This window comes from Dipodomys merriami, unplaced genomic scaffold (genome assembly GCF_024711535.1).
Source record: "Dipodomys merriami isolate MVZ:Mamm:240054 unplaced genomic scaffold, mDipMer1.0.p SCAF_92, whole genome shotgun sequence".
Lineage (NCBI taxonomy): Eukaryota > Metazoa > Chordata > Mammalia > Rodentia > Heteromyidae > Dipodomys > Dipodomys merriami.
Window position 1 is genome coordinate 1,112,724 of NW_027206535.1, and position 132,386 is coordinate 1,245,109.

At 45.5% G+C, this 132,386-nt stretch overlaps 7 protein-coding genes across 14 annotated transcripts; 4 read left to right on the plus strand and 3 right to left on the minus strand.

Moving 5' to 3' along the window:
• Positions 1–334: 334 nt before the first annotated feature.
• On the plus strand, positions 335–3,496 carry LOC138821443 (tumor necrosis factor alpha-induced protein 8-like protein 2). 3 transcript variants are annotated; one of them, XM_070013656.1, is made up of 2 exons: positions 335–420; positions 2,409–3,496. In XM_070013656.1, exon 2 carries the CDS (start codon positions 2,440–2,442, stop codon positions 2,992–2,994), a length of 555 nt encoding a protein of 184 aa, XP_069869757.1. In that variant the 5' UTR covers positions 335–420; positions 2,409–2,439; the 3' UTR covers positions 2,995–3,496. The 3 variants fall into 3 exon arrangements, with proteins under 3 accessions (XP_069869757.1, XP_069869758.1, XP_069869759.1); XM_070013657.1 differs by having other exon boundaries at positions 340–420; positions 2,386–3,496; XM_070013658.1 differs by lacking the exon at positions 335–420 and adding an exon at positions 605–888.
• LOC138821442 (lysM and putative peptidoglycan-binding domain-containing protein 1-like) lies at positions 3,485–18,391 on the minus strand. Its single transcript, XM_070013655.1, has 3 exons — positions 17,598–18,391; positions 5,734–6,098; positions 3,485–4,770 (listed from the first exon to the last, which is right to left on the minus strand). The coding sequence occupies exons 1-3, from the start codon at positions 17,775–17,777 to the stop codon at positions 4,632–4,634; spliced, it is 684 nt and encodes a 227-aa protein (XP_069869756.1). The 5' UTR covers positions 17,778–18,391; the 3' UTR covers positions 3,485–4,631.
• Positions 18,392–18,545: 154 nt separating this feature from the next.
• Positions 18,546–26,759, plus strand: LOC138821440 (sodium channel modifier 1-like). Its single transcript, XM_070013652.1, has 7 exons — positions 18,546–18,705; positions 18,960–19,030; positions 19,268–19,356; positions 19,454–19,551; positions 19,664–19,770; positions 24,555–24,749; positions 26,610–26,759. The coding sequence occupies exons 1-7, from the start codon at positions 18,655–18,657 to the stop codon at positions 26,707–26,709; spliced, it is 711 nt and encodes a 236-aa protein (XP_069869753.1). The 5' UTR covers positions 18,546–18,654; the 3' UTR covers positions 26,710–26,759.
• Positions 26,760–27,292: 533 nt separating this feature from the next.
• Positions 27,293–33,598, minus strand: LOC138821439 (tropomodulin-4). The gene is made up of 10 exons (XM_070013651.1): positions 33,434–33,598; positions 32,338–32,500; positions 32,029–32,185; positions 31,426–31,542; positions 29,781–29,870; positions 29,467–29,597; positions 29,268–29,375; positions 28,778–28,921; positions 27,895–28,039; positions 27,293–27,410 (listed from the first exon to the last, which is right to left on the minus strand). The coding sequence occupies exons 2-10, from the start codon at positions 32,458–32,460 to the stop codon at positions 27,388–27,390; spliced, it is 1,038 nt and encodes a 345-aa protein (XP_069869752.1). The 5' UTR covers positions 32,461–32,500; positions 33,434–33,598; the 3' UTR covers positions 27,293–27,387.
• A 1,153-nt stretch (positions 33,599–34,751) lies between these two features.
• LOC138821475 (vacuolar protein sorting-associated protein 72 homolog) lies at positions 34,752–49,252 on the minus strand. Its single transcript, XM_070013733.1, has 6 exons — positions 49,058–49,252; positions 42,519–42,671; positions 42,246–42,360; positions 40,594–40,770; positions 36,581–36,725; positions 34,752–35,337 (listed from the first exon to the last, which is right to left on the minus strand). Exons 1-6 carry the CDS (start codon positions 49,172–49,174, stop codon positions 34,950–34,952), a joined length of 1,095 nt encoding a protein of 364 aa, XP_069869834.1. The 5' UTR covers positions 49,175–49,252; the 3' UTR covers positions 34,752–34,949.
• A 7,784-nt stretch (positions 49,253–57,036) lies between these two features.
• Positions 57,037–109,285, plus strand: LOC138821547 (phosphatidylinositol 4-phosphate 5-kinase type-1 alpha). 5 transcript variants are annotated; one of them, XM_070013889.1, is made up of 16 exons: positions 57,037–57,517; positions 70,039–70,077; positions 82,311–82,348; positions 83,454–83,534; positions 87,551–87,681; positions 88,531–88,648; positions 89,568–89,720; positions 90,573–90,872; positions 96,022–96,227; positions 99,090–99,173; positions 100,009–100,057; positions 100,757–100,841; positions 102,172–102,318; positions 102,518–102,635; positions 107,368–107,413; positions 107,677–109,285. In XM_070013889.1, exons 1-16 carry the CDS (start codon positions 57,442–57,444, stop codon positions 107,677–107,679), a joined length of 1,674 nt encoding a protein of 557 aa, XP_069869990.1. In that variant the 5' UTR covers positions 57,037–57,441; the 3' UTR covers positions 107,680–109,285. The 5 variants fall into 5 exon arrangements, with proteins under 5 accessions (XP_069869990.1, XP_069869991.1, XP_069869992.1 ...); XM_070013890.1 differs by having other exon boundaries at positions 82,314–82,348; XM_070013893.1 differs by lacking the exons at positions 57,037–57,517; positions 70,039–70,077 and adding exons at positions 70,114–70,277; positions 84,673–84,728 and having other exon boundaries at positions 82,314–82,348.
• Positions 109,286–114,467: 5,182 nt separating this feature from the next.
• Positions 114,468–120,254, plus strand: LOC138821548 (26S proteasome non-ATPase regulatory subunit 4). 2 transcript variants are annotated; one of them, XM_070013894.1, is made up of 10 exons: positions 114,468–114,544; positions 116,484–116,624; positions 117,509–117,623; positions 117,926–118,012; positions 118,234–118,302; positions 118,463–118,678; positions 119,005–119,113; positions 119,268–119,399; positions 119,481–119,548; positions 119,949–120,254. In XM_070013894.1, the coding sequence occupies exons 1-10, from the start codon at positions 114,519–114,521 to the stop codon at positions 120,117–120,119; spliced, it is 1,134 nt and encodes a 377-aa protein (XP_069869995.1). In that variant the 5' UTR covers positions 114,468–114,518; the 3' UTR covers positions 120,120–120,254. The 2 variants fall into 2 exon arrangements, with proteins under 2 accessions (XP_069869995.1, XP_069869996.1); XM_070013895.1 differs by having other exon boundaries at positions 114,504–114,544; positions 119,005–119,122.
• Positions 120,255–132,386: the final 12,132 nt, after the last annotated feature.

Genomic DNA, 132,386 nt, shown 5'->3' on the forward strand with positions numbered 1-132,386 from the left:
CAATGTTCATAGGAAATGTACTCATTACCTTAGTCATGTGACTGTAACTCCTCTGTACAGTATCTTTACAATAAGAAATATATACTAAAAAAAAATTGGATTTCAAGGAGTTAAGCAGCAAGGAAAAAAAAAAAAGGTCAGCAGAAATTGAGGGAGGTGGGGATGTACAGCTCCTCCACCCCACCTCAAAGAGTCAAGTCCACTCCTCACAGAATTCTATTCCTTTTGACCTTTGTCAATCAAAAGGTTGTTCTTGGGCCATAGGCCTTCTTGGTGAGTGATGATCCGGAGGTTGGGTAGAACAGGTGGGCGGGGCTTGAGGGGTGGAGTTAGGCCAAAGTGCTTCTGAGGAGCTTCTCCATTCTGTCAGCTCTCCGGGAACATCCAAGGCAAGCAAGACTGGCACCCAGGACATACCAGGTGAGGGATTGGCAATGATTGACAGAAGGGTAAGCCTCCGGGTGACAGAGGCAGAAAGGTCCCCAGCTTTTTAAGCCTGAGATTTCTTTCCATATTGTGAAATGCTCACCTGTAGAAATCTTGGGTCTGCTCAAGCAAAAGTAGCCTCTGCAATAAAGATATGACTTGGGATAGAGGAGGGGGTAGGGCTGCAGGGACAGGGGTGGACATGAGCGTGTGACAGAGGCCTTGAGATACAAAAGAAGTCTTAAGAGACATGAAAGCGGATGAGTCAGGTCCAGGGAGAGAACACCACCATTGGAAAGTCCCAGACAAGAGAAAGGAGGCCATAACAAGGAGACTGAGAAGGGCCACAGGGCCAGTTTGAGAGGGCAGCAGGGCCAATGGAGAGCTGGGTAACAGGAAGGCCAGGGAGGAAGGAAGGCTTCACGGAGCAATGGCCTCTTCCGGCTGTGAAGCATGGCCCAGGTAAGCGGGAAACACATCAAAAATGTGGGTCCCCAGTAGAATGGTTCAACTGGGGAAGGATCCCCTCTGCCCCCCGTTCCCCACCTCCTCTGTTTCTTCAGACTCCTATTTTTCATTTAGGGGAGAGGGTGAGGCTGTTCCTCCCTGCGGTCACAGCCACATCCTGCAGAGCAGGGGAGGGGGAAGTAAGAAGCAAAACAAGCAGAACCACGGGGAGCGAACCCTGGACACACGCGGCAGATAGGCAGAGGGTCCCAGGCCAGCCAAGCAGACCTTAGACCTTAGTACGGTCTGTTTTCTGCACTTCTTCCCTGCTTCAACCCACTGGCTGCATTCCAGAAGGTTCTTTGAATTATTTGGTTGGAACCCTATTTTATCATTTACTAGTGAGTTCAGCCAACTTGCTTGCTTTCTCTTAGCTTCAGTTTTCTCATTGCAAAATAAGGAATACACCTACCTTGTGGGAAGGCTGAGGTGGTTCACATAGAGCGCTTGGCATATAGGCTCTCAGGAAAGTTTCATTATTCTTACTAGGAGTACTGGGAGTACTCTATCCTCACTTCTTTCAAGACCATGAAGCATACCAGCTGACATGGGCTTTTGGAGTCAGAAAAGGTTGTGTTTGGTATTCATTAGGTAAATAATTTCACATAAGCCTCAGTTTGCTCAGCTGGAAACCAAAGAGAGTAATAGCTATAGCTCCTAGAGAATATAGTTCTCCAAAATGGCATCTGGAGGCTGAGAATATGGCTTAGGGGTAGAGTGCTCACCTAGCATGCATGAAGCCCTGGGTTTGATTCCTCAGTACCACATACACAGAAAATGCCAGAAATGGCACTGTGGCTCAAGTGGTAGAGTGCTAGCTAGCCTTGAGCAAAAGAGGCTTAGGGACAGTGCCCAGGCCCTGAGTTCAAGCCCTAGGACTGGCAAAAAAAAAAAAGCATCTGTGAAGCCTGGGCTGGTGGCTCATGCAGTAATCCAAGCTATTCAGGAGGCTGGGAGCTGAGGATAGAGATTCAAAGCCAGTCCCAGCAGATAAGTCTGAGAGACTTTTATCTCTAATTAACCAGCAAAATGCCAGAAGTGGAGGTGCGGCTTAAGTGGTAGAATGTCGGCCTTGAGAAAAAGTCAAGTGAGAATGCAAGGGTCTGAATTCTGACCCCAGTCCTGGCATGCATTGGGCAGCTGTGAGAACTACCAGCCAAGGAAACATACCCTGTCCATTCTAGTGGCAATAAGGTACCTGGCCTAAGATTTAACTGGCTTGAACTTAGGGTCTGGGCCTGTCCCTGAGCTCTTTCACTCAAGGCTAGCCACTCTACTGCTCTGAGCCACAGCACCACTTCCGATTTTCTGGTGGTTAATTGGAAATAAGGGTCTCACAGGGACTTTCCTGCCCGGGCTGGCTTTGAAGGGCAATCCTCAGATCTCAGCCTCCTGAGTAGCTAGGATTACAGGCCTGAACTACTGGCACCCGGCTTCATTTCTCTTCCTAAGGAAGCCTGTGGCCTCTCTTCTAGTGACTGACCACACACCATCGGCCCAAGCACTATGGAGTCCTTCAGTTCAAGGAATCTGGCACTGCAAGCGGAGAAGAAACTACTGAGTAAGATGGCAGGCCGGTCTGTGGTGCATCTCTTCATCGACGAGACGAGTAGCGAGGTCCTGGACGAGCTGTACCGGGTGTCTAAGGAATACACGCACAGCCGGCCGCAGGCTCAGCGGGTCATCAAGGACCTGATCAAGGTAGCTGTCAAAGTGGCCGTGCTCCACCGCAACGACTGCTTCGCTCCCAGTGAGCTGGCCCTGGCTGAGCGCTTTCGCCAGAAGCTTCGGCAGGGTGCCATGACGGCGCTTAGCTTTGGGGAGGTGGACTTCACCTTCGAGGCTGCGGTGCTGGCCGGCCTGCTCACCGAATGCCGAGACGTGCTGCTGGAGCTGGTGGCGAACCACCTGACGGCCAAGTCCCACGGCCGCATCCGCCACGTGTTCGATCACTTCTCTGACCCGGGCCTGCTCACCGCCTTGTACGGGCCTGACTTCACCCAGCACCTGGGCAAGATCTGCGATGGGCTCCGGAAGCTGCTGGACGAGGGCAAGCTCTGAGCGCCGGCCCCAGCGCCGGACCTTGGCTAAAGGGCTGCGCTGGGATGACCACAGGCCGCGGGCTTTCTGACCCTGCTCCACCGGCCTCGCTTTGGGTCCTCAGGCTTCACCCTCACCCCGCCCCCCCTGGCTGCTGGGGCAGGAGCCACGCCGAGCGGGGCCAGGCTTCTCCTCCAGCCCCAGCACAGGAAATGGAGCTGCCTGAAAAAGGCGAAGTGAAACTTGGATCTCTCTCCGTCTCCCAGGAAGGATGCCTAAAACAGGAAATCCGTGTCCTTACAGCCCGAGAAAATGGGGGATAGCCCATATCAGTATCCCCTGTGGGGATACTGAAGACTGAAGGGGGGTGCTGGTGGCCCTTCGAGACAAGGTAGACTTCTAGTTCTAGGCAGAGTTTGGATAGCTACTGGAGGCTCTGTTTCAGAATGAAGGGAGAAGAGGCCAGGCAAGAGAGATTCTCACCAGGGAAATAAAGCTACTAAAACATGCATAGAGCTCAATGTTTAATCTCTCCAGCTTCTTGTACCTTAGGATCATTGCAACGGAAAGGAGGTATACAAACACCACCCATCAAACCTCTCACCATTTCCACACAGGACACTGAGGCATATTTCCAGTATTCTGAGGTTCTCTTGACTACTATTTCTGTTTAAGACACACACACACACACACACACACACACACACACACACACACACACACACACACACACACACACACACAACAAGCTGTACTGCAGATCAGTGCTACACATTGCAAATAAATATGCAGTGAGAAGCAAGGCCTAGACACGCTCTGATGGGAAGGGGGTGTTGTTACCAAGAGACTCCTACAACTATCCTCCTCTTCAAGCCCCAAGGCATTTATTTCCCATCCCTCAGCAACCCACAGGCTAGCAGGGGGAACTGGGGGAACAGAGCTCAGGTCCTTATGCGACTGCTTTTTCTCAGAGCAGGAATTGTGAAAAAGTGATTGGTGATTGGTTAGGATGGTCAAGACAGCCCAAATCTTTTACCTTGACACTGAGAAAAAGACGCAGTAGAGTTCACCATTCTGTGCAGCGAGGCTAGATCACTGATTCCTCCACCCTGGGTGACAACTAAGGATAAGGAGGCAGGGAGGTGAGGAGCTGGCAATCTCAGACTCAATGTTCCTGGGGTCCCCTCAGCCTGGAGCTCTAGAAGTCCCCAGTATTAGCTGAGTGGGAAGGAATTAGATACAGCAAATAAATAGTACTTCAAGATAGCACCAAATAAGTTAGGTAACTTAGTTGGAGATGGGGAGAAAGTTGAAGTTTCCTTGCTCTAAAGCCAGGAAATGGTAAGGAGGGGACAGGGATGGGGGTGGGGGGGGGAGAGGGTGGTAAAAGAGCCTTCTGAATCTAAAAGACAACTCTAGATTCAGCTCCGGAAATGGGAAGGAGTCTAGTCCCCATCTCGTATTCCTACCAAAACAATAACAACAACAATAATAATTGCCCCAGATGGTGGAATTCTTGATGGACAAGAAAGCTGGGGAAGATGGCTGGAGTAGAGGGAGGCAGGCAGCGAGGCCGGGTTCCTGAGCCTCACCTCAGGCTCTTCTCCCCTCAAATTGTTTCTGTAATACCCTGCTTCTCTCAGTCTGCTCTGGGGACATCAGAGCTTGAAAATTTCATCTTCCTGCTCTCGTAGTGATTGGGTCCGAGAGGTCCGGGTCAGCGGCACCGGACCTAGGACTGCTCGCTGCTGCATCCGAGGGGAGTTCTGGTGGGCAGCTGCATGCTCCCCAGGCACCCTGTAAGGAAAGGGGGGAAAGGGTGACAGATCAAGGCAAGAATCTGAGAATGGGCCAAGGGAAGAGGTTCACAGAAGCCATCTTCCTCTCTTGATGCATGAACTGATTGCTCTAAGATGGAGTATCAATAGCTACATGCTGGTGGCTCACTCTTCCAATAATCTTAGCTGCTCTCCCAGCAGAGATCCAGAGGATTGCAGTTCAGCAATCCTGAGAAATCCTGGGGAAAAAAAAATCCATAGCGGCCTGGGAAGGTGGCTCAGTGGAAGAGCGCTTGCCTTGCATGCCTGAGGCCCTGGGTTCCATTCCTCAGCACCACATAAGCAAAAAAAAAGAAAAAAGCCAGAAGTGGCGCTGTGGCTCAAGTGGTAGAGCACTAGCCTTGAGCTGAAGAGCTGAGGGACAGCGCCCAGACCCAGAGTTCAAGCCCCACGACCGACCAAAAAAAAAAAAAAGAGGTTGGGAAGGTGGCTCAGTGGTAAAGTGCTTGCCTTGCATGCACAAGGCCCTGGGTTCGATAACTCAGCACCACATAAGCAGAACACACAAGTGGCATTGTGGCTCAAGTATAGGGTCCTCACCTTGAGCTGAAGAGCTTAGGGACAGCTCCCAGGCCCAGAGTTCAGGCCCTATGACCGACAAAAAAAAAAAAAAGAAAGAAAAATCCACAAAGTTACATTGCCAAAATAACCAGCAAAAAAGCTGGGCTCAGGGCATGGTTCAAGTGTTTGAGTGCCTATAGATGATCACAGCATGAAGAAGGGTGAACTGTTTTACTCCAGTAAGAACTGGAACCTAGTTTCCTACCACCTCAACCCATTCAAGCAGCCACTGTCTTGGAGCCATCTAGAGAAAATGTACCCCGCTTGCTTCTGCTGGCACTCTGTTCCTTACTTGTATTTAAGGTTTGGGTGAGATGGAGGAGACTATGGAGGAACTGTTAAGGAACAACTCAAGACTCACCCACTCTCCCCTTTTCTCAGCTTCTGGGCAGCAGCCTTCTTTGAAAGGCTGATCTGTAAATCAAGCTTCTTAAGGAAATCAGAGGCAGAGAGGTCATGGACAGGTGGGGGTGATTCGTGGCCAGGTGTAGAGGGCACTTCACCATTGGCACGTCCAGAACTTGTCTCTCGTTTCTTCCTCTCAGGTGAGTGTGAACGAGCTTCAGCCTTCCTTGAATGTACCTCTTCCTCTCCATCTTTCTCTTCCTCAGAATCCAAGCTGTTGAACAGGTCTCTGGGCTCTGTCAGTATGGGAATGTAGATGGTTTTCTTTAGGAAGATGGAGTCATTCGTATAAAGGCGGTTTGCACGTTTAATCTGTTCCATCTTAAAAAAAAAGTCACCAAAATTAATGACAGTAACAATGATCAATCTTATCTACCATCTTAAGCTTTTCAAAGTCCTTGTACAAGCCAAGTACCTGTGGCTCACGCCTGTAGTCTTAGCTTCTCAGGAGGGTGAGATCTGAGGAAAATTAAAGCCAGCCCAGGCAGTTAGGCCCATGAGATTCTTAGTTCCAATTAACTACCAAAAAGCCATAAATGGAACTGTGGATCAAGTGGTAGAGCACCAGCCTTGATTGAAAAGCTAAGACACAATGCCCAGTTTTGGGTTCAAGCCCCAGGACCAGCATAAAACAAATGACTAGGACTAGGCTAGAAGTAAGGCTCAAGTGACAAAGTAATTTCTAGCAAGCATGAGTCTGAGTTCAAATCTCAGTACAATAACAGCAAAAAAAGGATAACTCTATCTTACAAATAAAAAGCTATATTGCCTAGTCTTATGGCCCTTTTATGTTTTTCAAATTACTGAGACAAAAGCTTTTACTTAAAGCCTGAAATTTAAGGTCTTTAAAATGAAAGCTGAGGGGCTGGGAAGGTGGCTCAGTGGTAGAGCGCTTGCCTTGCATGCATGAGACCCTGGTTTTGATTCCCCAGCACCATATAAGAAAAAGAAAAAAAAGCCGGAAATGGCGTTGTGGCTCAAGAGGTAGAGCACTAGCCTTGAGCAAAAGAAGCTCAGGGACAGTGTCCAGGCCCTGAGTTCAAGCCCCAGGACTGGCAAAAAAAAAAATAGTATTACAATAATGAAAAGCAGGGGCCGGGAAGGTGGCTTAGTGGTAGAGCACTTGCCTTGCAAGCATGAGGCCCTGGGTTCGATTCCTCAGCACCACATAAGCAGAAAAGGCTGGAAGTGGTGCTGTGACTCTAGTGGTAGAGTGCTAGCCTTGAGCTGAAGAGCTGAGGGACAGCGCCCAGGCCCAGAGTTCAGGCACCAAGACCGGCAAAAAAAAAAAAAAGAAAAAAAAAAGAAAGCTGAGAAGCCAGGTTTAGTGGCTCACGCCTATAATCCTAGCTACTTAAGAGGTGATGTTTGGGAGGAATGTGGTTTAGGACAGCACAGGCAAAAAAGCTCCAGAGACACCCCCCCCCCATCTCAATTAATAGAAGTTGGATATTTTGCTATGTATCTGTCATCCTACCTATGTGGAAAATGTAAGTAGAAGAACTGGGGTCTAGGCTGGCCAGCATAAATGAGAAACTCTATTTAGAAAGAACTAAAAGTGGGGCTGGGAAGGTGGCTCCGTGGTAGAGCGCTTGCCTTGCATACATGAGGCCCTGAGTTCGATTCCTCAGCACCACAGAAGCAAAACAAGCCAGAAGTGGCGCTGTGGCTCACGTGGTAGAGCTCTAGCCTTGAGCTGAAGAGCTGAGGGACAGTGCCCAGGCCCAGAGTTCAGGCTCCACAACCGACCAAAAAAAAAAAGAACTAAAGCAAAAAGGGCTGGGGATATTGATCACATGGTAGCTTATCTGTCTAGCAAGTGTAAGCCCCTGAGTTCAAACCTCCGTACTTCAAAAAAAATTATAATTAAAGCTGATAAAATTTTAGGAAAGTCAATTTATTGATTTATTTTTGTCAGTTGTGGGGCTTGAACTCTGGCCCTGGACACTGCCCCTGAGCTCTTCAGCTTAAGACAAGGTCTACCACTTGAGCCATAGAGCCACTTCCAGTTTTCTGTTGGTTAATTGGAGATAAGAATCTCATAGAGGGGCTGGGAAGGTGGCTCAGTGGTAGAGCGCTTGCCTTGCATGCCTGAGGCCCTGGGTTCAATTCCTCAGCACCACATAAGCAAAAAGAAAAAAAAAGCCGGAAGTGACGCTGTGGCTCAAGAGGTAGAGCACTAGCCTTGAGCTGAAGAGCTGAGGGACAGTGCCCAGGCCCAGAGTTCAGGCCTCATGACCGGACCCAAAAAAAAAAAAAAAAAAAAGAATCTCATAGACTTTCTTGCCCACCTGGCTTTGAACTGTGATCCTCAGATCTCAGCCTTCTGAGTAGCTAGGATTACAGGTGTGAGCCACCGACCACCCAGTGAATTTTTTTTTTTTTTGCCACTCCTGGAACTTGAACTCTGGGCATGGGCACTGTCCCTGAGCTTCTTTTGTTCAAGGCTAGTACTCTACCACTTGAGCCACCGCACCAGTTCCATCTTTTTCTGTGTATGTGGTACTGAGTAATCAAACACAGGGCTTATGCATGTGAGGCACTAAGCCACATTCCCAGCCTGTGAAATTATTATTATTATTTTTTTGTCAGTCATGGGGCCTGAACTCTGGGCCTGGGCGCTGTCCCTCAGCTCTTTAGCTCAAGGCTAACGCTCTACCACTTGAGCTACAGCGCCACTTCCGGGTTGTTTTGCTTATGTGGTGCTGAGGAATTGAACCCAGGGCCTCATGCATGAGAGGCAAGCACTCTACCACTGAGCCACCTTCCCAGTCCCGTGAAATTATTTTAATGGAGAAAAACCTCCTATTTTTCAAATCAAAATCAACAAAAACTAGGGAAAACACTTTAATTCTGACAACACAAAGCCACAAGATTGGCCTATTCAACCTGCTGCAATATCACACTTACAAGCTTCAGAGAACACAACGCATTCATGAGAAAATGAGAATGAAGAAAGAAAATAGCACCTTATTCACCTTATTATTACAGTAAAAATAGTTTCAACCCTGTAGACCTCTGAAGAGTCTCACTATGTAAAATAAGAAACTAAGGCTCAGGGAGATAAAGCTACTTGCTTCAGATTATTTAGCAAGTTAATAGTAAAAGTGAAATTAGAATCTCAGATCTTTTTACTTCTATAAATGCTATTTAGTTACTTATTTTGGTGCTGGGGAGAGAACTAAGGCCTCTTGACTGATGCCTGAAGAGTGTTCTATCAACTGAGCTACATCTTCAGTGCTTAGGAGTGCTTTTCATTATTTTTATTTATTTTTTGGGGGGTCCAGTCGTGGGGCCTGAACTCTGAGCCTGGGCACTGTCCCTCAGCTCTTCAGCTCAAGGCTAGCACTCTACCACTTGAGCCATAAGTGCCACTTCCGGCTTTTTTCTTTTTGCTTATGTGGTGCTGAGGAATTGAACCCAGGGCCTCATGCATGCAAAGCAAGCGCTCTACCACTAAGCCAACTTCCCAGCCCCTGCTTTTCATTATTGTAATACTATTTTTTTTTTGCCAGTCCTGGGGCTTGAACTCAGGGCCTGGGCACTGTCCCTGAGCTTCTTTTGTTCAAGGCTACCACTCTACTACTTGAGCCACTGTGCTTTTCCTGTTTATGTGGTTCTGAAGAATTGAACCCAGGGCTTCATGCATGCTAGGCAAACACTCTACCACTAAGCCATATTCCCAGTCCTGTAATACTAATAATTTTTCCACCAAATATTTACTTTGTATCTATATATTCATCACTGAACACACATGGCTAGCATCACCATTCATTTCCCTGGCTTTGCAAAGTAGAATTATCAATGTCTGTAGAACCTGTTTAGAAATATCAATGTCATACTTAAGTTGTATTTAACTTTTATCACCCATGTGAAATTAATCAACTACCGTGGGTTAGGTGGTGTAAGGAATGTCACCAGAAGCTATTGAACAATAGAGGCATAGGCGAATTGGCAAAGAGAGAGCAATAGAGGGGGTTATTCTGATTACAATATATGATATATGCATGTATAAAATACCATGGTGAAATCCCTTGGTAAAATTAATATACACACACAAAAAAATGAATGACAGCAAAATAAAACAGGCTCTGTTGGAGGACAGGTATCAGCAGGAGGATGAATGGAGGGGGTAAATGTGGATGAATATGGTTGAAGCACTTTCTATGCATATATAGAAGGAGAAAAATGAAACTGGTAAAAATTGTTTTAAGAAGTTGGAGAGAGTGGGGCTGGAAGGGTGGCCCAATGGTACAGTGCTTGCCTTGCACGCATGAGGCCCTGGGTTCGATTTCTCAGCACCACATAAACAGAAAAAGCTGGAACAGGAACTGTGGCTTAAGTGGTAGAGCACTCACCTTGAGCTGAAGAGTGGAGGGACAGCTCCTAGGCCCAGAGTTCAAGCCCCAGAACCGACAAAAAAAAAAAAAAGTTGGAGGGAGCCGGGAGCCGGGAGCCCTTGGCTCACGCCTATAATTCTAGCTACTCAGGAGGTCCAGATCTGAGGATTGAGGTTCAAGCCAGCCTAGGCAGGAAAGGCAGAGAAACTCTTATCTCCAAAAATCCACCAGAAAACCAGAAGTGGCGCTGTGGCTCAAGTGGTAGAGCACTAGCCTTGAGCTAAAGAGCTGAGGGACAGCGCCCAGGCCCAGAGTTCAGGCCCCAGGACCAACCAAAAAAAAAAAAAAAAAAAAAGAACTTAGAGGGAGAATAAGGGACAGTAAGAGGGAGTGAAGTTGATGAGGCAGATTATATTCATGTATAGAAATGACACAATGAAACCTATCTTCTTTTTTTTTCTTTTTTGCCCTGGGGCCTGAACTCTGGGCCTGGGTGCTGTCCCTCAGCTCTTCAGCTCAAGGCTAGCCCTCTACCACTTTGAGCCACAGTGCCACTTTCAGCTTTTTCTGCTTATGTGGTGCTGAGGAATCGAACCCAGGGCCTCATGCATGCAAGGCAAGCACTCTACCACTGAGCCACTTTCAGTGGTAGAGTAGTTCACATGTGCAATGCACTGGGTTTGACCCCCCAGGTACTATGGGTATGGCTTAAGTGGTAGAGCACTTGCAGAGCAATTATAAGTCTCTGAGTTCAAACACCAGTACTGACAAAATTTTTTTTTAAAGGTAGCATTATTTTATATCCTAAAGCCTCATTTTCTTTTCTTTTTTCTTTTTTTGGTGGTGGTTTGAACTCAGACCCTTAAACTTAGTAGGCCAGAATTCTACCACTTGAACCATAATCTAGTTCTTTTGTTTTTAGTTTATTTTTCAGGTAAGGTTCATGTTAACAGCTGCTAGTCTTAAACCAAGATTTTCCAAGAAATAATACTCCTTGAAATGAGTAGCTTCTTCATCGTGTATGTGTGTGTGTGTGTGTTGGTCCTAGGACTTGACTCAGGGCCTAGACCCTGTCTCTGAGTTTCTTTTGCTCAAGGCAAGTATTTTACCACTTAAGCCACAGCTGTACTTTATACTTTTTGGTGGTTAATTGGAGATAAGAGTCTCATAGAGGGGCTGGGAAGTTGGCTCAGTGGTAGAGCACTTGCCTTGCATGCCTGAGGCCTTGAGTTCGATTCCTCAGCACCACAAAAGCAAAAAGAAAAAAGCCGGAAGTGGCGCTGTGGCTCAAGTGGTAGAGCGCTAGCCTTGAGCTGAAGAGCTGAGGGACAGCGCCCAGGCCCAGAGTTCAGGCCCCACAACAGGACCCAAAAAAAAAAAAAAAAAAAAGAGTCTCATAGACTTTCTTGCCTGGGCTGGCTTCGAACCATGATCCTCAGATTTCAGCCTCCTGAGTAGCTAGGATTATAGGCATGAGCCATCATTGCCCAAGTTTATTTTTTTTTTCCCCTTTCTGTTACCTTGGTTTTGAACTCAGGGCCTCAGGCTTGTTTGGCTTGTTTGCTTGCTTGGCTAGTACCAAGCTCATTAGAGCCATGTCTCCAGCCTAGTTTTTTTGCTGCTTATTTTGGAGATGGAATCTCTCAGATATTTCTGCCTAGCCTAGCTTCAAACCTAGTACTCTGGATCTCAATCTGCTGAGTAGCTAGGATCACAGGCATAAGCCATGAGCACCCAGCTTTGTTCATTTTCTAACAGGAGTAGTTATATCTACCTGATAGGCTTTTGTTTTATTTTTTTGTTAGTTGTGGGGCTTGAACTTGGACTGAATGCTATCCCTCAGTTCTTCAGCTCAAGGCTAGTGTTCTACCACTTGAACCACAGCACTACTTCCAGCTTTTTTCTGTTTATGTGGTGCTGAAGAATCGAAGTCAGGGCCTCATGCATGTGAGGCAAGCGCTCTACCACTGAGCAACTTTCCCAGGCCCTTAAGTAACTTTTATTTGTTAATACACTTCCCTTATTTTATAAATGGTAGAGAAACAGGCCTCAATTAAGGGGAAATGACCAAGCTAGAATGGAGAATAGAACCAGAATCTAAAGCTCTTATTCACTAGATTGCAGGTTACTTGTAATGCTAGCTATTCAAGAGGCTTAATCAAGGGCCAAAACAAGCCAGGTGCTGGTGGTTCATGCCTGTAATCCTAAAATACTCAGGAGGCTGAGACTGAGGATCTCGGTTCAAAGCCAGCCTGGCCAGGAAAGTCAGAGAGATTCTTATCTCCAATTAACCACCAAAAACCAGAACTGGTATTGTGGCTCAAGTTGTAGAGTGCTGGTGTTGAGCTAAAGAACTCAAGGACAGCACCCAGTCCAGAGTTCAAGCCCCAGAACCAACCAAAAAAAAAAAAAAAAAGTTTTCCCAAACAGTTGAGTGCTGGTCGTTCATACCTATAATCCTACTACTCGGGAGGTTAAGATTTGAGGATCTTGGTGCATAGTCCAGGAAAGTCCATTAGAGAATTATCTCTAATAAACTACCAAAATGCCAGAAGTGGAGCTATGGCTCAAGTAATAGCCAAAAATCTCAGAGATAGTGCTTAGGCCCTGAGTTCAAGCCCCATGACCACCACCACCAACAACAAAAACAACAACAAAAAATAGAGTGGGAGGTTTGACTCAAATGGTTGGTTGAGTGCCCTACTTTATCAAGTAGGAGGCCCTGAGTTAAATGCCAGTACTGTCAAGAAAAAACATTAAAAAGAAAGGAAGGAACAAAGGAAGAAGAAACAAAGGAACGAAGGAGAAAGAAAAAAAAGAGAGAAAGAAAGAAAGAAGGATAGAAAGGGGGGCTGGGAAGGTGGCTCAGTGGTAGAGTGCTTGCCTTGCATGATGAGGCCCTGGGTTCGATTCCTCAGCACCACATAAGCAGAAAAAACTGGCAAAAAAAAAAAAGAAAGAAAGAAAGAAAAGAAAAGAAAGAAAGGAAAAAAAGAGCCGGATACCAGCTCACACCTGTAATCCTGTCTACTCAGGAGACTGAGATCTGAGGATCGCAGTTCAAACCCAGTCTTTCTGGCCAGGAAAGACCCTAAGACTCTTTTTTTTTTTTTTTTTTTTGGGGGGGGTCCAGTCGTAGGGCCTGAACTCTGGGCCTGGGTACTGTCCCTCAGCTCCTCAGCTCAAGGCTAGCACTCTACCGCTTGAGCCACAGCACCACTTCCGGCTTTTTTCTTTTTGCTTATGTGGTACTGAGGAATCGAACTCAGGGCCTCATGCATGCAAGGCAAGCGCTCTACCACTGAGCCACTTTCCCAGTCCATACCTTAAGGCTCTTATCTCCAATAAACCACCAGAAAACTGGAAGTAGTGCTGTGGCTCAAGTGATAGAGCGATTGCCTTGAGCTTTAGAGCTGAAGGATAGTGCCCAGGCCCAGAGTTCAAGCCCCAAGACTGACAAAAAGAAAGAGAGAGAGAGAGAGAGAGAGAGAGAGAGAGAGAGAGAGAGAGAGAGAGAGAGAGAGAGAGAGAGAGAGAGAGAGAGAGAGAAACTCTGGCTGGATGTGGAGCTTAGTGGTAGTATGAAAATTGCCTAGCATTGCAGAAACCTTATGTTTGATCCTTAGGATCACAGAAAAGAAAAGAAAAGAAAAGAAAAGAAAGAAGGAAGGAAAGGAAGGAAGAAAAGAAAGAGAGAAAGAGAGAGAGAGAGAGAAAGAGAAAGAAAGAAAGAAAGAAAGAAAGGAAGAAAGAAAGAAAGGAAGGAAGGAAGGAAGGAAGGAAGGAAGGAAGGAAGAGAAGGAAGGATGGATAGCCGGGCGCCGGTGGCTCACGCCTGTAATCCTAGCTAATCAGGAGGCTGAGATTTGAGGATCGCGGTTAAAAGCCAACCTGGGCAGGAAAGACAGTGAGACTCCTATCTCCAATAAACCACCAGAAAACCAGAAGTGGCACTGTAGCTCAAGTGGTAGAGCGCTTGCCTTGAGCTGAAGAGCTGAGGGACAGCACCCAGGCCCAGAGTTCAAGCCCCATGACCCACAAAAAAAAAAAAAAAAGGAAGGAAGGAAGAAGGAAAGAAAAAAATAAATCTCAAGAAATTAATAATTGCTGAGTAGCCTAGTTCTTTCTTTTTTCCCTATTCTCTTCAGTACTAAGAATAATTGGCCATTTCTCTTATTTCTCTTTTTCCTCCCCCACCCCTCTCTCAGGTTGGTCGTGGGGCTGGAACTCTGGGCCTAGGCACAGTCCCTGAACTCTTTAGCTCAAAGTGAGCGCTCTACCACTTGAGCCACAGCACCACTTCCGGTTTTCTGGTGGTTTATTGGAGATAAGAGTCTCACAGATTTGCCTGCCCTGGTTGGCTTTCAACCCTGATCCTCGGATCTCAGCCTCCTGAGTAGCTGGGGTTACAGGGATCAGCCACCAGCACCGGGCCACCTCTCTTTTTAAAGACAGGGTAGCCCAGTTTGGCCTTGAACTTGACATATTCTTGCCTCAATCTCTGAAATGATGGAATTATAGCTATGTACTACCATGACTGGCTTAAAAAAAACATTTTAAAGCATGTATGTGCTGCGGACTATGCCAGAGTTTAGAGATAAAAAGTTGAAGGGGGCTGGGAATGGTGCTTAGTGGTGGAGTGCTTGCCCAGCATCACGAAGCCCCACATAGCTCAGGTGGTAGAGTGCTAGCCCTGAGCAAAAAGAAGCTCAGGGACAGCACCCAGGCCCTGAGCTCAAGCCCCAAAAGTTAGGGGCAATAAAAACTTCTTTTTTTTTGCTGATACTGGGGTTGAACTTAGAGCCCTGAGCTTTCTCAGATTGTTTATATGGCTGGTGCTCTACCACTTGTATTGTACCTCTAGTCCTGCTGTTTGCTGGTTATTTTGGAGATGGGGTTTCACAAAGTTATCTCAGAGCTGGCTTCAAACCTCAACTCTCAGATCTCAGCCTCCAGATTACAGATGTGAGCTATCAGTGCCTGACAAATAGTTCCTATTTTTAAAAAGTATATAGACCGGGCTGGGAAGGTGGCTCAGTGGTAGAGCACTTTCCTTGCATGCATGAGGCCCTGGGTTCGATTCCTCAGCACCACATAAGCAAAAAGAAAAAAGCCGGAAGTGGCACTGTGGCTCAAGTGGTAGAGCGCTAGCCTTGAGCTGAAGAGCTGAGGGACAGTGCCCAGGCCCAGAGTTCAGGCCCCACGACCGGACCCCCCCCCCAAAAAAAAAAAAATATATATATAGACCATTGCAAAGAAAAAGATATAAACAATGGATTCCAGAGACTTATAGGAAAGAGCTTAGGAGAAAAAGTCTTTCAAGGCTAATAGTAAAGAAACCCTTAAGGCTCGAATTAATGCCACTCCTGTCTCCTTGCAAGTAAAAATATTGTTTTCTGGTTTTTTTGTTTTGTTTTGGTGCTGGTCCTGGGGCTTTAACTCTGGTCGTGAGCACTGTCCAGGAGCTTTTGTGCTCAAGGTCAGCACTCTACTACTTCAGCCACAGCTCCACTTCCGTTTTTCTGGTGGTTAATTGGAGATAAGAGTCTCACAGACTTTCTTGCCTGGGCTGGCTTTGAATAGAGATCCTAAGATTTCAGCCTCCTGAGTAGCTAGTATTTACAGGTGTGAGCCACCACCACCCTACTTCTACCCTTTCTTTTATGAAAATATTTGTCAGGCTGGGAATGTGGTTTAGCGGTAGAGTGCTTGCCTAGCATGCATGAAGCCCTGGGTTTGACGGCTCAGTACCACATAAACAGAAAAAGTTGGGAGTGACACTGTGGCTCAAGTGATAGAGTGCTAGCCTTGAGCAAAAGAAGCTCAGGGACAGCACCCACGCTCTGAGTTCAAGCCCCAGAACTGGCAAAAAACAGAAAAATAAAAAACTAAAAACAAACAAAAAACTTGTCATATCATCACTCCTTCTTAGTACCCACAAACACCACATCCACATTCTGTCACCTATAACTATTATTTATATCCTCATTCATTTCTCACTACACTATTTATCTATTTATCTATTTATTTATTTATTTTGTCAGTCGAGGGACTTGAACTCTGGCCTGAGCCCTGTCCCTCAACTCCTCAGGTCAAGGCAAGTACTCTACCACTTGAGCCACAGCGCCACTTCTGGTTTTCTGAGTGGTTTGTTGGAGATAAGAGTCTCTTGGAGTTTCCCGCCCAGGCTGGCTTTGAACCATGATCCTCAGCTCTCAGTCTCCTGAGTAGCTAGGATTACAGACATGAGCCACGGATGCTGGGCTTCTCACTAAACTTTAAATAACATAAAAACAGTAAACAATGGCTAGGAATTTGGCTTAGTGGTAGAGTGCTTGCCTAGCATGCATAAAGCCCTGGGTTCAATTCCTCAGTACCACATAAGCAGAAAAAGCCAGAAGTAGAGCTGTGGTTCAAGTAGTAGAGTGCTAGCTAGCCTTGAACAAAAGAAGCTTGGGGACAATGCCTAGACCCTGAGTTCAAGGTCCAGGATTGGCAAAAACAAAACTCAAAACAGCAAAGATACATTTATGTTTCTATCTCTAAAAAGGGCTACCATAGTTTTAAATATAGCAAGCATAGAAATGTTGCGTAAATTCAACATCTATTTATGTAAGATGGAACAGAAAATGGGGGGAATCTCATCAATTTTAATGCAATATATTTTTTACCCCTAGCTCCTCTAAATAGAACCTGAAATACTTGGTATAGAAAATGTTGGTTTGGGACTGGGAAGGTGGCTCAGTGGTAGAGTGCTTGCCTTGCATGCATGAGGCCCTAGGTTCGATTTCTCAGCACCACATAAGCAGAAAGAGCTGGAAGTGGTGCTGTTGATTAAGTGGTAGAGTGCCAGCCTTGAGCTGATGAGCTGAGGGACAGCGCCCAGGCCTTCCCCCAACCAACAAAAAAAAAGAAAGAAAGAAAAGAAAGAAAATGCCTGTTGGGCATTTTGTTGGAAAGAAAGCAGAATACCAAGGAGGCACTTTAGAATCTAGAACTAAAAACCCTCAGCTCTTCATTACTTGCTGTAAATGTTTAATCACTCTCAATTAAAATTATTCTATGTAGTTAATAGTTGGAGCCGTACAGTAAGACCTGTTTAAATTCCAGTTCTGGAACTCAGTTATCTGACCCCAGTCAAATTGTTTTACCAAAGTCTCAAGTTTCTTCATCCACATGAAAAACAATAGTCATGTATTTGATAGGGGATGTGAGGCTCACATACGTTAATGACTGTAAAGCGCCTAGCCCAGGGTCTGGCATAATAAATAAAAGATGCTCCTCTCCATTGGGACAGTAGGTCCAGATCTATCCCCACCAGACAGGGCAACATGAAGATGGGAAAACAAATGTATAAAGACAGGAACCGACCACAACACGATTAGGGGAAATATCAGGGGAGGTTGCCTGGGCCACCCAATTCTCCACAGGACTAAATCTCTCCTAAATGATTATCACACCCCCATCCTGGAAGACTCACCGTCACCCCGTATTTGAGTGCTAGGCCAGCCAGGGTATCTCCGGGCTCCAACTGATGCTCCAGGCGTCTCTCCCTCACTGGTGAGCAGGCTGATTGTACCAGGCTTCCATAAGAACGAGCCCGACTCCCTTGCAGCAGCCCTGACGCCCCAAGCGGGGGCTGTCTAGAGGGAGAGGCCATCGATCTCCTCACCCTGCCGGGGCAGGGTTGTAACCGTGGGAGGCCTGGCTAAGTGATGGACTGTGACGACCCGAAGGACCTCAGGGAATGGATATTCCTTTCCCCTCCTCTCTTCTTTCCTAAGTCTCTCGGCTTCCTCCGACACCACGCCTCCCGATTTTGCCTTTCTCCACACCCCCCTCACCCACACATCTGTCCACGGTGTATTGACTCCTCCGATTTCTCACCCCCCGACAACTCCTCGCCACCCTGACCTCTGACCTTTTAATTCTAGATATCCTCCTTTTCACAATCTCCTCAGATTATCCCAAAGCCCGCAGCTGGGTCTCGGGTGGTCCCTACATGCCGAACTCTGCCCCGTCCTGGGGCTTCGCCTGCTAGGGTTAGGAATAAATCAGGCCCATCTCAGGTAGGCTGTAGCTGCAGACGATGCGCGTGAGGTCTGCGTGAGTTTGTAGTACACTTTCCACTCTGAGATCCTCAAAGGCTCGCTCCGGACCAGACAGGTCACAGTCTTAAACTTGGCCACCACCCCTGGGGTCCCGTTCTCCAGACGCAGTGAATTCACCAAGAGGCAAAAGGCCGGGGGCCAGCCGAGCCGCAAGCTCTTTGAAAATGAGACTTCATTTCCCAGAAGGCTTCGCGGTCTCCGCGAGGTCGCGGAGCATCATAGGAAACGTAGTCCCTTCAGGGCCCTGGAGGAGGGCTTTCGCGAACGCGCAGTGCATGCTGGAAAAAAACCTCATCCTTCGGAAGTACGGAATCAACCGGAAGGAGGCCGGAAGGAGAGACGTAGAGGCTAGTCCACTCTACGGTGGCCTAGAGGAGTGGCGAAGTCACACCAGAGAATTGAGCATTTCTGTAACTCGGTGTCGTGATGTCTTTCAAGAGGGAAGGGGACGACTGGAGTCAGCTCAATGTGCTCAAAGTACGTCAGAGTGTGGAGGATCTGGGACGGCTTCAGTCCTCCTCCGAAGGCTGAGTAGGAGCTTCGTGTTGATGCTCTGGACACCTGGACAGGGGATGTCTGGGGACTGAAGTGGGGGTGGCTCCTTCTTAGCTCGGGTTACTGTTCTCTCCGTGGCCCTCACTCCATCTGATTTCTGGATCCTATTATTTCCCTTCCATTTGTTCCTCCCGTCTTTCTGATCCCGTCCGGACTTCTTTCTCTGTCCCCTGCAGAAACGAAGAGTTGGGGATTTGCTGGCTAGTTACATCCCCGAGGACGAGGCGCTGATGCTACGGGATGGACGGTGAGAGGGAGCAGTGATCAAGCCCGAGTGTTCTGCGGCTAAAGGCTCAACCTTTATTATTAAAGAGACCTAGAGGATTTCGTATTCTTTGTCGTGAAGTGAGGACCGGAAGAAATGGGGATGGGGAGTTGGTTTGGGGGAAGAGACTGTGAAGTCAGGGCTCGAATCTATCCGGCCGTCTCCACGAACTACCTACCCTCTTGGACTGACTCTTTTTATGCCTCCTCCCATTCTCAGCTTTGCTTGTGCCATCTGCCCTCACCGGCCTGTGCTGGACACCGTGTCAATGTTGACTGCCCACCGCTCAGGCAAGAAGCATCTATCCAGTAAGTCTGGGAGACGATAAGGGATATAGAATGTATTAACTCTTGACATGCTAGCACATCGTTTGATGCTATGCTTTTTGTCTCTCCTTGTTCTTAGGTTTACAGCTTTTCTATGGCAAAAAACACCCAAGAAAGGAAACGGAACAAAATCCAAGACAGCAGAATGAATTGATAAGGGAAGAAGCCAAAGCTGAGGTAATCAAAAGAGGGAGGAGGGTGCCTTCTAGATTGGACTCTGCTGCACACAACGGGCTGGAAGGGCTTTTGCTTCTGAAGACTCTGACTTTGTCTCTTATCCTCATACCAGGCTCCTCTGCTAACCCAGACTCGACTTATTACCCAGAGTGCCCTGCACAGAGCTCCCCACTATAACAGTTGCTGCCGCCGGAAGCACAAGTCTGTGGAAAGCAAGAGGTACGAAGAAACAGAGGAGATTATGACTCTTATTTTTAAAATTATATTTAAGTAGTTATATAAAAGAGTTGCCGAGAAGTGGCGCTGTGGCTCAAGTGGTAGAGCACTAGCTTTGAATTGAACACAGACACGCACACACACACACACACACACACACACACACACACGAGTTGCCATTTAACAAAGCAGTTTTTTGTTTTTTGTTTTTTGTTTTTTTTTTTTGGTCCGGTTATGGGGCCTGAACTCTGGGCCTGGGCGCTGTCCCTCAGCTCTTGAGCTCAAGGCTAGCGCTCTACCACTTGAGCCACAGCGCCACTTCCGGCTTTTTTCTTTTTGCCTATGTGGTGCTGAGGAATCGAACCCAGGGCCTCATGCATGCAAGGCAAGCGTTCTACCACTGAGCCACCTTCCCAGCCCCACAAAGCAGTTTATGAATACAGTGTATCTTGATCAATGTCTCCCCTTTCACCATTCTCACCCATCCTTTCCAACCTACTCTGTCCCTCATTTTTTTTTTTTTTTCACCGGTGGTGGGCCTTGAACTTAGCGCCTGGGCACTGTTCCTGAGCTTTTGTGCTCAAGGCTAGTGTTCTACCACTTTGAGCCACAGCTCCATTTCTGGTTTTCTGGTGGTTAGAGATAGGACTCTCATGGACTTTCCTGCTGGGGCTAGCTTTAAACTATGATCCTCAGCCTCCCGAGTAGCTAGGATTACAGCAGGTTTCACTTTTTTTTTTTTTTTTTGGCCAATCCTGGGGCTTAAACTCTGGGTCTAGGCGCTGTCCATGAGCTTCTTTTACTCAAGGTGAGCACTACTTCCAGCTTTTTTTTTTTTTTTTTTTAGTAGTTTATTGGAGATTAAGAGTCCAATGGAGTTTCCTGTCTGGGCTGGGTTCAAACCATGATCCTCAGATCTCAGCTTCCTGAATAGCTAGGATTATAGGCCTGAGCCACCAGTACCAGGCCCGCTTTTTTTGTTGGGGGAGGGTTGGGAGGGGAAGGTGGTAGTCTTGGGCTTGAATTCAGGGCCTGGGTGCTGTCATTGAGCCTCTATGTGCTCAAGGCTAATGCTCTACTACTTGATCCACTTCTGGCTTTTCTGAGTAGTTTATTGGACATAAGAGTCTCATGGAGTTTCCTATCCGGGCTGGCTTTGAACTGCCATCTTCAGATCCTCAGACCTTAGCCTCGCTAGGATTACAGGTGTGAGCCCTCAACACCTGGCCCTGCTTCACTTTAAAAAAATAAAACATTTGGGGCTGGGAAGGTGGCTTAGTGGTAGAGTGCCTAACATGTATGAAGCCCTGGATTTGACCTCTGTACCATATAAATAGGAAAAGCTGGAAGTGGCACTGTGGCTGAAGTAATAGAGTGCTAGCCTTCAGCAAAAGAAGCTCAAGGATAGTGCTCAGGCCCCAAGTTCCATCCCCAGGACTGACAAAAAAAAAATTATTGGGGCTGGGAAGGTGGCTTAGTGGTAGAGCGCTTGCTTTGCATGCTCAAGGCCCTGGGTTCGATTCCTCAGTACCACATAAGCAAAAAGAAAAAAGCCGGAAGTGGCGCTGTGGCTCAAGTGGTAGAGCGCAAGCTTTGAGCTGAAGAGCTGAGGGTCAGCGCCCAGGCCCAGAGTTCAGGCCCCACAACTGAACCCCCCCAAAAAAAATTGTTATTGTAAAGGTGATGTGCAGAGGAGTTACAGTTACATAAGTCAGGTAATATAAGTACATTTCTTTTTTGGCAATGATACTCTTTTCTCACTTAATTTTTTTTTGATTGGTAATGGGGCCTGGACGCTGTTCCTCAGCTCTTCAGCTCAAGGCTAGCGCTCTACTACTTGAGACACAGCATCACTTACAACTTTTTTAGCTTATGTGGTGCTGAGGAATCGAACCCTGGGCCTCATGCATGCAAGGCAAGCGCTCTACTACTGAGCCACCTTCCCAGCTCCTCATGAGGCCCCACTTTTCTTAATTTTGTAGGATATACGTTGAATTATTTCAAAAATTCTTTTTTTCTCTTTTGTTGGTCATGGGGCTTGAACTCTGGGCTTGGGCACTGCCTCTGAGCTCTTCAGCTTGAGCCACAGTGCCACTTCCAGTTTTCTGGTCATTTATTGGACATGAGTCTCACAGACTTTCCTGCCCAGGGTATCTTCGAACCACGATCCTCAGATCTCAGCCTCCTAAGTAGCTAGGATTACAGTTATAAGCCACCAGCACCTGGCCTTATTTTAAAATTTTTTTAAATTGTTTTTACAAAGATGATGTATAGAGGGATTACCATATGTCAGGTAAAGAGTACGTTTCATTCTGGATAGTGTCACCCTTTTGAGTTACTCTTATTTTTGTTTTGGTCCTGGGGCTTGAAAGCCTGGGTGCTGTCCTTGAGTTGCTTTTGCTCAAGGCTAGCACTCTACTACTTGAACCACTCTACCACTTCCAGTTTTTTTGGTAGTTTAATGGAGATAAGAGTTGCAGAGCCAGGCGCCAGTGGCTTACACCTGTAATCCTAGCTTCTCAGGAGGCTGAGAACTAAGGATCTTGGTTCAAAGCCAGCCTAGGCAAGAAAGTCCAGTGAGACTTTTATCTCAAAAAAAAAAAAAAAGAGTTGCAGACTTGTCTATCCCAGTTTTCAACTGAAGTCCTCAGAGCTCAGTCTCCTAAGTAGCTAGGATTACAGGAGCCTGACTTGACATTGAATTCTTGACTGTTTTCTACCCCATTTCTCTCTCTCTTCTTCTTTTCTTTTCTTTTCTTTTTTGTTGGTCATGGGGCTTGAACTCTGGGCCTGGACACTCTCCCTCAGCTCTTCAGCTCAAGGCTAGTGCTCTACCACTTGAGCCACTGTGCCATTTCCAGTTTTCTGAGTGGTTTATTGGAGATAAGAGTCTCAGGGACTTTCCTGCTGGGCCTGGCTTTGAGCCGCAATCCTCAGCTCTCAGCCTCCTGAGTAGGTAGAATTATATGTGTGAACCACCAGCACCCAGGTCCTGGTTTTCTAAGGAATTATGCTATTTGAGTTCTCTGGTCAATCTACCAAATTCAGTTAGTACATTTTTATATACTTACATGCCACCAACTGCATTTACTTATATTTTTGTAAGATGACCCTAAAATTATTGCCCTCTACATTGTCTTCTGAGTCACACTGGTGTCATGGAGATGTTAATTGGCATTTAAGGAAAAATGATTTTGTGATTTTAAGTAAATTTCAGGAAATGGAGCACTCTGATCTTATTTGCTTATTGTACCAGTCCTGGGGCTTTAACTCAGGCCTGGATGCTGTCCCTCATCTTTTTTGCTCAAGGCTGGTGCTCCATAGTTTGAGCCACAGTTCCACTTTTGGCTTTTTGGTTGTTAATTGTAGATAAGAACCTTTTGGACTTTCCTGCCGGTCCTGTCCTGGAAGTGAACCATAATCTTCAGATCTCAGCCTCCTGAGTAGTTAAGATTACAGGTGGGGGAGGGGGTTGGGAGATGGGAAGGGATGGGAAGGGGAAACAAAGGAGGAAGCAACAATGCTTGATAAGAAATGTACTCATTACTGTGCCCATGTAATTGTAACCCCTCTGTACGGTATTTTCACAATAAAAAAGAAAAAGAAAAAAAAAAGATTACAGGTGTGAGCCGTAACATTGGTATATTTATTTATTTATTTATTTATTATTATTGCCAGTCCTAGGGCTTGAACTCAGGGCCTGGGCACTGTCCCGAGCTTCTTTTGCTCAAGGCTAGCACTCTACCACTTGAGCCACAATGCCACTTCCTGCTTTTTCTGTTTATGTGGTACCAAGGGCTTCATGCATGCTAGGCAAGCACTCTGCCACTAAGCCACATTCTCAGCCCTACATTGGTATATTTAAAGGGCTATATTCATGGGACTGGGAAGGTGGCTTCTTGGCTTCTTGGTAGAGTGCTTGCCTCGAATGCATGAAGCCCTGGGTTCAATTCCTCAGTACCACATAAACAGAAAAAGCTGGAATTGGTGCTATTCTGTGTGTCAAGTGGTAGAACACTAACCTTGAACTGAAGAGCTGACGGACAGCGCCCAGGCCCAGAGTTCAAGCCCCATGACCTTAAAAAAAAGGGGGGGGGAGGCTATACAGAGTCTTAAGACAAAAACTATTTATTTATTTATTTATTTTTGTTGGTCCTGGGGTTTGAACTCTGGACCTGGGCATTGTATCTCAACTTGTCAGCTCAAGGCTACCACTCTCCCACTTGAGACACATTGCCACTTCCAGTTTTCTGGTGGTTAATTGGAGATAAGAGTCTCAGGGACTTTCCTGCTGGGCCTGGCTTTTGAGCTGGAATCCTCAGATCTTAGCCTCCTGAGTAGCTAGGATTACTAGCATGAGCCCCTGGCATCTGGTGACAAAAACAATTTTAAAAGTTGAAGGTAGCTTCTCTAAAAGCATAATTTGAAAATCTTTTTTATGCAGGACTCCTATTATGATCTTAAGAAGCTGAGTGTAGGGGCTGGGAATGTGGCTTAGTAGTAGAGTGCTTGCCTAGCAGATATGAAGACCTGGGTTCAATTCCTCAGTACCACATAAACAGAAAAAGCCAGAAGTGGTGCTGTGGCTCAAGTGATAGAGTGCTAGCCCTTGAGCAAAAGAAGGTCAGGGACAGTGCCCAGGTCTTGAGTTCAAGCCCCAAAACTGGCAAAAAAAAAAAAAGAAAAGAAACTGAGTTTAGGAAATACTGTTTTAAGGAGTTTGGAGTCATAGAAGAGTTGGACCTTTCCTTTACTGCTTTTACAGGCTTTGATTCTTCTCTACCTAGACCAGAAGCCCCTGGTCCCTCTGTTTCCTGTTCCCCTTTGCCAGCCCCAGAAGTGGAGCTCCAAAGCGAGAAGATCAATAGGGAACCTGAGACTGAGGCTGGCCCACAAGCCAAAGAGTCAGAAACTGTCTCAGCTCCTACCTCTGTCAGCCCCACAAGAAGACGCATCATGGACCATTACCTCAGACTTCGAAGGTAAATATGCCAGATGTTCTCTTTTCTGTCCTCTTTTTTTTTTTTTTTTTTTTTTTTTGTCATTTGTGGGGCTTGAACTCTGTCCGTGAGCTTCTTTGCTCAAGGCTAGCACTCCACCACTTGAGCCACAGCACCATTTCCAACTTTGTCTGTTTATGTAGTACTGAGGACTTGAACCCAGATCTTCATGCATGCTAGGCAAACACTCTACCACTAAGCTACATTCTCAACCCATGTATTTTTTTTTTGCCTAGGCCAATGTGCACCATGATCCTACCAATGCCTTCTAAATATCTATGGAAAGGCATGTTGTGGTTGAGATGGTCTCTCAGTAACTTTTTGCCTAGGCTATCCTCAAACTATGATCTTCCCAACTTCTACCTCCTGCATAGCTGGGGTCACAGGCTCAGCTCCTGGCTTTATTGCCACTAACTTTTTCTGGTTGTGGTGGAGTTGTCTGGTTGTGCTAGGCTGGCACGTCACCTTCAAGCCACACTTCCAGTCCCTTTTTTCACTGGTTATTTTTAGGATAGGGTATTGCTTCCTATCTAGTTATACAGCTAGTCTGCATCTTACCAAGTTTAGGCTTACTGACATTATAGGGATCACAAGGGTATGCCATTTCTCTTCCCTCCAAGGAGGGAGAATATTGCTGACTATTCTGTCCAGATTGCCTAGAACTCCCATCTTCTGAGCTCAGCCTCCCAACTAGCTAGGATTATATATGGGAACCACTTGGCTCATCATTTTTTTTTTTCATCATTTTTTTTCTGGTGGAGGATATACTGGGATTTGAACTCTTTTTTTTGGGGGGGGGGTCGTCGTGGGGCCTGAACTCTGGGCCTGGGCGCTGTCCCTCAGCTCTTCAGCTCAAGGCTAACGCTCTACCACTTGAGCCATAGCACCACTTCCGTCTTTTTTCTGCTTATGTGGTGCTGAGGAATCGAACCCAGGGCCTCATGCATGCCAAGGCAAGCACTCTACCACTGAGCCACCTTCCCAGCCCTGGGATTTGAACTCTTGAACTTACTTGGCAGTCACTCTTACCACTGAGCCACACCTCCAGCCCTGACTTTTGTTCCTTATTCATTTTACTTTTTGTCAGTCATGGGGCTTGAACTCAGTGCCTGGATGCTATCCCTGAGCTCTTTTGGTCAAAACTTAACACTCTAGGGGCTGGGAAGGTGGCTCAGTGGTAGAGCGCTTGCCTTGCATGCCTGAGGCCCTGGGTTTGATTCCTCAGCACCACATAAGCAAAAAGAAAAAAGCCGGAAGTGGCGCTGTGGCTCAAGTGGTAGAGCGCTAGCCTTGAGCTGAAGAGCTGAGGGACAGCACCCAGGCCCAGAGTTCAGGCCCCACAACCGGACCCCAAAAAAAAAAAAAAAAAAAAACCCTTAACACTCTACCACCTTGAGCCATAGCTCTACTTCTAGTTTTCTGGTGGTGAACTGGAGATAAGAATCTCATGGATTTTCCTGCCCAGGCTGGCTTTGAACCATGATCCTTAGATTTCAGCCTCCTGAGTAGCTAGGATTACAGGTGTGAACCACCAGCGCCCAGCTGGTACCCAGCCTTAGTCTGGGCATGTAACCTTCTTATGGTAGGAAGGCTTCCCCAGAAACTAAGCAGACAGGCACACAGTTCCATATCAAGCTCTTTATTGAGAAAGGGGGTCTTGTGAACTTTTTCTTTTGGGACTGGCCTGGAACTGTAATCCCAACAATCTCTGCCTCCTGGGATTACAAACACTAATAGCTAGTAGTAGCTAGGATTACATGCCTGAGCCACTAGTGTCCAGCTGCCACTAACTTCTTAATAAACCTCTTTCCAGACTAATTCCATTTTCTTTGCTGTTTCTAGCTCTGGATGGATTCCAGATGGACAAGGTCGATGGAGAAAAGATGAAAATGTTGAGTTTGATTCTGATGAGGAAGAACCCCCTGATCTGCCCTTGGACTAACACCCTCTTTCCCCATTCATTTCACAAATAAACTCCGCTGAGCGCTGGGAGCTTAACTTTGCTACTGTTTGGTTCCATGTCCAACATCAGGACTTCAGAGCTACTTATTTGTACCTAGTCACTCCTTCCCTGCAATATACACAGCTTCCCATACTTCTGGCCCCTCCTCCACCGCCTACCAAAATCTTGCCAAGCGTCAGCTGCATGCAGCCCGGTGCCCTATTAATAAGTCTGTCAGAAAGAGGTCTTTGCCCTTCACATTGTCTGCTTCCTTCCCCACCTCCACTCCAAATTGTTCCCTCCTCAGATCACAGGAGAGATGTGGGTAGACACTGGGGCTTTCTGATTACATCTGGAAAAAGAATTGAGGCCAAGTACCAGGTAAAAGTTGAAAAGATTAAAGGGCACTGGCAGATTTATGGGGAACACCAAGAGAGGGAGCTCCCCCACCTCCTCTAAGTAACCTGAACCTCCCTGCCTGCTGATCCCCAGAGTATAAATAATCCCTTGATGAACTGGCAGTAACTCTTAGGGGTTAACGCCAAGATTCCCACCCAAAAGCCCAAGGAAAGAGGCAGACAAAGTGGACAAAAGGGACTTTATTTACAGGAAAGCAGGAGAGGAGAGAATTTGTATCTCTAGGGCTCCTAGCTCTAGTTGGTGAAGGGAAGAGCAATGTTATCTCTTCTTTTGCTGGCGACCTGTAAAGGACAAAGAGTAATCATAAGTCTTTGTTTCCTTTCTTGCTTTTGGCAAAGGCGCTCTCCTCCTTTCCAGTTCCTTAGCCAGACTTACAGTGTGGTAATGTTTTAGGCCACCTGACAGCCCATCCCACATTAGCAGGACAAAATAGGAAACCACACAGAAAATAAAAATGCCTGCAAGGCAAGCGCTCTACCACTGAGCCACCTTCAAAAATAAATAAATAAATAAAATAAAAATAAAAATGCCATGCCTCCCACTAGGTATTAATGAATAGGTCTCCATTCCTTCCTACCTCTCTGTTGGTATGTATCCAGGTTAGAAGGGTTTTCTGTCTACTTTGTGATCCTTCATGGGATTTGAACTTGTGGTATGAATATCTGTGGTAGCAACCCAAGCTGTTTCTCACTGTTGTCAGGAGGATCTACCAGTTCCTGGACTGCTTGTCCTTTGTCCCCTCACACAGGCTCTGTGAATACTTACGTAGTTCATTGTTCCGGGTCACGGCCTGGGCCGCCCGAGCTCGCGGTCCCTGTTGTGTAAAGTGGTAGCCAAAGCGGACAATAGAGGGACACTGCTCCAGCACGGTGGCCATTTCCATCTCCACTGCATCACCGGGCCACTGGCGCTGGAGGATACGGAAGAGAAGGCTATCAGCCCTGAGGTCTGGGTTGCTCACCATCCCACACTACTATAGGCCCCTTTGGGAAGTCAGGAGGCTTGTTTGTTCAGAAACAAGAGAGGTGCTGACTTAGCTCCCCTCATGGAGGTAATAAGAGAATTCAAACACATGATTAACTGAGCTAGTTCTGCTGGGTGTGCTGATGGCTCATGGCAGTAATTACAGCTACTTAGGAGGCTGAGATCTAAGGATCACAGTTCGAAGCCAGTCCAGGGAGGAAAATCTGAGACTCTTGGCTCCAATTAACCACCAGAAAACTGGAAGTGGCACTGTGGTTCAAAGTGTTATGGTGTGCTAGCCTTGAGCAGAAAAGCTCCAGGACAGCACCCAGACCCTAAGTTCAAGTCCCACAGCCGACAAAAAAAAAAAAAAGCTAGTTCCTTCATGGCTGGCTCAGGAAGTATTCCCTGAATGCTAAGACCAGGGGAAAGACCAGGTGCCAGTGGCTCATGCCTGTAATCCTAGCTACTCAGGAGGCTGCAATCTGAGGATCAGGGTTCAAAGCCAGCCTGGGCAGGAAAGTCCATGAGACTCTTATCTCCAATAAACTACTAGAAAACCAGAAATGGAGCTCAAGCGGTACTGCACTTGCCTTGAGCTGAAGAGAGCAGGGACAGTGCCCAAGCCCAGAGTTCAAGCCCCACAACAGACCAAAAAAAAAAACCAGGGGAAAGGAACGCTGACCTGGTTGTCTACACGGAGCTCAGTGAGTGTGGCGTTTTCTCGAACTGCCTTCAGCACAGCCATGAGCCCTGTACTGCTAATGAAGTTGGACTCGATGTTCAGGCTCTGGAGGCTACGGTTCTCACGCAACATGTCAGCCACCGCCTGGGTAGTAGGGACTTGTGTTAGGATTAGGGTAGTTTCACAGATGACTGAGGAGAGAAAGAACAGGAGCAAGAGGGAAACAGCTCTTTGAGAAGGGTCCTTGAAGAGCTGTAAGTGGGGCTAGAGGAGACAGAAAGGGATGGGGACCGTAGGGGAAAGCAGGGAGATGAAGTGAGTGGTGGAGTTGGGGACCTTAATAGAGGGTTGTGGTCCTTTGGGAAGATCATCTTAAACTTTCAGAGTTGTGGACCATTAGGACCAAGGGAAAGGATCTCTGTGAGGGCTGTCCTAAGAAAGCATGCTGGGAGCAGCAGCCCTGCAGGGAGTACACATCCACTAGCCTTACATTGGCAATGGGGTCACCACTCCTCGTGGCCACCAGACTGAAGCTCCGGACGTAGGTATTGGTCTTCATCGCCTCACACAACTCACTCAGCATGGGGATTGGGATGTCCTATCAGAGGAGTATAGGAAATGATGACTAAAGAGTCTTCTATGTCAACAGCATTCCCAGTGTTATTATTTGGAAGATGGGCGTCAAATACCTGTATATTATTGAGGTTCACCTCCTCCAGCTCCTTGTCATTGCTTCGAACCCTCTTTAGCATTTCCTCAATGTTTGTAGGATTTGGGGGTTCATCTGGCACTGGCTTATATTTATCAGGCTGTACCACACCTAATGGGTGAATGCAGGAAAGGAACCCCAACATGTCCCCCACAACCTCCCCAGTTGTTCCTCTTATCACCCCTGCACCATGTCCTCACCCAGATTTCGCTTTTCTATCCCTTGCTACCTTCTCGCTAACCCTGGGACTGCCCGCCCAGAGCCCTGGGGTGCGGACTTCCCCACCACACTCACTGCTAATGCCTTCAGTGTTGCAAATTTCTCCACTGCAGATGGCATCATAGTATTGCTTGTTGCTCATCAGTGTGTACATGCCCAGAATTGCTGGAAAGGGTAAACAGAGAGGCATGGAAAATGAGGGGTATGGGGCTTGGTCCAACCCTGCCTCTGATGTAGCATTTTTTTTTTTTTTTACAACCTGGCTAGCTTCCTCTCTTCCAGAGAGGTTTCTTATCCTCCCTCAGTCCTAGGGGTCTGTTCCAAAAACTGCCTAAGAGGGGCTGAGAAGGTGGCTCAGTGGTAGAGTGCTTGCCTTGCATGCATGAGGCCCTGGGTTCAATTCCTCAGCACCACATAAGCAGAAAAAAAAAGCCGGAAGTGGTAGCGTGCTAGCCTTGAGCTGAAGAGCTGAGGGACAGCGCCCAGGCCCAGAGTTCAGGCCCCATGACCAGACCCCCCAAAAAAAAAACTGCCTAAGACCGTGGTTTCTAAAATATTGAAATGGGAAGTTTCTTAAGAGTTACTAAAGGATGAAGGTAGTCTGCATAAATTCCCTGGGTTTTTTTTTTTTTTTTTTTTTTTTGAGGTCTGGTCGTGGGGCCTGAACTCTGGGTCTGGACGCTATCCCTCAGCTCTTTAGCTCAAGGCTAGTGCTCTACCACTTGAGCCACAGCGCCACTTCCAGCTTTTTTCTTTTTGCTTATGTGGTGCTGAGGAATCGAACCCAGGGCCACAGGCATGCAAGGCTAGCGCTCTACCACTGAGCCACCTTCCCAGCTCTAAATTCCCTGGTTTTAACCACAGTATCTTCACTTGAATTTGCCTTCACAATCCCTATAAAATTGCTCTTGAGATACTAACTTATTATATTTAAGATGAATGGATATATAAGCAAACATTTCAAAAGGTAAAAAGTGCCAGGTACCATTGGCTTATGCCTAGCTATTCAGGAAGCTTTTGATCTGAGGATTGTGCTTTGAAGCCAGTCCCAGCAGACAAACCTATGAGACTTTTTTTTTTTGGGGGGGGGGGGGTCCGGTCGTGGGGCCTGAACTCTGGGCCTGGGCGCTGTCCCTCAGCTCTTCAACTCAAGGCTAGCGCTCTACCACTTGAGCCACAGTGCCACTTCCCGCTTTTTTCTTTTTGCTTATGTGGTGCTGAAGAATCAAACCCAGGGCCTCATGCATGCAAGGCAAGTGCTCTACCACTATGCCACCTTCCCTGCCCTTTTTAATTTTTTAAATTTATTTTATTTTTGTAGGTCCTGTGGCTTGAACTCTGGGCCTGGGCTCTGTCCCTCAGCTCTTCAGCTCAAGGCAAGCGTTCTACCACTTGAGCCATAGCACCATTTCCGGTGGTTTATTGGAGATAAAAGTCTCACGGACTTTCCTTCCCCGGGCTAGCTTTGAACTGTGATCCTCAGATCTCAGCCACCTGAGTAGCTAGGATTACAGGCGTGAGCCACTGGTGCCTGACTATGAGACTCTTATTTCCTGTTAACAAACAGAAAAGCAGAAGTAGAAGTAGGCTCAAGTGGTATAGCTCCAGCTTGGAGTTTGGGCTCCTGTCTGAGGCTCTCTCAGATCTCTAGGCCTTCCCCATTAATTCTCCTTTAAGGTGAGGCTCTCCCTCTCATCCTCATTTTTCCACAGCTGCCCACCTGCAATGTCACACATTTCAGCATCTGTGGCATGGGCCAGTGCCTCTTCCAGCTCAGGCTCCAGGGTGATCTGTTCCTGTGCTGGGATTTCCCTCTTGGGTTGAATGTAGGGTTTCCCTGATGGGGAGATGAAGGATGCTTCAGGTAGGGATCATTTCTCCCAATATCCTTGCCTCCAGCTTCCTTTCTTTCTCTAGGAGGCATAACATTGGATTACTAGGGGGACATAGGAAAGCCTGAATCCTCCACAAACTTAGGACTCTTGGGTCCCAGGGTCTTTGAAAAAAACTGAAGACCTGAGATGTATTGGTGCATGCCTATAATCCCAGCACTTGGGAGGTAGGAGCTGAGGTAGGAGAATCAAGAATCAAGCCCAGGACAGCCTGGGCTATGTAATGAGACCTTATCTCAAAACAAAATAAAATAAAACACACATATACACCCACCTATCCTCAAAACAAACAAAGAGTACAAGCTGGCATACAGATGTCAGGGCACCTCAGTCCCTAGGCAGGTAGGAGCTAGAAGGTAAGAGGGAAGCTGGAGGGGAAACATGAGAAAGTCATTTGATTTCTGAACGGCATGGACATCAAGTCCCCATACCCTTCTTCTCGCCTGTGAAGGGCACCAAGTCATCACGCTCTTTGACCTCTAGTGCCTGTTGCTCCAGGTACTGCAAAAGGGCCTCTCGGTCCAGCGGCCCTGTTGGGCTCTTCTTTGTCTGGTCACGTTGTCTTAGTCCAGCTGGCAGGAGCATGTTCTTAGGGATGAGTTTTGGGGAGCAAGTCAGGTACTCTCTCTGGGTAGGAACTCTAGGGTTCCCTAAAACATCTCCAGATATTCACCCCTGTAGTTATCACGGGTCTCAGCCACCCTTCCCGAATGCCTGGTCCCCTGGGCCAGCATCCCTACCTCAGGGTCCATCTCCTGGAGCTCGCAGTCCAGCTTCTCTAGCTCTTCGGGGCTCAACGTCCTTAGGATCTCATCTTCATCTATATCTCTGTATTTCTCCAATTCCTTCTGATATGAGGACATGATGGCCCCCACCCACTCCCCACTGTGTGGCACTCAGAGCCTGGGGGGAACATGGGAAATGTATTTGAACATGGAAGGATGGACATGGACACAGTAGGGACCCAAAGTAACCAGCCAGGGGAGGATCACAGAGTTAGATACCTTTGCAGGCTAGCAATCTAGTTGGAGATGGGGAAATGGGAAAGTTAAGATGTTTTAAGTTAGAATTGGTCTCCTTCTTGCTTTTCTAACCTCTGGCTATTCTGGCCAGAGATCCCAGGATCTAAGCTGTATGGCAAAAAAATCCTGGCAGAACATCCCTTTCCCTACAACCTCACCCATCAGTGCCTCTCGGCCTAGCACAGCTGCTGGAAGTTCTGCCAGCAGAGCTGGCTTCATGCCCAGTTCCTACTGAATATGGGAAGGGGGTGACAGAAAGCTACAGGGAAATTCTTCCTCTCTTCTCCCATTATTCAGCCTTTTTTTCCTGAACTGGTTAAAGGAAGGAAGAAACATTGGCTGGGTGAGTAGAAGTCTCTTATGCATTTCTACTTTTATCGTGGAGGATCAAGATTTCACTTTGTTAAAATTCTAAATCCTAGAGGAAAGCTAGGGCTCAGGAGCTGAGGGACTTCCAGGTTGGGGGAAGGGTCGTACAGCCTCAGAAGGGACCGAGTCCCCATAATCTGTCACCAGAAAGGTGACACCAGACCAATAGATAGGAAATAACCTTCTGAATGGAGTCATTTTACTAAAAACAGCATGAAGATTAAACATACAATCTTTCACAACATGAAAAATATACACTACACCACATGCATAATTTGAAGGATCCAAAGTGTATGAGACACAAGGACAACATAAACTATAGACTTAAGAGACAGGACAGTAGCAGCAACATTCTCTGAGTGACAGGGGCAGACACACTGTGTCACTCTAGGAGGAGCCCCTCTTCTTCCATCTCCCACCATAAACCCCCTCCTTCCCCACCTACCAGTTCTGATGGCCACTTCTCACCTCACCTTCCCGTCTATCCGTTGTTCTGTTCTCTGGGGCACTGTCCTGACAGCAGGAGGAGCCAGTGCCGGGGCAGAGGGTGGGGGAACAGTGAGCTCAGCATTTTATTATTTTAGCTCTGGCCAGGTGGGGGGTAGTGGGAGATCACATATACACAGCCCCCATACCCTGCCCAGCCCTGAGAGCCTCTAGTGGCCATCATCAGCTACGGCACCTCCTTTTCAGACAAGACCTTGTCCTAGAGTGGAATTTTGAGGTGTATCAGAAGTTCCTACTAAGCAGGGCACTGGTGGCTCATGCCTGTAATCCTAGCTACTCAGGAGGCTGAGATCTGGGGATCAAAGCCAGCATGGACAGGAAAAGTCGGTGGGACTCTTATCTCCAATAAACCACTCAGAAAACTGATAGTGGTGCTGTGGGTCAAGTGGTAGAGCATTAGCCTTGAGCTGAAGAGCTGAGGGACAGCGCCCAGACCCAGAGTTCAAGCCCCATGACTGACCCAAAAAAAAAAAAAATCCGTACTATTTGGTACTTGCCATATTCAAAGCAGTGAATAAGGTGACAAAAATGTTAAGTGTAAGGATTTAAAAAATGTTTAGTTTAGGGGGCTGGGAAGGTGGCTCAGTGGTAGAGTGCTTGCCTTGCATGCCTGAGGCCCTGGGTTTGATTCCTCAGCACCACATAAGCAAAAAGAAAAAAAGCCGGAAGTGGCGCTGTGGCTCAGGTGGTAGAGCACTAGCCTTGAGCTGAAGAGCACAGGGATAACACTTAAACCCAGAGTTCAGGCCCCACGACCAGACCCAAAAAAAAAAATTTTAGTTTAGGAGCTAGGAATGTGACTTAGTAGTAGAGTGCTTATGCCTAGTATGCATGAAACCCTGGGTTCAATTCCTCAGTACCACATAAATAGAAAAAAAAAAAAAGCTAGTTTTAAGGTATTTTATAGCATAATTGGAGGAATAAATGAATACAATTTAAAAAGGACAAGCCTGGCACATGCATCCTTAACCCTAGCGTTGGGACACTGAGGCGAGAAGATTGCTTGAGCCCAGGAGTTGGAGACTAACCCTAGGCAATCCAGCAAGACCTAATGTCAGAAAATAAAAAATAAAAAAAGGATAATTCGTAATAAATACTATCCAAGAAATATAAACACATAAACTGGTGACAATTTAGAAGTAGAGCTACTTGCTTAGCAAGCACGTGGTGCCAGGTTCAATCCCCAGCACACATCGCACATACCACACACTTATATACTTCTTGTTCCCAACTCTAGATTAGACATCAGACAAAAATAAATCTTTCTGTTTTATTAGATTAAAAAACAACAAAACCAGAAAGAACTAGAGGAAAGGTGGGAAAAGAAATACAGAAGAGGACTGAGCAAGTTATCAGAGATGACAAAGGGAAAAAACAAAGAAAGGGAAAGGAAGGAGAAAAGTCAAGAGCCCCAGGTTAGGGCTGGAAGAGGTTTCTAGGGACTAGACATCTGTTCATTTGATGACGATTTTCTGACGTAAGGCTCGGGGCCCAGAGCCAGAGAGGGGCTCAGGAGGAGGGGGGCCAGGGCCCAGGGCCGAGGCAGTGGGAGGTAGTCCATGGGCAGTGATATACTTCTTGTAAGCTTCACGGATGATCTTGAAGGCTCGAGCAGTGGCATAGGGTATATCTGTTACAGGGTCCCGGTATAGGGCTGGACGGTGGGTCACTGGGCAAACCTCCCGAACTGGGACCTTTGGGGGTCGCCCTTGGGGGAACCATTCTTCAAATGTTGCATCATCACTGAATGTGATGAAGGTACGTGAGCAGCGAGCAGGAGGGATGACAGGTCCACTCCCAGCATGAGGAGTCAATGTAGAAGCTGAAGGAGCTGGATCAAGTCTGAGGGCAAAAGACAAACACAAAGAGCTAAAGAGAAGGCAATGGATAGAGAAAGAAATCAGAGCTGAAGAAAGAGAAAGGATGTAGACTAGTGAGGATATCCTTAGATAACCTACTAAATGGTATAAATGAGGGGAAGAAATGAGGTTAATAAATAAAGTAGGAAGCCAGGCGCCAGTGGCTCATGCCTGTAATCCTAGCTACTCAGGAGGCTGAGATCTGAGGATCACGGTTCAAAGCCATCCCAGGCAGGAAAATCCATGAGACTCTTATCTCCAATAACCACTAAAAAACCGGAAGTGGTGGTGTGGCTCATGCAGTACAGCGCTTGCCTTAAGCTGAAGAGCTGAGGGACAGCGCCCAAGCCCAGAGTTCAAGCCCCATGACCGACCAAAAAAATAAAAAAATAAAAAAGAAAGAAAGAAAGTAGGAGGGCTGGGAAGGTGGCTCAGTGGTAGAGCACTTGCCTTGCATGCATGAGGCCCTGGGTTCGATTCCTCAGCACCACATAAACAGAAAAAGCTGGAAGTGGGTGCTATGGCTCAAGTGGTAGAGCGCTAGCCTTGAATTGAAGAGCTGAGGGACAGCGCCCAGGCCCAGAGTGCAAGCCCCACGACGGACAAGACAAAAAAATAAAATAAAATAAAGTAGGAAGTAGTGCTGTGGCTCAAGGGGTACAGTACTAGCCTTGAGCACAAAGAGGCAGCAAGTAAGCCCTGAATTCAAGTCCCATAACCAAAAAAAAAAAAAAAAAAAAAAGTAAAACCAGTAGCTGGATGCCAGTTGCTCATGTTCATCATTTTGACTACTCAGAAGACTGAGATCTGAAGAACAGGGTTCAAAGCCAGCCCAGACAGACAAATCCTAGAGACAAGATCTTATGTCCAATTATCCAGTAATTCAGTAAAAAGCCAGAATAGGAGATGTGGCTCAACCAGTAGAGAGCAATAGTCATGAACAAAACAGTTAATGGACAGCTCAAGTTCTGGAGTTCAAGCATGAGCATTGGTGAAGTACATGTGCATGCATGCAAACACACACACACACACACACACACAAGCATGAGCATTGGTGAAGTACATGTGCATGCATGCAAACACACACACACACACACACGAAAATAGGAGAGAAGTAAAGAGAAAAATAAGGTACTGAAAAGAGGACAGAATCTGAGAAATATGAGAGAGCTGTGAGGAAAGCCAGTGAAATTTAATCAAGACGACACAGTTGATGACTGACTCACCCCTCTACATCCACATTCTCTTCTTTGGGGCCTGGCTCCCCAACCAGTGGCACTGTCACGGAATGATAGGTGATTATGGGCCCGGGACACTTCCGTTTCTTATGAACCTGTTTCTTCTTGTCAGCCTCCAGCCTCTCATATGTCTCTTTAGGGACAATAAGAAGATAATTAGTTTCTCTTTTTCTCACACTCTGGTCCAAATTTTCTTCCTGGCTTCCCATCTACTACAAGGCAATGGTGGAAGTTCTAAGGTACTCTAGTACTCCCTGCTTCCTGAGCGCTCTGCTTACCCCTCCTGACATCATCTCCATTCTCCTTTCTCAAATACATTTGGGGCCTTACTCATGCAGAATTGGAATAAGAACTGTGATAAGGAGTCTGTTTATTTTCCCAGAAAACAAAATCTGCTCTACAACTGCCCTGGGTCAACCTGCTTCTAGCCAAAACAGCCCATTACATCATTAAGAGTCCTTTCCTATTTTCAGCTGAAATGCAATTCCCAGTGAGCAGTTTCATCTTTTAAAGCCATAAAGGGCACCAGTCTAATCTGGCTTATTACTGTCCTTCAAGTAGTTGAAATGGGTACCACGTTTCCATCAAGACCTCTCCAGGCTCAGCACCCATTCCACAGAACCATTCCTCATACCACATGATTTTGTCACCCACTCAATTATGCTGCCCCTTTGTCTTTTCTACTACCCTTCTGTTAAAACTGTGTTTACCACAGTTTATGGCAAGCCAGACCACTCAAGTGTTTGATGTGTATACTGTTGTTATTGTTGTTGTTTTTTTTGCCAGTCATGGGGCCTGAGCTCTGGCTTCAGCTCAAGGCTAGCACTCTACCACTTGAGCCACAGCGCCACTTCTGGCTTTTTCTGCTTATGTGGTGCTGAGGAATCGAACCCAGGGCCTCATGCATGCAAGGCAAGCACTCTACTACTGAGCCACCTTCCCAGCCCCACTGTTTTTTTTTTGTCCATCATAGGGCTTGAACTCAGGGCCTGAGCACGGTCCCTGAGCAACTTTGTTCAAGGCTAGGGCTCTACCACTTTGAGCCACAGCTCCATTTCCAGTTTTTGAGTGGTTAACTGGAGATAAGAGTCTCGTGGGGGGCTGGGAAGGTGGCTCAGTGGTAGAGCACTTGCCTTGCATACTCAAGGCCCTGGGTTCGATTCCTCAGCACCACATAAGAAAAAAGCCGGAAGGGGCGCTGTGGCGCAAGTGGTAGAGTGCTAGCCTTGAGCTGAAGAGCTGAGGGACAGCGCGCAGGCCCAGAGTTCAGGCCCCACGACCGGACCCAAAAAAAAAAAAAAAAAAAAAAGAGTCTCGTGGGGACTTCTCTGCCTGGGCTGGCTTCAAACCATGATCCTCAGATCTCAGCCTCCTGAGTAGCTAGGATTACAGGCATGAGCCATCAGTGCCCTGCAAGACATTCCTTTTCAAGTCACCTTAATCCCTGTGGCTACTCTATACATTACCTGCCTGAACCATGTCACACTATATTGCATATCTATCTATCTATCTATCTATCTATCTATCTATCTATCTATCTATCTATCTATCTATCTCAAGGCAGAGACTGTGGCTCATTATTAGGATCGTGCATCATCATATACATTCTGGGCACTCAATAAGTATTTGTTACTAAATCAAATTATTCCTGGCCCCTTTCCTCAAAATGAAGTCTAAATTTTTGTGTCTGGCTTTTTTTTTCTGCCAGTCCCTGTGTTTGAACTCAGTGACTTACACTCTTTTTGGATTGCTTACTCATGCCTAGTGCTCTACCACTTGAGCCATGCCTCCAGCTTGACCTTTTGTTGCTTATTTTGAGATGGAACCTTGAAGACTTTCCTGGATCTCATCCTCCTGATCTAGGATTACAGGCATGAGCCACTGGTGCTGGCTACTATGTCTTCCTTGTACATAGATAATACAAACATAATCCTCTAAAGTCTAACTGTTGTCCTCTGGAAACCCTTTTAGTGACTGAAACTCTTTGGAACTTGGATTCTGACTAATACTACTACTATCTTTCCTTTGAGCCAACCTTCTAACCTTCTTCTTGCCTGTACCCTGTGGAACTCCTTGCTCTATAATTAGTCACCTCACCTATCTGTATCTTCAAGCTCCTTACACAGCATTCTGTATGCAGCTTGCCTTACTAGGAACCTGGTCATCCAAGGCTACAGCTTTCCCTGTGGCCCTCTGGAGGCTGCTCATTCTCTCACATTCCACAAAGGTCATAGCTGTGACGTGCTTTTATATAATAAATTGCAGGATTATATACCCAATAGCACATATATTGAAAGGTGTTTTTGTTCTGGGAATGGGGCTTGAAGTCAGAGCCTTGGGTGCTGCCCTGAGCTTTTGTGCACCAAGACTAGCACTCTACCACTTGAGCCACAGCTCTACTTCCAGCTCTTTGGTGGTTAATTGGAAGTAAGTGTTAGGGACGTTCCTGCCTGGGCTGGTTTCAACCATTATTCTCAGATCTCAGCCTCCTAGGTAGCTAGGATTACAGGCGTGAACCACCAGCGCCTGGTCTTTCTTTCTTTTGAGGCAAGATCTCACTCTGTGGCTCAGACTGGTCCTGAACTTGTGATATTACAGGTGTGTACTTCCATGTCTTCTTACTTTCTCTCTTTTTTTTTTTTTTAAACTAGGGCTGAGAACCGAACCCAGGGCCTTGGGCACGCCAGGCGGGCGCCCTTCCGCTGGGCTAAACCCCCAGCCCCTCTCTCTTTTTTTTTAATGTAGGTACTGGGACTTGAGCTCAAGGCCTTGTACTGTTGCTTGGCTTTTTTTCTGCTGGCATTTTACCACTTAAGCTATGTCTCCATTTTGCCATTTTGGTGGCCAACTGGAGATAAGACTTTTCTACTTGGACTAGCTTCAAACTGACCTTAGACCTCAGACTTCTAAGGTTTACAGGTGTGAGCCCCTGGCCCCTGGCCTCACTCTTCTAATTATCATGTGATAAGAAAGCAAGATGCAGAGTTTCACCCATTTGGCTTTAAGTAAATAGCACTAGGGTTTTAAATCAGTTCTGTATTGTTTTTTTGTTTTTGTTTTTGTCAGTCATGGGGCTTGAACTCAGGGCCTAGGCAGTCCGTGAGCTCTTTTTTGCTCAACGCTAGTACTCTACCACTTTGAGCCACAGTACCACTTCTGGTTTTTTGGTGGCTCACTGGAGATAAGAGTCTCTGCCAGTTGCCGGGTGCTGGTGGCTCACGCCTGTAATCCTAGCTACTCAGGAGGCTGAGATCTGAGGATCGCGGTTCAAAGCCAGCCCGGGCAGGAGAGACCGTGAGACTCCTATCTCCAATAAACCACCAGAAAACCGGAAGTGGCGCTGTAGCTCAAGTGGTAGAGCACTCGCCTTGAGCTGAAGAGCTGAGGGACAGAGCCCAGGCCCAGAGTTCAAGCCCCACGACCGACAAAAAAAAAAAAAAAAAAGAGTCTCTGCCAGGGTTGGCTCTGATCCCTGATCCTGAGAGCTCAGCCTCATGAGTAGCTATGATTACAGGAATGAGCTATTGGCGCCCAGCTTTATTATTATTTTTTTTTCTTTTTTTTTTTTTTTGTCGGTCATGGGGCTTGAACTCTGGGCTTGGGTGCTGTCCCTCAGCTCTTCAGCTCAAGGCGAGCACTCTACCACTTGAGCCACAGCGCCACTTCTGGTTTTCTGGTGGTTTATTGGAGATAGGAGTCTCACGGTCTCTCCTGCCCGGGCTGGCTTTGAACCGTGATCCTCAGATCTCAGCCTCCTGAGTAGCTAGGATTACAGGCGTGAGCCACCAGCGCCCGGCTAGCTTTATTATTTTATACCAAAACCCCCAATATAACTATTCTTCAGAGTTCTCACACAATGGACCCTTGCTTATCACCTACTGTCTTCATTTCCTTCTTTTGATTATTTTGTCCCCATCTCCATTTCTCCAATCCTCCAGGTTTCACAGTTTCCTCATGCTCTTCATTATCTCTACCCATTTTTCCCTAAGCCGCAGACTGACCCAGTGAACGTAAATTGAGCTCTTCTGTGATCTTAGCCTCCCTGAGTAGCTCTTCCTGGGTCAGTGGTCGCTCAAAATGAGGCCCCTTTCGTCGTCGGGACTGGCCTTGCCTCTCCTGTACCCGAAGGAACGTTTGTCGTGTATGCTCAGCTGTGGACTGACGCATGGATTTCCGACCTGAAACAAAACCAAATAGGAAGAAATTGTATTTATTTATTTATTTATTTTGGTTGTTGTTGGTCCTGGAGCTTGAGCTCAGGGCCAGGCACTGTCCTTGAGCCTCTTTGTGCTCAAGGCAAGCGCTCTACCACTTGAGCCACAGCACCTCTTCCTGTTTTCAGGTGGTTTATTAGAGATAAGAGTCTCACAGACTTTCCTGCCAGGGCTGGCTTTGAACCCTGATCCTTAGATCTCAGCCTCCTGAGTAGCTAGGATTATAGGCATGAGCCACCAGCGCTTGGTTTCAGCTTTTTTGATAGTTTTTTGTTGGTGGTGGTCGTGGGGCTTGAACTCTGGGCTTGGGCACTGTCCCTCAGCTCTTCAGCTCAAGGCGAGCACTCTACCGCTTGAGCCACAGCACCACTTCCAAGGTTTCAGCTTTTTTGAGTAGTTTATTGGATATAAGAATTTCACAGGGACTTTTCTGCCCAGTGTGGCCTCAAGCCAGGATCCTAAATTCTCAGCCTCCTGAGGACCTAGGATTACAGGCATGAGCCACTGGCATCCAGCAGTGAAGAAAACTTTGAATTCACACCCACTCATCTATTCTTTGTTTACCCTGGGTTTTTTTTTTTGGGGGGGGGGGCGGGTTTGGTCGTCATGGGGCCTGAACTCTGGGCCTGGGCGCTGTCCCTCAGCTCTTCAGCTCAAGGCTAGTGCTCTAGCATTTTGAGCCACAGCACCACTTCCATTTTTTTTCTGCTTATGTGGTGCTACGGAATCAAACCCAGGGCCTCAGGCATCCAAGGCAAGCACTCTACCACTGAGCCACCTTCCCAGGCCCCAGGTTGTTTTTTTTAAAAAACAACAGGTTCTTAGGATTCCTCAAACTCAGCTTCCTGGGATTAAAGGCATGTACCTATTAAAATGTGTGTGTGTGAGTGTGTGTGCGCGCACATGTGCACGTGTGCACACACAAGCTGCTACTGGAACTAGAACTCAGGCCCTCTTGCTGTTTTTGACTGCTCTCACTTAGAATTTTTCCCTTATGGCTGGTGCTCTACTAGTTGAGCCACATCTCTAATCCAGCATTTTTTGCTACTTAGTTGGAAATAGGGTCTTATGAACTTTTCTGTCCAGGCTTATTTTGAACTGCAGTCCTCAGACCTCAGCCTCCTGAGTAGCTAGAATTACAAGTATGAGTCACTAGTACCTGGTTAAATTATTTATAATTTCAAATTTATAAAAATCACTGCAAGAGTAGTACCAACAACATCCATAGAGACTTTGACTGTATTCATATTTTGTTCTACTTCATTCTGTATGTTTTTTTCTGAATGGTGCCAGTTAAATTGCACACTTCAGTGCATACTTCTTAAGGGTTTTCCTTTCATGACACAGTGTAGTTATCAACTTTAGTAAATTTAACATTTATAAAGTAATTCATTATCACATTCCAAGATTTTCATGTGAACCCAAACTTCTCTACTCACTGTCAGAGCCATCATCCTGTAGTTCTAGTGGCAGCAGAGCCTTCTCTTCTCGGGCCTTCTGGGAGCTACCAGCTGGGGTGCTGACCTTTCGAGGCCTCAGGCTTTTTAGAGGCTCCTGGGAATAGATTAGAACCAGATTAAGTTTAGGCAGAGATGAAGGTATTAGAGAAAAACTAACTGTAGGAAATGGGACTGTTATGAGGACTACTGGAACCTGATAAAGAGACGGGCGCGGAGTTAGGAAGCCCCATGAATCCAGGATTACTCCTGTACCTTATAGGCTTTGGTGACTATTCGGCGCTTCCTTCTGGGCTCTTCTGCTTCTCCATCACTGGATGGTTCATCTCCTTCATCGATGTCAAAGTCAGAGTCCACTTCATCCTCTGTGTCTGACTGATCCCCTTGATACTCATCATCTCCAGATTCCTGAGGACACAGGGAGATGAGAACTGATTGGCCATGGAGTTCTTTTTGTTGTTGTTGGTCATGGGGCTTGAACCAGGTACCCAGTAGCTATCAAGTTCTTAATGTCCCTTCAGGAGGAACAGAATTCCTTAACTTTCCTGAAGTGCTGCCCCATTTTCCTTTTCAGCTTAGCCCTCTGCTTTTCTCAGGCAAAGATTTTTTGGTTGGTAGCCTTTGGTTTCAGCATCACTCTCTTCCAGCCTTCACTGTGTTTTATCTATAGCACTCTGTATTGTTTACTGGGGAACAAAAGGATATGGTCTGGTCTTACTTCAAGGGGTTCACAGGATATCATCATAAAAAGAAGTTTTAAGTTGGACACCAGTGGCTCATCCCTTATTCCTAGCTACTCAGGAGGTAGATTCCAGGAGGTAGAGGTCCTATAGATTCTCTACAGGACATTATTCTAGAGCCAGCCTGGGCAGAAAAGTTCACTAGACTCTATCTCCAAAATAACCAGCAAAAAAGTAAGGCTGAAGCCAGGGGCCGGTGGCTCACCTGTAATCCTAGCTACTCCGGAGGCTGAGATCTGAGGATCACATTCAAAGCCAGCCCATGAAGGAAAGTCCATGAGACTCTTATCTCCAATTAACCACCAGAAAACCAGAAGTAGAGCTGTGGTTCAAGTGGTAGAGCACTCACCTTAAGCTGAAGAGCTCAGGAACAGTTCCCTGGTCCAGAGTTCAAGCCCCCCCCCCCAAAAAAAAAAAAGTAAGGCTGAGCTGGGCACCAGTGGCTTACACCTGTAATCCTAGCTACTCAGGAGGGCTGGAAACATGACTTAAATGGACAAACGCCCAAATCCTCAACCTTGAAGGTTTGAATGCCCAAATGTTCAAACCTAAGTGCCACAGAAGTCTGAATAAAAAGCAATATATGCAGGAGATCAAAGGAGGCTGGTATAAACTTTGGACTTTGCTTCTTTACATCAGATGTTGGGAAACTTCCTTTTCTAGGTGGTGGGGTAGTACTGGGGCTTGAACTCAGGGCACTGCCTTTTAGCTTTCTCACTCAAAGCTAGCACTCTATCACTTAAGCCTTCACTCCACTTGTTTTTGTTGTTTTGATGATTAATTAGAGATAAAGAGTCCCTACCAAGATTCTTAGTCTGCCTAAGCTGGCTTTGAACTAGGAACCTTAGATTTCAGTCTCCTGAGGAGCTAGGATTACAGATGTAAGCCAGTAGTGCCCAATGGGAAATTTCCTTTGAGCAGGGCTAGACTAAAACAGATAGTGGGCCTAAGACATGGGCTGTAGTTTGAGACCTGATTTAGACTCTAGTGGATGATTAGGGCTATAGCCATGGTTCAAAACATTGGGAATATTTAAACAGCTAAGAGAAAATTACAGGTGGATAGAAAAACAGGAATTATGTTTATGACAAAAGGATTTAAAGCCAAGTAAAGCAACTTTATCTCTGCCAAGAAGTACTTTCTTAGATGTGATTTTCCTGTAGGCCTAGAAAATTTTCTTCCTTTTTAATTTTTGAAAAAGGGTCTCAGCCAGGCGCTGGTGGCTCATGCCTGTAATCCTGGCTACTCAGGAGGCTGAGATCTGAGGATCGAAGTTCAAAGCCAGCCCAGGCAGGAAACTCCATGAAAAAAACCAGAAGTGGTGCTGTGGCTCAAGTGGCAGAGCGTTAGTCTTGAGCTAAAGAGCTGAGGGACAGTGCCCAGGCCCAAAGTTCAGAGGCCCCATGATGAACCCCCCCCCAAAAAAATATATATATATATGAGTCCTTGAGTTCAATACGTAATATTACTACCACAGAAAGAGAGGAAGGAAGGAAAGAAGGGAAGGAAGGAAGGAAGGAAAGAAGGAAGAAAAAAAAGCCAGCCATCAGTAGCTGACATCTGTAATCCTAGCTACTCAGGAGGCTAAGATGTGAGGATCACAGTTCAAACCCAGCTTAGGCAAGAAAATCTATGAGACTCTTATCTCCAATTAACCACCAGAAAACTGGAAGTAGAGCTGTGGCTCAAAATGCTAGAGTGTTAGTCTTGAATGAAAGAGCTCAGAGATAGCACCCAGGCCCTTAGTTCAAGTCCCAGGATCGGCAAAAAAAAGGCAGGAAACAAGCAGGCAGGCAAGCCTGCAGGCCAGGTGCTGATGGCTCATACCTGTAATCCCAGCTAGACTTCAGGAGGCTGACATCTGAGAGTCAGAAGTCTGGGCAGGAAAGTATGTGAGATTCTTTTTTTTTTTTCTTGCTGGTCCTGGAGTTTGAAATCTGGGCCAGGATGCTGTCTGTCCCTGAGCTTTGGCTCAAGGCTAGCACTCTATCACTTGAGCCACAATGCCACGTCTGGCTTTTTCTGAGTAATTTATTGGAAATATGAGCCTCACGGACTTTGCTGCATGGGTTAGCTTCAAATTGCAATCCTCAGATGTCAGCCTCCTGAGTAGCTAGGATTACAGGCATGAGCCATCTGAGCCCAGCTCTTAAAACTCTTATCTCCAGTCAACTACTAAAAAAGCTGGAAGCAGGGCTGTGCCTCAAGTGGTAGAGTGCTAGCCTTAAGCAAAAGCAGCTCAGGGATAGTGTCCAGGCCCTGAGTTTAAGCCCCTGTACTGGCACATGTGCACAAACAGAAAAAATTAAAAAATGAAGGAAGGAAACGTCCCTTCCCCTTACTATTCCAGCAATTAATACTTTGTTGAGGTAAAATTCCTGAGAGAACTCTTCAGTGTGCTGCTACAAAAAAGTATTTGAGTAATGGGAGCTATTGGAGATATGTATGAAGGATTTTTCAGAAAGCTAAGGAAGTTAGTTGGGCTGAAGTAGAGAATCTGAAGTACCATGCAGACCTGAAGCAATAAAGGTAAAGGCTAGAATGGCAGACATATTGAAAAGGGTAAGGGAATCACTTGAGGGAAATGGAGTCACCTGGGCTGGGTAGCACTTTCAACATGTGGTTCTACCTTTAATAATGATATAGACTACTGGACTAATCTTAGTATACAGGCTGCCCAAACAAGTACAGATGGCTGACACTCCAACCCAGCTAGAATTCAAATCCACACTGATGACCATCATTTTCTCCCAACTGATGTTTGTACAAGACAGACAGAGAACACACTAATCTCCTCAAGTCTAATCTGGTACTAAGCCACATCAGAGGATCATAGATCAACTTTCCATTAGCTTAATGTCCAATTGAAATACTTTCACAAAATTATGAATTTAATTGACATGACTAGGTAAGAGAATGTTTTCATGGGCTGGGAAGGTGGCTCAGTGGTAGAGCGCTTGCCTTACACGCCTGAGGCCCTGGGTTCAATTCCTCAGTACCACATAAGCAAAAAGAAAAAAGCTGGAAGTGGCGCTGTAGCTCAAGTGGTAAAGCGCTAGCCTTGAGCTGAAGAGCTGAGGGACAGCGCCCAGGCCAGAGTTCAGGCCCCAGGACCAGACCCCCCCCCAAAAAAAAAAAAAAAAAGAGAGAGAAAGTTTTCATATCATCTACCATACACTTGCTTACTTTAGGTATATTTTATATAAAGATATGATATATTTTCCCTATGATTTAATGCCAAAGAAGGTGGGCACCAGTGACTCATGCCTGCAATTCTAGCTATTCAGGAGGCCGACATTTGAGGATCTAGGTTTGAAGTCAGCCTGGGAAGGAAAATCACTGAGACTCTTACCTCTAATAAACAACTCAGAAAAAGCTGGAAGTAGAACTGTGGCCCAGTGGTAGAGAACTAGCCTTGAGCAAAAAGATCAGGGACAGTGCCCAGGCCCTGAGCTCAAGCCCCAGGTCTTGCACGCACTCGTGTGCACATGCACACACACACATACACACACACTGTTTGATTGCTAGGAGACTCACAGCTAAATTTAATATCAATTGTTATTACCACTTTCCCACAGGCTTCTGGTGCAAGTGCTTCTGATCTATCTCTATTTTTACTGTTCTTACTTTTTGTTTATATTGTAAGCCTCCTTAAATCCTTTTTGGAAGCACAAACAGTACATATTAAATAACAACTCATAAAACGACAGGAATAGGAAAATGAGCATTGAAGGATGAGAAAGTTCTATTTTAAACTAGTTGATTAGGGCGATGTTAAGTAATGATTGTGGGTTCTATTTTCTTAATTTTGTTTAAATCCTACTGGTTATGTAATTTTTTTTCTCTTTGGTAATGATGCTGGGGACAGCACAGATGTTCAGGTATGCTAGACAAGTGCTCTATTACTGATCTACACCCCTAAACACTGACCAATTCATAGCCAGTTCAGGTATGCCCATGAGCTTCTTATCTCCAATTAACCAGTAAAATCCACAAGTGGAGGTATGGCTCAAGTGCTTGCCTTGAGCAGAAGAAACCAAGCAAGAACATGAGGGCATGAGGCACTGAGTTCAAGTGCTGTACAAGAAAGAAGGAAAGAAAAGAAAAACAAATAGAAAGGAAGAAAGAGGAAGAGAAGAGAGAAGAGAGAAAAGAAGAAAAGAAAGGAAAAAGAAAGCTCACAAGGCCCTAGAGAATTGGCCACATCAGGATATCAGTGCCCTTTATACACTCTTTCCACCATTTCTAGGAACTGACCTTTCACTTCCTGCTAATCCTTTTCTTTTTTTGGTCATGGGGCTTGAACTCTGGACCTGGGTGCTGTCCCTCAGCAATTCAGTTCAAGTGTAACACTCTACCACTAGAGCCACAGCACCACTTCCAGCTTTTTCTGTTTATGTGGTGCTGAGGAATCGAACCCAGGACCTCATGCATGTGAGGCAAGCACTCTACTACTAAGCCCCACTTCCTGCTATTCTTCATCCAGCAGAGACCTACTTTTCACAGTCCTCAGCTTACACAGTATCTGCCTAGGTTCTCATATGTTCCCATAGTACTGTGCTTACCTCTTGCTTTAGACCTTATACTACAACAGCTTAATTGACTGTGAACCCCGACAGTTGCCCCACTGGGCATCTCAGGCATACTAAGCATGTGCTGTATCACTGAGCTGTATCCCTAATCCCAAAACAGTGTTTGTAATACTGTCTACAACAACTTATCACCCAAAGCATGCTCTCAGATATCAGAGATATTAAAAGTGAATGGAGGGGCTGGGAATGTGGCTTAGTAGTAGAGTGCTTGCATTCATGAAGCCCTGGGTTCGATTTCTAACTACCACATAAACAGAAAAAAGCTGGAAGTGGTGTTGTAGCTCAAGTGGTAGAACACTAGTCTTGAGCAAAAGAAGTTCAGGGACAGTGCCCATAACCACCAAAAAACCAGAAGTGGAGCTATGACTCAATCGAGTGGTTGAGCGCTAGCCTTGAGCTCAAGCTCCAGTACTAGTTTAAAAGAAACAAACGAATGAATGAATGAATGAATGAATGAATGAATGGGTAGAGTTGGGTATGGTGGTATCTGTGTGTAATCTCAGCATTTGGGAGGCTGATGTGAGAGGATGGAGAGTTTGAGGTCTGGTCAGCCTGGGCTACATAGAGATCCTGTCTCAAAACAAAATAAGATAGATTGAATCAATATAATTTTAGTTAAGTGTCATCCTAATCCAAATACTGGCCTAGGCTTTGGACCTATAATGCTGTACAGACTACGCTGATAGGGAGTTTACAATCCAAAAGGAAAGTAAGTGCAGAGAGGCAAACCAAATCTAATAGCCGAAAACGTATTCTTTGAAGAAAATAAACAAAGAACTAACGATTACCTAAGAAAATATTCACGCTGAAGCCGGGCGCTGGTGGCTCTCGCCTGTAATCCTAGCTACTCAGGAAGCTGAGATCTGAGGATCACGGATCAAAGCCAGCCCGGGGGCAGGAAAAACTGAGACTCCTATCTCCAATAAACCACCAGAAAACCGGAAGTGGCTCTGTAGCTAAAGTGGTAGAGCACTCGCCTTGAGCTGAAGAGCTGAGGGACAGCGCCCAGGCCCAGAGTTCAAGCCCCACGACCGACCAAAAAAAAAAAAAAGAGAATATTCACGCTGAGATTTGAACGCTGATAAAAGGAAGTGAGCTGTGGGAGCTCCTCCACTTCTTGGAGGGGGTCCTTCCCACGCTGGGGGCGAATAACCCGGCCGAGGACCCAGAGACTGACTCCGTGCGCAGAACCAAGTGCGGCGGCAGAGACTACAGGCGCCCCAAGTGGGTCTCTACCGCACGGAGGGGCCTTCTGGGGGTCTCTCCACCCCTGACATCCCCCCACCCAGCCCGGCCAGGGCTCCCCCTCCTAGGACCCCACTGCAGCCTTCCCCCGCGTCGCCCCCGGCCCTGGTGTCAGCTCCCTGCGCCTCTCCTCCCCGCCCCCCTTCTTCTTTGTCTGCAGGCTGTTCCCTGAACAACTCCGCTTCCTCCTTTCCCTCTCCCTGGTCCCGGCTCTTGCCTCGGTGAAACCCCCATAAGTCGTCTGATAGAATTCATCTTCCTCCTCCGCCTCCAGGAGCCCGGAGAGCCGGTTCCCAGCCGTCTTCCGGGGGGCGCGGCCCCCGGCCAAACTCATGTTCGCCTACCGAGGCTGCGCCGCCACTCCGCCGCCCCTCACCCAGCTCGATTCTTGGGGCTCGGCGCTCGACACTATTACCTGCGCAGGGCGGGAGGTGGGGGAACGCCCAGAGGAAGCCCGGCATCTACAGGCAAAAGCAGCAGAGCGTCGAGAAGCTCCTAGTCCCGCCCCTTAACTTTATTTTTTCGGCCCCGCCCACTCTTGTGAAGAGGCTGAGATGACTTTCCCACCTAGCTGGTTGATGAATCTGTTCTGACACCACGACTCGTATCACCCTAACTAGAATTTAAGAGTCAAAATAAAATAATAAAATAAAACAGGCCTGAGAAGGTGGCTCAGTGGTAGATTGCTTGTTTTGCATGCATGAGGCCCTGGTTGGATTCCTCAGCACCACATAAGCAGAAAAAGTAGTAAGGGGTGCTGGGGCTCAAGTAGTAGAGCGCTAGCCTTGAGCTGAAGATCTGAGGGACTCTGACCAGGCCCAAGAGTTCAGGACTCACGACCGACAAAAAATACATACATACATACATACATACATACATACATACATACATACATACATACATACATACGTACATAAAACAAAAGAAAAAATATACATATATCTACAAACACTCAGTTTCCTTCTGTGCCAATCTGTTTTTCACTGTGCTAATGGGAACTTTTCTAAAAATCCAGCCCTTTGTCACTTCTGTCTTCAAAACTGTTTAGTGAGGCTGGGAAGGTGGCTCAGTGGTAGAGCGCTTGCCTTGCATGCCTGAGGCCCTGGGTTCGATTCCCCAGCACTACATAAGCAAAAAGAAAAAAGCCGGAAGTGGCGCTGTGGCTCAAGTGGTAGAGGGCTAGCCTTGAGCTGAAGAGCTGAGGGACAGTGCCCAGGTCCAGAGTTCAGGCCCCAGACCCCCCCCCCCAAAAAAAAGTGTTTAGTGACTCCCAATCATGTACAAGATAAGCAGAAAGCATAAAATTGTGGTTTGTACACAGCTTTAGAGCCAACCAGACCCGAGTTTGAATGACAGTTTGGTTTTCTAAGTGTAAGACTTAGGTGAAATAGTTTTATTTCTCTAAACTCACTATTTTTGTAACATGAAACTAATATTATTTACCTTTTTCGGGTTGTTGAAGACTAAGATATAATAATTTTTTGTCAGTTGTGGAGCTTGAACTCAGGCCCTTGGTGCTGTCCCTGAGCTCTTTTACTCAAGGCTCGTGAGCTACCACTTGAACTACAGTGCCACTTAGGGTTTTCTAGTGGTTACTTGGAAATAAGAGTCTCACGGACTTTCTGCCCTGGCTGGCTTTGAGGTGTGATCCTCAAATCTCAGCCTCTTGAGTAGCTAGTATTACAGGCATGAGCCACCAGTGCTTAGCTAAGATATTATTCTTGTAAACTGCTTAAAAGTGTTTAGTAAGGGCTGGGAAGGAGGCTCAGTGGTAGAGGGCTTGCCTTGCATGCCTGAGGCTCTGGGTTCGATTCCTCAGCACCACATAAGCAGAAAAAGCTGGAAGTGATATGGCACTGTGGCTCAAATGTACAATGCTAGCCTTGACAGAAGAGCAAGGGACAGTGCCCAGGTCCAGAGTTCAGGCCCCATGACCAACAAAAACTAAATAAAGTATCAATCAAAATGGTATCTGCTGATATCCTAACTACATAACACTGTATTGTTCTACCTTACATTTTCAAATTTCAACTCTAAACTCAATTAGAAATCTAAGTTGCTGTAATTTTTCACTAGTGTGAAAGATTTCAAGGGATACAGATCACCCTTACAAATGGCTTCAGCTGGAAATGTGGCTTAGTGGTAGAGTGCTTGCCTAGATGCATAAACCCCATTTTATAAACACATATGCTTCAATCCTGTGTGTTCTGGGCTTTCTTTCCCTCAGCATCCAATAGGGAAAGTCAGGAAAGTTACCCCAAAATTATTTGTGTTCCTTGCAACAATCATACAAATAAAGGGTAACTATTTCAAAATTTTCTCATATAAAGCAGAAGAAGCTACAGGTTGATGATCATCTAAGGTTTCAAGTGCTTTTCCTTCAGGGAGTCACATGGGATTTTATCACAAAGCTCTTATTTCAGGGGAACAGTGTATATCTTAGTATCTTAACTTCCTTTCCAACCCCTCTATACTAATTTCAAATAAAGACTTGAAAACAAACTTTTCTAGTAAAAAGCAGACTGACTTGGATTTCTAGCTGTTGATGTCTTTATAAGACATTAAATTAAATGCAGCAGTGGTACCCAGTAGACAATAAGTCAAAAATAAACTATACGGGGCTGAGAAGGTAGCTCAGTGGTAGAGCGCTTGCCTTGCATGCATGAGGCCCTGGGCTGATTCCTCAGCACCACATAAGCAAAAATAATAAAGCTGGAAGTGACGCTATGGTCAAGTGGTAGAGCACTAGCCTTGAGCTGAAGAGCTGAGTGGCTGAAGAGCTGAGGGACAGCTCCCAGGCCCAGAGTTCAGGCCCCACACCTGGACCTCCCCCAAAATAAATAAATAAATAAATAAATTATACAACTTGTGGGTGGGGACAGGAGGGAAAAACTGGGAGAGAGCAAGGAGGAAGGGGTAACATTGTCCAAAAAGAAAGTACCCTTTAGGGTCTGAGAAGATGGCTCAGTGGTAGAGTGCTTGCCTTGCATGCATGAGGCCCTGGGTTCAATTCCTCAGCACCACATAAGCAGAAAAAGCCAGAAGTAGCGCTGTGGCTCAAGTGGTAGAAGGCTACCTTGAGCTGAAGAGCTGAGGGACAGCGCCCAGGCCCAGAGTTCAGGCCCACGACTGGACCAAAAAAAAAAAAAAAGTGTTTAGTAAGTGCATAGTAAATGTTTCATAGATGATAACTACTATTAATGTGACATTCAAGATCTTTCATAATTTAGCCCCTCCCAGTCTTTCTAATTTATCTCTTGACACATCATTTTATTTCAGGGTCTTGCCCCCTATCATCCAATTCTGTCATGCCACCAGTTTTTTCCTTCTTAGAAGTCTTTTCTTTTCTATCTGGCAAAGCTCTACTTTTACAGGACAGTGAAGTCTTCCTGAAATCATGTGTCCTAGATTTCTCTAGAATAGTTCCAATCTCAAATAGTCTATGGTACTGTCAAGACTGCTAACTTCTTGCTTGCTTTTTTTTTTTGGAGGGGATGGGGTCATGAGGCTTGAACTCAGGGCCCAGACACTGTCCCTGAGATGTTGTTTTTTGTTTTTTATTTTTTTTTCCACTCAAGACTAGTGCTCTATCACTCTGAGCCACAATGTCACTTCTGGTTTCTGGTGGTTAATTGAAGATGAGTCTCATGGACTTTCCTGCTTAAGTTGCCTTCAAACTGAGATCCTTAGACCTCAGCCTACCAAGTAGCTAGGACTGCAGGCTTGAGTCACCAGTGCTAGGCTAGGCTAAGACTATGTTAACTTCTATTCCCATTTTTAATTCTGGATCTATAGTTAACAAACTATAGAGTTATATACACTCTGTGATGTTACATATCACATTTTTTTTTTTTTTTGCCAGTCCTGGGCCTTGAACTCAGGGCCTGGGCTCTATACCTGAGCTTTTGTACTCAAGGATAGTGCTCTACTGCTTTGAACTATACCACCATTTCTGGCTCTTTTGTAGTTAATTGTTTTTGGTGGTTTTTTTTGTTGTTGTTGGTCATGGGGCCTGACCCCTAGGCCTAGGTACTGTCCCTCAGCTTTTCACCTCAAGGTGAGCGCTCTACCACTTGAGCCACAGCTCCACTTCCAGCTTTTTTTGCTTATGTGGTGCTGAGGAATTGAACTGAACGCAGGGCCTCAAGCATGCAAGGCAATCACTTTACCACTGAGCCACCTTCCTAGCCCTTTTGTAGTTAATTAGAGATAAGAATCTCATGGATTTTCCTGCCCAGGGTGGCTTTGAAGCACTATCATCAGATTTCAGGCTCTTGAGTAGCTAGGATTACAGGTGTGAGCCACCAGTGACTAGTTACATTTCATTCTCATGTAAGACATTGTAATATGTCTGTCTCATCCTTATTAATCTACTAGTTTTTTGTTTTTGTTTTTATGTAGAACAAGCTACCCTTCAACTTGTTATGCATCTGGTTTTACAGGCATGTAAAACAGGAATGGCTGAGTGTATTATTATGATTGTTGTTATTTTTATTATTTTGTAGTGCTGGGGATTGAACTCAAGGCCTCACAAATAGGGCAAAGGCTCTTACATCCTCAGCCAGGGCAGGGATTCTATTTTCATCTTTGTGTACTAAAAACTTTCAGTGCCTAGTGTATAGCTGGAACTAAATCATGTTAATTAAATGAATTAATGAATGAAGTACTCATGCTCTTGTTCTTTTGAGACATAGCCTCCTCCAGGGGCTGGGAAGGTGGCTCAGTGGTAGAGCACTTGCCTTGCATGCATGAGGCCCTGGTTCGATTCCTCAGCACCACATAAGCAAAAAGAAAAAAGCCAGAAGTGGCGCTGTGGCTCAAAGTGGTAAAGCGCTAGCCTTAAGCTGAAGAACTGAGGGACAGCGCCCAGGCCCAGATTTCAGGCCCCACGACAGGACCCCCCCCCAAAAAAAGAGACATAGCCTCCATAGTCTGGCTAGCCTCAAATGTATAATCTTCCTGCCTCTGCCTCTGGAGTACTGTTACAGACATGTGCTCTCACTCCTGGGTCCCTCACATTATTCTTGCCTCTGCATGGATTTTGTGGTTTCTAGCTCCTTATTCTGCCTTTAAAGGCTGTTCTAAAACTTTTTCTCCCTCTCCACCCCGCCACCCCCACCAAACTGGGGCTTGGATTCAGGACCTGGTGATCTTGCTTGGCTTTTTTTACTCATCGCTGGCACTCTGCCACTTGAGCAACATCTTCAGTCCAGCTTCTTCATTCCTGCTTATTTGGAGAAAGAATCCTGTGCACTTTTCTGCCCAGGCTTTCAAACCTGACTCCTCAAATCCTAGCCTCCTGAGTAGCTAGGATTACAGGTGTGAGCCATTAGGACCTGAATTCTAAAACTTTTTTTTTTTTTTTTTGGTCTGTTGTGGGGCTTGAACTCTGGGCTTGGGCGCTGTCCTTCAGCTCTTCAGTTCAAGGTGAGCGCTCTACCACTTGAGCCACAGCACCACTTCCTTCTAAAACTTATTGAAGGCTGCTTAAAAAAAAAATACTGGGGGCTGGGCGCTTGTGGCTCACGCCTGTAATCCTAGCTACTCAGGAGGCTGAGATCTGAGGATCGTGGTTCAAAGCCAGCCCGGGGAAGGAAAGACCGTGAGTCTCCTATCTCCAATAAAACCGCTAGAAAATCGGAAGTGGCGCTGTAGGTCAAGTGGTAGAGCACTCTCCTTGAGCTGAGGGACAACATACAGGCCCACAGTTCAAGCCCCATGACCAACCAAAAATAAAAATAAATAAATACTGGGGCTCAAACTTGGGGCATTGTACTATCAGAGGCAAATGCTGTATAATTTCAGTATATTCCCAGTTTGGAACAGTGCTCTAAGTGTTCTCAAGTCTAAATGTATGACCCTGTTTTCATGCAACTATATTACCTTCCTTCTCAAAGTATGTATTGGTGAACTCCCTTTCCTATTTCCTCAGGGCACCAAGCCAAGACATCCTGCTCTGCCCCTGCTTCCACACCCTGCCACATCACCCCAGTGCTGCTATGCCAGGAATGTTACTGGGGAAGAGTATCTACATGACTCATGAGACACCCTAGGGATTAAGTGGGTGTGAAGGCAGAGACAAGATTCAGGAGCAAAAGATGGAGACACCTTCTTAAACATCTCTAACTCCTTTTTTGTTTACTTATTTTTTCAGACAAGTTTTTGCTATTTTATCTGTTGCCTAGGCTGGACTGTACTACATGATTCTCCTGCCTTAGCCTCCTGAGTAGCTGGGACTACAGGCATATATTACTATGTCCCACTCCTAACTGGACTATTTTAATTTTACCTTCATTCATTCACATGTTGAGGAGACAAGTGCCAAGTACTAGTCTAGATGCTTGATGTGAAAATAGTTGAAATGTCATCTTTGCTTTGGAGTTCAGTCTTCTGAGGGAGACAAGCATATAAACAAATTGAAGATGAGGTGGTAAGTGTAATAGTAATCTTTTCTCTCTCTTTTTTTTTTTTAGTACAACAGATAGAAATAGTGATCTCCCAAAAAGCTACAAAACCAACATTTCTTCTTTTAAGAGAGCTGCCATCAAATTCACACATCAGTCCCCAGGTAGAAGATTCCCCTGTTTGACTGCCTTAAGTTATTCAGGGATTTATTAGTCTAGTCCCAGTTTTGAAATTAGAAACACTTTTGCCTTTAACCATGCCAATATTTTTTGGTTGGTCATGGGACTTGAATTCAGGGCCTGGGTGCTGTTGGTGAGATTTTCTGCTCAAGGCTAGCACTCTACCACTTGAGCCATAGCATCACTTCTGGCTTTATCTGTTTATGTGGTACTGAGGAATTGAACCTAGGGCTTCATGCATGCTAGGCAAGCACTCTACCAGCAAGCCACCTTCCCAGTCCAACCAGGCCAATTTTTAAAGTAACTTGGGAAATTATTTCTGGAAATAAGTATTCAACACATTTATTTACCGAATGGAATACCTGTCCAGCTTCTGTGCTGTTCGGTCTGAATGGCAACATAGATATAGACCACCAAAAAATCCTTCAATACCACATAGTTACTACTGTCGCAAAATTAGGGTACAGGTTGAAATTTGTCTCCTCAGCACCCCCAAAAAGCACTCAATAGTGCCAAAATAGTACCAAATAGTCCAGCAGGTGGCAGCAAAGAAACAATTATTTTAGGTCTTGAAGGAAAGGCAGAACGCTAAGGTGGGAAATGTTATGGATATTTAGGACCTATTTTCCTTTGAGGACTCAGAAAAAAATTCTCAATAAAAGGTAACCAGAACACTTTGGGGGCTGCAAAACGGAAGTAAAAATTCTCTTCATTTATTCATTCCACAAGTTACTATTTAGCACTTACTCTGTGTAAAGTCGAGAGGAATTGGAGATAAAAGAACGAAGCAGACATAGTCCTTACTCTCCAGAATCTTAGTTTAGAGACAGGTCTTCAGATCCCACCAAGGTTCATAAACCTTCAGGATATGTTGTTAAAATTCACCAGAGGTAGTAGAATGGGAGACGAGACTTCTGTGTATTATTTCCATGAACTTTTTTATTATCATTTTTTCCCATGAACTTTGGAACTTAGATAATTGACAGTCGTGATAAGGACTTCGGATGAAGGGAAGGTCTGATCTTCCATGATCCCTGTTGTCAGCTCTTTCAAGGATATGCCTATTTCATTTTTGTTGATTCATGTATCAAATATGTACTGCTCTGTCCCTGTACTGTGCCTAGCATTTGTGTTTGACACAAACATAGATCTATATCTAATGTCATTCGGAGGTAAAATATGCATCCACGTCAGACTAAACAGTAAACAAGGTAATAGAAACAGGAAAAGGGCTGGGAAGAGTGCTGGGTGACATGTCATATTTTGTGGTTTTCGATCGCTTAACGTCTCTGCCTTGACAACAGTTCTTCGGTTTGGCGTTCTTTCTTGGCAGGTCAAGGTGTGAAGGAACCGGCTCTTTCAAAGAGCCGCAACGAAAATGACCTACCGAGCCACCGTAGGAGAGGGCCGCGGAGCGCTTGTCTTCCACCTGGGGATTCGTTAGCGGGGGGGGGGGGGGGCGATCCGTATCACGTGACCAACGGCAGCCTGCGGATTGGCTCCGTTTTTCCTCCCCCGGTGAAGCGAAAGGAACCCCCTGAGGAAGTCGGGCGCATGCGCAATGCTGGAATTTCCTTAGCCACTCTGAGCGGAGCGGCGGGGTTGGGCAATAAACTGGAGCTGACTGGGAAGGTGGGGGAGGGGGCTCTTCTCTTGGACTTCTGGGTGCTTCGTTCTTCCTTTTGGTGAGGTTTAACTCCGACGCCGGGTCCTGGAAGCCCGGGGGACCCCTAACACTGTTCTGGAAGGAGAAAACAGCTTGTGTGGAGAGCGGTTCAAGTTGCGGAGGGAGTGCGCGCCGGGAGCTCCCCCCCCACACATCCCGGCGAATGGTGCGGCCCTGAGCGGGTCTCGGAGCCAGCCCGACGTGTCTGGGAGAGGCCCCGGAGGGGGCGGGAGGGTGGCCCGCGGGACGCGGGTTCTGTGGGGAGACGTGGGGAACATTTGATTCCGAGAAGAGGAAGAGCCCGAGTGAACGGGAGCGAGCCGGCTGAGAGGGAGGGAGGGGGCTGCCAAGATGGCGACAGCCTCCTCTGGGCCGTCGTCGGCCGGGTTTCCAGCCTTTGATCCTGGGGTGTCTTCCTCGACCTCAGGTAAGTTTGCCTGGGGCTTGGGGGAAGGGGTGGTGGTGGTGCTGGCAGCGGGCTGGCGAGGGAACTGTGCGGTGGGAGAAAGAGCTGGACCTGAGGGGGGCACCTGTGGGAATGATCGGGGAACGAGCTCGAAGAAGGCTAGACTTTCTTCAAGCTGCAGGGATTTCTGAGCGGGCCGGGGTGAGACGGTGATCAGGGGGAAACGATCAGAAACGTTGCCTTGAGGAGGGATGGAGAACGAAAGTTGGGGGCGGGTGGGAGGCAAACCAGGGAGGAGAGCCACTCAGTGGAGGCTCTACTGAAAGAAGGGGGCTACTTGGTGTGAGAGGCAGGTAAAGGAGGAGTTGATGATGGTGGCGTGAAGTGGGTCGAAGTGTTGAAGAAATCGTGGGACCTGAAGGAATTGAGGAGTTCGGGGGGTGCTTTTGAGGGTTGGGAGTGGGAGTTGTTGGAGCGGTTTTTCCGTTCGGAGACTCCCCCCCAACTGCGTCATTCTTTCTCGCTGGACCCCCCTCCTCCCACGCGCGGCGCGGGGGAGCGGGAGCGCGCGCACATGCTTACACACCCAACAGCTCCTTTGATGACCCCCCCCCCCGGGGGTCTCTAGCCTGCTCAGCTTTGGAAAGCCAGGCAAGTTTGAGAAGCGAGCCGAAGGAACGTGGGGGAGTGTAGGCCAAAAGACTCTTAAAATGCAGTGAGAAATGGAGCCTTGACTGGCAGGTAGAGCAGTGATGTTTGGAGTTAGGTATCAGGAAAAAAGAATGATTGGGGTGGGGAAGGTTCTGACTGCTGTGGCTGAGTCTTACATAATAAGAAATAAACTGGAAGGAACGTTTAAAGAAATTGGAACTTGGAGAATAGGAAGCTCAGGATAGCTCAGAATTGGAAACTAATGAAGATTAGGGGAGGGTTGAAGCAAGGCCCACAAGAAAAGCAACAGATTGTGTGTAGGAGGGAAAATGCGTGTTGGTGTGTGTGAGTCAGAAACTGTTCTAGAGCTTCTGTCAGAAATATCTGGGGATCCACAGTGCCTGTTGGCTTTACACTGTGAAAAGGAGCTGTTGGATGCTTTGAGAGTTTGACATTTCCTTAGGTCTGGGATTGCAATCTTGCCGTTTTGAATTGGCTTAATAAGAGAGTTCTGCCTTGAACTCTCCAGATTAGATGAGAGAATACATAGTCATGGATACCTTCTTCATAAGCCGCAGTTTTATTTATGTACATCTATTTTTAGTTTGTTGGAAAGGTGATTTTTGCCTTTCCTATAAAAAGCATTAGAGGAGGAGGAGGTGGCATATGTTTATAATCCCAGCAATCAGGATTCCTGAAGGGCAGGAGCTTCATGGGTTAAAGGCTAGTCAGAGTTACCTAGGAAGTCCCTGACACAAAAAATAAAAAAGCAGTAGTGGGCCAGAACAAATCATGTTTCATTCTAAGCCTAAACAAGGAAAAGTACAAGTGACAGTTTTGTTTTTAATACAGTAGCTTCTTAAAACCTTCTCCCCATTTTCCTCAACCTAGAAAGAATGTGTGTGTGTATGTGTGTATGTGTATGTATATGTATGTATGTGTATGTGTTCCTTAAGTAAGTTTCTCAACTCTCAAGTCAGATAGTCCCTGTGTTAGAAATCAGGCTCAGTGGTAGACTGCTAGCCTTGAGCAGAAAAGCTGAGGGACAGTGCCCAGGCCCAGAATTCAAGCCCCATGACTGACCAAAAGAAAAAAAAAAGAAAGAAAGAAAGTCTTAAAAGTAAATAAAAACTTTTCTTTCCCATCTCTTTTTTTGGCGCATACATACTGAATTAGTCGTGTTAAGAAATATTCTGGTTATAAATACACCTGAAAGCCGGGCGCTGGTGGCTCACGCCTGTAATCCTAGCTACTCAGGAGGCTGAGATCTGAGGATCGCGGTTCAAAGCCAGCCCGGGCAGGAGAGACCGTGAGACTCCTATCTCCAATAAACCACCAGAAAACCGGAAGCGGCGCTGTAGCTCAAGTGGTAGAGCGCTCGCCTTGAGCTGAAGAGCTGAGGGACAGCGCCCAGGCCCAGAGTTCAAGCCCCACGACCGAGAAAAAAAAATAAATAAATACACCTGAAAGCATTTTGGCGTTATTTATTTTTTTTGGCCAGTTGTGGGACTTGAACTCAGGGCCTGGGCACTATCCCTGAGCTTCTTTTTGCTCATGGCTAGTGCTCTACATTTGAGTCACAGTGCCATTTCCGGTTTTTCTGTTTATGTGGTACTGAGGAATGAAACCCAGGGCTTCATGGATGCTAAGCAAGCACTCTACCCCTAATCCACATTCCATTTATTTATTTATTTATTTTTATTGTCGTGGGGCTTGAACTCTGGGCCTGGGCGCTGTACCTTAGCTCTTCAGTTCAAGGCTAGCACTCTTAATACTTGAGCCACAGAGCCACTTCCAGTTTTCTGGTGGTTAATCGGAGATAAGAGTTTCTTGGACTTTCTTGCCTGGGCTTGGCTTTGAATAGTGATCCTCAGATCTCAGCCTCCTGAGTAGGAAGGATTACAGGTGTGAGCAACCAGCACCCCGCTGTTTTGGCATTTTGTGTGTATATGTTCCCTTAAATTCAGGCTTGGTGAATTTAATAGAATTTTTCCTTTCAATGATTTTGTTGTTGTTGTTGTTTGTTTGTTTTTGGGTCCGGTTGTCAGGGGCCTGAACTCTGGGCCTGGGTGCTGTCCCTCAGCTCTTCAGCTCAAGGCTAGCGCTCTACCACTTGAGTCACAGTGCCACTTCCGGCTTTTTTCTTTTTGCTTACGTGGTGCTGAGGAATCGAACTCAGGGCCTCATGCATTGCAAGGCAAGTGCTCTACCCCTGAGCCACCTTCCCAGCCCCATCAATGATATGTTTTTGAAGAGGATAAAATGTTTGAGATTCAGGAAAAGACAAGAAATTGTTTTGTGATCAGAGAAGAATACTTCTCTGGGTGGTAACTGAAGGATTACAAAATTGGGAAGTGTAAATTATGGTTTATGATCTCCTAATTTGCTAAAGGCTAAAAAAAAATCAAGGTATGTTTGTGTTTCAGCCATCCTAAAACCAATTTATTAGATATTTACCTGAACTCCACCTAAGTTTTTTTTTTTGGTCGGTCGTGGGGTTTGAACTCGGCTTGGGCGCTGTCCTTGTGCTCTTCAGCTCAAGGCGAGCGCTCAATCCCTTGAGCTACAGTAACACTTCCAGTTTTCTAGCGGTTTATTGGAGATGAGTCTCACGAACTTTCCTGCCTGGGCTGGCTTTGAACCATAATGCTCAGATCTCAGCCTCCTGAGTAGCTAGGATTATAGGCATGGAAATTCTCATTTTATACCTATTTTCAACACTGCCAGAGAACCTTGTTCTTGTCAGTTTCACGAAAACTTAGGTGGAAGCCGGGCGCCAGTGGCTCATGCCTGTAATCCTAGCTACTCAGGAGGCTGAGATCTGAGGATCGTGGTTCAAAGCCAGCCTGGACAGGAAAGTCTGTGACTGATCTCCAATTAACCACCAGAAAACCAGAAGTGGCACTGTGGCTCAAGTGGTATAGCGCTAGCTTTGAGCTGGAGAGCTCAAGGACAGCGCCCAGGTCTAGAGTTCAAGCCCCATGTCGGACAAAAAAAAAAAAAGAATGTCTTGTTTCAGGGACAGATTGGTAAACATAATTTTAGATAAGCAATTCATAATCTTTAAAGGCTCCTCTCTCTCTCTCTCTCTTTTTTTTTTTTGGGTCCGCTCAAGGGGCCTGAACTCTGGGCCTGGGCGCTGCCCTCAGCTCTTCAGCTCAAGGCTAGCACTCTACATGCTCTACCACTTGAGCCACAGCGCCACTTCCAGCTTCTTTCTTTTTGCTTATGTGGTGCTGAGGAATTGAACCCAGGGCCTCATGCATGCAAGGCAAGTGCTCTACCACTGAGCCACCTTCCCAGCCCCTAAAGGCTCATCTCTTCTGGTGTTCAGGTTAGGGAAAAGAGGGTATTGAGAGTAGTTCTTCCCTGCTAATAGTAAACTCCTTATTTAGATTGTTTTACCAGCTAGAGCTGGTCTTTTATACTGGTGACAAATGAAATAAAGAGCAGAACAAAAATCATCAGCTCTAAGTGATGTTAACATCTTTTCCCATTGGAATAGTTTCCATGTTTGGATCTGAGGGAGATAATTTTTTTTTTATTTTTAATAGATTTTTATTGTGAAAATACTGTACAGAGGGGTTACAATTACGTGGGTAAGATAATGAGCACATTTCTTATCAAGCATTGTAGCCTCCTGCTTTGTTTCCCCTTCGTATCCTTTAGCCCCCCCCACCAAAGTTGTAAAGTTCATTTTTCGACATAACGAACGACTTGTACATCTCATTGTTGCAATGGGTCCTCCTGTATCCCTGTTTTTACAATTTGTTTTTTTGAGGGAGATAATTTTAAATGAATATCTTTTTTTTTTTTTTTTTTTTTGGTCAGTTCTGGGGCTTGAACTCTGGCTTGGGCACTATCCCTCTACTTTTCTTCATGGCAAGCGCTCTACTGCTTGAGCCATAGCACCACTTCCGGTTTTTCTAGTGGTTTATTGGAGATAAAAGTCTCACAGACTTTCCTGCCTGGGCTGGCTTTGAACCATGATCCTCAGCTCTCAGCCTCCTGAGTAGCTAGGATTACAGGTGTGAGCCACTGGGCGCCCGGCTAAATGAATGTCATCTTAACAGAAGCTGTCATCTTGTGCTTATCCTTATCCTTTGGTTATTAGTAGAATGTGATGCATTTTGCTGTCTGGTCTCAACTATTGGTGTGTAAAGAGAATTTATTCCTTTTTTTTTTTTTTTTTTGTCATGGGGCTTGAGCTCTGGGCCTGGGCGCTGTCTCTCAGCTCTTCAGCTCAAGGCTAACGCTCTACCACTTGAGCCACAGCACCACTTCCAGTTTTCTGAGTGGTTTATTGGAGATAAAGAGTCTCATGGACTTTTCCTGCCTGGCTGGCTTTGAACTGTGATCCTCATCTCTCAGCCTTCTGAGTAGCTAGGATTACGGGCATGAGCCACAGGCGCCTGGCTCCCTTCCTTTCTTAAAGCTCCATCTTTATTATTTGGACAATAGCAACGCTTATTAAAAATCAGCCCTGATAAGATATTGTTGATAATGTGACCATCTGTCCAGTCAGTGTTCAGAGAGCCAATTACCCTTATCTTTACCTTCTTAAATTTTTTTTTGTTATTATGGTAAAGGGTACTTTTTTTTTTTGCCGGTTGTAGGGCCTGAACTCTGGGCCTGGGCGCTGTCCCTCAGCTCTTCAGCTCAAGGTAGCCTTCTACCACTTGAGCCACAGCGCTACTTTTGGCTTTTTCTGTTTATGTGGTGCTGAGGAATTGAACCCAGGGCCTCATGCATGCAAGGCAAGCACTCTACCACTGAGCCATCTTCTCAGCCCCTAAAGGGTACTTTCTTTTTGGACAATGTTACCCCTTCCTCCTTGCTCTCTCCCAGTTTTTCCCTCCTGTCCCCACCCACAAGTTGTATAGTTTATTTATTTATTTATTTATTTTGGAGGAGGTCCAGGTGTGGGGCCTGAACTCTGGGCCTGGGAGCTGTCCCTCAGCTCTTCAGCTGCTCAGCTCTTCAGCTCAAGGCTAGTGCTCTACCACTTGACCATAGCGCCACTTCCAGCTTTATTATTTTTGCTTATGTGGTGCTGAGGAATCAGCCCAGGGCCTCATGCATGCAAGCAAGCGCTCTACCACTGAGCTACCTTCTCAGCCCCGTATAGTTTATTTTTGACTTATTGTCTACTGGGTACCACTGCTGCATTTAATTTAATGTCTTATAAGACATCAACAGCTAGAAATTCAAGTCAGTCTGCTTTTTACTAGAAAAGTTTGTTTTCAAGTCTTTATTTGAAGTTAGTAGAGGGGTTGGAAAGGAAGTTAAGATACTAAGATGTACACTGTTCCCCTGAAATAAGAGCTCTGTGATAAAATCCCATGTGACTCCCTGAAGGAAAAGCACTTAAAACCTTAGATGATCATCAACCTGTAGCTTCTTCTGCCTTATATGAGAAAATTTTGAAATAGTTACCCTTTATTTGTATGATTGTTGCAAGGAACACAAATAATTTTGGGGTAACTTTCCTGACTTTTCCCTATTGGATGCTGAGGGAAAGAAAGCCCAGAACACACAGGATTGAAGCATATGTGTTTATAAAATGGGCTTTATGCATCTAGGCAAGCACTCTACCACTAAACCACATTTCCAGCTGAAGCCACAAGTTGTATAGTTTATTTATTTATTTATTTATTTTGGGGGAGGTCCAGGTGTGGGGCCTGAACTCTGGGCCTGGGAGCTGTCCCTCAGCTCTTCAGCCGCTCAGCTCTTCAGCTCAAGGCTAGTGCTCTACCACTTGACCATAGCGCCACTTCCAGCTTTATTATTTTTGCTTATATGGTGCTGAGGAATCGAACCCAGGGCCTCATGCATGCAAGGCAAGCATTCTACCACTGAGCTACCTTACCAGGCCTGTTCAGAGATACTTGTTATAGGATGTGTTAACATTTCTAACACATTTTTGAGTATTTTCATTTAAAGAACATCCTGTGCCTTCTACCTCTAGGGGTATAATTGAATGGTTTTTCGGTTATTTCCAAGTTAACTAGGGCCAGAGAAATTGATTCAAATAGCTGAGCACATGGCTAGCTTATTATTTATTTATTTTTTTGTCGGTCATGGGTATTGAACTTTGGGCCTGGGAACTGTCTCTGAACCTATTTGTGCTTAAGGGTAGTCCTCTACTATTTGAACCACATTGCTACTTCTGATTTTCTGGTGGTTAATTGGAAATAAGAGTTTTGCTGCCGGGCTTCGGTGGTTCACGCCTATAATCCTAGCTACTCCGGAGGCTAAGATCTGCGGATCATGGCTCAAAGCCAGCCCGAGAAAGTCTGGGAGACTCTTTTTTTGTTTGTTTGTTTGTTTTTGGGTCCGGTTGTGGGGCCTGAACTCTGGGCCTGGACACTGTCCCTCAGCTCTTCAGCTCGAGGCTAGCCCTCTACCATTTGAGTCACAGCACCACTTCCAGCTTTTTTCTTTTTGCTTATGTGGTGCTGAGGAATGGAACCTAGGCCTCATGCATGCAAGGCAAGCGCTCTACCACTGAGCCACCTTCTTATCTCCAATAAACCACTAGAAAACCGGAAGTGGTGCTGTGGCTCAAGTGGTAGAAAACTGGCCTTGAGCTGAAGAGCTGAGAGACAGCGCCCAGGCCCAGAGCTCAAGCCCCATGACTGACCAAAAAAAAAAAAAGTCTCACAGACTTTACTGCCTGGCTAACTTTGAACCATTATCCTCAGATTTCATCCTCCTGATTAGCCAGGATTACAGGTGTGAGCCACCAGTGCCCAGCTCTTTTTTTTTTTTTTTTTTTTAATAAATAGTAGTAGAGTTTTAACTCAGTGCCTGTGCTTGCCAGGCAGGTGTACTACCACTTTAACCACACTCCAGCTTTTACTATTTTTGAGTAGGATCTTGAGTTCATGTAACAATCAGCTGGCCTGGACCCCAGTCATTATATTTATACCTACTTTGCAGCTGAGGTAATATGTATGCCTTTATGCTCTTTTTATTAGTTGAGATAGGGTCTTGTGAACATTTGTCCTGGCTGGCTACAAACTTCAGTTCCTTCCATTTCTGCCTTCCCAGTAGCTAGGATCACAGGTATGAGCCACTGTACCTGACTTTATTTCCTTTATTTTTTTTGAGACAAATTATCACTATATAGACCAGGTTGGCCTGGAGCTCATAAACCTGCCTCTGCTCCCTGAGTGCTGGGATTATAGGTTTGGGCTACCACACCCAGCTTGTTTTTGTTTTTGTTTTATTTTGTTGCAGGTGGTTTTGCTTTAAAAAAAAATCTCTGGCTTGTAGTCTTATCAAAAAAGTTTCCTCAGAGTTAGCAATTTGCTATTAAGAAGGAGGATGATCTTTTTGTGCTATGTAGGAATTATGGATATATTATGTAGTAGTGTTGGTACATGATTAAATTGAGCCTCTCAGATTGCTTCTCTCTGACCTGTTCAGGCAAAACTCCAGTTGTCTGAGAGGAATGCATATCCGGCTAGCCTCTGGCGTCTCCAAATTATATGTGTATTTCAAACATTGAAATCAGTGACACACTGCCTCTTAGTTTCTCATCTGGTGAATGATGTCATCTCATCTCCCACGGAAATGCTTCTGCTCTGAAAGTTCAGGGAGAGGCTCTGCTATTAAGACCAACTTTTGTTCCACATGCTCTGGGGGGTGATGGTGGGGATGGCAGGACCCAACTCATTTCAGAGCTATTCACTGAAGATACCATTGTTTAATTGATCTGGCTCATTTCCCTGGATTATGTTGGTGATTTTCTTTTCTTGATAGTTTTCTAATACCTCTCAATAGTGAACTTTACTCTCCAATGAGTTAGAAATAACAAGCAGACTTATAGAGAATCTCAGTGGTGTTTTGCCAAGTGACTAGAAACCAGCCCTTCCACTACCCTTTTCTCTACAAACAAGATAAGGTGGGGCCGGGGACCAAAGAGGAATGCTTCCCTAAAACTGGTACAGAGTTGCCCAGAAAAATTTTCTGTGACACAGTATGATGATTCATCTTTGTCTTTCAGCAAGGATTGACTGGTTCAGTGGTTCTGAAATTGTTTTAGTAGCATTAATTTCCTACTTTATTTTCATAATTTATTTTTCATTTGTGCAGGTCCAGCAGCTTGAAATCAGGCCTAGGTGCTGTTTCCTGCGCTTTCATGTTAAAGGCTTGAGCCACAGCTGCTCTTGTAACTTTTTTTAGTGGTTAATTGGAAGTAAGAGTCTCATGGACTTTCCTGCCTGTATTGGCTTCAAACAGCCCCTAGCGCCTGACAATTTTCTTTTTCTTTTTTTTTTTTTGGGTCCGGTTGTGGGGCCTGAACTCTGGGCCTGGGTGCTGTCCCTCAGCTCTTCAGCTCAAGGCTAGCACTCTACCATTTAAGCCACAGCACCACTTCCGGCTTTTTTCTTTTTTTTTTTTAAATTTTATTTTATTTTATTTGTGAACATACTGTACAGAGGAGTTACAATTACATGGGCAGGATAATGCGTACATTTCTTTTTTTTTTTTTTTTTGGGTCCGGTAATGGGGCCTGAACTCTGGGCCTGGGTGCTGTCCCTTAGCTCTTCAGCTCAAGGCTAGCGCTCTACCACCTGAGCCACAGCGCCACTTCCGGCTTTTTCTGTTTATGTGGTGCTGAGGAATCGAACCCAGGGCCTCATGCATGCAAGGCAAGCACTTTACCACTGAGCCACCTTCCCAGCCCAATGCGTACATTTCTTACCAAGCATTGCAGCCTCCTCCTTTGGTTTACCCTTCACATCCCTTCCCAGCCTCCCCCCTCCCCCCCCCCCCCGGCTTTTTTCTTTTTGCTTATGTGGTGCTAAGGAATCGAACCCAGGGCCTCGAGCATGCAAGGCAAGCGCTCTACCACTGAGCCACCTTCCCAGCCCAATTTTCATAATTTAAAAGCTAGCTTAAAAAGTTTTTTTTTTCAGGTCTTGCTATTCATGAGTGATGCCAAAATTAGGTATTCCTGTTTTGTTTTAGACCATTGATACTCGAGGGATATGCTTTTTCTTTTAATTATTTTTTTTTTATTTTGGTCTGTCATGGGGCTTGAGCTCTGGGCTTGGGCACTGTCCCAGAGCTCTTCAGCTCAAAGCGAGCACTGTACCGCTTGAGCTACAGCACCACTTCTGGTTTTCAAGTGGTTTATTGGAGATAAGAGTCTCACAGACTTTCCTGTCTGGGCTGGCTTTGAACCGTGATAATGAGATTTCAGCCAGGTGTGAGCCACTGGCCCCTGGCCTGCTTCTATTTTTTGTTGTTGTTGTTGGTGGTGGTGGTGGTGGTGGTCATGGGGCCTGAACTCTGGGCCTGGGTGCTATCCCTGAGCTCTTCAGCTCAAGGCTAGCGCTCTACCACTTGAGCCACAGTGCCACTTTCGGCTTTTTCCTGCTTATGTGGTGCTGAGGAATCAAACCAAGAGCCTCATGCATGCAAGGCAAGCGCTCTACCACTAAGTCACCTTCCCAGCCCACTTCAATTTTTTTTTAAAGAATCTCTTATCATCTGCTTTTTATAGGTTGTATAAGCATCCTAAAATAATGTGTAGTTAAGAGGGCCTAGGCTGGGAAGTTGGCTCAGTGGTAGAATGTTTGCCTTGCATACATGAGGCCCTGGGTTCAATTCCTCAGCACCATATAAGCAGAAAAAACCAGAAGTGGCGCTGTTGCTCAAGTGGTAGAATGCTAGCCTTGAGCTGAAGAGCTGAGGGACAGCGTCCAGGCCCAGAGTTCAGGTCCCACAACCGACCAAAAAAAAAAGGGGGGGGGCCTAGACATGCAGAACATGCTTATTTTAACCTCAAGATTGTGCCTGGAGATTGCATTGTCTTCACTTCTTTTTCCTTCTTGCTTGTCTTCACATCAGCAGTACATTTTCATAATGAGCTTTGAGTTAGTTTGTGTGTGGGGAGTGATAGTGGTTTGGAGGCGCTGTTGAATAGTGTACTGGGAATTATGGATTATAAAACAGATTATAAAACAAAGCCATCCTTATGTTACCTTCTTCCTTTTCTTTTGCTCCTTTTTATTATATAACATAGACAATAAAATGTTTGTTACAAAAGCTATGTAGATGGGCTAGGAAGATGGTTTAGTGGTATAGTGCTTGCCTAGCATACATGAAGCCTTGTGTTCGTTCCTCAGTACCACATAAACAGAAAAAGCCAGAAGTGGCACTGTGACTCAAGTGGTAGAGCTCTAGCCTTGAGTAAAAAAAGCTCAGTCACGGTACCCAGAGGCTGAGTTCAAGCCCCGGGACTGGCAAAAACAAAAACAAAAACAAAAAACCACACCAAAAAAACTATGAAGTTGAGGAAAAACACATTTAAAATTACAAAATTAACCTAATACCATCATCTGGAGGTGGTTATATTGGTGGTCGGGGGTCTTTCATAAATAAGTACACACAAATTCATAGATAAATGTTTTACAAAAGGTATGTCATGCCTTTTTTTTTTTTTTTTTTGGTCCGGTTGTGGGGCCTGAACTCTGGGCCTGAACACTATCCCTCAGCTCTTCAGCTCAAGGCTAGTGCCCTACCACCTGAGCCACAGCGCCACTTCCGGCTTTTTTCTTTTTGCTTATGTGGTGCTGAGGAATCAAACCCAGGGCTTCAGGCATGCAAGGCAAGCGCTCTACCACTGAGCCAGCTTCCCAGCCCTGTCATGCCTTTTTTTGTTGGTTGAGCTTGAACTCGCCCTGAGTGCTGTCCTGAGCTTTTCTGCTCAAAGCTAGCACTTGAGCACTTTGAGTCACAGCTCCACTTACAGTTTTCTGGTAGTTAATTGGAGATAGAAGACTCATGGACTTTCCTGCCCTGGCTGGCTTTGAACCATGATCCTCAGATTTCATCCTCTTGAGTTGTTAGGGTTACAGGCATGAACTACTGGCACCTGTCATGTCTTTTTTTTTTGCCAGTCCTGGGGGGGTGAACTCAGGTCCTAGGCACTGGTCCTGAACTTCTTTTGCTCAAGGCTAGCACTCTACCACTTGAGCCACAGCATCACTTCCCGCTTTTTCTGATTATGTGGTACTGAGGAATCAAGCCCGGTCTTCATGCATGCTAGGCAAGCACTCTACTAAGCTAAGCCACATTCCCAACCCCTTTTTGAGACTTATCTCCAGTTAAAAGCTGGAAGTGTAGCTTTGGTTCCAGTGGTAAAGAGCCAGCCTTATAGACAATAAATTTAAGTAAGAAAGAAAGAAAAAAGGAAGTAAATTTTAAAGTAATGGTATTATTATTATTGTATATATTTTTTGGCCGTGGGGCTTGAACTCTGGGCTTGGGGACTGTCCCTGTAGTCTTCAGCTCAAGGTGGGCGCTCTACCACTTGAGCCACAGTGCCACTTCCAGTTATATAGTGGTTTATTGGCGATAAGAGTCTCATGGACTTTCCTGCCCAGGTTGGCTTTGAACTGTGATCCTCAGATCTCAGCCTCCTGAGTAGCTAGGATTACAGGTATGAGCCACTGGCACCCGGCTGTACTGGTATTATTTTTATTTATATATTTACAAGTATAGTATTCCATTTTAAACTACACTATGATTAATATCACTGATCTCCTTTTGTTCACTTAGGTTCTTTCCAATAATGGTACTTAATAATTTATACTGACTATACATAAAATGCTACGTAAATATCCTATGCATTTATTAAGCCTCTGTTGCAATTCACTTGAGAGTGAAGTGCTTTAGGTACAAGTCTGGTTTATGACTACTATTGGGATAGAGCTGCTTTTTCTTTGTTTTGGATGTTTACCTAGAAATAATAAAAAATAATGTTACATTTCATAGTATGGTGGTAGCACCATGCTGTGTGCTTTTAATCTTATTCTGCTGTAAGCAAGTAGAACAATAGAAGTAAGTGATAACTCTCTGTTTTTCCTCATTAGGTTTCAAGTTTCTGTGCTGTGGGGTCAACCGTAAGAGAGGTAGATCTGATGTGTATCTGTGCTGTAGAAGCATGAGCTCCTTGCAGTAACTGACAGCCAGCTCTCCTCTCTGAATGAATACACATTTTTTTGTAGTGGTCTTCTGAGAAGGCCATACAGGCGTATAACTATAGCTGTGCAAAAGATGCTATCATTTTTTCCCCCTAGTATTGGGGATTGAACCCAAGAATGCATACCAGGCAAGTGCTCTACTATTTGAACCATGCTCCCAGCCCTCTTTTTGTGTATAAATACATATATATTTATATATATACATATATATGCATACACACACACATACATCCATACACAAGCTTTGTTTGCCCAAACTGGCCTAGCACTTGAGATTATCTTGCCTCCACCTATCAGTAGCTGAGATTACAGGCCTGCTCCCCTACTCCAGGCTAAAAGATATATTTTAATATAGAATGCTATAGTATCATTTTCACAGTTCCTTTTGTTGAGCAAATTACTCTCAGCTCTTCCCTGTTACACTTCTCATTTCACCTAACATTTTCCATTCTACTACAGAGATTTCATATTTCATGATGATTGTACTTGCTAATACTTAGAGTGTTTAGTACATGTTAAATCAATAGATGACTTAACTTACTTAATTCTTATAATACCCTATGGAGGTTCATTTGAGTTTTCTATCTAACTGGCTGAATGGCTGTTTGTTGTTTATTAATTGCAATGCTGGGATTGAACCCAAACATAGGAACACACATACTACCACTGAGCCATACCCGATCCCTATTTCTACTTTTTGTAGATGAAATAACCAAGGCTTGGAGAACTTTTAATCTACCTGCCCAATGCTACCTATTTAGTAAATGTTGTGCCTCATATTCAGACAGAGGTGTCTTATTCCTACCTACTGAATAGACAAGCACCCTACCACTTGGCTATACCCTCAGCATTCCCTGCTTGCTAATCTCAGTCTTTGTGTGAATTAAAGTGACTTTAACCAGTCAATATTTGTTGCTGAATGGATTCTGTCTGAACCAGAGATCAGTCCTTGGTGAAGGAGAAAATGGGCACTGAAGAGACTTTGCTTTCTTTAGCCCTCCTAAAAAAGGCAACAAAATGCTGTGCATAGTACATAGTATGTGGAATTATTGAGGATTCTTTCAGAAACTTGTTTTTGTTTTTATGCCAGTCCTGGTTCTTGAACTGAACTCAAGGCCTGGGCACTGTCCCTTAGTTGTTTTTTTCCCCTCAAGGATAGTGCTTTACTATTTAAGCCACAGCTCTACTTCTGGCTTTTTTTTGGGTCTGGTCTTGGGGCCTGAACTCTGGGCCTGGGTGCTATCCCTTAGCTCTTCAGCTCAAGGCTAGCGCTCTACCACTTGAGCCACAATGCCACTTCCGGCTTTTTTCTTTTTGCTTATGTGATGCTGAGGAATTGAACCCAGGGCCTCAGGCATGCCAGGCAAGCGCTCTACCACTGAGCCACCTTCCCAGCCCTACTTCTGGCTTTTTGATGGTTAATTTGGTGGTTAAGTCTCATGGACTTTCCTGTCCAGGCTGCCTTTGAACTACAGTCTTCAGATCTCAGCCTCCTGAGTACGATTACAGGCTTGAGCCACCAGTGCCCGGATTTCAGAAACTATTTTGGAAAGTTTATTTTTATTTTATTTTTTCAGTTCTGGGGATTGGATTCTGTTTTGCTTGTGCTTGTTAGACTAGTATTCTACCATTGGAGCTATATCCTAGTCAGAAACTATTGTAAACACTAATGCCTATACTTTTGCCAAGAACTGATAACTAATTTAGTGGTTAATTACAAGATGCCTAAAACAGTAGACAACAATTTGAATTTGTCTGTTAGAAATGCTCTTTTTGAGACAGGGTCTTATGTAGCCCAGGCTGGTCTTAAAATTCTCCTGCCTCTATCTTCGAAGTGCTGAGATTATAGATGTGTTCCACTATGCTTGGCTAGAACTGCGTGTGCGTGCGTGCGTGCGTGCGTGCATGCGTGTGTGCGTGTGTGTGTGTGTGTGTGTGTGTGTGTGTGTGTGTGTGTGTGTGCGCGCGGGCGCTGCTCTTAAAATTCTTCTGCCTCTGTCTTCCAAGTGCTGAGATTATAGATGTGTTCCACCATGCCTGGTAGAACTGCTTGAGCTCAGGATCTCTTGCTCTCACATGGCTACCACTCTGCTCTCATTGGTTAATCAGAGACAAAAGTCTCAGATTTATCTACCCTCAGATCTCAGTTTTCTGAGCAGCTAGGATTACAGGTATGAGCCACCAGTGCCTGATTAGAAGTACAGTTTTAACCATTACAAATTCAGATGATAAACCTTATCTTTTTAAATAGTCATACATTAAGAAACTGTAATCAGAGAATAGACTTTTTTCTTTGTTAAAATTGTTAGTCTTTTCTTAAACTTTTTTTTTTTTTTTTGCTGGTCCAGGGGCCAGAACTCTGGGCCTGGGCACTGTCCCTCAGCTCTTCAGCTCAAGGCTAGTGCTCTACCACTTGAGCCACAGTACCACTTCCAGCTTTTTCAGCTTATGTGGTGCTGAGGAATTGAACCCAGGGCTTCATGCATGCAAGGCAAGCACTCTACTACTGAGCCACCTTCCCAGCCCAAACATTTTTTTTATTTAAGTAGATGTACAAAGAAGTTCCCATTTTACAAAACAGTATATGAATACAAGGTGCCTGACAACATTGTCACCCATCGCTCCTAACCCATAATGTTACTCTCTTAATGAATCCTTGTCCCATCTACTTGGGAGGCTGAGTTGGGTATCACTTGATCCCACAAATTTGAGACTAGCCTAGATAACACTGCAAGACCCCATCACAAAAATAGAAAAGTATTTTCTACCACTAGTACCTTAACATCTGTAAAACTATGAAACAACATTTCAAATAAAGTATTAAGCTTGAAAGGCAAGTTTCTGCTCTTGTAGAATATTGACATTGTCTGAGAATAGGACAGTCTAACTGAAAAAAAGGTAATTTTGTATTTTTTTTTCTTTTTTTGTCAGCGACATTGATGCCTCTTACCAGAAGAACTAAGTGTTGTTATTACTTTTACTGAGAGGAGCTGACTTTTTTTTTTTTCTTTTTGCCAATATGGAGGTTTAAATTCAGGGCCTGGCCTTTGATAGACCTACTGTACTATGAGCCATGTCTCCATCCCTTTTTTTTTTTTTTTTTTGCATTAGCTATGTCTGAACTAGGGCTTGAATTCAGAGTCTCATATTTTTGCTTATCTTTTTCAATCAAAGTTGGTTGAGCCATACCGCCACTTTCAGCTTTTTGCTAGTTAATTGGAAATGAGTCTCTTGGATTTCTCTGCATAGGCTGACTTCAAACTAGGCTCATCAGATCTTAGCTTCCTGAGTAGCTAGGACTAAGTGTGAGCCATGGGCTTGACCTTGGTCTGGCTGTTTTTGCTTCCTGCCTAGATGTGTTCCTGAACCTTAGTCCTCCTATTTAGGCTTCCATTATAGCTAGGATAACATATGTTTTCCATGACACTCAGCTTTTTTTCTATTGGAATGTTGTCTCATAGGCTTTCCTGACTGAGATGTCCTGGAACTGCAGTCCTCCCAATCTTAGCTTTCCTTGTAGTTTAGGATGAGAAAGTCATGCCACTGTACCTAGCTATGGGTTGAGAGTCTCACAAACTTTTCTGCTTCAACTGGCCTCAAACTGTGATCCTCTCATTCTTAGCCTCCCAAGTAGCTAGAATATCAGATAGGAGCCACCTGTACCTGGCTAAGTATTTTTGTGTGTGTGCTTGTTCTGGATCTTGAACACAGGACTTGAGCTTTATAACTTGAGCCACAGCTCTGCTTCCTTCATTTTGGTAATTAATTGGAGATAAGCATCTAATAGATTTTCACGATCCTCAGATCTCAGCCTTCTGAGTAGCTAGGAGTACAAGTATGAGTTGCCAGTGCCTGACCTCTGGCTAAAATTTTTTTTTTTTTTATTGTGAGAATACCGTACAGAGGAGTTACAAATTACATGGGCAAGATAACGAGTACATTTCTTATCAAGCATTGTTGCCTCCTCGTTGTTTCCCTTTCCCATCCCTTCCCATACTCCTCCCCTCCCCCCACCCAATCCTCCCCCAGCCCCCACCAAAGTTGTTAAGTTCGTTTTTCGACATAACGACTCGTACATCTCATTGTTGCAGTGGGTCCACCTGTATCCCTAGTTAAACGATTTGTTTTTTTCCCTTCCCCTCCACAAATTATACCAATATCAAATACAGTGAAAGTATGGGTGGGAGGAGGACATACAAAGCAACATAGAAATGGCCAAGTATTCTTAATCCTCTATCAATGAGAATAAAAAATAGATTTCCTTGTCCCAAGGGAAAGAGCTATCTTAAAGGGAAAAAAATGTTTTATTATCCTTTGGCAATTTGAGGTTTATGATTTATTTGATTTGTTTTAGGGCATTCTAGTTTCTTTGTTATTCCAGCTACTTTTAAAAATCAACCAAGGCCTGTTGCTGGTGGCTTACACCTTTAATCCTAGCTGCTTACTAGGCTGAGATCTGAGGATGGAGGTTCAAAGCCATCCTGGGCAGGAAAGTTTGTGAGACTTTTTATCTCCAATTAACTACCAGGAAACTGGCAGTGGAGCTGTGGCTCAAAGTGGTAGAATCCTAACTTTGAGCAGAAAAGCTCAGGGACAGTATTCAGGCCCTAAATACTGTTCACAATGTTCAAGCCTCAGGACTAACCAAAAAATAAAAAAATTAATCAGCTTACATATCTTGGCCAGAGTTTTAAAAAAAAAAATTCCCAAAATGAATACACCCCCACTCTTTTTGTCTTTTGAATTCTTTCTGCAGAAGATCTAAATTGCCATGATTGGCTCTATATGACACTCTGATCCATGAAAAAATGTTACCTGATTTGTGTTAGTATGTCCTTGTATCCATCCTTTCATCCTAGTATTGGGGCTAAGCTCAGGGCCTGGTGCTGTCACTGATCTTTTTTGCTCAAGGCTAGTGTTGTACCACTTAAGCCACAGCTCCGCTTTCAGCTTTTTGGTGGTCAATTGGATGGAGATAAGAGTGTCATAGATTTTCCTGCCTGGGCTGGCTTTGAATCTCAATCCTTATAGTACACAGCCTGGTAGATGTGTTTCTTAAGTCCTTGATTGAAATAGCTCCTACTCCTAATAGTATTGTTTTAAGCGCCTAAATGAGAAATATTTGTGTACTTTTAAAATATACAGGGCTAGGAAGGTGGCGTGGTAGAGTGCTTGCCTAGTATGCCTAGTGTGCATGTAGCCCTGGGTTGATTCCTCGTACCACATAAACAGAAAAATCTGGAAGTGGCGCTGTGGCTCAAGTGGTAGAGTGTTAGCCTTGAGCCAAAACAAGCTTGGGGACAGTGCCCAGGCAAGCCCAAGGACTGGCAAAAAAAAAAAAAAAAAATTATAAAGATGTAAGTTCTTTGGTCATAGAAGAAATAACCTAGCCAGATAGCAGTGGCTTAGGCCTGTAATCCTAGCTACTCAGAAGGCTGAGATCTGAGGATTGTGGTTCACAGCCAGCCTACACAGGAAAGTCCATAAGACTCTTAATCTCCAATAAGCTACAAGAAAGCCAGAACCCGAGCTGTGGCTCAAGTGATAGAGCACTAGCTTTGACCAAAAGCAGCTCAGGGATAGTGCCTAGACCCTGAGTTCAAACCCAGGACTAGCACCAAAAAAAAAAAAAAAAAGGGGGGGGGGAACCTTTCTAAAAATGTATCAGCATAGTAGTTTAGTGTTACATTGTTATCATTAGGAGAAATGTAGTGTGTTCCTGATAGAGGAAAAAGCTGAAATAACTCAGCGTTAAACTGGGCTGAGATGTGTAAATATTGAGCCAAGAAAGGAACTGAATATGTAGCTCGGTGGTAGAGCATATGCTTAGCATGTACAAGACATTGGGTTCGGGCTGGGAAGGTGGCTCAGTGGTAGAACGCTTGCCTTGTATGCCTGAGGCCCTGGGTTCGATTCCTCAGCACCACATAAGCAAAAAGAAAGCTGGAAGTGGCGCTGTGGCTCAAGTGGTACAGCGCTAGCCTTGAGCTGAAGAGCTGAGGGACAGCGCCCAGGCCCAGAGTTCAGGCCCCATGACCGGACCCCCAAAAAAAAAAAAGACATTGGGTTCAATCCCCAGTACTCTCCTCCCCGCCCCCCAAAAGTTTAAAAAACCAGTAAGAACCAGCTAGCCGGGACCTACTGCAGCATTAATAGCCAAGCCATCAGCTTATGTATTATAAAGAACATGGGTGGAGAACTTCCAGTAGATGGTCCTCAAAATCATTTAATATGTGATGGGAGAATACATACAGTTCTTGTTGGCTGTCCATTTTGTATGGCCAATAGATGATGTTAGAAGTACTCAAATGGGCACTGGTGGCTTAACGTTAAGCCTGTAATCCTAGCTACTCAGAGATCTGAGGATTGTGGTTTGAAGCCAGCCGATGAAGAAAAGTCCCCATGAGAATCTTATCTGCAATAAACTACTAAAAAAAAAACCCTGGAAGTAGCAGTGTGGCTCAAGTGGCTGGCCTTGGGCACCAAGAGGCTGAAGGACAGCAGCCAGGGCCTGAGTTCAAGACCCAGGACTGGCAAACAAAACAAAACAAAACAAAACAAAACAAAACAAAACAACACCCAAATGTCCTTGGCAGAAAAAATGTTCCCACCGATACATGTAACTGTCCTTGGCTAAAAAATTCTGCCATATTTCCAAGTATGAATTGAAATAGTGTAGATAGATATTTAGTAATTTTTCAGTTTTAGCTTAGATGGGGAAAGGCAGGGCCCCAAATTCTCAGAAGCAAAATTTTCCTCTAAGGGAAAGTAAATTATGTTAGCTCTGCCTTTTATTTTGTTTGCCATCTAGAACATGATATATATGAATCATGGACATGAATGTAATATGATAGTGTATATTTAGAGTATTTTAAACAGATATTTAAATTTTCTTTTTTTAACATGTAATCTTTATTTTTTAAACTTTTTTAGTAAATTTTTTTTTATTGTGAAAGTACTGTAGAGAGGGGTTACAGTTACATGAGCAAGGTAATGAGCACAGTTCTTATCAAGCATTGTTGCCTCCTCCTTTGTTTTCTTTTTTTTTTTCTTCCTTGTCAGTGGTAAAGCTTGAACTCAGAGCCTGGGCACTTTCTCTCCCAGAGCTTTTTCACTCAAGGATAGTGTTCTACAACTTTGAGCCACAGCACTACTTTCCCTTTTCTGGTGGCCAATTGTAGATAAGAGTCTAATGACATTTGCTTCCTGGGCTGGCTTCAAACCATGATCCTTAGATCTCAGACTCCTGAGTAGCTAGGATTATAGGCATCAACTACCAGAGCCTGGCAGGAAGCAAATTTTCTTTCTTTCTTTTTTTTTTTTTTGGGGGGTTGGGTCGTGGGGCCTGAACTCTGGGCCTGGGCGCTGTGCCTCAGCTCTTCGGCTTAAGGCTAGCGCTCTACCACTTGAGCCACAGCACCACTTCCGGCTTTTTTCTTCTTTTTTTTTTTTTTTGCTTATGTGGTGCTGAGGAATCGAACCCAGGGCCTCAGGCGTGCAAGGCAAGCACTCTTACACTGAGCCACCTTCCCAGCCCCCAGGAAGCAAATTTTCTATTGAACAATATTCTGGTTTTATCCATGAGGATGAATCTTATTCTCTGTAAATATTGGCCAGTATTACTAGGCTAGATGTTGTCATGCCTAGTTGGCTTTCTTTTCCATTTTTTTCTTTACTTGTTCTCTTCTTTGTCCCCTACCCTCTTTCTATACGTCAGTGAAAAGCTTAATTATAAGATGGGCAAGTCCAATGCTTCAGGTTCATTGTCTTCCTCAATGGATGATTTCTTGTTGTCAGACCCTTGGACCAGGTGGTAGCATCTGGTTCCTTGTACTGTCACTATGCTCTTTCTTGGGTTTCTGGACTAACTTAGATATTAGAGAGTAATATTGGTAAAATTTTGTGGATATTTTTCTTTTCCTTGCCCTTCTTTGATAGATTGGATCTTGATGTATAAAGCAATTTTAGCAAGGAAAAGGGTAACTCTGCGTGTACTTTGGGGACATGCACTCATGGCCTTTTCTGTCTTGTCTTTCTTTTCTTTTCTTCCTTCCTTCCTTCCTTCCTTCCTTCCTTCCTTCCTTCCTTCCTTCCTCTCTCTTTGTCTCTTTCTTTCCTTCCTCTCTCCTTATCTCCCCCCCCCCCCTTTCTTTCTTGTTCACTATGGGGCTTGAACTCAGGCCTGGATGCTGTCCCTGAGATTTTTTGCTCAAGGCTGGTGCTCTACCACTTCAAACCACAGCACTTTTTCTGGTTTTCTGGAGATAAGAGTCTCAGACTTTCCTGCCTGGGCTGGCTTTGAACTGTGATCTTCCAAGCTCAGCCCTTTGAGTAGCTAGGATTACATGTGTCAGCCACTGATGCCCCACTCCTTTTTATTCTTGCTTAGCTTTTTTGCTTCGTCTATCACTTGAACCATGCCTCCAGTTTTGTTATTTTGCTGGTTAATTGGAGATGAGAGTACCTCTGATTTGTCTGTCTGGGATATGTCTGTCTGGATTTGCTTTGAACAGTGATTCTCAGATCTTGGCCTACTGAGTAGCTAGGATCATAGGTGTGAAATAGCCTGTCTGCTTTTTTTTTTTTTTTTGGTTGGTTGTGGGGCCTGAACTCTGGGCCTGGGCACTGTCTTCAGCTCAAGGCTAATGCTCTACCAGTTGAGTCACAGCACCACTTCTGGCTTTTTCTGCCCAGCCCCAGCCTGTCTGCTTTTTAAATAGCTCAGAATGTTGACTCATTTGAAAGATTGTAAGACAGTTTTGATATTAGACATCTCAAATTCTGCTGACTTTAGCTTAAGATTTTAGTCATTAATCTTTTACCCACCTATAGGCAACCTAATTGAAAATCAGTCATTCTAAAAAAAGTGATTGTTGGGTTCTACTAGAGAGAAGTTACAATCAAAATTGTTCTGTTTATGTGGTGCTGTGGCTCAAGTGGTTGAGTGCTCGCCTTGAGCTAAAGAGCTCAGGGACAGTGCCCAGGCTCAGAGTTCAAGCCCCACGATTGACAAAAGAGAAAAAAGAAAGAATACAGTTTGAAACCCTTTAGCCAAGTGCCGGTGGCTCACACCTGTAATCCTAGCTACTCAGGAGGCTAAGATCTGAGGATCTCAGTTCAAAGCCAGCTGGGGCAGGAAAGTCCGTGAGACTTGCTCCAATTAACCACCTGAAAACCGGAAGTGGCACTTTGGCTCAAACCTGCCCCCCCCCCTCAAAAAAAGTCTGTTGTTATATCTTTTAAATTGTCTGGATCATTTTGTCCAGCATACTTCCTAACAGGTGGATTGTGTTTTTATTGTTTGTTTCCTCACTATGGGGAAGAAAATTTTGTTGCTTTTTTTTTTTTTTTTTTGCCAGTCCTGGGTCTTGGACTCAGGGTCTAGGCACTGTCCCTGAGCTACTTTTGTTCAAGGTTAGCACTCTACCACTTGAGCCACAGCGCTACTTCCAGCTTTTTCTGTTTATGTGGTACTGAGGAATCTAACCCAGGTCTTCATGCATGCTAGGCAAACACTCTACCACCAAGCCACATTCCCAGCTCTTGTTGCTCTTCTTATTGGTACTGTAAATATTTAATCTGTGCCTTTTCAATTACTGTGAACTATCACAACCACTTAACCCTACTATATTATGAACTTTAGGAGCCCTTAATAATTTTTTTTTAGACAATTACAGTTGCAACTTACTTGATTTGTCTTTAATCTTATGTGTTTCTGTTGCTGCTTCACTATTAATCTTTACATGTGCATTGAGGTCTTATGACTCAGTATTAATATATATTATTCCATTTGGACTTTGTTCTTAGTTTTCTTTAACATGGTTAATCTTTCTTTGAATTTTTAAAAACTAGGTCAACGTGATAGTTTAGTAGTATTTAAAGATAAAGGACAACATCCTCTGAATACGAGGTGGAGGAAGGCCTGTTTTTTATTTATTTATTTATTTTCTTTTTTGTTTTTGGGTCCGGTCGTGGGGCCTGAACTCTGGGCCTGGGCGCTGTCCCTCAGCTCTTCAGCTCAAGGCTAGCGCTCTACCACTTGAGCCACAGCGCCACTTCTGGCTTTTTTCTTTTTGCTTATGTGGTCCTGAGGAATCGAACCCAAGGCCTCATGCATGCAAGGCAAGTGCTCTACCACTGAGCCACCTTTCCAGCCCAGGCCTGTTTTTTAGTTATCATATATTTCCAGTGTAATTATGAATAGAAGTTGTGGGATGCCAAACCCTTAGGAATTTAATCTTTAGTAGTTTAATTTTTTTGAATGGATTTTTATAGCTATGGTGTGTGTGTGTGTAAGAGAGAGTGGGAGGGGGTACTAGAGCTTGAACTCAGGGCTTCATGTGCTCACTTGGCTTTTTTTGCTCATCTCCAATTAACTAGCAAAAGCTGAAAATGGAAATATAGAGTGCCAGCCTTGAGTAAAAAGAGCAAAAGTACAAGGCTCTGAGCATAAGTCTCAGAACTGACACACACACAAACTGTTTTCACATTGGGTCCCACTAATTTGTTTAAACTGGCCTTGAACTTGCAATCTATCTCAGCCTTTTTTTTTTTTTTTTGTAGGCCAAGACTGGGACTCAAATTCTGTACCTAACACTTTTGCTCATTGGCTGGTGTTGTGCTAACTGAGCCATGCCTCTAACTCCTACCTCAGCCTTTTGTGTGTATATGTGCTGGTCCTGGGACTTAAACTCAAGGCTTGAGTGCTGTCCCTGAGCTTTTTTTGCTCAAGAACAGTGCTCTACCACTTGAATCACAGCTCTACTTCTTGCTTTTTGGTGGTTAATTGGAATTGGAGATGAGTTTAACAGACTTTTCCTGCCCGGGCTGGCTTCAAATGATGATTTTCAGATCTCAGCCTCCTGAGTTGCTAGGATTACAAGCTTGAGCCATTGATGCTCGGCTGTAAGTGAGTTCTTAAAACCAAAAAATTACTGATCATAGCAGAAATTAAGATTGGAATGTAGGAATGTAGATTCAAATTTCTGCCTATATTAAATGCTTTTCAGTTATTTTGATGCTATTTTCTCATCCTTAGCCTTCTTACTACCATAGATCAAATCTTTTATTTTCTAAAATAGTAAATACAGGAGAAAAACCACTGTAGATAGTGCTAAAAGTTCTTACTCTTCTACCTCTGGGGGAAAAAAATTGTTTCTGGGATCACATGCTTGTGATCCCAGTATTTGGGATGGTTAAGTGGAAGAATTGTTATTTTGAGGCCAATGTAGACCCCAGTACAAAAAGAAAACAAAACGAGAAGAAAAGAAAAAATTACAGCCCGGAGCCTGTGGCTCACGCCTGTAATCCTATCTCCTCAGGAAGCTGAGATCTGAGGATCATGGTTCAAAGCCAGCCCAGGCAGCAAAGTCTGTGAGACTCATATCTCCAATAAACCACTAGAAAACCGGAAGTGGTGCTGTGTCTCAAGCAGTAGAGTGCTTGCCTTGAGCTGAAGAGCACAGGGACAGCGCCCAAGCCCAGAGTTCAAGCCACAGCACCAACCAAAAAAGAAAAAATTACTACTCAGGCCATAGGATATCCAGTGAATTTTGGGTATCAAGCCCTTTCTCTTTCAACTATGGTAAGCAGTGATTCTAAGTGGTAACATAAATGTGTTAAGAACCAGGCACAGGGGACGTTGTCCAAAAGCAAATGTACTCTTAGCTGGGCACTAGTGGCTTATAACTATAATCCTAGATACTCAGGAGGCTGAGATCTGAGGATTGTGGCTCAAAGCCAGCCTGGCCAGAAAAGCCTGTGAGACTCTTATCTCCAATAAACTACTCACAAGAAGCCAGAAGTAGTGCTGTAGCTCAAATGGTAGAGAGTTAGCCTAAGCACAAAGAGGCTTTGCCCAGGCCCTGAGTTCAAGCCCTAGGACCAGAAAAAAGAGAGGGGAGTAGGGAGAGGGAGAAGAAGGGGGGGTATTGAATAACAATGGAATATGTATAGGACCTCCATGGGTATGGAGACAATGACTTCCAAAAGGATCTCATACCAGTGAACAGGAAGCATAGCTTATTGTTTTGTTTAGTTGACTAAAACCTTGCTGCTTTTGGTGTGCTTGATAGACAGTGTGTGTATACATTTATGATTACATATATATATATATGTATATACATATACATATATACACACATAAATTTGTTTTTTCTTAGCAGCAGCTCCTGGAATCAAGAAACCCTTGGCACCTGAGGTGAGTTGAATGTTGGTAACCATGGTTACTAAACTTTAATCCTGGGAGATCTGTTTACAATATCTTTATTTTCTCTATTCTTTTTTTTTTTTTGTCGGTCGTGGGGCTTGAACTCTGGGCCTGGGTGCTGTCCCTCAGCTCTTCAGCTCAAGGCGAGCGCTCTACCACTTGAGCTACAGCGCCACTTCCGGTTTTCTGGTGATTTATTGGAGATAGGAGTCTCACGGTCTCTCCTGCCCGGGCTGGCTTTGAACCGCGATCCTCAGATCTCAGCCTCCTGAGTAGCTAGGGTTACAGGCGTGAGCCACCAGCGCCCGGCCTTCCAAGTTTCTCTTTTCTGTGAAGAATATCTTGTTTGTTTTACTTTCTCCTCATGTAGTTTCCCCATACTTCTCAGCTCTTGGATCCTGCATTTGATATCAGAGATCTCAGACTAGTCCTATGCCCCCCTCCATGAGACATTTTTTTTTTTTAAGGGGGGGTTGGTCATGGGGCTTGAACTCTGGGTCTGGGTGGGTGCTGTCCCTGAGCTCTTTGGCTCAAGTGCTAGCCTTGAGTGCTAGGGACAGTGCCCAAGTCCCATGATCGGCTGAAAAAAAAAGAAAAGGTACCCTTGAAAGTTTTTGATTTGCCCCTCTTTTTTATTTTCTTGGTCAGTGGTGGGGCTTGAACTCTGGGCTTGGGCGCCGTCCTGCACTCTTTAGCTCAGGGCTAGTGCTCTACTACTTTGATTCATAGTGCCTCCTGAGGAGCTAGGATTATAGGTGTGAGCCACCAGAGCCCAGCTCTTTTTTGTTTTTTTTTAAGATATTGTTTTGCTAGCTATGTAACTCAAGCTAACCTTGAATTGGCCAACTTCCTGCCTTAGCCTGTGAGTGCTAGGGTTCAGGCATGGACCACTATACCTGTTGTTTGTTTTGCTTTTGTGGATTCCATAGGGTGTTTTGTGTTTTCATAGAGTGGGACTTCTAAAAAGTATTTACAAAATTTTCTTCATATAGAAAGAATGTCTTGATTGAAAATTTTTGCTTTGATAAACTGTCAATATTCCTGTTTATTATATTAACATGGAAATCATATGTTAATCTTAACTCTTCTTTTCTAGGTGCCTTATACCTCTAGTGTGTCCAGCAAGAAAATAGGCCACAGGGGGGTTGATCCCTCAGGAGAGACAACATATAAAAAGGTAGGTCTGAATGGAACCTTCTCATTTGTCAATTCAGGGACAAATACTGATAGTGTTATTGTAATTTTTTATTTACTTATTTTTGTAGTGGGACTTGAACATCAGGGCCTGGGTACTGTTCCTAAGCTCTTTTGCTCAAGGCTAGTGCTCTACCACTTTGAGCCACAGCTCTACTTCCGGTTTTCAGGTGGTTAATTGGATATGAGTCTTACTGACTCTCCTGCCCGGGCTGGCTTTGAACTACAATCCTCAGATCTCAGCTCCTGAGTAGCTAGGATTACAGACATGAGCCATCAGTGCCTGGCTTGATATTCTTCTGCATATATACCCTTTCTTTTCTTTTCTTTTTTTTTTTTTTTTTTTTTGGCTGGTCCAGGGGCTTGAACTCAGTGACTAGGCCACTATACCCAGCCTCTTTGTGCTCAAATTAGCACTGTACCACTTGAACCACTGCACCACTTCCAGACTTTTCTGAGCAGTTTATTAGAGATAAGAGTCTCATGGATTTTTCTACCTAGGGTGGTTCTGAACTGGTTCTCAGCTTCCTGAGCAGCTAGAATTACAGGCACAAGCCACTGGTGCCCAGCTTGCTTGCTTGCTTGCTTGCTTGCTTGCTTGCTTGCTTGCTTGCTTGCTTGCTTGCTTGCTTGCTTGCTTGCTTGCTTGCTTCCTTCCTTCCTTCCTTTCTTCCCTCCTTCCTTCCTTCCCTCCTTCCTTCCTTCCTTCCTTCCTTCCTTCCTTCCTTCCTTCCTTCCTTCCTTCCTTTTTTTTGTGCCAGTCTTTGGGCTTGAACTCAGAGCCCTGGATACTGTCCTTGAGTTTTTTTTCCTCAAAGCTAGTGCTCCACTTGATCCATAATTCCACTTCTAGCTTTTTGTGGTTGGAGATAAGAGTCTCATGGACTTTCCTTTCCTGGGCTGGCAAGAAAGAACTTAGATCCTCAGATCTCAGCTTCCTGAGTAACTAGTATTACAGATGTGAGACACTGGTAACCAGCCATATAACCCCTATTTCTTGATATCCTAGGCCATTGAAAAATGATCATTTTATAACTTGGACTTTAGAATTTATTTCAGAAAGGATAGATTGTTATCTATCATCTATATGTTTAAAGGAGAATGTTCTTTGTCTTTTGTAGTTCTGGGAATGGATCCCAGGAGCTTGTGTTTTCTGGACAAATACTCTGCCACTGAGGTATATTCCCAGCCCTAGATGAGAATATTTTGTGTGTATGTATGTATGCTGCCACTGAGGCTTAAACTCTGGGTCTTTTTTTTTTTTTTTTTTTTGTTTTTGGGTCCGGTCGTGGGGCCTGAACTCTGGGCCTGGGTGCTGTCCCTCAGCTCTTCAGCTCAAGGCTAGCGCTCTACCACTTGAGCCACAGCGCCACTTCCGGCTTTTTTCTTTTTGCGTATGTGGTGCTGAGGAATCGAACCCAGGGCCTCTGGCATGCAAGGCAAGCGCTCTACCACTGAGCCACCTTCCCAGCCCTAAACTCTGGGTCTTATGCTCTTCCTTGGCTTTTTTTGCTCAAGGCTCCACTCTTATCATTTGAGCCACACCTCTACTTCTATGTTTTTATTGGTTAATTAAAGATGAGAGTAACTCAAATTTGTTTTCTTGGGCTGACTTTAATCTCGATTCTCAGATCTCAGCCTGTGCCGGGCAAGAATGTTCTTAATGAAAAAAAAACTAACATTAGTTGCTGTTTTACTGAGCTTAAGAAATTGGAGGGGTTGGGAAGGTGGCTCAGTGGTAGAGTACTTGCCTTGCATGCATGAGGCCCTGGGTTCGATTCCTCAGCACCACATAAGCAGAAAAAAAGGTGGAAGTGGTGCTGTGGCTCAGGTGGTAGAGTGTTACACTTGAGCTAAAGAGTTGAGGGACAGTGCCCAGGCCCAGAGTTCAGACCCCATGACTGGCAAAAAAATTTAAAAAAAGAAGAAAGAAATTGGATTTTGAGGGGCGCCAGTGGCTCATGTCTATAATCCTAGCTACTTAGGAGGCTAGATCTGAGGATTGCAGTTCAAAGCCAGCCCAGGCAGGAAAGTCGGTGAGACTCTTATCTCCACTTAACTACCATAAAACCAGAAATGGCACTGTGGCTCAAGTGGTAGAGGGCTCACCTTGAGCTGAAGAGCTGAGGGACAGCACCCAGAGTCCAAGCCACACAACCAACCAACAACAACAATAACAAAAATGGATTTTATTTATAGGAATAAACTTGTAACTAGGCCCTAAAGGCCATTCTTACATAGGGGACTATGTTTCCTGAAGTCTCTCTTCACCCCCACTTTTTCTTGAAGACTTTCTTTTGTCCTTTTTCATTAAATGCTTATGAAGTAAAGTTCAGATTCTAGTGTGGTAATACAATAAATTAGAAGCAGATTCTAGTGTGGTAATACAATAGATAAGAAGCAGGTGAGGCATAGAGCCAGTGGCTCATACCTACAATCCTAACTTCAGGAATCAGATTTGAAGATCTGAGTTTGAATTTAGCCCAGGCACAACAGTCCATGAGATTTATACTACTAATTAATGAACCACTTGAGGCGTGCCTCCAGTCTGGCATTTTTACAAATTAATTGGAGATTGAGTTTCCCAGATGTTTCCTGCACAGGCTGACTTTAACCCTTAGTCTTCAGGTCTCAGCCTCAGTAGCTAGAATTATAGGCATGAATCACTGGCACCTGTCCCTCTTGACTGCTTATTGCTGTGATCAGACTTTTTTTTTCCCCCAGTCCTGGGGCTTGAATTGAAACCAGGGCTTCATGCATTCTGGGCAAGCACTCTATTACTAAGCCACATTCCCAGCCCTTGATCAAACTTAATAATGAAATTTTCATACCTGGTCATTGATAACACCAGTAATTCTATTTACTCAGGAAGCTGAGATTTAGAGGATCAAGGATGGAAGCCAGCCTGGGTAGAAAAGTTCTCAATACATTTCATCTCCAGATAAAAAGCAAAACAGCAAAAAAAAAAAAAAAAAAAAAAAAAAAAAACAAAAACCTGGGCTGGAGATGTGTATGGTTCCAGTAGTAGAGCACCAGTTGTGATGTAAGAAAGCCAGGTGAAGCCAGGCACCAGTGGCTCATGCTTATAATCCTAGCTACTCAGGTGAGTAAAGCCTGAGGATGGAGATTTGAAGCCAGCCCTGATGGGAAAGTGTATGAAACTCTTACCTCCAGCAGTTATTCACTAGAAAAGCTGGAAGTAGAGCTGTGGCTCAAGTGATAGAATACTAGCTTTGAGCAAAAGAAGTTCAGGGTCAGCAACCAGGCCCTGAGCTCAAGCCCCAGGACACACACACACACACACACACACACACACACACACACACACACACACACACACACACACACACACACACACACACACACACACACACACACACACACACACACACACACACACACACACACACACACACACACACACACACACACACACACACACACACACACACACACCAGGACACACACACACACACACACACACACACACACACACACACACACACACACACACACACACACACACACACTGAGCTCAAGCCCCAGGACTGGCATGTACACACACGCACACACACACACACACTGAGCTCAAGCCCCAGGACTGGCATGTACACACACGCACACACACACACACACCCCTCAAGCCCCAGGACTGGCATGTACACACGCACGCACACACACACACACTGAGCTCAAGCCCCAGGACTGGCATGTACACACACACACACACACATGCGCACACACACACACTGAGCTCAAGCCCCAGGACTGACATGTACACACACACACACATGCGCACACACACACACTGAGCTCAAGCCCCAGGACTGGCATGTACACACACACACACACACACATGTACACACACACACATGTACACACACACACACACAGGTAAGAGTGCAATGCGAGGAGTTTAAGCCCCAGGACCAAAAAGGGAAGAAAGGGATAGAGGGAAAAGACTGAAAATAATTTCCTTGTTTCTTTTCTGTTTATTAGACAACCTCATCAGCTTTGAAAGGTGCCATCCAGTTAGGCATTACTCACACAGTGGGAAGCCTGAGTACCAAACCAGAGCGGGATGTCCTTATGCAAGACTTCTACGTGGTAGAGAGTATCTTCTTCCCCAGGTATAGACACTTTTAAGGATTCTAGTGTGATTTAGCATATATCAAGTCCTTGGCCTTGTTGTAATTAGGTAAATGGGACTGCACAGTTGCAGAACACATAGTATTCTTTGGATGCTTACATGAGCCTCTGGCCTGTGGAATAAGTCATTAGAAAAAACAACTCAGTTGGGTACCAATGGTTTAAGCTTGTAATGCTAGTTGCTTAGGAGGGAGGCTGAGATCTGAGAATCAGAGTTCAAAGCCAGCTCAGGGGGGAAAGTCTATAAGACTCTTATCTCCAATTAGCCACCAAAAAGCTGAAAGTATGTGGCTCAAGTGGTAGAGCAATAGCCTTGAGCACAAAAACAGTGCCCACATCTTTTTTTTTTAGTCGGTCGTGGGGCTTGAACTCTGGGCCTGGACGCTGTCCCTCAGCTCTTCAGCTCAAGGCTAGTGCTCTACCACTTGAGCTACAGCGCCACTTCCTGTTTTCTGATGGTTTATTGGAGATAGGAGTCTCACGGTCTCTCCTGCCCGGGCTAGCTTTGAACCACGATCCTCAGATCTCAGTCTCCTGAGTAGCTAGGATTACAGGCGTGAGCCACCAGCGCCCGGCTAGTGCCCACATCTTGAGTTCAGGTTCCAGGACAGGCGTGTGTGTACATGGGAGTGTACGCACACGCGCGCACATACACACACACACACTCCCCAACTCAGAATGATAGTTATGTCTTACTCCCCATGATGTATCTTTGTCCCAGTCACTCCTATTGTCTCTGGAGGATGTTTTTGCCTCTCATTGAATTCTTGGGTGGACTTCCTGGATGATAGGAACTGGGAAATTAAAGGTTCTTTTACTTTACTCCACAGTGAAGGAAGCAACCTGACTCCTGCTCATCATTACAATGACTTTCGTTTCAAGACCTATGCACCCGTTGCCTTCCGTTACTTTCGGGAGCTGTTTGGCATTCGACCTGATGATTACTTGGTAAACTTCTAATCTCAGAATACTGTGACTCTAGTGTTACAGGGATAATCCCAAAGGAAAGCTCCCTCTTCTCACAGTCTTGCTTGGGTTTTTTATTTTTTGTTTTGTTTTGTCAGTCATGGGGCTTGAACTCTGGGCCTGGGCACTGTCCATCAGCTCTTCAGCTCAAGGCTAGTGCTCTACCACTTGAGCCACAGCACCACCTTCCGGGTTTCTTGTGGTTTATTGGAGATAAGAGTCTCATGGACTTTCCTGCCCAAGCTCACTTTGAACCGTGATCCTCAGATCTCAGCCTCCTGAGTAGCTAGGATTACAGGCATGAGCCATTGGCGCTTGCATTGGGGTTTTCTTTCTTTTTTTGGGGGGGGAGTCCGGTCGTGGGGCCTGAACTCTGGGCCTGGGCGCTGTCCCTCAGCTCTTCAGCTCAAGGCTAGCGCTCTACCACTTGAGCCACAGCGCCACTTCTGGCTTTTTTTTTTTTTTTTGGTCAGTCGTGGGGCTTGAACTCTGGGCCTGGGCGTTGTCCCTCAGCTCTTCAGCTCAAGGCGAGCGCTCTACCACTTGAGCTACAGCGCCACTTCCGGTTTTCTGGTGGTTTATTGGAGATAGGAGTCTCACGGTCTTTCTTGCCTGGGCTGGCTTTGAACCGGGATCCTCAGATCTCAGCCTCCTGAGTAGCTAGGATTACAGGCGTGAGCCACCAGGGCCCGGCTGGCTTTTTTTTTTCTTCTGCTTATGTGGTGCTGAGGAATCGAACCCAGGGCCTCATGCATGCCAGGCAAGCACTCTACCACTGAGCCAACTTCCCAGCCCCGCATTGGGGTTTTCTTCAGAACAGAAATGCATACATATTTTATTTCTTTGTTGAGCAGTGCCTGGTATATCTGAAATATCTTACAGTCTTCTCTCTTGGCTTTAGTACTCTCTTTGCAGTGAGCCTCTGATTGAACTCTGCAACTCTGGAGCTAGTGGTTCCCTCTTCTATGTGTCCAGTGATGATGAATTCATCATCAAGACAGTCCAGCATAAGGAAGCAGAATTTCTGCAAAAATTGCTTCCAGGATACTACATGGTAAGCAAAGGAAGAGAGGAGCGCTGGCTGACTACTGAGTGAGTCTGGGGAGGCTGTCTTCAGCAAGGCAGAATAGTGTTAAAACTTTTTCTGAAGAGTATTTTTGTGCTTTTTGCTCCATCTCTTTTGACTCTGGGATTTGTTTTTCCGCCTTGTTTTAAATGGTATTATACTGGCTTAAGATTCAAGATGTTTCTGTTTTGTTGTTTGTCGACCTTATAGTTTGGAAAATAAGTTAGTTTACTCTCTTTGCTAATTTCACTCTGATAGATTGCACTTGTAGATACTGGAGAATTTATGAAACACTTAGTCTTCCAGGAATATAACCAGGGCTATGGGTTAAGATCTTTTGTTGTTGTTGTTTGTGGTGCTGGGATTGAATTTATTACCTTATGCTATATACATGCTAGGCAGATGCTTCTACCACCTTCTAAATTTTTTTTTAAACCTTGTTAAGTTTGAATACACCCATCATATGTTTGATATCCTAATTCCTATTTTGGATAATCTCTGGCTTGGTGGTGATGTCGTTGAGGTTGATACATCAATATATTTTGGTGTGGGTTTTTTTTGCAAATTTTTTATTGTGATTAAGTGATTACATAATTTCACAAATTTCACAGTATTGTGGGATAGTGATGCTTAGTTAAAGTCACATTCTAACCTTCATGGGGCAAATTATCGTAGTCTATAAAGTTTATGAGTTCTATGGGCTTTGACTATACAGCATTAATCTATTTTGAACAAAGTATGTGGTAGACGCATTATGTCTCAATCCCGTGTAGGAAACAAGAAGGAGGATGACAATTTTTGCCCTTGAATTTTACTGAAAACTTTTATTTGTGCCACCAGAACCTCAACCAGAATCCTCGAACTTTGCTGCCTAAATTCTATGGACTGTACTGTGTACAGGCAGGTGGCAAGAACATACGAATTGTGGTGATGAACAATCTCTTACCGCGGTCAGTCAAAATGCATATGAAATATGACCTCAAGGGTTCAACCTACAAGCGGCGGGCTTCTCAAAAAGAACGAGAGAAACCCCTCCCCACCTTCAAAGACCTGGACTTTATACAAGACATCCCTGATGGTCTTTTTTTGGATGCTGATATGTACAATGCTCTGTGTAAGACCCTACAGCGTGACTGTTTGGTGAGTTTATGCCATATTTGCCTCTCTCAGACATCAAAATTCTCAGTCAAATTTTTGTTGTTGATGTTGGTGGTGGTGGTGGTGATTTTGTTGTCTTTTTGTGGGGGCAGTAGGGGGGACACAAGAATGAGGGGAGGAGGGCAAACAAATTCAGTAATGTTATTCAATATATACTATGTAAAAAATGAACTATGCAACTTGTGGGCAAAGACCAGATGGGGAAAAGTGAAGGAAGAGGTGACATTGTCCAAGAAGCATCATATTCATTACCTGACTTAGGGAATTGTAACCTCTTGTACAACTCCTTAATAATAATAATAGTAATTTTTTTTAAAGTACCTAAAAAATTCTCAGTCTCTGAAACAGATTGGTTGTTCTTAGTGACTTTTTCAGGAGATGGGGCTCTGTTCCTTGGTGTCAAAGGTCCTAGATGTTAGGCAAAAGAGATTTCTAAAAGGTTTGGCACTCTGTTTTTTTTTGTTTTTGTTTTTGTTTTTGGTGGTATGGGGGATTGAATGCAGAGACTTGTACTTGGTGGGTAAAAACTCTACCACTTAGAGCCACATTTCCAAGCCCTTTTACTGTGTGTGCATGCGTTCATGTGTGTGTGCCAGTACTGGTACTTAAACTCTTGACCTGGGTTCCGTCTCTTAGTTTTTTCACTCAAGTCTGGTGCTCCTACTACTTTTTTTTTTTTTTTTTTTTTTTTTTTTTTTTTTTTTTTTTGTCGGTCATGGGGCTTGAACTCTGGGCTTGGGCGCTGTCCCTCAGCTCTTCAGCTCAAGGCGAGCGCTCTACCACTTGAGCTACAGCGCCACTTCCGGTTTTCTAGTGGTTTATTGGAGATAGGAGTCTCACGGTCTTTCCTGCCCGGGCTGGCTTTGAACCGCGATTCTCAGATCTCAGCCTCCTGAGTAGCTAGGATTACAGGCGTGAGCCACCGGCGCCCGGCAAGCTCCTACTACTTTAGTCACAGTTTCACTTCCTGTTTTTTGGTGGTTAATTGGAGATAACAGACTCTTATCAGCCTACAACTAGAAGAAGACAGATCCTCAGATCTGTCTCCTGAATAGCTAGGATTATATAGGCTTGAGCCACTGGTGCCCAGGGCAGCTCTTTTGCTTTTGCTTTTCAGAATAGGGCACACAGCCTGGGGCCAGTGGCTCACAACTATAATCCGAGCTACTCTGGAGGCCGAGGTCTATCGACCACAGTCCAAAGCTAGACCAGGCAGGAAAGTCTGAGACTTTTTTTTTTGGGGGGGGGGGCGGTCCGGTCGTGGGGCCTGAACTCTTGGCCTGGGCACTGTCCCTGAGCTCTTCAGCTCAAGGCTAGTGCTTTACCACTTGAGCCACAGTGCCACTTCTGGCTTTTTTTCTTTTTTGCTTATGTGGTGCTGAGAAATCGAACCCAGGGCCTCATGCATGCAAGGCAAAGGCTCTACCACTGAGCCACCTTCCCAGCCCCAGTCTGAGACTTTTATCTCGTTAACCACCAGAAAATCAGAAATGGTGCTATGGTTCAATGTAGTAGATTGCTAGCCTTGAGCAAAAAAGCTCAGGGACAGCCTCCAAGCCCCAAGTTTAGTCCCACATCAGCTTATAATAAAAACTACACTAACTTGGCCTTGTACTGAGATCCTACTACCCCTGCCTCCCAAGTATCTGAGACCACAGGCATTCATTACTATACTTAATCTCCCCCCTCCCCCCCACTTCCTGGTTTATCTGAATCTATGTTTTGTGCTCTAGATCCTCAAGTTTCTTTAGGATATGCTGTATCACTTCTTTTTCTTGAGATAGGGTCTTGTTATGTTCCCAAGCTGGCTAAGAGAAGTTTTTTGTTTGTTTGTTTTGGGTTTCTTTTTGGCCTGTTTGGAGCTTGAACTCTAGGTCTAGGTACTGTCCTCAAGCTTCTTTTTGCTCAAGGGTAGAACTCTACCACTTGATCCACAGTGTCACTTCTGGCTTATTCTGTTTATGGGGTACTGAGGAATCAAACCCAGAGCTTTGTGCATTCTAGGCAAGGACTCTACCACTAAACCACATTCTCAGCCAAGGCTTTTACCTCAGCTTCCCAAGTGCTGGGGTTACAAGTAGATCCAACCATGCCATTCTGATCTGTTGTAGGTCCACATGCTTCCTTTCCTTCCTCTAGCTGCCTCTGTTGGCTGGTTTTTTCCTATATCTAAGCAGGGTTATCTCTTCTATCTTAAGTTTAGATAATACCTTAAGTTCCAGTGCCTTCAATTTATGCTTCCAGTTCTCCTTTTCTCACCTTATACTCCTGCTTCATCTCACCCTGTCCACACTTTGACTCTTATCACCTCAGTAGAATTTTCTAGATGCTAAATAGAGTACTTCCTTGAATTTTCTGCAGTATTCAATGGTTATTTCCATTTTCTTGACACGTCTTTTGGCTTTTGTTGCATCTTGCTCAACTAATTTTTCTATATCTGGTGGTTATTCTCAAACTACTTTTTGCATGATAGTCTTTTTCCATTCCATTCATAATGTCATCTGCCTTTGTCCTTATTTGCTCCTTCTGTATCCAGGATATATACCTGAGACAGTTTTTTTTGTTTTGTTTTGTTTTTTGGCCAGTTGTGGGGCCTGAACTGGGCCTGGGTGCTATCCCTCAGCTCTTCAGCTCAAGGCTGGCTCTCTACCACTTGAGCCACAGCACTGCTTCAGCTTTTGCTGCTTATGTGGTGCTGAGGAATTGAACCTGGTCCTCATGCATGTGAGGCAATCACTCTACCACTAAGCTACCTTTCCAGCTCAGGTTTTTTTGTTTTTTTTTTTTTTTGGTCGGTCGTGGGGCTTGAACTCTGGGCCTGGGCGCTGTCCCTCAGCTCTTCAGCTCAAGGTGAGCGCTCTACCACTTGAGCTACAGTGCCACTTCCAGTTTTCTGGTGGTTTATTGGAGATAGTCTCACGGTCTCTCCTGCCCGGGCTGGCTTTGAACCATGATCCTCAGATCTCAGCCTCCTGAGTAGCTAGGATTACAGGCGTGAGCCACCAGCGCCCAGCCCAGCTCAGGTGTTTTTTGTGTTTTTTGTTTTTTTTTTTCAAATTATACTGAAGAATTAGTCCTAGACTCTCTTCTTTTTCTTGCATTTTTTGCTTAGTATCAATTAATTAGACAAGAGGATTTAATTTTGACATGTCCATAAATACTTACAATGTACCTTAATTAGATTTGCCTCTTCCATCACTCCTTATCAACTCCTCCTTCCCAAACCAATTCTGACAAGCTTCATTGTTCTAGTTTCACATACGCACATGAAGTATTTTGACCATGTTTGTTTCTTCCTCTTCTATTCCACCCACTTAACAAGATACTTTAAGCTGCACTGCCAATATGAGCTATAGGGGATTCTATACCAGATTCTGGAGTAAAAAGGGGGTTAGAGGAAGGAGATTCTCTCCAGCTCCTTATTGTGACATAGCGTACCTGATGTCTTCCTCCTATTGGCCTCCAGTGTGCTGCATCTTCTCTTTGCATTCTCTTTATTTTTTTATTTTTATTTTTTGTGAACATACTGTACAGAGGGGTTACAATTACATGGGCCAGATAATGAGTACATTTTTTATCAAGCATGGCAGCCTCCTCCTTTGTTTACCCTTTACATCCCTTCCCAGCCTCCCCCTGCCCCCCTGCATTCTACCTCTGTACATAGCATTTTGTTCAATGCTCTGGATGTTTTACTTTTGTATACTACTTATTATTTGTTTATTATTTACTTATTTATTATAATTTTTTTGGGGGGGGTAGGTCTGGTTGTGGGGCCTGAACTCTGGGCCTGGGCGCTGTCCCTCAGCTCTTCAGCTCAAGGCTAGCACTCTACCACTTGAGCCACAGTGCCACCTTCCGGCTTTTTTCTTTTTGCTTATGTGGTGCTGAGGAATTGAACCCAGGGCCTCAGGCATGCAAGGCAAGCGCTCTACCACTGAGTCACCTTCCCAGCCTAACTATAACTTATAAATTTTTAAAGTAAAATTTCTTGACCATCTGTACTCTTATCACAAACAGTTCCTTGTTATGGGAATTAGAATATATTGCATTTATTTTACATCTGTGTACCTTTCTAAATTTAAATTTATAATATCCTTGAGCATGTAAACTTATTTTTTGTGGTGCTGGTGTTTGATTCCAAGGTTGTTGCTCATTGTAGGCAAGCACTCTACCAGTGAGCTATACTTCAGACCAGAAACTGCCCTAAATATCTTTTTTTTTTTTTTTTTTTTTGCCAGTTCTGGGGCTTGAACTCAGGGCCTGGACATGTCCTTGAGAAGCTCAAGGCTAGCACTCTACCACTTGAGCCACAGCACCACTTCCAGCTTTTTCTGTGTATGTGGTACTGAGGAATTGAACCCAGGGTTTCATGAATACAAGACAAGCACTCTACCACTAAGCCACATTCCAGCCTTTCTCCCCTCTTCCTCCCGTCCCCAGGTCATAGGGCTTGAACTCTGGGCCTAGGTGCTGTCCCTCAGCTCTTCAGCTCAAGGCTAGCATTCTATCACTTGAGCCACAGCACCACTTCTAGTTTTCTGTTGCTTAATTAGAGATGAGTCCCATGGACTTTCTATTGAGGCTGGCTTTGAACTATGATCCTCAGATCTCAGCTTTCTGAGTAGCTAGGGTTATAGGCGTGAGTCACCAGCACCAGGCTCTGTCCTAAATATCTTTGATCTCTATAAGAAGGTACAGTACCTTTATATGGTGGGATTCAGTGAATGTTGAACTGAATTGAAATTGATCAAATAAGGTCACACCACAGCTCAGCTTTGACACAGAGTATATTTCTGTTAGGCTCTCATTGTGTTTTCTTTAAAACACAGATATTCCTTGTTCCCTTGAAAAAATAGCATTATTTTCATGAAGAAATAAAATGAAAAAATGGAGTCTGTGATCTAAGCAATGGGACTTGAAAAAACAAGTATTACTGAACTGAGAGAAAAGTTAAGAGTATGTAAATAAAGTCTGATCAGAGGAGGTTAATGCAAGGACTAGGAAGACCAACGGGATAAGACCTGGAAATTCACTATCAAGTAAAACTAGATCATGGAAACTGTGAGAGCCTAAAACAGTCCTGATACCTCCCAAAGCTTAGCTTATGTTTTCCCCCTCCCCCTCTCCTTAGGTGCTACAGAGCTTCAAGATAATGGACTATAGCCTCTTGATGTCAATCCACAACATAGATCATGCACAGCGAGAGCCAGTAAACAGTGAAACACAATACTCAGTTGATTCCCGAAGACCGGCTCCCCAGAAGGCTCTCTATTCCACAGCTATGGAATCCATCCAGGGCGAGGCTCGACGGGGTGGTACCATGGAGACTGAGGACCAGTGAGTGGGCTCTGATGCACGAGGGTGTCAGTCATAGGTCATAACATTTTTCCTCAAGAAAGGAACCATGCTCTGGAAAGGAGTAGCTTTGTTTTAGCAATTAGACCAGCTATATTAAGACTTCTAGGAGCCTTTGAATAAGCCTTTTGTTTGTGCTTGAGTTTTTATTTTTATTGACTTTTGAGGTGGTACTGGGGCTTTATGCACTTGCTGAGCTTTTTTTTTTTTTTTTTTTTTTTTGGGCCATTCCTGGGGCTTGAACTCGGGACCTGGGCACTATCCCTAAGCTCTTTCACTCAAGGCTAGCACTCTGCCACTTAAGCCACAGGGTCACTTCTGGTTTTCTGGTAATTAATTGGAGATTAGAGTCTCATGGACTTTCCTGCCCCAGGCTGGCTTTGAATGGAGATCCTCAGATCTCAGCCTCCTGAGTAGTTAGGTTGCCACCAGCAACCTGGCTTCTTGTTTTTTTTGGTCGGTCATGGGGCTTGAACTCTGGGCTTAGGCGCTGTCCCTCAGCTCTTCAGCTCAAAGCGAACACTCTACTGCTTGAGCCACAGCAGCATTCTGGTTTTTTAGTGGTTTATTGGAGATAAGAGTCTCACGGACTTTCCTTGCCCCGGGCTGGCTTTGAACCGTGATCCTCAGATCTCAGCCTTCTGAGTAGCTAGGATTACAGGCGTGAGCCACCGGTGCCCAGCCTTTTGTTTTTTTGTTTTTGTTATTGTTGGTTGTGGGACTTGAACTCTGGGCCTGGCTGCTGTCTCTTAGCTCTCAGCTCCAGGTGAGCGCTCTACCACTTGGCTACAGTGCCACTTCCAATTTTCTGGTGGTTACTTGGAGATAAGTCTCACAGACTTTCCTGCCCCGACTAGCTTTGAACTATGATCCTCAGATCTCAGCCTCCTGAGTAGCTAGGATTACAGACATGAGCTAGTGGTGCTAGCTTGTTCTTGTTTTTGACACAATCTCACTGATTTTCCTGGTCTCAATCTTGCTTTAGCCTCTGGAGTGCTGAGACCTCTTAAGTTCTGGGATTACTCCTGTGAATCACCGTACCCATTGAGTTCAGTTTTGGTGGTATTTGGGTTTAACTCAGCCTTGCTAGGCAAGTACACTACCACTTGAACCACAACTCACCTCACCCCTTGAATAAGCTATCTTAAGAATAAATAAGAGGGCTGGAGCCGGGCGCTGGTGGCTCACGCCTGTAATCCTAGCTACTCAGGAGGCTGAGATCTGAGGATCGCGGTTCAAAGCCAGCCCGGGCAGGAGAGACCGTGAGACTCCTATCTCCAATAAAACCACCAGAAAACCGGAAGTGGCGCTGTAGCTCAAGTGGTAGAGCGCTCGCCTTGAGCTGAAGAGCTAAGGGACAACGCCCAGGCCCAGAGTTCAAGCCCCACGACCGACAAAAAAAAAAAAAAATAAGAGGGCTGGGAAGGTGGCTCAGTGGTAGAGCGCTTGCCTTGCATGCATGAGGCCCTGGGTTCAATTCCTCAGCACCACATAAGCAAAAAGAAAAAAGCCAGAAGGTGGCGCTGTGGCTCAAGTGGTAGAGTGCTAGCCTTGAGCTGAAGAGCTGAGGGACAGCGTCCAGGCCCAGAGTTCAGGCCCCATGACCGGACCCCCCCCCCCCCCCAAAAAAAAAAAAAAAAAAAAGAATATAAAGAGCCAGGCACCGGTGGCTCACACCTGTAATCCTAGCTACTCAGGAGGCTAAGATCTAAGGATCATGGTTCAAAGCCAGCCTAGGCAAGAAAGTCCATGAGACCACTACCTCCAGTTAACCACCAGAAAACTGGAAGTGGCGCTCTGGCTCAAGCAGTAGAGTGCTTGCCTTGAGCTGAAGAGATGAGGGACATTACCCAAGCCCAGAGTTCAAGCCACAGGACTGACCAAAAAAAAAAAAAGAATATAAAGAGCCAGAGCTGGGAATGTAGTGGTAAAGTGTTTTCCTAGCATGCATGAAGCCCTGGGTTCGATTCCTCAGTACCACATAAACAGAAAAAGCCGGAAATGGCACTGTGGCTCAAGTGGTAGGATGCTAGTCTTGAGCAAAAGAAGCTCAGGAACAGTGCTCAGGCTTGAGTTCAAGACCCAGGACTGGCCGAAAAAAATTAAATAGCTAGTCACCAGTGGCTCATGCCTATAATCCTAGCTATTCAGACTCCTACCTCCAGAAGTGGATCTGGGGTTCAAAGTGTTAGAGCACTAGCCTTGATCACCAAAGCTCAGCATCAGCTCCCTATAAATTCAATCCCCAGTACCAGAATTTTATTTTATTTATTTTTGTCAGTCATAGGCCTGAACTCTGGGCCTGGGCGCTGTCCCTCAGCTCTTCTGCTCAAGACTAGTGCTCTACCACTTGAGCCACAGCACTATTTCTGTTTTTTTCTGCTTATGTGGTACTGAGGAATAGAACCCTGGTCCTCATGCATGCGAGGCAAGCACTCTACCACTGAGCCACCTTCCCAGCCCTGTTTTATTTTTTAGGTAGCTTGTAACATGACTTAATACTAAGAGTATTTAAATGAGCACAAATGAATCTTTAAGTGTTCTCAGACAGTTTCAAGTTAATTGGCGGAGTATTCCCTAAGTTTCTATGTAGGAATGATTGTAGAGTCTTGTTGGTAGAACCTAGGGTAGGAGAAGGTAGCAAAGAAATTGGAGAGAGGATTACAGTATGTATTCCCAAAAGGTTTCTAAGATTGGAAAGACAATCTCAATCTCTCAACACTTTGTGGAGAATGTCAGTTATGTTTCCATGTCTATATTTCATGTTCTGATTTTGACTCAAATTTAGAAGTCTGTACTTGCTAGCCAACAGATTTTCTGATTCTTACCTTTCTGTCTTCCCAGTATGGGTGGCATCCCTGCCCGGAATAATAAAGGGGAGAGGCTCCTCCTTTATATTGGCATCATTGATATTCTACAATCGTACAGGTGAGGTACATTTGGATCATAAATTAGGAGACAGAGTAGATACATATAACTACTCACATTGTTGTCGGGATAAATTTATTTCCTTGATTTTGCCTTTCTTGGCTCTCCTACCCCTAACTCTCCTGTGGAAAGCTGAGTCAGTGCTTGGAAGCATCAGGGTAGAACATGCCATCTGCCTGGCTCTGTGAAAAACCTGTGAGTTGATTCATGCATCACATTGGGATCAGCTGCAACAACAATGGCCTTTTCACAGAGAAAAAATAAAAGGATCACTGTGTTCTATAAAACATATTAACCTGTGGATCTAAGAAGCAACGAAGAGGGAGAAGTCAGAAATACTAGAGTCTCATTTTGTTCCTATAATATTTCAGACTGAACAAGACTTGAATTACTAACTCAGATAGCACCTAATTTTAGTTACCCTTTCCCAGGCTTGTCCATCTGCTCCTCCAGCTTTCATTTTATAATTAATATTATTTTTACTTTCGTTGTGCTCTGCTGGGAGACTGAACCCAGATTCTCATGTGTGCTAGCTAGGCAAGTGTTGTGCCACTGCATTGCCCATTTATGATGAATATTCTTGTCCCTGGGATGACAGGGACTTGTAAGCTCCATTTTCTCGTGGGAGAACAGTTGACTCAATTAGAGACAACGTTGGTCTCCATGTAGAACCTGCACAGTCTCCGTGTAGAACATGATTGCCAGCCTGTTCTTTGAAAGCCATATCCACAGTGGATATACTTTCCCAGCTATTGCCTTTCCTAGGTCTCTATTATTATTAACTATTAAGGCTATGCATTCAGAAACAATGTGTGATATGAATTTTCCTTGGCAGGTTCGTTAAGAAGTTGGAGCACTCTTGGAAAGCGCTGGTACATGATGGGGTGAGTGTAGCACACAACTAAAGTCCCCCCCCCCTCTCTCTTTTTGGCCAGTCTTGGGACTTGAACTCAGAGCCTAGGCACTGTCCCTGAGCCTCTTGGTGCTCAAGGAAAGCACTCTACCAGTTGAGCCACTTCCAGCTTTTTTTCTGAGTACTTTATTAGAGATAAGAGTCTGACAGACTTTCTTGTGTATGCTAGCTTCAAATCACTGGTCCCCCCAGATCTCAGCCTCCTAAGTAGCTAGGATTCTAGATGTGGCCACTGGTGCCCAGCTTGGGCTCTTCTCTTTTATTTCTGATTTGTCCCCTCAAGTTCTTCTACATTTTTGTTTTTGTTGTTGGTCATGGGGCTTGAAATCAGGGCCTGGTGGCTGTCCCTAAGCTTTTTCACTCAAGGCTTGCACTCTACAACTTTGAGCCATAGTGCCACTTGTGATTTTCTGGTGGTTAATTGGAGATGAGTCTTACAGACTTTCCTGCCCTGGATGGCTTTGAATCAAGATCCTTAGATCTGAGCCTCCTGAGTAGCTAGGATTACAGGTGTGAGCCACTGGTTCCTGGCCTTTTTTTTTTTTTTTTCCATTTTCTGGTTTTACCCTTCTGTTAGGGTTAAAGCCTAGGGTAACATGATCCTTTGGTTCTAAATCCTCTTGCTGATTCCTCTCTCTTTAACTCTGGAGCCATCTCTTCTTTTTTACAGGACACTGTGTCAGTGCATCGTCCTGGCTTCTATGCTGAACGGTTCCAGCGCTTCATGTGCAACACAGTGTTCAAGAAGATCCCCTGTAAGTGGCTTCTACCAGATGACCTCCCCTCCCTCAGTGACTCCTTTACCCCAGAGATGGGGGGCAGGACACTTCTGTCAGGGAACTACAAAGGCCAGAGGCCTCTACTGTTCTACCTGCATCCTGTGAGAGCTGCTTTTCATCCTTATGTCAGTCACTCTGTCTATCCCAGTTGTTTCTGAGTTGCTGTTTTCCCCTGGCTCTCCCTACATGTATCATTGAGGTGAGGGCCATTTCTGGGGAATTGGTTGGATTGAGGGGGGAAAACGTATAGTTGTGAATAGAATATACACCCCATATTGAGTTAGACAGAGCCACAGACTTCTATGTCTAGAGATAGACAAGGTTGTTATCTACCAGTCTTTTTAATTTCTAGCCATGTCTCAGGTAGCAAGCAATTTCAGATTAGTTCAGGTGGATGAAGCATTACTAATTTTTCCTACGTCTTTTCCTTCAACTTAGTTTGGAAGTGCTAGTATTCTTTTCCTCAAACCTTCTGTGCTTTTGACATTGGCATCTTCTAGCTCTTCCTTTTCTCCTCACATTATTGGCAGCAGCAGTCCTTTAGGGAGGCAAAGACTACCTAGGCATGCCACATTCTTTACAGGCATGGAAAAATCCTCTTATATGTTTGTGTGTGTGTGTGTGTGTGTGTGTGTGTGTGTGTGTGTGTGTGTGTGTGTGTGTGTGTGTGTGTGTGTGTGTGTGTGTGTGTGTGTGTGTGTGTGTGTGTGCGTGCGTGCGCGCGCGCATATGAGCATGCTTGAGCTCAGGGCCTTTTTTTTTTTTTTTTTTTTGGTCGTGGGGCTTGAACTCTGGGCCTGAGCGCTGTCCCTCCGCTCTTTGAGCTCAGGGCCTTGTACTCTCCCTTATGTTTTTTTACACATGGTTACTATTTTGTGTTTTCAAAGTGACATTTTCTAAGTATAAATAACATAGTGCTGTGTGCATAAATACTTTAGAGAATGTAGAATGACAGGGTCATCTTTGTTAGATTTTACTTGGGGATACTATTAAAAAGCCAGGAAGTATGGAATAGAGGACATCTCTCATTGGTTGAAGCAAAGCTATGAAGGGTTGCATATGGGAGGCAGGGGAGGGATATGTGTTACTCTTCCTGTAGGTTTTTCTGCTGCTTTCCAAAGTGAAGAGGACCCCTGCTCTGAATAGTACGTTGTAGAGCTTATCTTTGTTGACATTAACCTCTCTTCCTGCTCTGCTTCAGAAGAACAACTTTGGGTCTGTGTTGGGGCACTAGCAGTTTGTATCTATGTCTTGGTGATGGTTTCTGAAGTGGGTGCTAAGTAGGCTCTCTCTTTCCCTTTTGAAGTGAAGCCCTCTCCTTCCAAAAAGTTTCGGTCTGGCTCATCTTTCTCTCGGCGAGCAGGCCCCAGCGGCAACTCCTGCATTACTTTCCAGTCATCGGTCTCTGGGGAACACAAAGCACAAGTGACAACAAAGGCGGAAGTGGAGCCAGGTCAGCGCCAGGGCTGGGGTCCCCATGTGATTGGGCACTCCCCTCCTCCCTCCTGAGTCCTCATCTTCTCTGAACAGTACCTCTACTCCCCATTTCTATCCAGGAAAAGTCCAGTTGCTACATAGCTTCCCCCTGTATTTCCCTGATCCCATTACATCTTTTTCCATTTATTCATGTTCTTCCCCGTTTTCCTTTCCAGATGTCTCCCTCGGCCGTCCTGATGTCTTACCTCAGACTCTATCTTTGGAGGGAGTCATTGAGGAGTCACCCAGTGTCTCAGCTGTAACTGCAGAGCCTTTTCAAGTACTAAATACAAGGTTAGTTCCTTGGCCCTTTTTCATATACTCTTCTGTCTCTTCACATCCTTGGGAGCTTTGAGACTCTTTACTGTTTTTCAAGGGTTTACTTGTTTGTGCTCAATAGTAGATTGTGCTCAATAGTAGATTTGTGCAGAGATTTTTGTGTTTGTGTGCCCCTACCTACTGGAGCTTGAACTTGGGACCTGGAGGCTTGGTGCTTTTCCTTAGTGTTTTTTGCTTGAGGCTAGAGCTCTACTACTTTGAGCCACAGCACTACTACTGACTTTTGGGTGGTTAATTGGAGATAGTCTCACAGACTTCCTTAGTCTCCTGAGTAGCTAGGATTATAAGTGTGAATCATTTGTGCCTGGCCCCCCTGGGAGTTCAAAGTGGGCCAATATAGCCAGGTGCCCATGGCTTGTGCCTGTAATCCTAGTTCCTCAGGAAGCTGAAATCGGAGTTTAAAGCCAGCCTGGCAGAAAAGTCTGTGAGTCTCTTTCCTCCCATTAACCACCAGAAAACTGGAAGTTGTACTGTGGCTCAGACTGGGTAGACCACTAGCCTTGAGCATAAAATCTCAGGGACAGTGCCCAGGCCCTAAGTTCAAGCCCCACAACCACCACCACCACCAACAAAAACAACAATAAACAGCAGGGAGGGGGGAGAAGGGTGCAATAAAGATGGTGACTTAACTTTGCTACCTAGTGTATTATTTTATCATAGTAAATTAATTTCTGTAGGTCAGGAATCTAGGTGCAGCCTACCTGGATCTTCTGGCTCAAGGTTTCTCATGAGGTCGAGTTAAGTTGTTGCCAGGGCTAGACTCTTATCTAAAGTTTCCAATGGAAGGATTTGCTTCTAAGCCCATTTATATAGTTGCTGAAAGTCTTAATTCCTTGCTGGCTGGGGACTGGAAGCCTCCCTCAGTTCTTTGCTATATGAATCTCTCCACAGGGCAGCTCAAAGTATGGCAACTAGCTTCTCTCACAGTGCAAGAGAGCACATGCCTAATTGCAGATATGATAGCATATTATTACCTATGCTACATTCTACTCATTAATGCAACTCATACTCAAGAGGAAGGATTACACAGGCTGTCAGTACTAGCTCCAGGGGTCATTGGAAGCTGTCTTAGATCTGTCGTTCCCCCCCCCCCCCAACTTCCTATCACAGTCTGCCCCTAACCCGAAGCAACACACATCTCTTTGTGCAGAATATATATACTTCCTTCCAGACTCTGGAGAAAATACTATTCCATTATGGTACTGGGACCAGACCACATCCGGGTATTTTTTGTTTTTTTGTTTTTTTGCCAGTCCTGGGGCTTGAATTCAGGGCCTTAGCACTGCCTCAGAGCTTCTTTTGCTTCAGGCTAGCACTCTACCACTTGAGCCATAAGCACTACTTTTGGCTCTTTCTGTTTATGTGGTACTGAGGAATCGAACCCAGGGCTTCGTGCATGCTGGGCAAGCACTCTACCACTGTCACATTCCCAGCCACATCCAGGTTTTGAATGAGTTGTCCAAGTATATTCCTTAAGCACAGTTCCTCAAGTATAGTTCCTCTCAGTCTGTGGACCTTTGAAACTAAAAGACAAATCTTCCCAGGCACTTATCTTACTGTGGTAGAGCAGGCCTTAAATGACCACTATATACATTCTTATGTAAAAAGAGAATTCCAAGAATGAGGGTGTTGCTCAGTGGTAGAGCACTTGCCTAACATACCTACTGCCCATAGTCCTAGATACTCAGGAGGCTGAGATCTGAGGATCACAATTTGAAGCCAGCTTTGGCAGGAAAGTCTGAGACTCTGTCTCTGATTAACCACCATAAAACCAGAAGTAGTACTGTGGCTCAAGTAGTAGAGCAGTAGCCTTGAGGCCTTGAGCAAAAAAGGCTCAGGGACAGTGCCCAGGCCCTGAATGTGTGTTTGTGCACACACATACATCTGCTCATGCACGTGTGCGCACACACGTATCTTTTTAGGAAGTCCTAAACTTTTTGGAGACCCTATTTCTCAGAGGATCTATGTAATATATCTTTCACAACTTCAGATGACTTGTATTCCTTGACTTTTTTTCATTTTTCTTTTATTTGAGGGAGATGGGGATGGAATCCAGGACCTCATACCTGCTAAGCAAGCATTCTTTCACTGAGTTAATTCCACCCCCCTCCCCAGTCATTTTGAACAGTTTTTTGATATAACTAAATAGCATTCTAAAGCATCACCTTTTCTTTCTCTGAGGTCTTAATAGAGTGTTAAAACTCATAACTTGCTTCATCTTCAAACATTTTCTAGATTGGACCTTTGTTCAAAAGCCATTAGGGGCAGGTAGAGGAGTCAAATGATAGAGCACCAAAGCCCCTGGATTCATCCCCGGTGCTAAAAAGAAGAGGAAACCAGTTGTGATCTCGAGGACTTGCCTTGGCAATCTGGTTAGCTAGACCACCCACTGCATAAGGCAAATATTCCGCCTTTCACATGATTGCAGATGACATTGTTGCTAGTTTTTGTGCCACTAAGATTTTTCTCACTTAACCCTTAAGCCCTCCCTGGAAACCCTTTAAGTCCAAAATTCTACATATAGCATATTCAAGATACTTGAAGATGTCACTAAAGTTCTCAAAGCTCCTTCCCACTCCTCTCTTCAAAAGCTATTCCTACCTTTATTGAGGTGTCAGACATTGAATTCAGAACCTCCCACTTGTTAGACAAGTGTTCTACTACTGAGCTTCATCTTCTACCACCTACATTTTAGGTGTTTGTTATAGCAGTACCCCACTTTCACATACAAAAATTTATATTACTAAAAAGTTTTTTTTCTTTTTTTTTTTTTGTATTGCTGCTGGGCATGTGGCTCATGCCCATAATCCTAGCTACTCAGGATGCTAAGATCTGAGGATCAATGTGTAAAGCCAGCCCAGACAGGAAAGTTCGTGAGACTCATCTCCAAAAAAGCTGGGAGATGGGGCTCGGAAGGTGGCTCAGTGGTAGAGCGCTTGCCTTGCATGCCTGAGGCCCTGGGTTCGATTCCTCAGCACCACATAAGCAAAAAGAAAAAAGCCGGAAGTGGCGCTGTAGCTCAAGTGGTAGAGCGCTAGCCTTGAGCTGAAGAGCTGAGGGACAGCGCCCAGGCCCAGAGTTCAGGCCCCACAACCGGACCCAAAAACAAACAAACAAAAAAGTTGGGAGCTGTGGCTCACATGGTAGAGTGCTAACCTTGAACAACAAAGCTCAGGGACAGTGCTCAGGACCTGAGTTCAATCCCCAGAACCAGTACCAAAAAAAAAAAATTTTTTTTTTATTGCCTAATAAGTTATTAGTAAGATATCATAAAATTCAGTAGTTGAAGTCGGGCACTGTGGCTCACACTTTAATCCTAGCTACTTAGGAGGCTGAGATCTGAGGTTCATGGTTCAAAGCTAGCCAGGGCAGGAAAGTCCGTGAAACTTATCTCCAATAAACCACTCAGAAAACCGGAAGTGGATCAGTGGCTCAAGTGTAGAGTGCTCGCCTTGAGCTGAAGAGCTGAGGGACAGTTTCTGGGCCCAGAGTTCAAGCCCCACAACCGACCAAAAAGAAAAAAAAATTGAGTAGTTGAAGATAACAAACACTATTTCCAGTTTTCTGTGGCTCAACAGTCCAAGAGTCTAGGGTAGCCAGGCGCTGGTGGCTCACGCCTTTAATCCTAGCTACTTAGGAGGCTGAGATCTGAGGATTGCGGTTCAAAGCCAGCCTGGGCAGGAAACTCTGTCAGACTCTTATCTCCAATAAACCACTAGAAAACCAGAAGTGGCCTTGTGGCTCAGGGACACAGTGCCCAAGCCCAGAGTTCAAGCCCCACAACTGACAAAAAAAAAGTCTAGGACATGGCTTCACTAGATGTTATTGTCTCAGGGTCTCTCCAGAAGATAGCAATTTTCCAGGGCAGTAGTCTCACTTGGAAATTTGCCTAGGGCTGGGGTGTTCAGTGTAACTAAGTGGTACAGGATGCCTGGTTGGCACTCAAGTGGCCCTGGGCTCCATCCCTGTGCCCACTGGAGGGAGTGGGGGGAGAGAGCAGAAGGGAAAGAGGAAAGTTTGGGAGAAGATGATCAGCTTCCAAGCTCACTTACATGATAAGTTGTCAGGATTCATTTCCATGAAGGCTGTTGGATTGAGGGCTCCGCTCCTCACTGGCTTGCTATTGGCCAGTGATACTCTCTCAGTTCCTTGTCATAGTGTCCTATCTGGAGGGCAGCTCACAACATGGCAGTAGCTTCTCTCAGCAAACAGGCAAAAAGAACATATGACCAAAGAGAAAGCTACAACCTTTTTGTAATCTTAACTTCAGAATTGACATTTCTGTTATCATTGAAAGCAAAGCCACTTTCGAAACTGCTTTCCACACCTGGGGATTGAAGACAGAATAGCAAAGCGCTAGCACTAACGAAAACACTTACTTGGCTCAAAGTGGTAGAACACTAGCCTTAAAAAGTGGTGCTGTGACTCAAGTAGTAGAATGTTAGCCTTGAGCTGAAGAGCTCAGGGATAGCGCCCAGGCCCAGAGTTCAAGACCCACAACTGACAAAAAAGAAAAGAAACCACTTACTCAAAATAATGCGCTTCTGATTCTAGTAACTTCTAAGCTGCTTCTTTCTGAATCTTGAGTTAATTCTGAAGTAAAATATAAAGAAGCATTCTGAGATTTGACCTCAAGTAGAGTCTTGTTATCTTCTAATCTTCTTCCTCTCTCCTTTTCTTCTGTTAGTACAACCTTGGAAAAGCTTGAAATTACAGAGCCAGAGTTGACCCATGTAAGTGTCTGGGACTTAGGGGAGGTGAATTCTTTGAAGGGTATAAAATGGATCACCAGTGGGATGGAGCAAGAAAGTAGAGCATTTAAGTGCCTCTTGAATCTTGCTTTTTAAAAATTGTGTTTTGGTGCTTCGTACTTAGAATCTGAGACGAAAATAAACAAAAAGTGTCTTAGCAGCCAGGTTGAAATTAACTTGAATTCTATTCCTGTCTCCTTATTTTATATTCTGCTTACTTAACTTTATACTCTTTCTCTTTTTAGTGAGCAGCAAACCTTGGAAGACCCAAAACAAGATTCTACTGTCTCTGTGATCCCAAGATGTCAGCCCTTGCCCCAGGAATGCTGAATTTTCTTCTTTTCTTGGTCATCAAAAAAAGGAGTAGAAATTGGAGGCTAAGGGAGCTTTCCATCTCCTTTTAAAAGAAGAGTCTCGTTCCCCCTCCCTTCCTCTGAGTGGGCAGTAGTGCCTTGGACAGCTGAGGACAGCGGCATCTCCCCCGCTCCAGAGTTGGGGGACACAAATTTTCAGATGGCTAGCCCTGGCTTCCACATTGATTTTTTTTTTTCAAGTCCCCATTTTTCACGTTGGAAGTGGGGTTGCTGGACTTTGATTCTACCAGGAGCTGGACTCTTAATTTCCTCAGGACAGACTGGCCACCACATTATTCCCACCCTTAGCTCTTCCTTTCTGATCCTTAGAGGAAGACCCCTGTAATTTTTGTAAATTTTTTTGGGGGGAATTAATGGTATTTAAACCACCTCCCAACCTTTTTTAGTTTTCCTTAATAAAGGAAAAGAACAGCACACAGCACAATTTCAAGCCAGTTTCAGATAAAACTCCAGAAGTGTCAAAAGAGGTGCCTCTTGGTATGCAGAATTCCTACAGAGAAATGGAAGGCAGTGATTGTTCTGTCAGCAGCGGCTCCTTGTAACTTCTCTTTTGATGAGTTTTTAAGGCCGAAAGAATGGAGCAAAAGAGACATGAGTTTTCTCTCCCTTTGTATTAAAACAGTGGGGCAGCCATGGGGCTAGGAGATGAAAGCCCTTCTTAAGAAGAACCCTCCTCACTGCCAGGCCATAATGATTAGTACTATTTTGCAGTTTGAAATGTATTCTGATTCTTTTTCTAAATATGAAGACCTAGCAAATGAATTTTTGACTATTCTCCAAAGGAGATTTCTTCTTTGTTCTTCCCGTTTTTTCCAACAGTGTTCCGTTCTCCATGGAGCTAAGGTGGAGGGAGACACGTGCGTCTGTTGAACAAGCAGTCTATATCTCTGAGGATAGAGAATATTCTCTTAAACTCATGGGGAGCAGCAGACTTTTGCCTTGGTGAGGTCATCACTGTGTCAAATGGCTGCCCCTCTTGTTGCAGGGAACTTGGAAACGGGGCTGATAAACCCTCCCCTCCCCATGTCTGAGAGTTGTGGTTGTCCATCTCTTGTTTGATCCGCCACTCTTGTCAGGGGAAGAAGGGGGCGTGGTGTCTCAGGCAGATTGTTGAAGTCACACACTACTATCTCTTCTCCATCCTACCCTACCTTGATAGTAGGCTAGCCCATACCCAAGTAACTGTCTATATTAGACACCCCCAGCCAGTTTTTGGCTGCCTGTCTTTGTTGCCATGTTCTTTTTTACAAGAAGGAAAGAAACAGTTCTTGCTATTTTTTTCATGATTTACTATTTATGATGTATTTATGTGTTTTATTCAGGACAGAGTTCTGTAAGGGGTGGGAGGGACTAAGTCTTAGGGAAAGGAATGGGGACTCGACATTTTTATGAAGTGTTACTATTTGCCTCTACTTTGTATTGTTCAGAAATGGCAAATGCAATATAAAAGTAATAAATATAAATATCTGGTTTTAATGTATACACTTTGATCTGTTATTTAGACCTTTTTTTAATTTATTTTTTAATGTTGGGGATTGAATCCAGTATCCAGCACATCTGCTCTATGGTGGAGGTATACCCCCCAGTTTTCTTTGGACCTTTTTCATATTGCGTCTGCTCCAGCGTTCTCCACCATCTAACCTTACTGTTATTCAAGTTGCTATAAACAGAATGCTTCATGTTTTCCAGTTCTTTCACTCCAGCTTCAGTCTAACTACAGCCAAGAGAAATGGCTTCATCCCTGTTTTCCAGCCACCTCACAAGTTAAATCTAACAAGGAAAAGCTGTTACAGCATAAATTGCAATCCAGTTTAACTGAAGGATCTGGAGATCTGAAGCTCAGCTTACTCAGGTGCATAGGAAAGAAGAGGAATTGAGGAGAGCAAGCCTCATGTCAGTTGACCCTAGGATTCCCTGCCTTCTGAGCAGGCCCTAGGGTGTCACTCAGAAAATCATCCATACTGCCTCCTCTCTTTGTTGTGTTTCGCTCTTGAGTCAGCAGGGCTGGAGGTAGTAGGGTTTGAACTCTGGGCCTGGGCACTGTCCCTCAGCTCTTCAGCTCAAGGTGAGCATTCTACCACTTGAGCCACAGGACTACTTCTGGTTTTCTGGTGGTTTATTGGAGATAAGAGTCTCGGCCTTTTCTGTTGGGGCTGGCTTTGAACAGTGATCCTCAGACCTGAGTCTCCTGAGTAGCTAGAATTACCGGCGTGAATCACCGGTTCCAGCCCTTTAGCTCTTTCATGAGGTTGCGTTTAGGTTCTTTTGTCAAAAACTAAACAAGCCAGGCGCTGGTGGCTCACGCCTGTAATCCTAGCTACTCGGGAGGCTGAGATCTGAGGGCCGCAGTTCAAAGCCAGCCTGGGCAGGAAGTCCGTGAGACTTTATCTCCAAATAACCACCAGAAAACCAGAAGTGGTGCTGTGACTCAAGTGATAGAGTGCTTGCATTGAGCCAAAGACCTGAGGGACAGTTCCCAGGCTTAGAGTCCAAGCCCCACACTGACAAAAAATAAATAAATATAACAAGCTTGTAGGTGGGAAAGCTTTAGAGAAAAGCAAACATTGTTATGGTTTCTTTGTTTTTTTCCAAATAAAGTCTATGTAGCACTGTTAACCTTGAACTGAACTTGCTCAGGAGGAGGTGGCCTTGGCTCCTGAGGACTGGGATTTTTGGCATGTGTCCCCATGCCTGTTTCGTATTGTTCTTTTTGTAGCATTGTTCCCTATCTGAGGATCAGCTTACAAATATTTATATAACAGCTAGTGAGCAATACCTAGGGTAGCTGGGAGGTCAAAAGAAGTAGCTGGGGCTGGCGCTGGCAGCTCACCCTGTAATCCTAGTTGTTCAGGAAGCTGAGATCTAAGGAGCACTGTTGGAAGCCAGCCTGAGCAGGAAAGTCTATGAGACTCTATTTCCAATTAATCACAAAAAAAAACTGCAAGTGAAGCCGTGGCTCAAGTGGTAGAGCACTAGACTTGAGCAAAAAAAGCTCAGGGACAGTGCCCAGACCCTGAATTCAAGCCACGACCAGCACACTAATTTGGAGCCAGTGGCTTTTGCCTATTAGCTACTTGGGAGAAAAGTCGAGCAGACCCCACATCTGGACATGGTTACATCAGCTATCATTGTAGCTACAATAGGAAGCCTAAAATAGGCAGATCATAGGCTAGATGCACACTTGGGCAGGAAGCAAGATCCTGTTTCAGAATATAGCCAGCAGTATTACAATGCCTATAGTAAGTGCCCTAGGTCAAATCCTAGTACTGCCAAAAAATAAAAGGGTGGACTTTTAAGAGTTTATAGTGCCTGAGTAAAACATATATAAGAATAACTTTAGATATGTTAACTAAAGATTTAAGTTCTCTTGAGTGATAGAAACCATCCAAGTGGAAGGAAACTAGACTTACTGTGGGCTGGAAATTTCACTTCAGCAGGGAACATAGAGGTATGAGAGATTTGTTTTTGAGAATGAGATGATGGTGAGAATAGCCAAATACATATAGATACAACATTGGAAGCTGCTGGGGTGAGGAATTTTCACTTTAACTTGTAAACAAATGGGAATCATGAAATATTTTTAGATATGACCAAAATAACTTAGGGCTGGAGTATAATTCAGTGGTGGGCACTTGCCTAGTATGTGTGAAGCCCCATGTTTGATCCCCAACACTGCAAAAAGAAAAAAGTTCAGAGACCAATCTACTAACAAACATCTATCCAAATGGTTATAAGAAGAGTAAGAGCCGGGCGCTGGTGGCTCACGCCTGTAATCCCAGCTACTCAGGAGGCTGAGATCTGCGGATCACAGTTCAAAGCTAGCTCGGGCAGCAAAGTCTAAGAGCCTGGTGTTGGTGGCTCACACCTGTAATCTTAGCTACTAGGAGGCTGAGATCTGCGGATCGTGGTTCAAAGCCAGCTTGGGCAGGAAACTCCTTGAGACTCTTATCTCCAATAAACCACTCAGAAAACCGGAAGTGGTGCTGTGGCTCAAGTGGTAGAGCACTAGCCTTGAGCTGAAGAGCTGAGGGACAGTGCCCAGGCCCAGAGTTCAAGCTGACAAAAAAGGTGAGTTAGTATAATTCAAGTGGTAAGAGTGCCTAGCAAGTGAGCAGCTATCAGTTCAAATCCTAAGACCACAATTTAAAAAAAACTGGTAGAGAAGGCAAGACTGGTTACATTAATAAAATGTGAGGTGATAGGGTCTTGGGATAGTAGGGACAGCAATTGGAGAGAAAGGGGAACACAATGAATAAAAACTGGGCAGGGGCTGGGAAGGTGACTCAATGGTAGAGTACTAGCCTTGCATGCCAGAGGCCCTGGGTTTGATTCCTCAGCACCACATAAGCAAAAAGAAAAAAGCCGGAAGTGGCACTGTGGCTCAAGCAGTAGAGCGCTAGCCTTGAGCTAAAGAGCTGAGGGACAGTGCCAGGCCCAGAGTTCAGGCCCATGACTGACCAAAAAAAAAAAAGATTTTAGCCTGGGGCTGGTGGCTCATGCCTGTAATACTAGCTACTCAGGAGGCTGAGATCTAAGGATCATGGTTCAAAACTAGCCTAGGCAGGAAAGCTGAGACTCATCTCCAATAAACCACCAGAAAACTGGGAGTGGCACTGTGGATCAAGTGGTAGAGCACTAGCCTTGAGCTGAAGAGCAGCACAAGGACAGAGCCCAGGCCGAGTTCAAGCCCCACAGCCTACAAAAAAGAACCTGGGCCAGGCCCCAGTAGTTCACACCTGAAATCCTAACTACTCAGGAGGCTGAGATCTGAGGATCACAGTTCAAAGCCAGCTCAGGCAGGAAACTCCGTGAAACTCATCTCCCAATAAGCCACCAGAAAACAGGAAGTGGTGCTGTGGCTCAAGTGGTAGAGCGCTAGCCTTGAGCTGAAGAGCTGAGGGACATGTCATGCCCAGGCCCAGAGTTCAAGCCCAAGGACGGACAAAAAAAAAAAAAAAAGAACACAAAACTGGGCCCTTGCAGCTCATGATTGTAATCCTAGCTCAGGAGGTTGAAATCTGAAGTTTGAAGCCAGCCTGGGCAAGAAACTATGAGCCTCATCTCCATTTAACAACCAAAAAACCACAGGTGGCTGGGCACCAGTGGCTAACACCTGTAATTCTAGCTACTCAGGTGACTAAAATCTGAGGATTGCAGTTCAAAGTCAGCCTGGGCAGGAAAGTCCCTGAGACTTATCTCCAATCAACCACAGAAAGTGGTATTGTGGCTCAAAATGGTTGAGTGCTGCCAGGTGCCAGTGGCTCACGCCTGTAATCCTAGCTACTCAGGAGGCTGAGATCTGAGGATCACGGTTCAAAGCCAGCCCGGGGAAGGAAAGTCTGTGAGACTCTTACCTCCAATAAACCACTAGAAGACCGGAAGTGGTATTGTGGCTCAAGTGGTAGAGAGCTCGCCTTGAGCTGAAGAGTGCAGGCACCGCCCAAGGCCAGAGTTCAAGCCCCACGACAGACCAAAAAAAAAAAGGTAGAGTGCTATGCTTGAGAAAAATCTCAGGGATAGTGCCCAAACCCAGAGCTCAAGCCCAGGACTAGTAAAAGGGAAAAAAAAAAAAAAAAAAACAAGTGGATCTGTGGCACAAGCAGTAGAGCACCAGCCTAAGCTAAGGTACAGTGCCCAGGCCCTGTGTTTAAACCACAATAGAAAGACAAAACAAAAAACATATTTCAGAATTACATTTTTATTTGAGTTTAACCTACAGGTTCAATCCTCCTTTGGTAGGAGCCGGATCTGAATGTGTTCTAGACTTTGGGCTACTCTGACCTTTGTCACACACACCCTGTTCAGTGCACTATTAGATGCAGAGCAGGGATGGAGGCCACCTTCTGGTCAGAGGGTCCCCCTAGTGGTGAGTAGTAGCTAGTGTTGGTAGTTGTACACTAACCTACAGTCCTACAAATGTGGTCTTGGTGTAAAACTTCTATAACTAGCCCTGCGCCGGTGGCTCACGATAATCCTAGCTACTAAGGAGACTGAGATCTGAAGATTGCGGTTCAAAGCCAGCCTAGGCAGAAACGTCCCTGAGACTCTCATCTCCAGTAAACCACCAGAACACGGGAAATGGCGCTGTGGCTCACGAGATAGAGCACTTGCCTTGAGCTGAAGAGCTGAGGGACAGCGCCCAGGCCCAGAGTTCAAGCCCCATGACCAAATAATCATCATCATCCAAAGAAAATCCTGTAACTACGAAGAGATAAAATGATACAATAAAACTGAAAATCCTCCACTATCTTAATGTTTCAAATGTCCATTTTAGCTATTTTTAAAAGATATGTATCTGAGGGCTGGGATGTAGCTCAGTGGCAAAGCGCTTGGCTAGCAAGTGCAACGTCCTGGGTTCGATCCCCAGTACCAAAAAAGAAAAGACAAAAAAAAAAGATATGTATCTGTTGGAATGCTAGAACTGACCTAATCACAACTTCTGGTATCTCGCCTAGGAACTAGGATGGTTGGGAAGGTGGAGATAAAGTTCTCTTACTGTGCGAGTGTCACCACGTAACCTCCACCCACCTTCCCACTAGCTTGACAGCCCTGTTAGTGCGCCGCGCCTACAACTCCCAGAATGCCACGCGGGGAGGGAGGCGGGCCCAGAGTACACCACCGAGGTCTGTGATTGGTGACGTTCTCCGGCCAATTGAAGAAGCTGTTGTTCAGCAGTTCCCGAGAGCCGGTCGGAAAGGGAGCGAAGTGGCAAGATGGTGTTGGAGAGCACTATGGTTTGGTGAGGAGCTCCCTCCGGGTCTGTGGGGGCGGGCGTGGGTTCAGGGGCGCGCGCAGCCTGGGGGCCCGCGGGGCATGGGATATAGGTGGGGGACCGGCGAGCGAGCTGTGTTCTTGGGTGCCGGAGGCAAGGAGCCGGACGACTCCCTGAGTCATCCCAAGGCCCGGGAGACGACAGGCCTGGCCACTCCCGCAGCCCCTAGCCGGGGCAGCCACCGACCCCCGATCCCTGACTTCCTTTACTCTGCTGTTCGGACTTTGCCTTTCTCTCCTCTCCCCAAAATAATGGGTACTAGGAAGAGCGATTTTACACCCCCACCCCATGCCTCTTTTCTAATTGCCAGCGTCTTTCCCTGTATCATCTTCACAGTCAGCACTTAGAGATTGTTTTCTCTGTGTTGGGATTTTCATTACTTTATCTCACTTAGATCTTCTTACCATACTATTTAAAGTAGTTCTCCGGCTGGGAATGTGGCTCAGTGGCGATGAGCTTGCCTAGCATGCATGAAGCCCTGGATTCGATTCCTCAAAGTTCCCCATTTTACCAATGAGTCGTGGCTGTGTTAAGTCACACAGGTAAAAGTTTTTTTATTTGTGAGTAGTACTGGGAATTGAATTCAGGGCTTCATGGTAGACTAGTGATCTGCCACATGAGCCACTCCCCCAGTGCTTTTATTTTTGTCGGTTGTGGCGCTTAAACTCTGGGCCTGGGCACTGTTCTTCAGTTTTGTTTTGTTTTTTAATGTAGTAGATGGGGTCAGGTAGAATATTATGAACGTCAGGGCTGGGATTGTGGCTTAGTGGTAGAGTGCTTGCCTAGCTAGCATGCATGAAGTCCTGGGTTCAATTCCTCAGAACCACATAAACAGAAAAAGCCAGAAGTGGCATTGTTGCCGAAGTGGTAGAGTGCTAGCCTTGAGCAAAAGAAGCTCAGGGACAGTGCCCAGTGCCCAAGCCCCTGGACTGGCAAACAAAAATTAAAGAAGTATATACATGTGGTGTGTGTGTGTGTGTGTGTGTGTGTGTGTGTGTGTGTGTGTGTGTGTGTGTGTGTGTGTGTGTGTGTGTGTGTGTGTGTGTGTGTGTGTGTGTGTGTGTGTGTGTGTGTGTGTAAGCTAAGGAGAGTGAATTGAATTTCGTACACTCCATCATTGAGAAGGTTCTGAGCATGGCAGATACAGAGCTGTATAAAAATTGTCATTCATTTAAGAATATTGATTTAGCCGGAAGTGGCACAGTGGCTCAAGTCGTAGAGCTCTAGCCTTGAGCTGAAGAGCTGAGGGACAGCGCCCGAGCCCAGAGTTGAGGCTCCACAACCGACAAAAAAAAAAAAATAAGTATTGATTTTACTAGGCATGGTGGCAGCGGATTTGTGAGTTTGGGGCCAACTTGAGATACATAGACCCTGTCTCAAAACCAAGCAAACAACAACAGAAGCTGGTCTGGATTGATTGTAAGAAAAGCTTAGAAAGCTGGGCGCTGAGGCTCATGCCTGTAATCCTAGCTACTCATTGCCTTATCCCTATAATTGGAGTCACTGAGATCTAGGATCTAGGCTAAGATCTATGATCAGTGTTTGAAGCCAGGTGGGGCAGATAAGTCTGTGAGGCTCTTAGTTACACTTAACCAGCAAAAAGCTGAAAGTAGAGGTGTGGCACTAGCCTGTGCAAAAAGGCTAAGGGAGGGCTGGGAAGGTGGCTCAGTGGTAGAGCGCTTGCCTTGTATGCCTGAGGCCCTGGGTTCGATTCCTCAGCACCACATAAACAAAAAGAAAAAAGCTGGAAGTGGCACTGTGGCTCAAGTAGTAGAGCGCTAGCCTTGAGCTGAAGAGCTGAGGGACAGCGCCCAGGCCCAGAGTTCAGGTCCCACGACTGGACCAAAAAAAAAAAAAAAAGGCTAAGGGACAATGTTTTCCCTCTCCCCTTTACTCCCTCTGTCAGTGTGGACAACAGTGAGTATATGCGGAACGGGGACTTCTTGCCAACCCGCCTGCAGGCCCAGCAGGATGCTGTCAACATAGTATGTCACTCAAAGACCCGCAGCAACCCCGAAAACAACGTGGGCCTCATCACACTGGCCAAGTAGGTGGGGCTGAGGAGGTGGAGGGCATGGAAATGGGTGTGGCCTTTCCCATATGTCACCATGACACCTGTAGGCTATTCTGTAGGGTCCCTGAGGCCTCTTTTGCCCATCACCTTTCTATAACTCTACTTCCTTCTTTTCAGTTCCAGTGTACGTAGTAGCACTCCTTCCCCATGAGAAAAATCTTAGGGTGTCGTACATGTATGCATGCTGTGCTACAGAGCTATACCCCCAGCTCCTGTGTTTAATGCTGATTCCATTTAATATAGTTATGAAGATAAATGTCTTGGGGTGAAATTTTATAATGTATTTTAAAGTTGATGAAAGGTGATTTTCAGCCAGAGCCCCTTGGCATGTATCAAATATTCTGGTACCCCAAAAGTCATTTGGGGCTGGGAAGGTGGCTCAGTGGTAGAGTGCTTGCCTTGCATCCATGAGGCCCTGGGTTCGATTCCTCAGCACCACATAAGCAGAAAAAGTTGGAAGTGGCGCTGTGGCTCAAGTAGTAGAGCGCTAGCCTTGAGTTGAAGAGCTGAGGAACAGCGCCCAGGCCCCAGAGTTCAGGCCCCACAACCAAAAAAAGAAAAAAGTCACTTGTTTAGGGCTGTTTTCTTTTGCTATAGATACTTTTAGCTGAAAAATAGGTCTCCAAATGGAGAAAGTGGGCTGCTATAAAGTAGGGTTCAGTTACTGTGGAATCTCATGCCCTAGAGCAGGACAGGATGAATGTTAGGAGGAAACATTGGGAAGTGGAGGACAGCTTTCCTATGGTGCATGGTATATACTAAACATGAGAGTTTAAAAGGTCTCTAAAAAGAAGACAGGCATGGTTGAGGGTGCCCATGCTCATGCACACTCACTGAAATGCTTTGCCCCATCCCAGTGACTGTGAAGTGCTGACCACGCTCACCCCTGACACTGGGCGAATCCTCTCCAAGCTCCACACAGTCCAGCCTAAGGGCAAGATCACCTTCTGTACTGGCATCCGCGTGGCCCATGTGAGTCCTCTTAGGTCCCCTCAGTTGTCCCTCCTGCTGTGAAGCTTGCCTCCCCTGGGTTAGAACCAGAGCAGGGGGAGAGAGAGGGCCTAGAGGAAGCTAACTGGGGGGAAAGAATATGGTGGGATGAATCCCAGGATCCCTTTGTGAATCCACTGAAGGGCACAGCAAGACTCAAGGGGTTTATATCCTGTATGAGCAGAATGGTTAGACCTGAGATGCATAGAATCTGTAAAGATAAAACAGAACCAAAGGAAAGAGCTAGGTGTTCTATGTTGATGTAATTTCCTGTTCTTTCCAAGCTGGCTCTGAAGCACCGGCAGGGCAAGAATCACAAGATGCGCATCATTGCCTTTGTGGGAAGCCCCGTGGAGGACAACGAGAAGGATGTGAGTTCACCGGACAGCATGCGTGACGCAGCCCACGTTAGGGAGTGAGGTTTTGCAGCACTAAGAACCTTACAGGGCACCAGGCTCCTTTTGTGGGGGGAGAATGGAGGGGCAGATTTCAGTGTGTCTGGGAGAGAAATGATTTTCTGTATGCTTTTGTGAGGTGAGTCCTTTTTCCTTATGGCATGGAGTAGATTGCTTGCTTTTTCTCCTCTTCCTAGCTGGTGAAACTAGCCAAACGCCTCAAGAAAGAGAAAGTGAATGTTGACATCATCAATTTTGGGGAAGAGGTGAGGTGGGCCATTGGGGCGCTGGTTTGATTTGGCTAGTTCTGATGGGACAGCCCTTTGCAGAGCAGGGTCCCCCCTGGGAGCGAAGCTGCAGGCAGGGCTGCGGCTCGAGCAGGAGGCGGGAGGTGTGAAGGAACATACCTGTGGCCTCCCTTCCCAGGAGGTGAACACGGAGAAGCTGACGGCCTTTGTGAACACATTGAATGGCAAAGATGGGACCGGCTCTCATCTCGTCACCGTGCCTCCGGGGCCTAGCTTGGCCGATGCCCTCATCAGTTCTCCGATTCTGGCTGGCGAAGGTGGTGCCATGCTGGGTCTTGGTGCCAGTGACTTTGAATTTGGAGTGGATCCCAGTGCTGACCCTGAGCTGGCCCTGGTGAGCAAATACTCTCCTGTGCTGATGCGCCAGGTGACAGCAGAGAATATTAAACACTCCCACAACCCTCATTCATTTCCTCAGTCCCGGGCTTATATCTAGGTCTGTCTGACCAGTGTCAGACTAGCTTGTTGACTTCTGACTAAACCCCAGGCTCTAGCTGTGTCGTCCTTCTGCTTTCCCATACCTTCCCTTAACCCTTCTAGCTTCTTCCCCATGTGATACACAGAAGTTGTCCTCATGCTCCTTCCCCACACTCCTGGCCTTCACCAGCCCCGAGTGGGATTGCAGCTGGGGAAATCTGACCTTGCTCTTCCCCTTGCCAGGCCCTTCGTGTTTCTATGGAGGAGCAGCGGCAGCGGCAGGAGGAGGAGGCGCGGCGGGCTGCTGCGGCCTCTGCAGCCGAAGCTGGAATTGCTGCTACTGGGGCTGAAGGTGAAAGAGGTGGAATCTGAAGTCCCAGGATGCAGGGTGCTAACCATCGGGGTGGCCTGGCAGGCCTTCGGGAGGCTAGCCTAAGGGAATGGCTTGGGGCTAGGGCTGTGTGGAATGTGGCCCCCATTCTATCCTGCCCGTTTTGCTTTTCCAGACTCAGATGATGCGCTGCTGAAGATGACCATCAACCAGCAGGAGTTTGGACGTCCAGGGCTTCCTGACCTAAGCAGCATGACTGAGGAGGAGCAGATCGCCTATGCCATGCAGATGTCCCTACAGGGAGCAGGTGGGCCTGAGCTGGAGTGGTAGTGCGTGGTCAGAGTTATAATGAGGAGCTTGAACTAAGTGACTGCCCTCCTTTCCCCAGAGTTTGGTCAGGCAGAATCAGCTGACATTGATGCCAACTCGGCCATGGACACATCAGAGCCAGCCAAGGTGAGGGCCAGCGATGACCTCCTGCCCCTGTCAGGTTTGCAAGCCTCTAGTCCGGGGACTAGACCATCCGTCCCTTTCTCCAGGTGTCACAGATGAGTCTTGAGGAGCAGGAGGAAGTACAGAGCTGCTAAAGGAACAGAATGTTAGTGGTCAGTTGGAGAAATGGCCCACATTCTGAAATGTCTCTTTCTTGCTGTGGGAGCAGTCTAGGATACCTTCTTTCCCAGAATGGTGAAGAGAGTCTGGGAAAGAGAACACACGGAATGCGGGGTCTGGTAGCAGGAAAGCTCCTCTGAGTTCAGTTAGCCCCGTTCTCATGCGTCAGCAGAGCTGGGCTCAGGTGGCAGTGTGCTCTCAGCCAGCCCCTGGCAGCCTCCAAGCTAATGCTGCCTCTTTTCAGGAGGAGGATGATTATGATGTGATGCAGGACCCCGAGTTCCTTCAGAGCGTCCTAGAAAACCTGCCAGGTGTGGATCCCAACAATGAGGCCATCCGAAATGCCATGGGCTCCCTGGCCTCCCAGGCCACCAAGGATGGCAAGAAGGACAAGAAGGAGGAAGAGAAGAAATGAGACTGGAGGAGAATGGGCAGCCGAGACTGCCAGGGGACTGCGTAGTGTGGGTGGATTATAGAGTTAGATATGCTATCTGCAACCTTTCCAACCTAAATAAAGCTTGGCAAGTTTGTTTTTTCCTTTTTGCTTCAAGTTGTGATGGCTTTGCTTGCAAAGAAGGAGCACAAGGCCGGAAGAAGTCCCTTCCCTTCTTTCCTTGGCTTCTGTTTTTGTCATTGGGACGCGTTGCTGAGCACCCTCTGTGTGTTAGGGCCATGGCCGAAGAGGTGAGTAGAAACAGCAGCGGCCCCTGGAAGAGCCAGCATGTAATGGAGTGACTCCATATATCTGATAGTTCAAAGGAGAATGAACTCAGCGCTGTGGAACTGTGAGGAGAAAGCCAACTGCTGGTAGCCTCTAGGTAGGCTCCTGGATGTACATTTGAGCCCAAGTTCAGTCAATAAAGAAGGTGGGATGTTTCTAGTCGCCAGGAGCAGTGGAGACATGTTGGAGGAATCTGGGGGCTCAGAGACCAGTTGGATGAATGGTTCAGGTCACTAAGGCCCAGGTACCCGTTGAGGCCTGATTTTCACAGGTGGCTTTAAATATCCACAGGATAAAATGTGCTGTCCCTTCATGGAGCACCAAGTTTAGGTCGGGGGGGGTGGGCAGGGGGAAGGGGGGTCCTTTAGGATTTGGTCTGGAATGCTAAATCGCCCTCCCTTTGCTTATTTTGTGTGTGTGTTGGTCATGGGCTTGAACTCTGGGCTTGGGCACTATCCCTGAGCTCTTCAGCTCAAGGTGAGCACTTTACTACTTGAGCCACAGCACCACTTCCAGTTTTCGGGTAGTTAATTGGAGTTAAAAGTCTATGGCCTTTCTTGCCCGGACTGGCTTTGAACCATGATCCTCAGATCTCAGCCTCCTGAAAAGCTAGGATCACAGGTGTGAGCCAAGGGTGCCAGGCAAGGTGTTTTTTTTCTTTTTTTTGTCGGTCATGGAGCCTGAACTCTGGGCCTGGACACCACTGTCCCTCAGCTCTTCAGCTCAAGGCTAATGCTTTACCACTTGAGCCACAGTGCCACTTTGGCTTCCTGGTGGTTTATTGGAGATAAGTCTCATGGACTTTCCTGCCTGGGCTGGAGCTGGCTTTGAACCATGATCCTCAGACCTCAGCCTCTGGAGTAGCCACCAAGAGATGGCATGAGCCACCAGCGCTGGCAGGTTTTTATTTTTAACACATGGTCTCACTGTGTAGTCCAGGCTGGCCTTGAACTAGTAATCTCTCTGTGTTGGCCTCCCAGTGTAAATTAACTGGGGCTTAAACTTGGCCTCATGTTCACTTGGCTTTTTTGCTCACTCACTCATGACTAGCACCGTACAACTTTGCACACCTCTATTTCCATATTTTTTGCTTATTGATTGGAGACAATGTCAGATTTGTCTGCCCAGGCTTCTCCAAACCTCAGTTCTCAGCTATTAGTCTACTGAGTAGCTAAGATTATAGGTATGGGCCACCAGTGTCCATCTTAATATTTTCTCTCAAGTTTTACTTTTTTTTTTTTGTACCAGTATTAGGGCTTGAACTAAGGGCCTGGGCACTGTCTTAGCTTTTTCCCCTCAAGACTGGCAGTCTACTACTGGAGTCACAGCTTTACTTCTCTCTTGCTGGTTAACTGGAGATAAGAGTCTCATGGACTCTTGAGCTATCAGCACTAGACAGATGTTGCTTTATAGTAGGATGTCATATTTGTAACTAATATTTCTTTTACTAATATTCCTGAGAATGGAACTCAGTTAATGCAGACAACACAAGGCCAGTGTATGATAAGTAAGGATAAAGAAATCAGAGCAGGGCTGGGAATGTGGATTAGTGGTAGAGTGCTTGCCTAGCATGCATAAAGCCCTGGGTTCTATTCCTCAGCACCACATAAACAGAAAAAGCTGGGAGTGGCGCTGTAGCTCAAGTGGTGGAGTGCTAGCCTTGAGCTGAAGAGCTGAGTTCAAGCCACACGAACAACAACAACAAAATCTGTTCTCAGCGAACAGATTTAATGTGATAATCAGTGATTATAATTCAAAATACCTGAAGAGTAATTCAGGATTTTTATTATTTTTATTTTTTATTTATTTTTTTTTATTTTTTATTTATTTATTTATTTATTTTGGGTCCGGTCGTGGGCCTGAACTCTGGGCCTGGGCGCTGTCCCTCAGCTCTTCAGCTCAAGGCTAGCGCTCTACCACTTGAGCCACAGCACCACTTCCGGCTTTTTTCTTTTTGCTTATGTGGTGCTGAGGAATCGAACCCAGGGCCTCATGCATGCAAGGCAAGCGCTCTACCACTGAGCCACCTTCCCAGCCCCATTATTTTTATTTTTTTTGCCAGTTCTGGGGCTTGAACTCAGGGCCTGGGTACTGTCTCTGAGCTTCTTTTGCTCAAAGCCAGCACTACCACATGAGCCACAGTGCCACTTCTGACCATTTCTGTTTTTGTGGTACTAAGGAATCGAATCCAGGGCTGCATGCATGCTAGGCAAGCACTCTACCACTGATCCACATTCCCAGCCTCCAGGAGTATTTTTACTAGTACTAATTTCATTTGTATACCTGAAAGTCAGGGCATTCAGTCAAATGTGTCTCCTGCTTCTCAGTGCTGGACCCCCCAGCCCAGAATCTGCTTCCCCTTCTCCTCCCGTCACCCCTCCCCCCCACTACCCTGCTTTTCTGGTTCATAATCTGCATATTTGGCTTGCTTTCTATGCTGTTCTACTACTTCAGCCAGCCCAACTTTTTTTTTTTTTTTTTTTTTTTTGGTACTGGGGCTTGTACTCAGGACCTGGGCAGTCCCTGAGCTGCTTTTGCTCAAGGCTAGCACTCTACCACTTGAACCACAGCTCCATTTCTGGCTTTTTTGGGTCATTTATTGGAGCTAAAAGTCATGGACTTTTCTGGCTGGGCTGGCTTTGCACCTTGATCCTTGGATCTCTGCTTGCTAACTAGGATAACAGGTGTGAGCCACCAGTGCCTGGCTTCCAGCCCAGCTTTGTGTTGGTTATTTTATTTGTCAAGTCATGGGGCTTGAACTCAGGGCCTGGGCACTGTCCCTGAGCTCTTTTTGCTCAAGGCTAAGGTTCTACTACTTGAGCCACAGCTCCACTTCCAGCTTTATCTGTGATCAGTTGGAGATAAGTATCTCAGACCTTCCCTGAGTGGCTTTTTTTTTGCCAGTCATGAGGCCTTAACTCTGGGCTTGGGTGCTGTCCCTCAGCTCAGCTCAAGGCTAGTGCTCTACCACTTGAGCCACAGCACCACTTCTGGCTTTTTCTGCCTATGTGGTGCTGAGGAATCGAACCCAGGGCCTCATGCATGCAAGGCAAGTGCTCTACCACTGAGCCACCTTCCCAGCCCCCCCCCCCCCCCCAGTGGCTTTGAATGGTGATCCTGAGTTCCCAGCCTCCTGAGTAGGATTACAGAAGCATGGTAGGTCTTTAACAGTCACTGGATGCAGCTCATCAGGCAAGGCATAATTGTGGTGAGGGGCTGTCTAGCTGAGGCAATGCTGCCTAATTTAACTGGTGCGGATGATCTAGCCAGCCATTATCCAAGAGAGAAGGATATGCCCCACCAGTACCCACTATGCGCTGGGTACATGGGCACTGTCCCATTTCCTCCTCACATGACAAACCTGGAATTCCAAGCCATGTCCGCTCACCCAAGGAGGAGCCAGGCCTGGCAAGGTTTACAGTGTACTCAAGCAAACACAGGAAAAGCTAAGTGCCATATGTGGCCTGGGATTCAGGGCCCTGGTACAGAAGAGGCTCCAAGCATAAAGGAGGAAACAATGACCCTGTGAGTGTGGTTCATGAAGACTTTCTGGAGCCAACGCTTAGCCTGAACCTCAGCTGAAAGGTGGAAGAGGTGGCATGCTGGCACATGCCCTAGCGTCCTGTAGCTTATGCTCGGCATGTTCCTTGCTCTCACACACCTCCTCCACTTGGCCACAAGGGGGTCAGCCCCACCTAGAGTGCAAGTTTGGCTTAGCTACTGGGAAGCCCTCAGCAAATCATTTTCTTTTATTTAAACAAACGTACTTAGAAAGAGTTTATTTTCGCCGGGTGCCAGTGGCTCATGCCTGTAATCCTAGCTACTCAAGAGGCTGAGATCTGAGGATCATTGTTCAAAGCCAGCCTGGGCAGGAAAGTCTGTGTGACTCTTTATCTCCAATAAACCACCAGAAAAGCAGAAGTGGTGCTATGGCTCAAGTGGTAGAGTATTCACCTTGAGCTGAAGAGCTGAGGGACAGCGCCCAGGCCTGGAGTTCAAGCCCTATGACCAACAACAACAAAAAAATGTATTTTAGAAAAATAGATATAGCAAAAAGGCAGAAAGCAGATAGATAAGGAAATGTGTGTCCCTTCCCTCCTGTTTAGGTACTGCACTGTTGCCCTCCCTAGAGCTTATTCAGTTTCTTGTTTATCTTTCTCAAAATATCCTTGCTCAAAGGGTACATATCTGAAAGAAGGCCTGGACACTGGCCTAACAAGCCCTGTCTTGTCCTCTGCCATTTTCCCCCCTCTGAGTCTCTCAGTCACTGTGGAACTTCAGGAAGAATAAAGATCAAATAATGAACACCTGGGGCTTGGAAATAAAGCTTAGTGGTAGAGTGCTTGCCTAGCATGCATGAAACCCTGGGGTTTGATTCCTTAGTACCGCATACACAGAAAAAGCCGAAAGTGGTGCTGTGGCTCCAGTGATAGAGTGCTAGCCCTGGGTACAGAGAGGCTCAGGGACAGAGCCCAGGCCCTGAGTTCAAGCCCCAGGACTGGCAAAAAAAAAAAAAAAAAAAAAAAGATTAAACATCTGCTGCTAGCAGCTGGAACAGCTCCTCAGATAAGCCATGCTTTTTTTTTTTTTTTTTGGGGGGGGGGGGTCCAGTCATGGGGCCTGAACTCTGGGCTTGGGCGCTGTCCCTCAGCTCTGCAGCTCAAGGCTAGCACTCTACCACTTGAGCCACAGCACTACTTCCGGCTTTTTTCTTTTTGTTTATGTGGAGCTGAGGAATCGAACCCAGAGCCTCAGGCATGCAAGGCAAGCGCTCTACCACTGAGCCACCTTCCTAGCCCCAAGCCATGGCTTCTTATGGTGACTGGACATCACACACCACCCTGGGATAACCATCAGCCTCAACTGGAGCACATCTAGACATGACAAAACTCTGACCCCTGGCCCAACTCTTCTCTTACTTAAACCTAAAGTCTATGCCAATCCCTTGAAGGCAGCTGCCTTCTGAGGTGCCACTGGGCCTCCTTGTCTTCCTAATCCAGCCACGTTCAATTAAATCTTTCTCTACCATTCCCAGTGCTTGTCTCTTTAATTGCCTGGTAGGATTTTTACCTAAAACTCCACATTCATATCCATTCTTTTTTCTTCTTCTTTCTTGTGCCACAGGTATTGAGGCTTGTTCTCAGGGCCTTGCACTTTTATTGACTTCTTTTGCTCAAGGCTGGCTGGCCCTCTACTATTAGAGCCACATCTCTACTTCTAGCTTTCTGCTGGTTAACTGCAGATAAGGAGTCTTAGGGACTTCCCTGCCTGGGCTGGCTTCCGAGTAGCTAGGATTACAGGTGTGAGCCATGGACACCCAGCTCCAACTTGAAAGTTGTGGTTGAGATGGAGTCTTGCTAATTTTGTCAGGGTTGGCCTGGAACTTTCAGTCCTCCTGCCTCTGACTCTTAGGACTTAGGGTTTAGTTTAGTTTTGTTTTTTCAGTACCACCTCAGCCACACCTCTGGCTCTATCCCTCTCCCTCTTAAGCAGCTGGGATTATAGATGTGCACCACCATGCCTGTCTCCTCCGAAAACATGGTCAATCTCACCTTCTCAAAGATACCTTTCCTGGAGCTGAGGACAGATCAGGGAAGGTGAGCCATGAGAAACAGCAGCCAGGAATTCAGAAATACACATTGGATTAGTTTTGCATAAAAGCTTATAGGCAATATTTCCTTGCTTTAAACTCCTCCCTTACTAAGCTAAAATGTTAAAAAACAAAACAGAACAGAACAAAAACAAAAAACTGGGCACCCGTGGCTCACGCCTGTATAATCCTAGCTATTCAAGAGGCTGAGATCTAAGTATCACAGTTCAAAGCCAGCCTAGGCAGGAAAGGCCGTGAGACTCATATCTCCAATAAACCACCAGAAAACCAGAAGTGGCACTGTGGCTCAAGTGGTAGAGCGCTATCCTTGAGCTGAAGAGCTGAGGGACAGAGCCCAGGCCCAGAGTTCAAGCCCCACGACCAACAAAAAAAAGAAAAAGAATGTACACACATATATATGCACATGTCACAATGAAATCCTCTTGTATAACTAATTGACACAAATAAAATGTAGAACAAAGAAGAGGAAGAAAAAAGGAAATAAAGCAGCTCTTTGACCTTGTGGGAATAAGTACCACACTTTGGGAAGGGAACAAGAAGATCTTAGAGAAGACACTTATTCTGGGTATTAGGGGGAAGGGAACACTTGGTAAAAAATAATTCCTTTGATCATAAAAGGGCTTGCAGGCAGATGAAAATGTTTACCTCAAGATGGACACCTGTTTTAAAGGGGAGTAAATTGTATGTTCCAATATCTATGCTGTCATAATTCAAATGTAATAAGCAGACAATTTGGTTATCTCTGGACTCACTGATAGAAACAGGGCAACAGTAAGAGTGACTGAATGAGCCAGGTGCTCATTTAAACAGCTTGCTTCTTGTTAATTTTGCATCTGGCTTTATCTGTATTTTTTTTTTAATCTCAACTTGATAAATGGCAGAGTAGAATTTTTCTTTCTCAGTCAAAGCTATATTTATTTTCTCAGGACACAATGTTTCTGAATCTTGGTGGGAGCCATAAAGTGGAAGACTCTAGGATGATCAGACCAGGGGGGAACCTCCACTCCCAGCACCCGTCAGTGTCCAGAGATCAAATTCTCCAAACACTTACTGTATCTCCTACCTGGACAGTATAATTCTTTTTCCCCTTCATATTCCTGGGGATGGAAGCTGGACCTCCCAAATGCTCTGAAAGTTCTCCACCAGTAATCTACATGAGTATAAATCTGATTGTTGTGTTCTGAGTGTTCAGTTAGTGAACAGGGGTGAGGGGTTCAGAATTTAGGATGTAAATATACTCCTTTTGTTTTTAGAATGATTTTCTTGCTTTCTCTAGAATATTAATTTTCACCTTTTTTGGGGGGGCGGTGTCAGTTGTGGGGCTTGAACTCAGGGCCTGGGTGCTATCCCTGAGCTTTTTTGCACAAGATTAGTGCTCTAGGGGCTGGGAAGGTGGCTCAGTGGTAGAGTGCTTGCCTTGCATGCATGAGGCCCTGGATTTGATTCCTTAGCACCACAAAAGCAGAAAAAGCTGGAAGTGGTGCTGTCGCTCAATTGGTAGAGCACTAGCCTTGAGCTGTAAAGCTGAGGGACAGCGCCTAAGCCCTGAGTTCAGGCCCCACAAATGACAAAAAAAAAAAAAAAAAGAAAGAAAGACTAGTGCTCTAGCACTTTGAGCCATAGCACCATTTCTAGTTTTCTGGTAGTTGATTGGAAATAATAGTTTCATGGACTTTCCTTCTTAGGCTGGCTTTGAACCGTGATCCTCAGATCTGTCTCCTGAGTAGCTGGAATCACAGGCATGAGCTACTTGCACCCAGCACTTTTTTTTGTTGGTGTGTGTCCTGGAAATTGGGTCAAGTTGTTGTCCCTGAGAATTTTTTTTTCCTCTCAAGGCTAGTACTCTACTACATAAGCCACAGCTCCACTTCCAGCTTTTTGATGGTTAATTGGAAATAAGAGTTACAGGTTGGGCACTGGTGGCTCCTGCCTGAAATCTTAGCTACTCAGGAGGCTGAGATTCTGAGGACTGCAGTTCAAATACAGGGCTGGACAGGAAAGTCCATAAGACTCTTATCTCCAATTAGCCACTCAAAAACCAGAAATGGGTGCTGTGGCTCAAAGTGGTAGAGCACTAGCCTTGAGCAAAAAAGAGAGCTCAGGGACAGTGCCCAGGCCCAAAGGTAAAGCCCCATGACTGACAAAAAAAAAAAGTCTCACAGACTGTCCTGCCCAGGATGGCAGATGCTCAGATCTCAGCCTCATGAGTAGCCAGCATTACAGGTGTGAGCCACTGGTGCCAGGTTTTAACTTCTACTTTTCCTGCCATCATGAAGGATAAAAAAACTATATGAGGACAGGTTTGACATACTTGTCATCCCAGCACTTTTTTTTTGGTGGGAGCGGGGGGTGATACTGGGGTTTGAACCAAGGGCCTCACACTTCATTTGGTTTGCTTGCTAGACTGATGTTCTACCCTTGAGCCACACCTCCAGCCTAGCTTTTTGATGGTTATTTTCTTTGTTGTTTGTTTTTTTTTGGTCAGTCATGGGGCTTGACCTCTGAGCCTGGGCACTGTCCCTGAGCTCTTCAGCTCAAGGCAAGCACTCTAGCACTTGAACCACAGCAGGACTTCTGGTTTTCTGGTGGTTAATTGGAGATGAGTTTCATGGACTTTCCTGCCCAGGCTAGCTTTGAAAGGTGATCCTCAGATCTCAGCCTCCTGAGTAGCTAGGATTATAGGCATGAGCCACCAGCTTTGCTGGTTATTTTCGAGATGGAAGTTTTGTGGACTTTTCTGTCTTGTTTGGCCTTAAACATCAATCCTCCAGGTCTCAGCTTCCTGAGGGACTAGGATTACACGTGTGTGCTACCAAGGTCTGGCTTCATCCTAATACTCTTTCTAAAAATGGCTGTGTGTGTGTGTGTGTTAAAATCCTGCACTCTAACACTTGAGATATGTCTCCAGAAATCTCGTGAGAGAGGCGGGAGGGTCATGAGTTTGAGAGGCCTTTCTAGACTACCAAGTGAGATTGCCTCAAAACCCCAAACAACAACAACAACCAAGACAACAAACGTTGCCTGAGTGAAGCATCTGGCTTATAACTCTCCTTATACATATTTGTACCCTGTCTTCTGGAAGGTGTTCCAGAAGCTTCTGATATTGTGATTTCTGTTTTCCAGGTTTTTTTTTTTTTTTTTCTTTCACCAATTCTGGGGCTTGAACTCAGGGCCTGGGCGCTGTCCCTCAGATCTTCAGCTCAAGGCGAGCACTCTGCCACTTGAGCCACAGGGCCACTTCCGGTTTTCTGGTGGTTTATTGGAGATAAGAGTTTCACAGACTTTCCTGCCTGGGCTGGCTTTGAACCGCGATCCTCAGATCTCAGCCTCCTGAGTAGCTAGGATTACAGGCATGAGCCACCGGCGCCCAGCTACTTCTGGCTTTTTCTGTGTATGTGGTACTGAGGTAATCGAACCCAGGGCTTCATGCATGCTAGGCAAGCACTCTACCCCTGAGCCAACTTCCCAGCCCCCCTGTAGTCTTTTTTAATGGCAAGCTCTTCGTTTCTCAAGTGCTGTGGATGCAGCATGTGCTGAGCAAGTGCTGTCATTGAACCACATTCTTCCTGAGTACTGAGTTCATCTGTCTTTTTGATGGCTTCCTATCCCACTCTGAGAAAATGCCAAATACCTTCCAATAGCCCCCGATCACCCCGTGACCTGACTTTGCCGTCCTACCTGCTGATTTCTCTAGATCATACTGGCAGCTGGGAACCTTTGTAACTCTCCTTCCTTTCTATAATGTTTGTGACCCAGTGAGCATGGCTCACTCCCTCACCTCCTTTGGGTCTATTTATCACTATCATATCAGAAAGGCCTTCATTCATCCACCCTAGCTAACATTACAACCCTCCCAAAGTTCCTGTCTTCTTCCTGCTTTGAAATCCTGCTGTTAAAATAATATACTTTGCTTGTTGGAACCATTTAAGTTTATAGAAAAATTCTTGTCTGCTTTGTTCACTCCAATGTCTGAAATAGTGCTTAACTATTGCTAAATATTGGTAGCATTGAAGTATTTTTTCTTTTTTCTTTCGTTCTTTTTTTTTTTTTTTTGGCCAGTCGTGGGGCCTGAACTCTGAGCCTGGGCGCTGTCCCTCAGCTCTTCAGCTCAAGGCTAGCATTCTACCACTTGAGCCACAGTGCCACTTCCAGCTTTTTCTGCTTATGTGGTTCTGAGGAATCAAACCTAGGGCTTCATGCATGCAAGACAAGGACTCAAGGACTCTACCACTGCGCCACCTTCCCAACCCCTTTCTTTCTTTTCTTTTCTTCTTTTCTTTTCTTTTTTTTTTTTTTTGTTGGTCATGGGGCTTGAACTCTGGGCTTGGGCGCTGTCCCTCAGCTCTTCAGCTCAAGGCTAGCGCTCTACCACTTGGGCTATAGCGCCACTTCTGGTTTTCTGGTGGTTTATTGGAGATAAGAGTTTCACAGACTTTCTTCTCCCGGCTGCCTTTGAACCTTGATGCTCAGATCTCTGCCTCCTGAGTAGCTAGGATTACAGGCGTGAGCCACCAGGGCCTGGCTCCCTTTCTTTCTTTCTTTTTTTTTGGGTCCGGTCATGGGGCCTGAACTCTGGGCCTGGGTACTGTCCCTCAGCTCTTCAGCTCAAGGCTAGCGCTCTACCACTTGAGCCACAGCGCCACTTCCGGCTTTTTTCTTTTTGCTTATGTGGTGCTGAGGAATCGAACCCAGGGCCTCATGCATGCAAGGCAAGCGCTCTACCACTGAGCTACCTTCCCAGCCCCCTCTTTCTTTTCTCTTTCTTTTTGTCGGCCGTGGGACTTGAATTCAGGGCTTGGGTGCTGTCCCTGAGCTTTTTATTAATTTACTTATTTATTTTTGCCAGTCCTGTAGCTTATACTCAGGGCCTGGGCACTGTCCCTGAGCTTTTTTTTGCTCAAAGCTAGCACTCTACCTCTTGAGCCACAGTGCTAGTTCTGGCTTTTTCTGTGTATGTGGTATATGTGGTACTGAGTAATTGAACCCAGGACTTTATGCATGCTAGGCAAGAATTCTACCACTAAGCCACATTCTCAGCCCCAGTCCCTAAACTCTTTTGCTTAAGGCTAGCACTCTACCACTTGGAGCCATGGCCATTTGAGCCATTTTCAGTTTTATGGTGGTTAATTGGAGATAAGAATCTCATGGACTTTCCTACCTGGGCTGGTTTGAATCCCAAACCTCAGATCTCAGCTTCCTGAGTAGCTAGGATTACAGGCATGAACCACCAGTGCCCAGCTTAAAATATTTATTAAATGAATGAATAATGCATTTAATTAAAGATCAAACTTCTGTCTAAAACCCTCTTAGCAAGGGACCCTTAAAAAATTTAGTGTTTGGGGCTGGGAACGTAGCTTAGTGGTAGAGTGTTTGCCTAGCATGCATGAAACCCTGGGTTCAATTCCTCAGTACCACATAAATGGAAAAGGCTAGAAGTGGTGCTGTAGCTCAAGTCGTAGAGTGCTAGCCTTGAGCAAAAGCTCAGGGACAGTGTCCAGGCCCTGAATTCAAGTCCCAGGACTGGAAAAAAAAAATTCCTGTTTACCTTACTTTACTGCCTTTAACTAGGTCTAACCTTGCCTGCCTGTGCCTGTCTCCTTCTCAGTAAGATGGATATGCTAACAATGCCTCTGTAGGGGTTGTGGTAAGAATTAAATGAGTTAATATATACAATGTTCTAATCATAGATCCTTGCATATAGTACAGTGCTATATAGTAGAGTGCATATAGTAGAGTGCTAGCCTTGAGCTGAAGAGCTGAGGGACAGTGCCCAGGCCCAGAGTTCAAGCCCCACGACAAAAAAAAAAAAAAAAAAAATCTCACCAGGTGGATATTATAATCCCCATTTTATCCATGAGAATATAGGCTCCGGGAAGTCGAGTAACTTGCCCAAAATGGTCATATGGTAAATGATGTCCCCATCTAGCAGCCCTGTTACACAATTCCATGCACTTTTTTCCCCCCAGTCCTGGGGCTTTGACCCTGGGCCTGGGCACTGTCCCTGAGCTTCTTTTGTTCAAGGCTAGCACTCTACCACTTGAGCCACAGCACCATTCTGGCTTTTTTGTGCTTATGTGGCACTGAGGAATCGAACCCAGGACTCAAGCATACTAGGCAAGCACTCTACCGCTAGGCCCTCCGTGCAGCCATGTAAACTCCGTATGCCCCTGAGAATTCGGTCAAGCGTCCATGGACCCAGGGCACGTGACAGATCTCCTTAGACGACACCGTTCAGTGGTGGAGCGCCTGCTCTTGCGGGCTCTGGGCGGCGGATTCCAACCTTATCCCTGTAAAAGGCGAAAGAAAAAGTACAAACGTAAACCCTCACTCAGCCTGGCGAGCCGCGGCAG

What these genes read in the sequence shown, in the direction of transcription:
- LOC138821475 (XM_070013733.1), bottom strand. Translation starts at nt 49,174, where the DNA reads ATGAGTTTGGCCGGGGGCCGCGCCCCCCGGAAGACGGCTGGGAACCGG. An exon ending in TAGTCACCAAAGCCTATAAG is followed by an intron (nt 42,361 to 42,518) that starts GTACAGGAGTAA and finishes ATCTATTCCCAG; the next exon opens with GAGCCTCTAAAAAGCCTGAG. An exon ending in GAGAATGTGGATGTAGAGGG is followed by an intron (nt 35,338 to 36,580) that starts GTGAGTCAGTCA and finishes TTTTGCCCTCAG; the next exon opens with ACTTGATCCAGCTCCTTCAG.
- LOC138821548 (XM_070013895.1), top strand. Translation starts at nt 114,519, where the DNA reads ATGGTGTTGGAGAGCACTATGGTTTG. An exon ending in TTGGAGAGCACTATGGTTTG is followed by an intron (nt 114,545 to 116,483) that starts GTGAGGAGCTCC and finishes TCCCTCTGTCAG; the next exon opens with TGTGGACAACAGTGAGTATA. An exon ending in TCATCAATTTTGGGGAAGAG is followed by an intron (nt 118,303 to 118,462) that starts GTGAGGTGGGCC and finishes CTCCCTTCCCAG; the next exon opens with GAGGTGAACACGGAGAAGCT.
- LOC138821443 (XM_070013656.1), top strand. Translation starts at nt 2,440, where the DNA reads ATGGAGTCCTTCAGTTCAAGGAATCTGGCACTGCAAGCGGAGAAGAAA.
- LOC138821440 (XM_070013652.1), top strand. Translation starts at nt 18,655, where the DNA reads ATGTCTTTCAAGAGGGAAGGGGACGACTGGAGTCAGCTCAATGTGCTC. An exon ending in GTCAGCTCAATGTGCTCAAA is followed by an intron (nt 18,706 to 18,959) that starts GTACGTCAGAGT and finishes TGTCCCCTGCAG; the next exon opens with AAACGAAGAGTTGGGGATTT. An exon ending in CATTACCTCAGACTTCGAAG is followed by an intron (nt 24,750 to 26,609) that starts GTAAATATGCCA and finishes TGCTGTTTCTAG; the next exon opens with CTCTGGATGGATTCCAGATG.
- LOC138821442 (XM_070013655.1), bottom strand. Translation starts at nt 17,777, where the DNA reads ATGGCCTCTCCCTCTAGACAGCCCCCGCTTGGGGCGTCAGGGCTGCTG. An exon ending in CACTCAAATACGGGGTGACG is followed by an intron (nt 6,099 to 17,597) that starts GTGAGTCTTCCA and finishes TTTTTTTTTAAG; the next exon opens with ATGGAACAGATTAAACGTGC. An exon ending in CTGAGAAAAGGGGAGAGTGG is followed by an intron (nt 4,771 to 5,733) that starts GTGAGTCTTGAG and finishes CTTTCCTTACAG; the next exon opens with GGTGCCTGGGGAGCATGCAG.
- LOC138821547 (XM_070013889.1), top strand. Translation starts at nt 57,442, where the DNA reads ATGGCGACAGCCTCCTCTGGGCCGTCGTCGGCCGGGTTTCCAGCCTTT. An exon ending in AGTGTTCAAGAAGATCCCCT is followed by an intron (nt 100,842 to 102,171) that starts GTAAGTGGCTTC and finishes TCCCTTTTGAAG; the next exon opens with TGAAGCCCTCTCCTTCCAAA. An exon ending in AAAGGCGGAAGTGGAGCCAG is followed by an intron (nt 102,319 to 102,517) that starts GTCAGCGCCAGG and finishes TTTCCTTTCCAG; the next exon opens with ATGTCTCCCTCGGCCGTCCT.
- LOC138821439 (XM_070013651.1), bottom strand. Translation starts at nt 32,460, where the DNA reads ATGTCCTCATATCAGAAGGAATTGGAGAAATACAGAGATATAGATGAA. An exon ending in CAACACTGAAGGCATTAGCA is followed by an intron (nt 29,598 to 29,780) that starts GTGAGTGTGGTG and finishes TTCACCCATTAG; the next exon opens with GTGTGGTACAGCCTGATAAA. An exon ending in GACCCGGAACAATGAACTAC is followed by an intron (nt 27,411 to 27,894) that starts GTAAGTATTCAC and finishes TGTCCTTTACAG; the next exon opens with GTCGCCAGCAAAAGAAGAGA.